Source organism: Bos taurus, chromosome 2 (assembly GCF_002263795.3).
Source record: "Bos taurus isolate L1 Dominette 01449 registration number 42190680 breed Hereford chromosome 2, ARS-UCD2.0, whole genome shotgun sequence".
Classification (NCBI taxonomy): Eukaryota; Metazoa; Chordata; class Mammalia; order Artiodactyla; family Bovidae; genus Bos; species Bos taurus.
The window spans coordinates 103,918,485-104,040,380 of NC_037329.1; the positions used below are offsets into that span (position 1 = coordinate 103,918,485).

A 121,896-nucleotide genomic window follows, 5' to 3' on the forward strand; every position below is an offset into this window, starting at 1 on the left:
TAGCCTGCTGCTGCTGCTGCTGCTGCTGCTAAGTTGCTTCAGTCGTGTCCGACTCTGTGTGACCTCATAGACGGCAGCCCACCAGGCTCCCCCGTCCCTGGGATTCTCCAGGCAAGAACACTGGAGTGGGTTGCCATTTCCTTCTCCAGTGCATGAAAGTGAAAAGTGAAAGTGAAGTCACTCAGTCGTGTCCAACTCTGTGCAACCCCATGGACTGTAGCCCACCAGGCTCCTCCATCCGTGGGATTTTCCAGGCAAGAGTACTGGAGTGAGGAGCCATTGCCTTCTCCGAGCTTAGCCTAGCCTAGCTTAAGCATGCTCAGAAGAGTTACACTTGCCTACGGTTGGACAGAATCATTGAACAAAAAGCCAACTTTATAATAAAGTGCTGAATATCTCATGTAATTTATTGAATACTGTACTTAAAGTGAAAACCAAAATGCCTGAATGGATGCAGGATGGTTGTAAGTGTATTGGTTGTTTACCCTGATGATCACAGGGCTGATTGGGAGCTGACTGGTAGCTGCAGCAGCTACCCTGCTCAGCATCACAAGGTGGTACCACACTGGTGGTACCACATAGCCAAGGTGGCTAACCCTGGAAAATGTCAAAACTCAAAATTTGAAATCTGGTCTCTACCGAATGAGAAGTTCTTTTACACCACTATAAAATAGAAAACGTGCAACTATCATAAGTCGAGGACCATCTGTATTCCCCATAATGGGATTTAAGGAGGGAATGTCCAGGGATGGGGGAGGGGAGAGATGGTCCCCAGTCACATCAGTGAGTTAGTATTCTCAGACCCCAGAACTCAGAGCCATGCTGTTCCAGTCTCACTCCATGGCCGTGCATGGCACTCAGCATCCCCACCATTCTATCCAGCCAGGCACGGCTCTGTCATTGTTGACCTCTGGTCATTTCTTCTTTCAGAAAGAGCCCACTCTCATCATCTACTCTGGAGCCTTCCCATTTCTGCCCCGCCCCCCAACTGTTTCCTGATGAAGAATTTACTTTTGGCTTCCTAAAATTATTAAGAGTGACATAAATACATTTGGCTTGGTGCAGGGAAGGGAAGCACTGAGAACGTAAGTCCTTATTCAAGGACTATGGCCAAATTTTCTTACTCCCTAAGAAGGAATGATGCTAAAGCTGAAACTCCTGTACTTTGGCCACCTCATGTGAAGAGTTGACTCATTGGAAAAGACTCTGATGCTGGGAGGGATTGGGGGCAGAAGGAGAAGGGGACGACAGAGGATGAGGTGGCTGGATAGCATCACCAACTTGATGGATGTGAGTTTGAGTGAACTCCGGGAGTTGGTGATGGACAGGGAGGCCTGGTGTGCTGCAATTCATGGTGTCGCAAAGAGTTGGACACGACTGAGCGACTGAACTGAACTGAACTGAACTGAAGAATTTCTCTAATTACCATATCTTTTTTAAGACTTGACTCAAATCTTATCTTCTCATGGGGTCTACCCAGAGCAATCTTACTGAAAACCACACCTGTTCCTCACCCCTTGCCCACACTCCCAATTTTTCTTTCCTTTCTGCCATAACATTTACCAGTATTCAAAACACAGCAAAATCTACTTGCACATTTTGTATATTGTTCACATCTTTCTTTTCCCAATGGTTGTGAGCTTTATGTAGTTTAGTCACTAAGTTGTGTTCAATTCTTGTAGACCCAATGGAAAGTAGCCTACCAGGCCCATGGGGTTTCCTGGGAAAGAATATTGGGATGGGTTGCCATTTCCTTCTTCAGGGGATCTTCCCAACCAAGGGATCGAACCCAGGTCTCCTACATTGCAGTCAGTCTCCTGTATTTTCAGGTGGACTCTTTACTGACTGAGCCACCAGGGAAGCCCATAAGCTTTATGAAGGCAGGAATATTTCTTTTGTCCATCAGTGTATGCCAAGTGTGCCTGACACACAGGAGGTATGTTTGCAGTTAATACTAATAATCTAATAATATGCATGTGTGCTCAGTTGTGTCCAACTCTTTGCAAATCCACAGACTATAGCCAACCAGGCTCTCTGCTGATAGGATTTTTCAGGCAAGAATGCTGGAGCAGGTTGCCATTTCCTCTTCCAGGGAATCTTCCAAACTCAGGGATCGAACCCCTATCTCCTGCGTCTCTTGCATCATCAGGACAATTCTTTATCACTGAATTACAGTTGACCGGTGAAAAGCACAGGTTTGAACTGTGTGGGTTTACATATACACAGATTTTACTTAATAGTAAATACTATAGTACCACACCATCTGTGGTGTATGGATGTGAGGGTTGGACTGTGAAGAAGGCTGAGCGCAGAAGAACTGATGCTTTTGAACTGTGGTGTTGGAGAAAACTCTTGAGAGTCCCTTGGACTGCAAGGAGATCCAACCAGTCCATTCTAAAGGAGATCAGCCCTGGTTGTTCTTTGGAAGGACTAATGTTGAAGCTGAAACTCCAATACTTTGGCCACCTGATACGAAGAGCTGACTCATTTGAAAAGACCCCGATGCTGGGAAAGATTGAGGGCAGGAGGAGAGGGGGGCGACAGAGGATGAGATGGCTGGATGGTATCACCAAATCAATGGACATGGGTTTGGGTAGACTTCGGGAGTCGGTGATGCACAGGGAGGCCTGGCATGCTGCAGTTCATGGGGTCGCAAAGAGTCAGACACGACTGAGCAACTGAACTGAACTGAACACCATCTATGGTTGGATGAATCTATAGATATGGAACCTTGGACATGAAGGGGTGACTACAAATTATACATGGATCTTTGACTGTGTGTAGTGTTGGTGACCCAACCTTGGTGTTGTTTAAGTGTCAACTGTAATGATATAATTTAGGTTGCTAATAATAATAATAGTTGTGTGTTATTGATGGGGCTTCCCTGGTGGGTCAGATTGTAAAGAATCTGCCTGCAATGCAGGAGTCCCAGGTTCGATCCTTGAGTTGGGAAGATCCTCTGAAGAATGGATTGGCTCCCCACTACACTATTCTTGCCTGGAGAATTTCATGGAGAGAGAAGCCTAGCACAGTCCAGGGGGTCCCAATGGATAATAAGTAATCTTAAAAGCACAGCTGTAAACTGGAGAGCCGAAGGAGCAGGGATGACCACCCTGTGCTGGGCACTGCACACATTTTCTTGCTACTGCTCAGTCACTAAGTTGTGTCTGACTCTTTGTGGCTTCCTTTTCTTTCACGGTCTTCCGGGGTTTGCTCAAACTCATGTCCACTCAGTCAGTGATGCCATCCAAGCTTCTCATCCTCAGTCACCCCTTTCACCTCCTGCCGTCAATCTTTCCCAGCATCAGGGTCTTTTCCAGTGAGTTGGTTCTTGCATCAGGTGGCCAAAGTATTGGAGCTTTAGCTTCAGCATCAGTGTTTTCAATAAATATTGAGGGTTGATTTCTTTTAGGACTGCATGGGTGCCCATGTTTACTAATACAGAGCTCCCCATCCCCACAGAACTTCTAGAACAAAGACCTTTAACTGACAAGACATTACCTAACAGTTAGTCTTAAAGTTTGGTCTGAGTGGTAGCAAACTAACACACCTCCTCCCTAAGACCCCTGGAAATCTCTACAGGAATAAAGACATACTTCCCCAGTGGACTTACACCCCATATGCTCTCCTCCACCACTGCACTCAGTTCATTAAGAAAACCTTCAAGGTGTTCAGAAACTCAAGCAGCTCTTGGTCAGGAAGCCCTGGGGAGCTGCTGTCTGCTCACCGAGGGCCCTGCAGCAGTCCTGGACACCACTAGCAAGTCCATCACCACCTGCCATAAAGTAAATAAATCCACTGTGGTCTGGACAATTAAAACTGCATTAAAAACAATATATATGGGCAAATGGAGCCCATGAGACAAGAGCAGGGCTGCTGGAAAAGTCATTGGCTCAGAACAAGGGACTGGGTTTGGCCAGTGCATCTTACCAGGCCTTCGTCAGCCCCAATCATTCAGATCCTACTTGTCTCCTAAAATCTAAAACGGTAGCCTGAGCACTTAGGATCCTCCCTTCTTCTGAGATAGAAGGCAGCCTGTCCTGGAAAAAACTCTGGAAGAGCATACACTCAATCATTAACAACAGTTGTCCCTGAGACAAGAGCTCCCAGGAGAAGCTTAGGGGCTGACTTTTTTATTTTTAACTTTTTATTTTGTACTGGGGAAGGGAAAGGCTACCCACTCCAGCATTCTGACCTGGAGAATTCCATGAACTGTATAATCCATGGGGACACAAAGAGCTGGACACGGCTGAGCAACTTTCCCTTTCACTTTCTTTTCATAGCTGATTAACAAACAATGTTGTGACAGTTTCAAGTGATGCATGGATCCATTCTCCCCCAAAACCCATTCCCATCCAGGCTGCCACATAACACTGAACAGAGTTCCCTGTGCTGTAGAGTAGGTCCATGTGGGTTATCCATTTTAAATACAGCAGTGTGTACCTGTCCATCCCAAACCCCCTAACTATCCCTCCCCCCTCCCCCAACCATAAGCTTGTTCTCAAGTCTGTAAGTCTATTTCTGTTTTTTAAGTTCATTTGTATCATTTCTTTTTAGGTTCCACATATAAGGGATGTCATATAATATTCCACAGAAGGACTGCTTTTAAACTCACGTATTTCTGAATTTTACAAAGGTGTCAAAATAAGTAAATATTAGGGTGGAGGTAGTGAGTATGAGGATTAATGGAACAAGTCTGTATTACTTCTGTAATTTAAAAAAATCCATCACAAGTCTCTTTTTTTAGGGGTTCTATATGGGAGGATAAAAGTAGACAGAAGTGCCATGACCGTATGGAAATTCTCAGTGAGAGGCGGCTCCAGCCTGCTCTGGTGGGTAGCATGGAAAATACAAATCTCATCCACTGGGGGACCCCGGAGCCACATCATCCCAGGAACCAGCGTCTCACCTCTCAGATGGAGCTGCACACCTGGGATTCTTCTGTGTGTCTTAAGCCTCAACGAACCCTGTCCCTATCCACTCCTCAAACAATTCTACCCCAGAAGGCAGCCCACTGTGTCCTCTGCCAGTCGGCCTGCCCAGGAGCGGGGCTACTCCCAGTCTATCTTAAATGATCCCTTGTTTGCAGGACACCCAGATCTGCTGAACAAACTGGTTTAAGCCCTCAAGTCTTGTTCCAACGGGATATAGCAAAGCAATTTATGAGAAGTCGTGTCTGGAGGCAACAGGAAAATGTGGGTCATAGAAGCAGCCTCCTCCAGGGGCTGGCTGTGGCGTGGAACTAGACGTCTGCCCCGGGGCCAGGCGGGGGACGGGGCTGGGCTACCTGGGCTCCACAGAACCACAGCGGGCCCCATTCACAAAGCCACACCCCGCGGCCCAGAGCCTCCGTGCTGAGGGCACCTTTTCCAAAGTGTGGCAACTCAGACATGCAACCAGAAGGAGTCTGCATTTCCCTGTGGTCAGTGTCTGTGACTGAGAAGGAGGCAAGGCTGGCATTGCACAATGACTTCCAGAACTGGAGGCGACTATGAGGTGGAGTCAAAGGGGGATTTCAAACTGGGCTCCACAGAGGCCCAGGGGTCAGAGCAGGTATCTCAGGGGACAAGGATGAAGCCGAGGGGTGCTCTGGGCTGCCTGTTTTGGCTTCATCGAAGGCCGATCACTATTTTACCTGTTTTCTATCTGACTTCTCCCCTGTAAATGCCAGCCTGCCTTGTGGTCCAGCCTCAGCATGGAGTCGTGTTCAAAGAAACTACTGTCCATCAAAAAAGTATATATAATCCAAAGAATCCAAAATCTTTACTCAGCCTCTAAAGAAAAAGCCAAGGGGCAAAGTGCATTCTTAACGAACACCAAGATGCCTTTAAAATCCATTATTCCTTATCTCTGCCATGTTCAATATCCTCAACATTCTCAACACAGATAGCAGCTGCTTTCTGAAATCTTACTGGCCTTCCTAGTCCTAAAGCCAGGCCAAAAACTTTCCACGACACGCAGCCTGCATGGTTCACCCACCTCTCCCCTCGCTCATGCGGCTCAGTTCAGCACTCTGTATCTCAGCTTAGTCTCCAGCTCCACTGGCTGGCACTTGGGGTTTTTCCCCCCTTGCACTATACAGGAAAGCCCAGACACTAGTGCAATAAGTATGAATCCTTCTTCCTTAAAAGGCAGGGGAAATGGAGACAGACTATGAATTACAATACAGTGTGTTTTTTTGTTTTTGTTTTCTTTTTTGTTTCAAGGCCCCACAGAAATATTCATTTTTAAAAGGATGCCACTGATCTTGTCCATTCTAAATGGAGCCTCTGGGACAAAACTTTAACAGGTAAGCACTCTCCTCTATACATTCAGTGACAAGGAGTTTATTACTTCACAAAGTAATATGCATAATTTGGGGCCAGTTTTTATTTATGGAAGGCCTTCCTCAGCCAGATTTTTGGCAGGGTTTGAGGTCTGGCCAAAGCTCTTTCTGCTTCAAAATATTTCTCCCCATCAACCAGCAGAAATGCCACCAGTCTAATGTTCCCGCACTGACTTCCCAAAGACTGGGTAAATATAAATATATTCCCTAAAACAGGTAAAACCTTCAGTCGCTGACACCAACCTCATTCTCTGAACTCAGTTCTTAATTTAGCTAACCAGGCAAGCAGCCATGCCCTGAGGCATTATGTGAAGCGTGAAGAAGGAAAAGATTCCAAAGTGTGAGGTGACCAGGAGGCAAAGCCCAGAGAGAACGCACAGCAAAGTGGAGGAGGGCCTGGAGCAGTGGGAAAGGAGTGATCCAGAGATGGGCCACGTGAGAGACCCCAGCCCGAGCCCCAGCCCCCAGAGCAAAGGCCTGACCCACCAGACACGACCACCCAAGAAGCCTTGAGCTCTCATTATTAGGCAACACTACAGATCCAGGTGTAGTTTTTTTTGTCTTTAACTTTTTATACAATTTTGAGAGGTTATTTTCTAGCTATAGCTATTATATTGGGTGTATTCCTCATGTTGTACAATATATCTTTGAGCCTATTTTACATGCAATAGTTTTTACCTCCCCCAACCCTTTATTGCCGCCCACCCCCCCCCACTGGTAACTACCAGTTGGTTCTCCATATCTGAGTCTACTTCATTTCTGTTATATTCACTAGTTTGTTGTATTTTCTTAGACTCCGTATGTAAATGGTATCTTATTTGCCTTTCTCTGTCTGACTTATTTCACTAAGGTTAATACCCTCCATTTTGCTGCAAGAGGTAATGTTTCATTCCTCTTAGGGCTGAGTATTCCATTGTGTAATATGTACCACATCTTCCTTATTCATTCATCTGTTGACTGATACTTAGGGTGCTCCCATATCTTGGTAATTATAAATCATACTGCTATGAACACTTGGGTGTGTAGATCTTTTGGAATTAATGTTTTGGGGGTTTTTTTGGCGGGGGGTATATACCCAGGAGTGGAATTACTGGGTCATATGGTAGCTCTGGACTTCCCAGGTGGCACTAGTGGTAAAGAACACACTTGCTAATGAAGGAGATGTAAGAGATGCAGGTTCGATCCCTGAGTCGGGAAGATCCCCGGGAGGAGGGCATGGCAATCCTCTCCAGTATACTAACCTGGATAATCCCGTGGACAGAGGAGCCTGGCAGGCTAGAGTGCATGGGTCACGAAGAGTCGGACACGACTGAAGCGACTTAGCACACACATGTGCATGGTAGTTTTAGCTTTACTTTTCTGAGAAACCTCCATCATGGTCTCCACAATGGCTGCACCAGGTATACTTTCGAGTGAAGAACTTCCTGTGGGCACGTCCTCAGCAAATGCTTCAGCGAACACACCAACTCTTCTCTCTTCTCCTCTAACAACCCCGCCTGCCCCCTCCTCACCTGCTTCCAAACACCGCCCCACCCTGTTATCCCTGGTCTGTCTCCCGCTCCCACCTGCTGCACCCCCTGGTGGGCTCCAGGGCCTTGTCCCGACCCAGGCAGACTGCGTCCATGCCCAGTGCTCTGGCTGTCCTCAGACTTTCCCCTCGACCAGCCTCCATCCTCTCCCACTGGTCTCTAACTGTCCCTCATCACTAGACCTCTTGTCCTCAGCCTCCGACAAACTTTAGCTACTGAGTAGTTTGCCCAGAGATACCTTCTCTGCCGAACATCACCAAACCCCACTGCTGCATCCTTGCATCCCCAGGGTTCTCTAAATGTGTTCACTGAGTGAGTGAGTAAATGAATTATGAATAAATGAGAAAAAATATGAGAATAAATGAGTGCATGAATAAATGAATGAATCATTGAATGCTTTACAAAATCGGGCAGGGGATGTTGTAAAAACTACCAAATAGAGGTTCCCTTGAGTGACACAAGTGTTCAACAGTAGCAACAACAACAGCAGAAAATATCTAATGAGATTAATGCCCATTATGTAGCCATCCTTGGAGCCCTATCTGACTCAAGAACTATGGACATTCATTATTTTTGTCCAGTTGGCATCCATTCTCTTTCTTTTGATTTTCCTCAGGGATGGGCAATCAAGGCAAGGGCTTCTCTGTGGCACCATGACCAAGAGATGAGCTGATGGTCCAGTTTGGCTGTCCAGGTTCTCCCCACTTGCACTGACCCAAGACTGGAAATAATTGGAGCAAATTCCTCCAGAAGTCTGTACCCTGTAGAGACTGGCCAGTTGTTTAAGAGACCAAGTGGCATCACGTGCCCTGGATCAAACAAGGATCTACCGCTTATTATCCATGTGTCTTTGGTTTAGAGTTATTTAACTCCTCACCGCCTCAGTTTCCTCTTCTATATAAAAGCAATATGCAATGCCCATAGTGAAAATATAGATTCAAACTCACAAGACAGCCATAGGCTCTATAGTTTGCATCGGTTTACTCAGAACCATATCAGATGTTTTTCTTCAGCCCAGAAGCCCTGACAATAATCCACACAGAGAGTTCCAAGTACAAGGAGCCAACAACTACTCCAGGCAGGAATTTCTCTGGCTTGAAAATATCATGACCTCCCCTTTGGAAGCTAGTAGTTTCTGTAACAATTCCTTAGGCATAGCTTACAAGTCTCCACAGAGAGACATGCCAGTTGTGAGAATTCAGAGAAACCCAAAACGAGAGCTTCCTAACAGGTACACACAGTTCTCCCAGTCTGGGGGCCATTTACCAATCAGGGGTCATTTTTACCTGAAGTGATGCTGCCTGGCATTAGGCTTGACACAAATCACTGTATCTGGTCTTCAGAGTGGCAGTTAAGCAAAGGTCAGATTGTCACATTGTGAGGGAAGTTGGTTTTCTGAAAACTTTCACCCAAACAATAATAACAGTACCCACCTTACAGCATTGTAGGGAGGGTCAGATGAATTAGTACATGCCTGGGGCTTAATAAGGGCTGGAACACAATACGCTCTCAAAAAAAAAAAAAAAAATGCTTCTATTACTGTATATTTGGGTATCTGTTTGAGTTTCTCTCTTTTCCAAAACATGATTATTCCATTTTTTTCTTCTTTTAGACAGCAGTAGTCCTTCCAGTAAGCTAACATTTTGCCTCAGTTGATCAGCGTAACTTTCTACTGTGATCAACTCTGGTTACCCCAGAGGAACCAGACAAAAATGAGCCTGTCTGAACCAGGTGGTCTAGTGTGACCTGACTCTCAGGCCCTCTCTTAAGTGCCAGATTTCTAAAATGACCTCATGAGGGACTTCCCTGGTCATCCCGTGGCTACGACTCCACGCTCCCAATGCAGGGGGCCCAGTTTCTATTTCTGATCAGGGAAGTAGATCCCACATCCTGCAACTAAGAGTTTACACGGCGCAGCTAAAGATCCTGCATGTGACAACAAAGATCGAAGATCCTGCATGTCACAACCAAGAGCCGGTGCAGCCGTGTGTGTGTGTGTGTGTGTGTGTGTGTGTGTGTGTATGTATATATACATGCAGTTTGAAAAAATAAAAAAGACCGCATGAGAGCCTGAAACATCCAATGTCCTGCTGGTCCAAAGAGACAGAACCAGAGCATAAGGCGCCTTTGTCATCGAGGATGAGAAAGGTAGAAGCGCCTTACTGGGCTTCCCTCCCTCTGAGGTTTCAGGCCATTGTGTTTCTTAGTGACTTGGAGGCAGGTTGTTATCAGAGAGCACAAGTCTCAGGAGAGTCACTCTGGGTGGGTGAGTTGTTGGAGCAGCTCACTAAGGAGCAGGAAGTGAAAACTCAGGCAAAGGAGCCCAAGATGCTCCCCCTGGTGTCCTTCGGGCAGAGCAAAAACCTCAGTCCAGGGAGAGGTCCATTACGGTAAACCTGTCCCTAGAGGAGACACAACACACACGCCAGGTCCATTTCTTTCTCCTGCCACTCAGAGGACAGGAATGAACGAATCAACAGACCTGTGACCCCTCCATTTCAATGAAGTAACCGAAGCAGCATGACTCACTTGAAAGCATTTCTCCTCTGTCTCCTTTTCACAGTCATGGTGTCTGGGTTTGGAACTGATAATTCCTCCCCTGGCCCCAGCATCCCCATGTCCCTTACCTGACACCCGGCGTCAGGTCTGGCTTCCATCTTCCTGCCTCTGCCCCTCTGACTCAAACAAACAGGGCGAGAAACCACTGCAGCTTTCCTCTCCTGTCAGGTTGGGTGACAGAAGGGTATTTCTTATTAAAGCAAGTTTTCATGCCTGCTCTCTGAGTCTAAGGAACATTGCCTGATGACCTATTTAGAAAAGGTGAGAGGACAAAACGATGTAGAAAACTAGCATGTGTCTTAATACAGGCTGAGTCTCCATCACCACCTTTCCCTTCAGAAAGTCAACCAGAGGCAGCCCACCTGTGCAGCCCACCTATTGGGCTCAGACTTCTTCATTGTCACACTGTCCTTCCTGGTAGACACTGGTGCTTCACAAGTGCCACACGTTTTCTTCACACAGATCTCTTTCAGTATCCACAGGGGATTGGTTTCTGGACCCCCGGGCACATACCAAAATCCGTGGATGCTCAAGTTTCTTATATAAAATGACATAGTATTCGCATATAATCTCCACTCTACTTTAAATCAGCTCTAGATTACTTATAATACCTAACACAATATAAATGTTATTTAAATAGTTCTAGTAAATACAATGTAAATGCTATGTAAACAGTTGTAAGTACACAGTAAATTCAAGTTTTGCTTTGGGCAACTTTCTGGAATTTTTTCCCAGATATTTATATATATGGATCACTTTGGCCCAGATGGTAAAGAATTTGCCTGCAACACTGGAGACCCAGGCTCCATCCCTGGGTCAAGAAAATCCCCTGGAAAAGGGAATGGCAACCAACTTCAGTATTCTTGTCTGAAGAATCCAATGGACAGAGGAGCCTGATGGGCTACAGTCAGTCCACGGGGTCGAAAAGAGTCGGACATGACTGAGTGACTAGCACTTTCACTTTCACATTTAATAAACACAATGTATTTATTGTATTTGTATTTATTTCACATGTAATAATAAATGCAAATGCTAAGTAAACAGTTGCAAGTACACAACAAATTTGAGTTTTACTTTGGGGAACTTTCTGGAATGTTTTCCCAGAGAGAGAGAGAGATAACAGCTGATACTCAACTTATTAAAAAGGTTGATTTAGGCATCAGCAATGGTGACTTCCACCTCCTCCTGGCTCAGTATTGATGAAAGTGATCTGCTTGACAATCTCAGAAGGACTGTGCAGGCCCATGAGTCACTTGTGGATCCTCATCTGGAATCGATACCAAGTCTTAGAACCTTCACCACACGGAGTTTTCCTTGTAGTTATTCTCAGTCTTGGTAGGCATCGGAACAGGTCCTTTCACTTGGAGATCCCTTTCCTTTGCGCCTCTGATCAGGTTAGCACATACCTTCTCCAGAGATTTCACGTCGCAGCTGGTGATGGTGATCTAATCTGGTGAATGGCCACCTCTGGCTCCACGGGAGTCTTGCTCTTGTCTTTAATGGCCATGGATGCTCTGGTTTCCTGACCAACTCGTTCTTCTGCAAGAGCGAACAGCGGTGAGTCAGGAGCAGGAGTGGGTGGCCCAGTGTTCCACCACAGCAGAAACCGTGTTTTCCTCAAAGAGCTCCCAGATACTTTGATCTGAGGTTGGTTGAATCTGTGGATACAGAACCCTCAGATACAGATTGCTATCTGTTCTATTAGTTACCTATTAATATCGTATTCCAAAATTATCATCTATCCTTTTAAAACATATATTCTTCCTTACCTTCTCCAAATTCAAAAGATTCATGCAGTCATGAGTTTAATGTACTATTTTTATTATTTCCCTAACTAACACTTGAAGATTTCTCACTGTATATCAAGTCCCTCTCTAAATACTTTATCAATATTAGCTTATTGAATCTTCACGACAACCCTCTGAGGTAGAAGCTACTATTACTCCCATTTTACAGATGAGGAAATTGAGGCTTAGACTGACGAGCAGGAAATCACAGTAGTTAGTAGGACTGGGACTGGAGTCCAGGGAGAAGGGCTCTAGAACTTGAGTTTCACCTGAGTTTAAGTTAACTCCTATGCTATTCTGCTATACCTTTTTTAATACAAAAATTTTAAGCTATTAAAAAGTTTTCATTTTAATTCATATACTGTCTCAAATCATCTCATAGACCACTCAATTTTACATCAACACTTGGAGAAATACCAGCTGAGTGTAAAAGAATTCTGGATTCAGAGAAGACTTGATTTCAATTCCCTTTTCACTCCTTACTTGCTTTGCAGCCCTGAGCAAACTTCCTGACCAGTGTAAGCCTCAGCATCCCCCCATGGGGACCTTAGATAGAAATTCCTACTTCTCTCACTGGTGGTTGTAGAGACTGAAGAAATCATGCCACTGCAAATGCTTTGGGAAACATTATGGCCGCAAGTCAACATCATCCCCTCTAATGATGAAGAAATGTTTAAAATTAAGGAAATGGTGCCCCTACTTTTTCAGTACAAGCAGCCCCTGCTGGTTGAAAAATCTTTCGAATAAAAAAGTAGATCCTTACGTTTCCTTTGTGCTGTAGAGGCTGTTGCTGCTGCTGCGGATCCAAAATAAATTACTTCATGAAGTAAGGTCTGTTTATATTATCCCACTACCTGATGACTTCCTGTGTATAACATCCAAATACGAGCATCTCAGCCAAAGGTACATAAAGCCACTTCCCCCACACTTTACATTTCACCATGCTCAACATCTGCTTTTCTTGGCCACCTGAGTTGATGAGTTTCACTTTGCACCATGGTGAGGTCCAGGTGTCAGGCGAGGACCCAGACATTTTCTTCCCTCATTGCCTCAAGCAGGGTCCAGTTTATAGTCCCATTTCCCCCACAAGAGCTGGTGATGAGGGAGACACTGCAGCTGGGCGTCATTACCCTCAATCAACGGCCGTGACATTTTTTTGAAGGTAGCAGGCAGGGCTGAAGAAGGTTGCATTCTCACATTTTCAGCCAGGTTGGAGCTGTGGCCATCTGGAAAGATGGATATGAGTATAAACTTCAGTGAGGGAACTTCAGTTTTTCCTTCTTTGGGAGCTCCTACAACTTAAAAATTCCTGGTGTCCTCATCCTGGGCGGAATGTGTTTCCTAGATGCAACCTGCAAGAGTAGACTGGGTCTCATCTCTGTTCCTTCTGCTCTTCCTCATGATCCATACGAAGTGAGATAAGGAAGGTGATGCTAATTGGGTGTTTTGATATCTTGGCAGGAACAGTTATATTCGATGAATCAATGAAACTTGACATTACGGATGCCTTTGGAGGGGTCCAGGGGGGTCTCCTACCTGATTGCAACAACCCTTCAGTATCAAAGGATTTGAGTCCTGTGTCCATTCTCACTATGGGGAGCACGTCTCTGTATAACAGAGAGCTTCACCTGATAACTGATCACCGTGAATGAGAGGCAAGATACACACAGGAAACATCTCCTAAATTCCACCTGGCTTGTCCCTGTGAGTCCATCTGTCAAACCGGAGCCTCCCAACATGCAAAGACAGCAATTCTCTTACTGAAACAATCTGGATCGTACCAGAGCTTATTTAAAAAATGATTCAAAATGTGCTGCAGCTATACCAACACACTGATATCCCAGGCACAGCCCTTCACAGCATTTTATTTAATAACACAGGGACCTTCATGGTTTGATAACGTCTCAAAGGACGGTGGTACAAATGGAAAATGGACCAAGAGTGCAAGCTTACATTCTCTCCTGAAAGAGATCCGTGTACAGGGTACTGCCTGTCTGATGCAGCTCTGTCCTGCATTCAGTCAGGTCCTGCAAAGAACTGTCCTCAACCTCCTCCACTGCCATGAGAACAGATCATTTTTTTAATGGTCCTGGTTGACCATTAATAACTCTGTTCATTTAACTGCATGGGATTTCTTCTTCAATTGTCCCTTTATTGCTGAGATAAATTAAAACTGGATTTTTAAAATTGGCTTCAAAAATGTGACCTGTCCAGGAAGTTCTCCAGTGGTGTCCAGTGGCTAAAACCCCATGATCCCAGTATAGGGGTCCCAGATTCAATCCCTGGTCAGCAAACTAGATCCCACATGCTACAACTAAGACCTGGCACAGCCAAATAATTTTTTTAAAAAACGGGTCTGTCTTTATATAGATACAGCGGAATACTACTCAGCCATTAAAAAGAATGAGATACTGCAGGAACATGGATGCAGCTAGAGATTGTCATACTAAGTGAAGCAAATCAGAAAGAGAAAGACGAATACCTTATGATACAGCACTTACATGGGGAATCTAAAACATGGCACAGATGAACCTAGTATCTATGAAACAGAAATAGACCCACAGACATAGAGAATAGACTGTGGTTACTAAGTGGGAGGGAAGAGGGGAAGTGGGACAGGGATGGACGCGGAGTTTGGGGCTAGGAGATGCAAACTGTAATTTACATACAGAATGGATAAACAACAAGGTCCTTCCGTATAGCACACGGAACTATAGCCAATCTCCTGGGATAAATCATAATGGAAAAGAATATTTTACAGAAGAATGTGTATACTGAGTCACTTTGCTGTACAGCAGAACTTAACATTGCAAATCAACTATACTTCAATTAAAAAATCTTTTTAAAATGTGAACTCTCCTTCATATCACCCAATATCACTCATTTTTTCACACCCCCTTTTTGCTACTGTGGTTTATATTCCCAGGCTATGGCCCTAGAGAGCATCCCGTCCCCAAAACCTTCAGGCTTTAGATTCAATCCACCTTTATTTACAAGGGATTCTGCTTCCGGTGCTGTGTTAGATGTCTCCGCATGCACTCCCTCATTTGATCCCCAAAGTTTTAAGATAAGCAGAATGTCCCCATTGCACAAGCAGGAAAACCCAGGCAGGTGGGGGAAACAGACCTTGCAGTGGCTGAGCCAGGACATACTTCCAGGTCTTCTCCAAGTCCCACACACTCTGTGTTAAATAGAGAACTTCAGCTCCTCTTCCCTCTGCTCTGAGCTACCTCAACCAACATCGCGAGGTACTTACTCTCCTCTCTGTAGGAAGGGTTCTCTCTCTTTTCCATCCATGCTTAGAAGTCCAACCTCGCCGGGCTCCTGCAGGACCTGTCTTCCCTGTAGCTCATGTTTCCTCCTTTCCACTGACTCCTCCATTTCCTTTTCTATTGCAGTCAGATTCCTAAAAAAAACCACATTGTTCGATTCCTACCTGCTACTCTCTCCCTTAAAATTGCCCACCAGAAAGACAGTTTCAATTCACTGCTGGTCTTTTCCTTTATTTTTACCATGTTCTGATTCCATCTAGATTTCAGCCAGACAAGCATATGCTGATCTGTGTGCCAAGAGGCGATATATCCAGATATACACTCTTATCCTCAAATTATTTAAAGCAGCTTACTAAATATTTTTCCAGGTCTTTTGTTTCCCTTTTAATTGTTAAACTAGTCAAGCTACCTCGAAGTAAGAATTATGTCCTCTTGCTTCCAGTAGTGAGCACAGGACATGCAGGCAATCAAATCAGAATTAAACAAGAACTAGAATTCAAACCACTTTTACAAAACAAAATCAAATGCACTTGCTCTCCAAATACCAAAGCTCCCATAACATCAGAGAACAGAAGAAGAGTGATGTTATTTAGGAAACAAAAAAATTTTTTGCAAGTTGGCTAAGGTTACATGTGAAATTGAAAGTGTTAGTTGCTCAGCCACATCCGACTCTGCAACCCTATGGACTGTAGCCCACCAGGCTCCTCTGTCCATGGAATTCTCCAGGCAAGAATACTGGAGTGGGTAGTCATTTCCTCCTCCTCCAGGGGATCTTTCCAACCCAGGGATTGAACCTGGGTCTCCTGTATTGCAGGCAGATTGTTTACTGCCTGAGCCATAGAAGCCCCACTTTCCACAGATGGAGGAGCGATGAAAAGAAGAAATTTCAAATTTTAAATTCTGTTAAAAACTTGAGGTAACTGTGTTAGCAGGAATATAGAGGGCAAAACACTCCGGTGCATTGCTGGCGTGAGTGTAAATTACTAACACATTTTCAGGGGGAAAAAAATGTATTAATCTATATGTTAAAATAAAAAATGCATATATTCTTTGACCTAGCAGTTCTACTCGTTTAAAACTAATTCCACAGGTTTACTCATATCTTTTCACACAGAAAGGTATGCTGTAATATTGCAGCATTTAAAAAATGAGGCAGCTTAATATCATATGAAATGATCTCCAAGATAAGATGTGCAAAAAAGGAATATGCAGAACACGTGTATAAGGTGCTAATGATTGTGAAGGTAAGACACACACACAGAGCTGCATTTGAAAAAACTGTAAACCCACATACACATTTGGACTTGAAAAGACTGTCTCTGGCAGCTTATACCAGAATATTCTGTTAGTGCTTGTCCTTGGAGAGAGGAATCAGGAACTGGAGACCTGGAGTGGGAGGAAACTTTCTTTCCTTCTACATTTTTATGTGGTGACTTAAAATATTTCTTTGTGCCAGCATTAAAGTTTTTTTTTTTTTAAGCGAAAAGAATTGTTTTAAAAAGTTTTTTAAAGCTTGAGTTAACATGACTTTTTTTAATCTCCAATTTGGTGTTAAGAATGGCTGTAATTTAAACATTTGCAGTTACGTGTGAAGAGTTGCTGTAAAATTTGAAAGGCATGCTTGGGCCAGCTCTGAGTTGAGGTGCGCCAGCCACGAATCTAAGATGAAAGAGAATTTCCTGTTGCCTCCCATTGGTTTTGAGCTTCACTGTTTATAGAACTTTTCGATGAAGTGTTACTATAAGAAGGCAAAAATTACTTAATCCAGAGGCAAAAGCCAATCTCACTAGTTCACATTCATGTCACTTTGGTCATAACAATGATCATCGGCTATACTTGAGAGATGTTTCTAGAGACAATCTCACTGTTCCATGAAACACATTTCTGTCTTACAGGTTCTGGTTCTCAGGATGTAAGCAATAACATCTACCAGCCACAGGCCAACCTGTCTTTATAGCAGGTAGAAGGAGGCATCTTAAGGTCAATAAGGCTCAAGTCAGTATCACTCCATCATTTCAGCTATGTCTTCAAGCTCTCTCTATTCCCGACACTCAATCGCAAGTTTATGGCACCAGGACAAGTCCAGACCTTCCGTTTCTGGCTCAGAATAACTTTGCTATCCTCCCTCAGGGTCCCCCTAATACAACATCTTCTCAGCAATCAACCTCACACCCCAGGAAAGAAGGGGGAATTCCGGAGACCAGGACCCCCTGAACCACCCAGGAGGCACCAGAAGACGGCCATCAGCAGACATCCTGGGACCTCAGGTAGTTCCGGTCCTCGTCACGGGAGTGATCGGAGAGGCAAGTTTACAGCAGCCACTGTTGTCAAGTGGAAATAAATTTTTAATAATAAGAATAGCAGCAGTGGATTGACACTTCGGCTCTTCCAGAACAGCTGTCCAGGGATATTCCAGCCTTAAAGTGTTATCCGTTAAAGCCAGAATTGATATTTCCACCCCACCGGGGAACAGTTCAGCCCTTAATCTCTTGCAAGGAGCAGTCGACTTGAGAACCAACAGCAGCTGAGGGCCTGGCCAAGGCCAGGTAACCTGTGAGTGAGTGAACACTGAGGAATTGAGAGGTTTCTCAGTGTCTCTGTCTTTCTCACTAGTCTTTCTTTCCAACTTCCCTGTAGGTATGGTAAATCCAAATGCATAGGTCTCAGAAACGGTAACACATTTTCTCTGGGCACCAAGCAATCTTAGCATGCTAAGATGCTTTTAACCACCCACTGTTGCTTCTTCACCAGAGCTTCTGGCATCAATCAAGAAAAGAGACCACCTCATATGCCCTCCTCAATCTTGTTATGTGCCGTCCAAACACACCTATGGGAGGAGAAATACTCGCAGGCACATGATGTGAATTATGTCTTTACACGCCTGATCTACTGACTATTCCTGAGCCCTCGTGCAATATGAAAGAGAACACAATGCAAGTCAAACCTGAATTGATTTTAGCCAGATTTTTCCATGAACAGGGGCTTATAAATCACTATATGTGTCAAACTCTGCCCTTTTCCCCTGATTTGGTAATCACTCTCTTAGTAACTTGGGAGATCTAAACTAGATATGTATAGCTACCATGGGCTTGACTGGGTTATTTATTTAATTCAGCTGAGAATCAGTGATGTTAGGTTCTATTAATTCACTGACAAACTATATTGAAGTGAATGCTTCAGAGCCAACTTCTTTTTGAGATGTGCAGTAAAAAGTAGTTCTCCATTTCTGGTTTCACTTTTTTGTTGTCCTAACTATCCACATAAGAAAACAAAACCGCTCAAATGCTCTCAAGTTTCACAGACATATTTTTCTTTGTATGTTTACTCAGAAAAGAGTCCAAGCCTACAGTTTCATTTTCATATTTTACATTAACAGCCAGAGGAAGATTCCAAGCCAATCCAAAAATCCTAGTTATTCTGAATTGAAGCTACAATTATGAAAACTTGTTATAACCATAAACTATGTCTGGCTTTTAAACTCTCTCCATTGCACAGATATAATTTAACCACACTTTGTGTTAAAAGAGTTTTAATGATTTTTAAAAGAGGGTTTGTCTCTTCTTCCCTTTTATTCCAACTGACTTGTTCAAGTTCTGTGGTGCTGAGACCTGGAGTTAAGTGAAATATTGATACTATATTATTCATAATGGACTTTGAAAAATTCAAGTGCAAGAAGAGAATAAAAGCTCTCCAGTGTTTGCCTATTGAAGGAAGAGGAGAAACGAATAAGCAGTCAAAGCTTTATGATTCAAAACAATGGCATGTAGTAAATTCCTCATAAACAGGTAAATTCTCAAGGATCACCTTTTAACCCCACAACTAGAGGTTCGTGATCCCATGACTCAGAAATACCAGCCTGCTTCAGTCACATCGCTTTCCCGCATCCATATCTACGTCTCCATCTTTTAAAAAGCATACATTTCTTTCTTATTTTTACCACTCAACTTCAAATGCCCTCTTTTGGTCTGAGCTACAAGATCAACAAAAACTGGTCAGAACAGACTTTTCAGATGTTTTAATTTTTTTTCTCCTTATCTTTGTGAGGATGCTCTGATAAAAAGGAAAAACACATGGCCTCTGAAAATCATTCGAGAATTTTATGGTCCTCCTCCCAGAATGCTCCTTTTACCTTAGATGGGGCTCCCTCTGCATGTCCAAGTCCTTCCCACCCTCCAAATTACATTAAGGATGGTTCTAATGACATTCCTTCCCCTTATGTGTGTGCTCAGCCACAGTCATGTCTGACTCTTTGTGACCCCATGGACTGTAGCCTGCCAGGCTCGTCTGTCCATGGAATTTTCCAGGCAAGAATACTGGAGTGGGTTGCGATTTCCTACTCCAGGGGATATTCCCCAATCAGGGATCAAACCTGCATCTCTTGCATCTCCTGCATTGGCAAGCAGATTCTTTACCACTGTGCCCCCTGGGAAGCCCCCTTTGTCCCCTAAGACCTAGCAAAGAAGCAACCCCACATGAGCACAAATAGGACTGTGAGGGGCGATGCTATGCTTTCCTGCTCTGGAGGGAGCTCTAAATCACAGTCTCTCATGGCTTTCATGTCCCCACAGGATGAGCTCAAGGTGAGGCAGAGGCTAGATAAGATGACATCCAGAGTAATAACACTTAGTCTAAAGCCTAGCTGTAACTCTTTTCTCTGAGGCAGTATGCCACGCACACCTGTGGTTCAACAATGGCCTCTCTTCATTCTTTCCCACTCATCCTTAAGGCTCTACGTGGACGTTTCATCCTGACTTGTTGGAGTTGTCCAAAGAGGAAGCTACTCAGCAGCTTCTTTTCCTGAAAGTATAGTCTATTTCCCAAAACAAAATATCACTTTAGATAATCAAATATATACAGGTGTAGGAAAAAATTGTAAAAGACATTGTAACGGTGCCAAACAACCCTTTGGACTGTAGCCCACCAGGCTCCACCGGCCACGGGATTTTTCAGGTAAGAATACTGGAGTAAGTAGGTTGCCATTTCTTCCTCCAGGGGATCTTCCCAACCCAGGGGTTGAGCCTGAGTTTCCTGTATCTCCTGCATTGCAGGCGGATTCTTTACTTTCTGAGCCATGAGGCTGTCTTTAATTTTGAGCTATTTTGTAATTTTGTAAGTTGTGGATAATAGATGGTAATGCAAAGGATTCTTGTCCATAGACATTCAAATGAATTTTGTTCCCTGAAAATACAATTGGTTGTTCTTTCCTTCTGAGGAATGAGCTCCTTTTGCATCTACTTGTAAATTTATTGCTGCATTATTTCCTGGTCTTTGAATCTTCCTTTGAATCAGTTGTAATATCTTACTCATGCACTCATTCATTAATGATTTAAATAACATCACTAACTCATGTTCATTTTGTATCTGAGGTTCATGATGATATTCTATTTTGAAAATTATTCTTTAACAGGAGGAATCCAGAGGACAGTACAAAACTTTCCTTTCCTTTTCTCATTGAGTGATAATCTACGGAGCTCACCTCAGGGAGGCAGCAATGGCCACCCCCCGACTCTGGTCTCTATGCTTGTTCTCTGCCACCCTCATCCCTAAAGACTTCTCCTTATTTGTAGTCATTTACCCCCACAATGGGCTCCCAGCCAGTCAGTTCCATTGAAGGCAGGAGAGAAGAATATTCTGATGCTTCAGTTTCCTCAGCATATGACAGCTACAGAAAAAACGAACTTTCCTATTGCTAGTGTTAATGAGACCTAAACTCCAGTGGATTATACTAATTCCAATTTTTAGAAATTCCCTCCAAGAAAGAGGGTGGGAAGGAAGGGCCTAAAACTCCACTGTATTACTCTGTATTACCTTTCTTTTCCTGTTAAAAAGGTATGTTGCTCTAATAACTCATAAGGGAAAAGAATCTGAAACAAACATATCAGTTCAGTTCAGTTGCTCAGTTGTGTCCAAATCTTTGCAGCCCCATGGACTGCAGCATGCCAGGCTTCCCTGGCACGCTGTGCTTCCACCAACTCCTGGAGCTTACTCAAACTCATGTCCATTGAGTCAGTGATGCCAACCAACCATCTCATTCTCTGTCATGCCCTTCTCCTCCCGCCTTCGATCTTTCCCAGCATCAGGATCTTTTCTAACAAGTCAGTTCTTCGCAACAGGTGGCCAAAGTATTGGAGCTTCAGCGTCAGTCCTTCCAATGAATACTCAGGATTGATCTCCTTTAGCATTGACTGGTTTGATCTCCTTGCAGTCCAAGGGACTCTCGAGTCTTCTCCAGCACCACAGTTCAAAAGCATCAATTCTTCGGTGTTCAGCCTTCTTTATGGTCCAACTCTCACATCCATACATGACTACTAGAGATACCATAGCTTTGACTATATGGACCTTTGTCAGCACAGTAATGTCTCTGCTTTTTAATATGCTGTGTAGGTTGGTTATAGCTCTTCTTTCAAGGAGCAATCATCTCTTAATTTCATGGCTGCAGTCACCATCTGCACCATATGCATATACTGAATCATTTTCCTCAACACCTGAAGCTAACACAACACTGCAAATCAACTAGACCACAATTTAAAAAGTGGGGAAGAAAGATCTGTTGCTAATTAGTCTTCCCATTAATGAAGAAGGTTTCTGTGGCTCCACTCTACTCTTTCATTCTGTTTCTTTCATGGATGTTAACCAGTTCTGTGAAACACTGAGTGTTTGCTGGATGGCAGGATTGTCCTATCTACTAGAAGTTCACAGATCTCAAAGGGGTCCCAATTTTGAGAGAATCACCTCCACGTGAACAGAGTCTTAACACAATAGAGACATGCAGCCACTAAGAAACCTGCACACTTTTAGGGTCTCTATCTTAAAGACAATGTCCAGCCTGTGGCAAAATCACACAACCAAAGGCTCAGCAGAGTAGTCAAGCCTAAGGTTCTTGACTTCTTCGACAAAGATTTGAATAAACCCAACAATTTCAGGCTTCCCTTCTGGCTCAGACTGGTAAAGAATCTGCCCACAATGCAGGAGACGTGGTTTCAATCCCTAAGTCAGGAAGATCCCCTAGAGAAGGGAACAGCAACCCACTCCAGTATTCTTGCCTAGAAAGGCTGCTGAATAACAGCTCATAGAGTTGCAAAGAGTCAAACACGACTGAGTGACTAACATGAGACGACAGACAATCTCAGACCAGAACCAATCTGAACACAGGACAGTAGAGATCAGGTACTTCTGATGGCTAATTATCAAGTTACTACTAACAATCCTTTTATTGTGCCCATCTTTTTATGAAATGTTCCCTTAGTATCTCTAATTTCCTTGCAGAGATCTCTAGTCTTTCCCATTCTATTGCTTTCCTCTATTTCTTTGCATTGATCACTGAGGAAGTCTTTCTTATCTCTCCTTGCTATTCTTTGGAACTCTGCATTCAAATGGGTATAGCTTTACTTTTCTCCTTTGCCTTTTGCTTCTCTTCTCAGCTATTTGTAAGGACTCCTCAGACCATTTTGCCTATTTGCATTTGTTTTTCCTGGGGATGGTCTTGGTCACTGCCTCCTGTACAATGTCATGAACTTCCATCCATAGTTTTTCAGGCACTCTGTCTATCAGATCTAATCCCTTGAATCTATTTGTCACTTCCACTGTAAAATTGTAAGGGATTTGATTTAGGTCATACCTGAATGTTCTAGTGGTTTTCCCCACTTTTTTCAATTTAAGTCCATTGGCAATAAGGAGTTCATGATCTAAGCCACAGTCAGCTCCTGGTCTTGTTTTTGCTGACAAAGAGCTTCTCCACCTTTGGCTGCAAAGAATATAATCAATCTGAATTCGGTATTGACTATCTGGTGATGTCCACGTGTAGAGTCTTCTCTTGTGTTGTTGGAAGACGGTGTTTGCTATGACCAGTGCATTTTCTTGTCAAAACTCTGTTAGCCTTTGACATTTGAAGCATCACTACGAACAAAGCTAGAGGAGGTGATGGAATTCCAGTTGAGCTATTTCAAATCCTAAAAGATGATGTTTTTAAAGTATTGCACTCAAAATGCCAGCAAATTGGGAAAACTCAGCAGTGGCCACAGGACTGGAAAAGGTCAGTTTTCATTACAATCTCAAAGAAAGGCAATGCCAAAGAATGCTCAAACTACCACACAATTGCACTCTTCTCACAATGCTCAAAATCCTCCAAGCCAGGCTTCAACAGTATGTGAACTGTGAACTTCCAGATGTTCAAGCTGGATTTAGAAAAAGCATAGGAACCAGAAATCAAATTGCCAACATCCTTTGGATCATCGAAAAAGCAAGAGAGTTCCAGAAAAATATCTACTTCTACTTTATCGACTACGCTTTATTGACTACTTCTGCTTTATTGACTACTTCTGCTTTATTGACTACTATTGACTGCGTGGATCACAACAAACTGTGGAAAATTCTTAAAGAGATGGGAATGCCAGACCACCTGACTTGCCTCCTGTGAAATCTATATGCAGGTCAAGAAGCAACAGTTAGAACTGAACATGGAACATCAGTCTGGTTCCAAATTGGGAAAGGAGTACATCAAGGCTGTATATTGTCACCCTACTTATTTAACTTATATGCAGAGTACATCACGTGAAATGCCACATTGGATGAAGCATAAGCTGGAATCAAGATTGCTGAGAGAAATATCAATAACCTCAGATATGCAGATGACCCCACACGTATGGCAGAGATCAAAGAACTAAACAGCCTCTTGATGAAAGTGAAAAAGGAGAGTGAAAAAATTGGCTTAAAACTCAACATTCAGAAAACTAAGATCATGGCATCTGGTCCCATCACTTCATGGCAAATAGATGGGGAAACAGTGGAAACAGTGACAGACTATTTTTGGGGGCTCCAAAATCACTGCAGATGGTGACTGCAGCTATGAAATTTGAAGACGCTTGCTCCTTGGAAGAAAAACTATGACCAATCTAGACAGCACATTAAAAAGTAAAGACATTACTTTGCCAACAAAGGTCCATCTAGTCAAAGCTATGGTTTTACCAGCAGTCATGTATGGATGTGAAAGTTGGACTGTAAAGAAAGCTGAGCTCCAAAGAATTGATGCTTTTCAACTGTGGTATTGGAGAAGACTCTTTGGAGTTCCTTGGACTGCAAGGAGATCCAACCAGTCCATCCTAAAGAACATCAGTCCTGAATATTCATTGGAAGGACTGATGCTGAAGCTGAAACTCCAATACTTTGGCCACCCAATGTGAAGAACTGACTCATTGGAAAGGACTGTGATGCTGGGAAAGATTGAAGGCAGAAGGAGAAGGGGATGACAGAGGATGAGACAGTTGAATGACATCACCAACTCGATGGCCATGAGTTTGAGCAAGCTCCAGGAGTTGGTGATGGACAGGGAAGCCTGGCGTGCTGCAGTCCATGGGGTCGCAAAGAGTCGGACACAACTGAGTAACTGAACTGACTAACAATCCAAACAATGTCACTGCTTAGCTTGCCTTTCAGGATGACAGTTTGTGAAATACAGGGTTAAGAAAGCTATCTCACAGGGCCTGTGAGTGACAGGGACACTCTGCATTGAGACTCCACATTTGGGGGCGGCGGGAGCGGCTGGCAGTTCTGGTTGGGGATCCCCTCCTAAAGTAAGTGGGCAATATATTCTGCGGACCTCCAAGAGGCTTCCAGAGTTTGTCATGTTTTATGAGTCCGTTTTAGAGTACATTCTAAACCTCCCTCCCTTTCCAAGGTCTCAGGCTTCACAGGGCTTTTAAACTTTTTATTTTGTTACAGTACAAACACCACTACTAGCCGGCCTCCTGCTTCTCCCCTCAGGCTATGCGGAATTATTCATACTCAAGGTCTAAAGTGGAAAGAGAGCATGAAGGGAAAACAGACCAGGGAGTGAAAACAAATTAGCAATCCAAACAGCCCTCTCCCTGCCTGTCACAGAGAAGGCCTTTGGTGTCTCCTCCCAGAGTCAAGGGGCTTTCTGAGTCGAAGATTAAAGGATACATTTTCAGGATTCAGAGAACAGATTCTGAAATGTATATCCACCCAAGGCGACCAGGACAAATCGCACATCTACAGAACCAGGGTGTGCCTTCAGCTCTGCAGGAGTCTCTACGCTGGATTAGCCTGGCGTGAAAGTTTAGTATTCTGCACCCACCAGCAACAAGCCAAAAAGCACAGTTCATAGTTTCCTTCATGCTTAGATAGGAAGAAAGGAAATGAAAGGAAAGACCAGAAAAAAGAAGAAAGACAAGCCATTAAGCTCTCTTTGGGTGAGTTGTAAAACCTTATCTTAAAGCAGTGATTCTCAATGGGGGTGATCTTGCCTCCCCAAAAGAAACCCTTGGCAATGTCTCAAGATATTTTGGATTGTCAAAACAGGGGGACAGGAGGTGCTTTGGCATCTAGAGGGTAGACAACAAAGAGGATGCAGCTAAGCACCCTTTAACGTCCAGGGTGGCCCCCACAGTCAAGAATGATCCAGTCCATGTGTCAATAGTGATGAGGTTTAGAATTTTGCCTTAAAAAGACTAAGCAGTGAAAATAGAATTTTTAAAAAGCTTCTCTCCCACTTCCTCTCTCTCTCTCTCTCTCTCTCTCTCACACACACACACACACACACACACACACACTTCACCCATGTGAAGATGCACAGACCCCCACACTCAGAAGAGCCACTATACTTGTTAGAATCCAATGCTGCTGCCAGGGCTTCTCAGGTGACACTAGAAGTAAAGAACCCGCCTGCCAATGCAGGAGACATAAGTGATGTGGGTTCGATCCCTGGGTCAGGAAGATCCCCTGGAGGAGGAAATGGCAACCCACTCCAAAATTCTTGCCTGGAGAATCCCATGGACAAATGAGCCTGATGGGCTGCAGTCCATGGGGTCGCAAAGAATCAGACACAACTAAAGAAGGCAATGGCACCCACTCCAGTGCTCTTGCCTGGAGAACCCCAGGGACGGGGGAGCCTGGTGGGCTGCCATCTCTGGGGTCGCACAGAGTTGGACACGACTGAAGCGACTTAGCAGCAGCAGCAAAGCTCAACTGAACACACACGCACCCTGCTGCCCATCTTGAAATTCTTAATAATTTTGAGTAAGTCCCACATTTTCATTTTACCCTGAGCAATGCTTTACTGCAGCAGAACCATGTGTTCTCCACGGCACCCCTTTGCACCCCCAACATTCTTCTTCAACATTGCAGTGTGTCAATTTGTATGGAAATACAAAAAACCTCGAATAGCCAAAGCTATCTTGAGAAAGAAGAATGGAACTGGAGGAATCAACCTATCTGACTTCAGGCTCTATTACAAAGCCACAGTTATCAAGACAGTATGGTACTGGCACAAAGACAGAAATATAGATCAATGGAACAAAATAGAAAGCCCAGAGATAAATCCATGCACATATGGACACCTTATCTTTGACAAAGGAGGCAAGAATATACAATGGATTAAAGACAATCTTTAACAAGTGGTGCTGGGAAATCTGGTCAACCACTTGTAAAAGAATGAAACTAGAACACTTTCTAACACCATACACAAAAATAAACTCAAAATGGATTAAAGATCTAAACCTAAGACCAGAAACTATAAAACTCCTAGAGGAGAACATAGGCAAAACACTCTCTGACATACATCACAGCAGGATCCTCTATGACCCACCTCCCAGAATATTGGAAATAAAAGCAAAAATAAACAAATGGGACCTAATTAAACTTAAAAGCTTCTGCACATCAAAGGAAACTATTAGCAAGGTGAAAAGATAGCCTTCAGAATGGGAGAAAATAATAGCAAATGAAGCAACTGACAAACAACTAATCTCAAAAATATACAAGCAACTCCTACAGCTCAACTCCAGAAAAATAAATGACCCAATCAAAAAATGGGCCAAAGAACTAAATAGACATTTCTCCAAAGAAGACATACAGATGGCTAACAAACACATGAAAAGATGCTCAACATCACTCATTATCAGAGAAATGCAAATCAAAACCACTATGAGGTACCATTTCATGCCAGTCAGAATGGCTGTGATCCAAAAGTCTATAAGCAATAAATGCTGGAGAGGGTGTGGAGAAAAGGGAACCCTCTTACACTGTTGGTGGGAATGCAAACTAGTACAGCCACTATGGAGAACAGTGTGGAGATTCCTTAAAAAACTGGAAATAGAACTGCCTTATGATCCAGCAATCCCACTGCTGGGCATACACACTGAGGAAACCAGACTTGAAAGAGACACGTGTACCCTAATGTTCATCGCAGCACTGTTTATAATAGCCAGGACATGGAAGCAACCTAGATGTCCATCAGCAGATGAATGGATAAGAAAGCTGTGGTACATATACACAACGGAGTATTACTCAGCCATTAAAAAGAATACATTTGAATCAGTTCTAATGAGGTGGGTGAAACTGGAGCCTATTATACAGAGTGAAGTAAGCCAGAAAGAAAAACACCAATACAGTATACTAACGCATATATATGGAATTTACAAAGATGGTAACAATTACCCTGTGTACGAGACAGCAAAAGAGACACTGATGTATAGAACAGTCTTATGGACTCTGTGGGAGAGGGAGAGGGTGGGAAGATTTGGGAGAATGGCATTGAAACATGTATAATATCATGTATGAAACGAATTGCCAGTCCAGGTTCGATGCATGATACTGAATGCTTGGGGCTGGTGCACTGGGACGACCCAGAGGGATGGTATGGGGAGGCAGGAGGGAGGAGGGTTCAGGATGGGGAACACATGTATACCTGTGGCGGACCCATTTTGATATTTGGCAAATATTGTACAATATTGTAAAGTTTAAATACAATATTGTAAAGTTTAATACAATATTGTAAAGTTTAAAAATAAAATTAAAAAAAAAACAAACATTGCAGTGTGTGTTATTCTGTTTTTAAGACCTCTTTTTGGCTTATGGTGGAGCTGAAGCTGGAAAATATCCCTGTGCCATGGATTTCAAAATGCCTGCAGATTGCCCTCTCTCACATCAAACTGTCTAGGAAATGCACACAAGGCATCCAGGCCAGGCAGCGAATTGTGTGACATAAACAGACATTTTCTCAAGGAAGAGAAGCTGTAGGAACTAGCGAGGCTGTTCTTTCCTGCAAGAGCCAGAGGGCTCTGCTCCAATAACCCTTGTAGAGATGACAAAAACCATCCAACCTGGGCAAGCATCTCAATACCTGTAATCAAAATCAGCTTTCACATCTATCCTCCTCCTGTGGGTCATGTATGTATGTATATATGTGTGTGTTAGTCGCTTCAGTCATGTCCGACTCTTTGCAACCCCACAGGCTGTAGCCCACCAGGCTTCTCTGTCCATGGAATTCTCCAGGCAAGAATACTGGAGTGGGTTGCCATTCCCTTCTTCAAGGGATTTGCCCAACCCAGGGATCAAACCCAGATCCCCTGGGAGATTCATTACCATCTGAGCTATCTGGGAAACCCTGTGAGTCACAGAACATATAATGGTCTCCATTGTTAACAAACCTTTGAATGTGCTTAAAACACACTATGAAAAACCCCAGTGAGATAAGAAACATCTCTTTGTTTCTCGTTAATCGCGTTTATCCTACTCCCATAGGTCCACCAGCAACAATTTACAGAGCAGCTGTGAAGGGGCGGAAGATCCTGTCCACAAGTAATCTTGTTCACTTTTCCAAATGGATCCTTTACAAGGTCCTGTTTGTGGGATTATCTGTGATGCTTACATGGAAAAAAACAAGAACAACAAGAGCAGCAAGAAATTCAGTTTTGTTACCGGGCCAGGCTGAGAAGGCCTGCCTAAGAGGTCCGGGTCCCTTCGCAGGGACCTGCATGGTGTGTCTCTGCTGCCATCGTCTGGTGACACATCCAACGTCCATTAGGAACTGCCACTCGGGGAATCCACCTGAGCACTTAAGAGCTGCAGTTACAGAGCAAATGGGCTTTGAAAAAATATTAAAGCACAAATCACAGTCGCTGCCACATTAGGAAACAGTTGAGAACATCAATAACAATTTCAAGATTCGCAGGCAATCTGACTTAAAACCGCACAAACAGAGCAGAGCTCAACCCTGTGGTCTGTGAGCAGGCAACCTGGACTCCAGAGGACCCACACCAGGACAGAAGGGAAAGCCCAGGGAGAGTCCACAGGCTCTGATCATAGCAGCTCGAGGTCTTCAGAGGTTTTTGTTTGTCTGCTGCTATGAAGCAGAAAAGATGAAAAGCCATGAGCCCACTTTTCCAGGTAAAGTAGAAATATGGTCCATCGCCTAAGACATACCTCACTCTCCTTTCCCTTTGTACACAGCAACCCAGACCAGATTTGCAGTAGTAGTAATAGTGACGATGATGTAGATTCCACACGGATATGGACTTGATTCCACCCACTGCTGTATTTCCAGGACTAGGACACGGTTCATAGAAGGTGCTTAAAACATGTACCCACATGTATATCAAAAAAAAAAAATGGCCATAGCTGTCATTTATTGAATGCCATATTTTATGCCCAGTCCTTTACCATTCTTATTTCATCTTTATAATAACTTATGAGATATGTATTACTATCCTTTCATTATTGATGCAGAAAGCGATATTAAGCAGATTTGGTAATAGCCAGACAGAACAGAGGGAAAATTCATATTATATTACCAGTAGCCCACAAAGAGGTGACTGCATAAGAATAATAAAATTGTAGCATTATCTTCAATAGCCAGGACATGGAAGCAACCTATATGCTCATCAATAGATGAATGGGTTAAGAAGATGTTGTACATATAGACAAAGGAATATTACTTGGCCATTAAAAAGGAACAAAACTGGGTCATTCGTAGAGATGCAAATGGACCTGTAGTCTGTCAGAGAGAGTGAAGTAAAGTCATAAAGAAAAACAAATGTCATATATTAATGCATATATATGGAAACTAGAGAGATGGTACAGATGAATGTACCTGCAGGACAGGAATAGAGACACAGATGTAGAAAATGGATGTGTGGACACACGATGAGGGCAGAGGAGGGTGGGATGAATTAGGAGATTGAGATCAATATATACATGCTTCCATGTGTAAAATCATCATGGGAACCTGCTGTATAGCACAGAAAGCTCACCTCGGTGCTCTGTGGTGACCTAGATGGGTGGGATGGAGGGTTGGGTGGGATGGGGATGGGGTGGGAGAGAGGTCCAAGAGGCAGGAGATACATGTATGCTGTTGCTGCTGTTTAGTCGCTAAGTCATGTCTGACTCTTCAAGACCCCATGAACTGTAGCCTGCCAGTCTCCTCTGTCCATGGGATTTTTCAGGCAAGCACACTGCAGTGGGATGCCATTTTCCTCTCCAGGGGAGCTTCCCAACTCAGGGATCAAACTCTAATCTCCTGAATTGGCAGGCACATTCTTTACCACTGAGCCACCTGGGAAGCCCTGGATATATGCATACATATAGCTGATACACTTGCTGTACAGCAGAAACTAACACCACATTGTAAAGCATGCCAGGATGGTGCTCAGCATTAATCTTATTTACTCCTAAGAACCACTCAGTGAGCTAAATATATCTGGATGGTGCCATTTAGAGAAGAGGATCAGAAAGTTGAGCACTTTGTTGGGATTCGACCCAGGACTGCCTCGCCGACATATCCTGACTCTCAGGATACACACTGGGCTGCACACCTTCCTCCAGGATGTCACCCGTAAAAGTAACAAAAACATGAGCCATCTCCTACATGGAATTCTCACCAGCTGACTCACTGTAAGATACTACTTCCCCCCAACTTTAGAAGCCAGGATAAAGAATAGAAAGAGTCCTGAGAGGTGGCAGTTCTGAGGACTCAGGTTGGTTGGTTTACTGGGGAATGGAGTCTCCTTAGTACAATGATGAAGGTCAAAAGGCTAGAGGAAGAAAGCACAGACCATGGCAGCAACTGGACTTCTGCAGTCTGGGAACACTGCAGATTTCATAAATTTAAACAAAACTCATGGATACCCACACTAAAACTTGTATGCAAATATTTATAGCAGAATTATTCATAGTCATCAAAAAGTAGAAATGATCCAAGTGCCCAACAGTTGATGAATGGTTAAATACTATATAGTATATTGATACAGTAGAATCTTCAGTTCAGTTCAATCAGTTCAATCACTCAGTCGTGTCCGACTCTTTGCGACCCCATGAATCGCAGCATGCCAGGCCTCCCTGTCCATCACCAACTCCCAGAGTTCACTCAGACTCACGTCCATTGAGTCAGTGATGCCATCCAGTCATCTCATCCTCTGTCGTCCCCTTCTCCTCCTGCCCCCAGTCCCTCCCAGCATCAGAGTCTTTTCCAATGAGTCAACTCTTCCCATGAGGTGGCCCAAAGTACTGGAGTTTCAGCTTTAGCATCATTCCTAAAGAAATCCCAGGGCTGATGTCCTTCAGAATGGACTGGTTGGATCTCCTTGCAGCCCAAGGGACTCTCAAGAGTCTTCTCCAACACCACAGTTCAAAAGCATCAATTCTTCAGCACTCGGCTTTCTTCACAGTCCAACTCTCACATCCATACATGACCACAGGAAAAACCATAGCCTTGACTAGACGAACCTTTGTTGGCAAAGTGATGTCTCCGCTTTTGAATATGCTATCTAGGTTGGTCATAACTTTCCTTCCAAGGAGTAAGCGTCTTTTAATTTCATGGCTGCAGTCACCATCTGCAGTGATTTTGAAGCCCCAAAAAATAAAGTCAGCAACTGTTTCCACTGTTTCCCCTTCTATTTCCCATGAAGTTATGGGACTGGATGCCATAATCTTCGTTTTCTGAATGTTGAGCTTTAAGCCAACTTTTTCACTCTCCTCTTTCACTTTCATCAAGAGGCTTTTTAGTTCCTCTTCCCTTTCTGCCATAAGGGTGGTGTCATCTGCATATCTGAGGTTATTGAGATTTCTCCCGGTAATCTGGATTCCAGCTTGTGCTTCTTCCAGTCCAGCGTTTCTCATGATGTACTCTGCATAGAAGTTAAATAAGCAGGGTGACAATATACAGCCTTGACGTACTCCTTTTCCTATTTGGAACCAGTCTGTTGTTCCATGTCCAGTTCTAACTGTTGCTTCCTGACCTGCATACAGATTTCTCAAGAGGCAGGTCAGGTGGTCTGATATTCCCATCTCTTTCAGAATTTTCCACAGTTTATTGTGATCCACACAGTCAAAGGCTTTGCCATAGTCAATAAAGCAGAAATAGATGTTTTTCTGGAACTCTCTTAGAATCTTAGTCAACAATAAAAAGGAGTGAAATACTGGTACACTTTACAACATGAATGAACCTTGAAAACATTATCCTAAGTGAAAAAAGTCAGATACAAAGGCTACATATTAAATTACTCTACTTACACCAAATGTCCCAGATGCATAAATCTATAGAGACAGAAACTACATTAGTGGTTGCCAAATTGGTAAAGAATCAGTGGTAAAGATTCTGTCTGCCATTGCAGGAGACACAGGAGATGTGGGTTTGATCCCCGTGTTGGGAAGATCGCCTAAAGGAGGAAATGGCAACCCACTCCAGTATCCTTACCTGGAGAATCCTATGCACAGAGGAGCCTGCCAGGCTAGAGTTGGACATGATTAAGCACACATGCACAGTGTTTGGGGTGGGAGAGGAGGTTCTGATGTGAAGAACTAGGAGGGAGTGACTGCTAAAGGGAACAGGTTTTCCTACGGAGGAAAGAGAATATCCTAAAATGATTATAGTGATAGTTGCACAAGTCTGTGGATATACTATTAAGAAAAACCATTGAATTATACACTTTCAACGGGTGGATTGCATGGTATGTGAATTACGTCTCAATAAAGCTATTACCAAAAAACAATATTCTATATGCACTTCAAAACAAAATGATCTATTTAATTATTGAGAGAAAAAAACTTCTGGTGCTCCATGAGAACTGAGCTAGCGCCTTCCTCCAGTCTTCCTTATCTCAGAAATGGCAGCACACTCGTGCATAGCCAGAAAGCTATGAGTAATCCTGGACATCTCCTTTTCCTGTACCATTTCCAAAATCCAAGTCCATCATGAATTATTGTTCGTTATATTATCTCTAAATTATATTTTAAATTTGGCCCATTTATCCCCATCCTTACAACCTCCACTCTAATCCAAATCATCAGTCTCCTTGCTTTCAAATGATCTTGCTTCCATTCTTGCCATCCTCCAATCCATTCCCTACAAATTGCCAGAGTGATTGTCTTAGAGTGGAAATCAGATTGTGGCTGTCCCTCCTGCAGACTCCTTCAGCGACTTCCCTATTACTGGGACACAACATCCACCTACACCGTGGTCTCAGCACTCCATCCCTTAGGATGCTCTGGACACACTTCCTCATAAGCAGTGAGATGCTGAGGTCACAATGCGGGTGGCTCTTGTGTCCGCCTTAACAACAACATTGTGTCCTTAACACAACATTGTGAGTCAACTGTATTTCAATTTTAAAAATTAAGTCAAGGCCAAATTTCAAGAATCCTTCTATGCAGGATTGCACAACTAACAGAGAAAAGAGAATCTTCCTCTTTAATTGGGTGATACTTGTTGGATATATTTCTGTGTCCTTGAGAAAAGATTGTGGCCAGTATGTATTCTACAATGGCTTGTACCAATGGGATATATCACTTTTTTGGTAACGATTCAAGTATTGGTTAGTCAGCAATGCTCTCTCAGAAACATGACATTTTAATATTTAAAACTTTCATTACTGAAAAGGTGAGCATATAAAACTGCGTAAATTATCTCCTTTGATTTTACATAAAATCTATGGAGGAGCCTGGTAGGCTGTAGTCCATGGGGTTGCTAAGAGTCGGACATGACTGAGCGCCTTCACTTTCACTTTTCACTTTCATGCATTGGAGAAGGAAATGGCAACCCACTCCAGTGTTCTTGCCTGGAGAATCCCAGGGACGGGGGAGCCTGGTGGGCTGCCGTCTATGGGGTCGCACAGAGTCGGACACGACTGAAGTGACTTAGCAGCAGCAGCATAGATAGATTCTTGTCCAAATAAGTTTTTAAGTTCAGTATTCAGAAAAAAATGCAATCATAACAAAAAGTGCATTATTTTTCTAGCTTGTCTTCCCCTATGTCCTTCAATTATACCAAACCCTTTATTAACTTCAGGACTCTACGCTTGCTATTTCCTCTGACGGGACCAGTTGTCCTTCAAATCTTTGCATGGCTGGCCGCCACTCATCCTTCAGGTCTCAAATGTCCTTGCTCAGAGATGTTGCTGATTAACTTACAGAGAACAGTCTCGCCTGCTTCCATGTTTCCTTACCCATGTTCAGTTTCACAGTCTTATTGTCGTTTGTAGTTACTTTGTTTGTCTTCTCTTCCCTCTTAGAGACTAAGTTTAATGTTTTCTTTATAGTATATTTATAATTAATTGAACATTTGTTCGTAATGAAGGAGTGACTGAAAGCCCATAGAAATCCCTACATTTTGAGGTTTATTGGAAAGGGATCCAGCAAAGGACACTGAGAAAGAGTGCTCCTGAAAGTTCCTGAAAACATCACCAGCAAAATAAAAATTTAATGGGAAAATCAGGATTATTGGATGCCTGTGAAACTAAAAAATCTTACAATGATTTTTTTAAATATTTACTGAACTAAAACAATAACAAAAGCATACAAAACAAAAGGATTATCAGTAACATTTTGCAGAACTGAAATTCATAATGTTGGGTATAATATTGGCACAATTAATTTCCCCACTTACTATCCTGGTTTGGATTCAACATTTTGGGATTTCCCTCACATAATTCTAAAGAGAATCTTATACATTTCTTCTGTTTGGTGTTAATATAATATGGATTAAAGAAGCACTTTTCTTCTGGGTGTGGTTCTCCATGCAGAGGTTGGATGCTTTTCTAATATTGAATATCTCAGAGTCAATGAGTCTCTGTTCCCAAGTTATGACTCAAAGATGCTAGCAACTCATGCATATTCTTCCAAAGTTCTTACTTTTGCAGAAAAAGGATAGAGTTTTGAAGCAGCATCAATTGTTTAAGGATGAGAAAGGGTGTCCATACTTCAATTAAATGAGAGGCAAAGAACCAACGATGGAGGACCAGAAGTAGTTAGGTAGATGTCCTGGAAGATTCAGATCCACGACTGCCCATGTCCCTGTTTTTTATCCCTCCACCATGCCAAACTATGCGGAACCATACTGTTTCACACTGTCTCAAGATTCTGACTCGAGAGGTATGCAGGGAGCTTTAGAGAGCTCTATATAACTCTGAAGACATTCTGACACGGAGTCAGGGTTGGAAAACACCATTGTGAGCCAGGCACTGTTAAAAATTTGGGTCACAGAAGCACAAAAATGACCAGATGCTATCCTAGAGGAATTCTCTTCTGGGAGCAAGTTATGCAAACAAATATTCCAATGCAATATGATAAATGTTCTGAGCACATTGTTCTGAAAGTACAGAGCTGGAGCTGTCTCGGAGTCATATTTGTGCTGAAGAATGAGGGAATTCTGAGCATTAATATGAAGCAAGCGCTCTCCAATATTATGTGCAATGTTCTATGTTTCCAAACAACTTTTAGTGATCTGCCTTTGAGAGAGACACCTCTTTACCATCCATCAACAGATCATAGAGAATTCAAAGCTGGTCTTAAGAGGCCCATGTACCTTTAGTGCTCACTTTGCTAAATTACTTCCCCGGTGGCTCAGATGGTAAAGCATCTGCCTACAGTGCGGGAGACCTGGGTTCAATCCAGGTTTGAACCCAGGGTTCAATCCCTGGGTCAGGAAGATCTCCTGGAGAAGGAAGTGGCAACCCACTCCAGTACTCTTGCCTGGAAAATCCTATGAACAGAGGAGCCTATAAGACCATGGCATGAAAAGAGTGAGATGCAACTGAGCATACATGCATGTGTCTCAACATGATTTAAAAGACGTGTATAAAAAGCCTATAGCAAACATCATATTCAACTGTGAACATCTGAAAACTTTTCTCCTAAGATCAGGAACAGAGCAAAGATGCCTACTCTCACCATTACTATTCAACATATTATTCCCATATCCCATATATTATGGGATTCCTAGTCAGATCAATCACACAGGAAAAAATTATACAGGCATTCAAATTGGAAATAAAGAAGTAAAATTAACTCTTAAAAGAAAGAAACTGATACAAAAATGATCTTATTTACAAACCCCAAGTGTGAGCTAATTGACATTCATGCATCTACGTCTCTCCATTTTCTGCCAATTGTCAAATGTTCTGTAGAAAAAGACCACCTCTGGAATTTATTAAGAGAAAAAAAACCTTTAAATCAGTCATTAAAAGAGAAGAAAATTAACAGAACTTTGCATATTTACTCAGGCTTATTTCTTTTTCTTTAACTGCATCTCCTGGCAGAGACCAGAGTAAAACCCGACGTTAACAGACAACAGAGTGAGTCAACAGCGGCATCTAGTGTTCAACCAGATTCTTCCAGCAAAGCCTTTGAATAGCGACTGGAGGATCTGCATTTGACTGTAAGATGCAAATTTGTTACTTTTAACCAACCAACCGAGACCATCCAGAGGCACTCACCTGAGTACTTACCGTGCTGTTTCTACAGACGTTCACAGGGAAAGCAGGCAGGTTGTCCTAATTCCAGAGACACCCAGCACCTGGAAGCCTTGGCGCAAACCTGGAGCTGAGGCGTTGGTTCATCTCTTCTGCCTCAGCCTTCTCTGTTTGTATTCAAAGACAGGATGATGAGAGAGTCCCAGGGCTAAGAGCCCAGGGCCATTGCTTAACAGACTTGTCTTGGAGTAAATGGAATAGATCTCATTTAACTTTGGGAAATAATCTTGGTTTTCCATTAACTTTTTCTTGACATCTTGAACTTCTCAATAAATAGCAAATTCTGAGGGGACTCATTTAACCTATTGCATTCTATAATAAGGGGTTATTTTTTATCTATGCATGCAGTGGTTTTCCTCTTTTTCCGCGTTTTTTGAAATATAATTGACATCCAGCACTGCATAAGTTTAAGGTGTACAACATAATGATTGACTTACATACCTTATGAAATGATTACCACCATAGGTTTAGTGCACATCTCATATAGATACAACATTAAAGAAATAGAAAAAAAATTTTTTCTTGTGACAAGGCCAGTGATTTTCAATATTTTTTTAACTAACTGTGGAACCATTTCCGAGAAAAATAAAATATTTGGAAAGGCAATTTGCAAAGAATAGATAAATTAGGTAAAATAACCCTTAACCCTTAAAATAATCTTAACCCTTAAGATGTGGTTGTCCCTTTGACCACCTAGGGTATCACCAATCTTTGTGGTGAAATTACAGCTCCCTCCCACCCCTTCTGCCTCTGCAAAGCCACAGCCAACACGCTAAGACTATGACCATTGCTGTAGAAGGCACTGACCTTGCACACAGAGCTCATGCTTATGAGCCATCGATGCCACTGGTACCAACACTGCAGACATCTCCCAGTGTCCCATGGGGGACACAGAAAATAGCTTGTGTAGCTTTTTCTCTATTTTTTGCATCTTCTCGCTTTAACCTTCAGAGATGAGGCCAGAGTGAGGAAGGAGAAGGCAAATGTCAGTGGCAAACCTAGCGAGGCTCAGAGTGCCTCTCCTCCATCATTAACCCTTTGTTCTTGAAGCAAACTCTGCCTCCCGACTCTCATCCCTCAGAATGCAAGCTTCCCTCCTTCATTCTCTCCACTGACATTAACTTAATATCTTCCATATGCCAGCCATCCTACTAGGCACAAGAAATATATCAATGAGTAAAGACAGATGTGGTGCCCACCAGCGTTGTGGGGCTAGCATTTTATGGAGTAGGCAACAATTGATTTAATAATCACATAGCCAAATCCAAGATGATGACTGGGCTAAGAACCATGAAGAAAAAGTGCATGTTATCCTAAGAGGACATTTACAGTGGGGTCTAAGTTAATCTCTAAGGTCAGGGAAGGTTGTGTTGATGAACTTGGATTGAACTGAAACATGAAGATCTAAAGATCTAAAGAATGAATGGAAGTTAGGAGCAGTAACAAGCTGAGAGGGAGATGCCTGCAGGGAGCTGGAGAGTATTTAAAGAACACTTTAAAATTCATCTCTGAATTTTAAAGTGTTCTTTCCAAAGAAAGAACACTAGATGCTCAGGCTAAGAGGGAAGAGAGAGCAAAGGAGTCTCTGCCATTAGAAGGAGGCCACTGTAGCCAGCTTGCAGAGTGGAGCTGAAAAGCAAGCAAGGTCCAAAACCGCAGAACCTCAAGGACATGTTTAGGAGTTTGAACTTTTTCCAAAGGATGTTGCTTTAAGCAGGAGAGGACATGAACCTCTTTGCATTTTTCAGAAAATCACTTTGCTATGGAAGAATGGAAAGAAAGGGTATGAACAATTTGCAGAATATAAATACATTGTTGGTGGCAGCTCTGGGAAGCAGGTACTGCTGACTGCCCACCTACCAGCCACACTCCCCTTCTTGCTCACTCACAGAATTATAGTTTTTTTCAAGGTGCCCAGTTAAAATTACTCACCTTCTCAGATTCCCCTGTATTCATGGCTGGCCCGATGACCCAGTTCTGGACAATCCCATTTTATAAGCAGAACTCTTTTAGAGTAACAGGTACAGATAACACGCCCTTTGTTCCTTTGCTCTTGTGCCTTCTGCTTCCCTGGATGTAGACACTAACTCTTGAGGTAGCAGCCCTCTTGGAGCCATGAGGATTAAAGTCATGTTAAGGATGAAGAGCTGGAAGTAAGCTATAGACGACTCAGTTGATCCATGGACCGCCCCACCCCAGACTTTTTTGTTGCATAATACAAATAAGACTTTCTGTGTAGGGGTCTCTGTAACTCACAGTTGGGGAATTAGGTTAAAAAAAGGGGGGAAATATGAATAAAGTATGGACTTTAGTAGATAATAATGTATCAGTATTAGTTCACTGGATGTGATAAATGTACCATGTGTCAGATGTTAATAAAATAGCAAAAATGGGAGTTGGGTATATGAAAACTTTCTGTACTATCTTTACAATTTTCCAATAAATCTAAAATTATTCTAGGGCTTCCCTGGTGGCTCAGTGGTAAAGAATCTGCCTGCCAATGTAGGAGACACAGGTTCGATCCCCGATCCAGGAAGATCCCACAAGCTACGAAGCACCTAAGCCCGTCCACCACATCTACTGAGCCTGCTAGAGCCTGTGTGCCACAACTGCTGAAACCCACGTGGCCTAGAGCCGAAGCCACTGCAATGAGAAACCCGCATACTGCAACTGGAGAGTGGCCCCCACTCGGTGCAACTAGAGAAAAGCCCTTATGGCAGTGAACACCCAACACAGTCAAAAATAAATATTAAAAATAAATAAATAAAACTATTCTAAAGTTAAAAGGATATTAAATAATATTCCCAGTCTCCATGCTAATCCTACAGAATCACACTATCATGAGTGGAATTCAACCACCTTTGTACTTAACAAGACCCCCAAGTTTGGAAAGTACTAGTTTAGGCCTAATCTGAGATCCCTGCTACATTTGAGAGGCAAGACCCTATAGGCCACCTCCTTGGCTGCCACAAAGAAAGTTGCAGACTCTTCCACACACACAGGGATATTCTCAATACCCAAAGTAAACGTTCAGCTTCTAGAACAATGCTGGCGATTCCTTTTTTGTGTGTATTTTATTAGCATCAAATGCCTTTGGATAGAAATTACGAGTTCAGTGTTTTGCCCCCAGATTGAATTTGAACCTCTGCCATAATGATGCTAATAGAGTTACCCCTAATAAAATATCTAGGCGGCAGTTTAGTGCTTCTGTGATTAGTAAAGCAAGCATTTGGAGATTTAATTTTTCTTACTTCTTGGCTCCTACTCTTACCTGCATAATCTCTTGGAATAAAAGAGTAATAAAACCAATATTTATAAAGGTTTTCCATGACTCTGTGAAAATTTTTCAACAGGCTTGAAAGAGCGAAATAATTACTTTCTGTAATGGATTGCTGACGTGAGCATACAGAAATGCAGTCATTCATTAGTTGAATTCAGATATATCAAGATCAAATTATATTGCAAACTGTAGCAACACCAACAACAATAGAAGAGGAAGGCGGCATGGTGAAATGGAAAGGAAATTAAACCAGGGGTCAGAGGCCTAAGTAGTAGACGGTGGTGCTGTTCTGGCCAGTTGTGTGGTTTTGGAGAAGCGATCTGGACTCAATTTCACATCAACAAAATGAGCAGTTTGGAATGGACAACTTTTAAGACCCTTCTGAACTCTGAAATTTTGAGTATGGACTCTCAAAACCAAGAGTTAGTCTAATGCCTAATAACATAGTATTAAAACCTGCATTTATAAACTCAAAACTATTCATAACTGATAATTCAGAAACCAATCACAAAATATAGGTGTCAAACTTCAGCCATCTTAATCCTTGAGATTTATATCCCACACAAGAAAGAGACACAGCCAATATCAAAGCCGATTTAAAGATGCCTTTCAATTCATTTTGCCACTGTTACGGATGCTGCCATGTGAGACAGTGAAAACGCCCAGAATGAAAGCTGACAACAAGGAGAGAAAAGAAAAGCCCCATAAAACAGATGTTTTAAACATGAGCCAGGTGTTGATGTTTATTTATACCTTGCTTTATAGCTTGACATTGTTACAATTTCAAAATAGGAGTTCACCCTGTAGACAAAGGGCAACAGAAGCAAATAGACCAATCACAAAAGAAATAAAAGTGGTAAAGAAGCATATGGAATAATGCTCACTCTAACAAACAGACATGCAAATTAAATCAACAAGGAGGTACCGTTATTTTTCTTTGCCATTTTTTTCTTGGTACATTCCTGAATGATGATGATATGCTGAAACTATATTTTCATACATCATTGCTGGAAAAAGCATAAATTGGTACAAACTTTTTGGAAAATATTTAATGATGTATATAAAATAGAATTTAGGGATTCCTGTTCTAATTCTGTAATTCCACTAAGAACACAGGAGAAAGCAATGCATATGAAGACATTTATTGTAGAGAAAAATTGCAAAAAACCACTACATATCCAAAAATAGATGAAAGATTGTAAAATTGCTTTAGTCAGTGTCTGACTCTGCAACCCCATGAACCACAGCATGCCAGGCCTCTCTATCCATCACCAACTCCCGGAGTTCACCCAAACTCATGTTCATTGAGTCAGTGATGCCATCCAACCATTTCATCCTCTGTCATCCCCTTCTCCTCCCGCCCTCAATCTTTCCCAGCATCAGGGTCTTTTCCAACGAGTCAGCTCTTCACAAGAGGTAGCCAAAGAATTGAAGTTTCAGCTTCAACATCACTCCTTCCAATGAACACCCAGGATTGATCTCATTTAGAATGAACTGGTTGGATCTCCTTGCAGTCCAAGGGACTCTCAAGAGTCTTCTCCAACACCACAGTTCAAAAGCATCAATTCTTCGGCGCTCAGCTTTCTTCACAGTCCAACTCTCACATCCACACACAACCACTGGAAAAACCACAGCCTTGACTAGACGGACCTTTGTTGACAAAGCAATGTCTGTGTTTTTTAATATGCTGTCTAGGTTGGTCATAACTTTCCTTCCAATGAGCAAGTCTTTTAATTTCATGGCTGCAGTCACCATCTGCAGTGATTTGGGAGCCCAAAAAAATAAAGTCAGCAACTGTTTCCACTGTTTCCCCATCTATTTGTCGTGAAAAGATGGGACCAGATGCCATGGTCTTCGTTTTCTGAATGTTGAGCTTTAAGCCAACTTTTTCACTCTCCTCTTTCACTTTCATCAAGAGGCTGTTTAGTTCTTCACTTTCTGCCATAAGGGTGGTGTCATATGCATATCTGAGGTTATTGATATTTCTCCCGGCAATCTTGATTCCAGCTTGTGCTTCTTCCAGCCCAGCGTTTCTCATGATGTACTCTGCATAGAAGTTAAATAAACAGGGTGACAATATACAGCCTTGATGGACTCCTTTTCCTATTTGGAACCAGTCTGTTGTTCCATGTCCAGTTCTAACTGTTGCTTCCTGACCTGCATACAGGTTTCTCAAGAAGCAGGTCAGGTGGTCTGGTATTCCCATCTCTTTCAGCATTGTCCACAGTTTATTGTGATCCACACAGTCAAAAGCTTTGGCATAGTCAATAAAGCAGAAAAGGTGTTTTTCTGGAACTCTCTTGCTTTTATGTTGGCAACTTGATCTCTGGTTCCTCTGCCTTTTCTAAAACCAGCTTGAACATCTGGAAGTTCATGGTTCATGTATTCCTGAAGCCTGGCTTGGAGAATCAGGAGGAGCAGCTGTGCTTTGCTGGAGCAGCCATGAAGAGATACCCCACGTCCAAGGTAAGAGAAACCCAAGTAAGATGGTAGGCGCTGAGAGCGGGCATCAGAAGGCAGACAGACTGAAACCACAATCACAGACAACTAGCCAATCTGATCACATGGACCACAGCCTTGTCTAACTCAATGAAACTAAGCCATGCCATGTGGGGCCACCCAAGATGGACAGGTCATGGTGGAGAGGTCTGACAGAATGTGGTCCACTGAAGAAGGGAATGGTAAACCACTTCAGTATTCTTGCCTTGAGAACCCCATGAACAGTAAAATTGCTTACATCTACTCAATATGCAGCTTTATAAAAATGATGCTTTCAGAAGGTACTTAGTAATGGAAAATATTTATGATCTGTGAAATGTGGTAAGCTGTCCATTCATATATATATGTGTGTGTGTGTGTGTGTGTGTATACACACACACACACATATATATCTTTGGCTTACATGATGTTTTTAAATTTTAAACTTAGTAACCATATTTTAAGATGGATAAAATTTACATTAAAATCATGCTTATTTGGATCTTGCCAAAAAATCAGAATTACAAACAGAACTGAGCCCTTATTCAATGACAACAATCATTTGAAGCTAAGTAGTAGCTGTTCCTTTTTATTTTTAGGTAAGAAGTGAATTTTTTTAGAGAGAAACACTCTACAGAGTGTATGTGGGCTGTCTTAGGAGACTAGAGACTGTAAGTATTTTCTTTAGAGTAAAGTGAAAAGTGAAAATCACTTAGTTGTGTGTGACTCTTTGTGACCCCATGGACTGTAGCCCACCAGGCTCCTCTGTTCATGCAATTCTTCAGGCAAGAATACTGGAGTGGATTGCCACTCCCTGACCCAGGGATTGAACCCAGGTCTCCTGCATTGCAGGCAGATTCTTCAGTGTCTGAGCCACCAGGGAAGCGCTGCTTTAGGGTTAGGAACACATAACTCTCCTTGACCCACAGTTCCTACGCAGTTACCCTTGGAAGCATTTGCGCTCATTACCCTTGACCTAAATTTAATAATCAGGACAGAAAATAAGTATATACAAATTTCAAATATGCCCATAAAAAAGGAACCAGGGCTTCCCTGGTGGTCCAATGGTTGGGGATCTGCCTTGCAATGCAAGGGACACTGGTTTGATCCCTAGTCCAGGAAAATCCCACACGTCTCAGAGCAACTAAGCCCTAGCCCCACAACTACTGAGCCCATGTACATTGAAACCCAAGAACCTGAGACTGCTCCGAGCAAGAGAAGCCACCACGATGAGACGCCTGCACACCACAGTGAAGAGTAACCCCAGCTTGCAGCAGAGACCCACCACAGTCAAAAAATAAAATAAATAAATCTTTTTTTTTTTTTACGTGAACCCTCCCAAAATGGTTTGAATAGTCATATTAGAATTTTGAGTATCATGGTTTTGTTTTTTTACTATTTACCTTTATATTTTTTATATAAAAAGTATTGTACTATTACTTTTATATTTTTAAAAGACAGTAGAAGTTGAGTTAAATCACTGTAACCTTTCAGCAGATGTCCAGTCTTTGAGTAAATATCAATAATCTCCAGCAATTACAAGAAAATTAAGGCTGTAGGTCAACTGAGTGAAAGCAGATCTTAGCCCAAACTCTTCTAAAGATACAACACTCATTAACCAGGAATTATGATCAGCTTCCTGTAATCCCAAAGAAGTCTCCCTTTTTTCTTAACACCCGCAATACTGAAATAAACATTTGAAAGACACTTGAGTGAAAGTTTCGTTCTTAGGCAGACACAACAATATTCCAGTAACAAAGTGGAACAACTTGGTGTGAAGATTTTGAAGTAGACAGACAAAGGACAAAAAGGTGCTCTACTCCTCAGCACTGTTGGTTATAATGGATTCTTTTTTCACTATTATTAATTAATTTTAATTGCAGTATAGTTGCTTTACAATGTCATGATAGCTGCTACCACACAACAAAATGAATCAGCCATGTGTACACATACGTCCCCCCCCTTTTGGACTTCCCTCCCATTTAACAGGACACCACATTAGGTAGAGTTCCCTGTGCTGCACAGTCTGCTCTCATCAGCTGTCTACTTTATACACACTGTCAGCAGTGTGTATGTGTATCTATGTCTTCATCCTGCTAAGAGGATAGAGGTCAGTCAGTCTTTCTAGCTAACCACTTGAGTGGTTTCATAATTCATAAGTGGAAAATCAGTTTTTAAATGGAAAATCATACCTAACACTCTTTATGCAACTTGATGAACTTTCTGGTGTAAATTTTGATAAAGATGATTGAAATGAGTAAACAACCCTATTGGAAAGTAGTTTCCTGATTAGGATACTTCAAATGCTTAATACATATCTCTAGGATATACGATAAAAAGTTTACTTACACATTTCACACTATTAACGTGGAAGAATTTTTTAAAGTAAATTGCTACCTAAAAACTACTGCTGTTGGTTTTTGAAAGAGTACTGATCTATATGTACATATAGTACTATATGTCTGTGCTTTATTTAGCTCTTATAAATCTCACAATTTTATTTTTGTTTTTTGTAATATATAACATAGAAATATATTATTATGTACAAATACATATGTACAAAAGACTGCTCTTTCTAATTTAACATCACTAAATACTTAGAATAGAGATAAGTAGCAAAATTAGATAAACCTTATTTACTTACTAAATGATTAAACGATGAAAATCAGGTTAAAACTACAAGAAAACCATACAGGGTTCTAAACACATCTGATAAGGAAATTGAAAATTGAAATCCCATATGTCCAGTTGTTTCCTGTCAAAAGAAAAATATACAATAATACTCTGCAAGCTAATAATAACAGTCTTTGAAACATTGTAAAAGAAAGTTCAAAGTGGCTGGCCATTTTCACTCTATACACAGTAATGATTTAGAAATTATGAGTATGCTCCTTTCAATGCAATTTAAACAGATTTTCTGTGTAAGAAATCACATAAACTAGTTTCTGAGGCTGTCAATGCAGTCCTTTTCCAGAAGTTACTGACTTTAATGTCTTAGGTAAAGAAAAGTTAACTTTTATGATGATCTTTAAAAATGATTCAACTGGGCTTCCCTGGTGGTCCAGTGGTTAAGAATCCATCCACCTTGCAATGCAGGACACACTGGTTACATCCCTAGTCTGGGAAGATCCCACATGCAGCTAAGCCCATGCAACACTACTGAGCCCCTGCTCTAAGCCTGAGAGCGGCAACTACTGAGTCCATGGGCCTAGAGCCGGTGCTCCACAAGAGAACCACTGCAATGAGAAGCCCCCACAGTGCAACTAGAGAAAATCCCAGGCGCAGCAACGAAGACTCAGCACAGCCCAAATAAATAAATAATTTAACCATTTATGTTAAGTGAATTTACTAATAACTACCTAATTAACCTTTTAAAAAACAATGCCTTAATGCCAAGGATAGATACCTGTTTAATACATTTTAATGACTCATAATGAAGTAGTATGTGTTTCAATAGATAAATGCTCCAGTATAATTCCACTAAAATTAACATAGACTTTTAATGACTCATAATGAAGTAGTATGTGTTTCAATAGATAAATGCTCCAGTATAATTCCACTAAAATTAACATAGAATCACTATGAATGTGTTAGCTACAATTGCAGACTTGCATATTGTATTGTTGACTCAGATACTGTCAGGATGTGGTTTCCTGAGAAAAAGATTCTGAAATGGAGATTGGCCTGCAAGAAGTTTGCAAGCAAACACGTACAGCAGGGTTGGCAAAACTGCTACTGAGATGTTGTCGCAACAAAAGTCTCCGTCAATCTATTGGGGAGCTCCAGAGCTAGGATAACCCTTCCCACCCCTGCACCAGCTAACTCATCCGTAGAGGCAGGATGGCCCGAATGGGGGGACAACCTTGGACAAGGCAGCTCTCACTGGTTGATGGCAATTCCTACAGAGAAACCTGGCTGAGATCTCAGACACCAGATCTCAGACACTGCCAGCAGCAGAGGGGATGGATATTTCTGTCCCAAAGCGGGCAGATTACAGCATCTCCGTGCTGCCTGAAGTGCTTGCTTTTCATGGCACGTCCTGGGAGAGGCTCCTCCTGGAATCTGGTGTATTTATTTTCCTGAAGAAAGGCTAATTGGATCACTTACAGCCCCACTGCCACAGTAGGTCTCAAAACCACACCAATACTTATCATCTTTCCTCTCCTAGATTCCTGAACTGCTGCTACTGCTGGTAAGTCACTTCAGTCGTGTCCGACTCTGTGCGACCCCATAGACGGCAGCCCAACAGGCTCCCCCGTCCCTGGGATTCTCCAGCAAGAACACTGGAGTGGGTTGCCATTTCCTTCTCCAACGCATGAACAGCACTTCTCAAAACCATCAAGATCACCAAAAGCAAGGAAGGTCTGAGAAACTATCCCAGGCTTCCCTGGTGGCTCAGACGGTGAAGAATCTGCCTGCTGTGCAGCAGACCAAGGTTCGATCCCTGGTTTGGGAAGATTCCCTGGAGAAGGAAATGGCTATCCACTCCAATATTCTTGCCTAGGAAATCCCATGGACAGAGGAAACTGGCTTGCTAAGTCCATGGGATCTCAAAGAGTTGCACACGACTGAGCGACTAACACTTTCACTTCCTTTCAAATGCAATACCACGTCCTGGATGGGATCCTGAAAGAGAAAGAGACATTAGGTAAAAACTAAGGTATCTGAGTACACTTGGACTTTAGTTAATGATGCGCTGATAATGGTTCATTAGATATAACAAATGTACCATTCTTAGGTACTATTGTTATTGTTAGTTGGTTATTCATGCCTGACTCTTTGAGACCCCATGGACTGTAGCTTGCCAGGCTCCTCTGTCCATTGGATTCTCCAGACAAGAATATTGGAGTGGGCTGCCATTCCCTACTTCAGATCTTCCTGACCCAGGGATCAAACCTGCGTCTTCTGTGTTTTCTGCATTGCAGGTGGATTCTTTACTGTCTGTCACCACAGAAGCCCCAGGTACTATACTATGTTAATAATAAAAACTTGACATGAAGCATATGGGGATGCTCTGTACTACCTTTGCAACTTTTCTGTAAATCTAAAACTATTCTAAAATTGAATAGCTTATATTGAAAAACAGAAAAAATAGATTGCTGTTAGATTTGACCTTACACTTTCATGGGTCTGACAAAAACCCAATTCATGATGAGCAGTTTTTCAAGTAATGTGTAATCATCCCTTGAAAATGGCATGGCCTTACTCCAGGACTCTTGGAGTCTGTATTGTCATTTTCCTATTGAACTGTCCATAAATTCCACATGGCATCGTTTTTTATCACCAACTTTCAATACCAACGGGTCTGTAGGGTCCTAAGCTACAAGTGTCAGGCCACTTGGCCACAGCCTTGGACCTGCTTGGGAGCCCTTTCCTGCCCTGGACCTCATTCAGAGCTGGCAGCTTTTCACATCATCCAGTTAAATGGGATGAGTGGTAGTTCCAGGTGGCAACATAGAGATGGCCATCTAGCATTCTGGTGGCACCTTAGAGGTGTACAATGAAGTAACTCAACCTTCCTTTTGAGGGGATGTTTCAGCACACCGCAGACCACTGGACCCCTAAGAACTGCAATGAATTGACAGGCTCCTGAGACTTTGTAGAATTTCTCTCTCATCCTCTGAACTGTCTTTCTTCAAGGCCTCTGGTGCATTTTCCTCTTTGCATTTATCACATCTAATGCTGCCAATTTATCTAATTTTACCATTTATCTAATGTTACCATATATTAATTGAAGTGATACTCTGCAGAATCCAGAGGGTCCAGATCCTTTTTATAATAACAAAGGGTAGGAGAGTATTAGCTCTGGAGCAATACCAAAACGTGTACTGTTGTCCGTCTCAAGTGAATGCAGTTTCTGACCTTCCTTTCTGATGGGTATGGAGAGAATGCATTTGTCAGATCAATACCCACATTGTAGCTGAGACTTGTTAATTTACTCTCACCAAGATCCCACATCTAGCTCAGCAGCTGCAATTAAGGCTTCTAATTAGTTGAATTTTCAATAATTCACTTTCATTCTCCAATATCCATCTAGTTTCAGGGTCAGAGTGGTGAATTGAACAGAATTATAATTAGGACCAACACTCCTGCATCCTTTAGGTCTTTAAGGGTGCTAATCTCTGTTGTCTTTCTGGAATCCAATGTTAATTTGGGTTTACTATCTTGGCCAAGGAGTGAAGCAGTTTCAGAGTCTTCTACTTAGCTTTCTCAGTAGGTTGGTTTTTAACCCATCAGCCAAAAAACAAATCTTGGTTCTGCCAAGTCCAGAGTATGTTCCATCCCAGAATTTAATGTGGAACTGGGGAGATGACCACTGGGTAGACCCATGAACTCACCTAACTGACTGTGAGTTAGATGTGGGGTAGGACTCCATTTATTATCTGCATTCCATGTGCCCCACTCTAAACAGCACACCGTAATGATACTCTTGTCCCTGGGTATCTATGTCCACTTGGACCTAGTGTCCTCTGTCTGGAGTGTGTCTGTGTAGACTCCTTTCTCTAGTGTAGTTATCCCAGTAAATAACCTCCTTTTGAGGGAGGAATAGAGGAAGCATCGCCATGACCCCTTGCAGTGGTGTTTCAAAGTTTTCCTTCTTAGGGATCCAGTCTTTCCTTCAGTCTGTAGTTTCTGGGTCTGGAAAATATCAAAGTCTGGAAAGCTAGCAAGAGATCATAAGTTTTTATTAAACTGGCTGTGTCTGTGCCCTACTTATCTCTTGATCATCCATCCTTGAGATTTTTTTAAAAATCTTTTTCTTAATATTCATACATTTTTGGCTGTGCTGGGTCTTCGTTGCTATGCAAGGGCTTTATCTAGTCGCGGTGAGCGGAGGCTACTCCCTAGCTGGTAGCATGAGGATTCTCACTGCAGTGGCTTCTCTTGTTGTGGAGCTCGGGCTCCAGGGTGCATGACCTTCAGTAGTTATGGCTCTCAGGCTCAACTGTCCCATGGCATGTGGGGATCTTCCGGGACTGGGGATCAAACTGGTGTCCTTTGCACTGCAAGCTGGATTCTTAACCACTTGATCACCAGGGAAGCCTTGTCCTTGAGATCTTTTGATGGTAAAGTGTGAGGAGTATTCTTATTGGCTGCCCATCTATTTTGCCCCTAGAGAGGCCATGTTTCATCAACCATCTCCAAATCTCTCTACAGGTACTCTTCAGATCTGGTCACTCATTATAATTGTGCCACTTGGCTTCTGACGGTGAAGCCTTGCCACTGAGCACCTCTTCTTCCATCCCCATTGCTACCAGTGAGTGCATTCCTGGAACAGCCCCTGCCCTACAGGGATACACCAAACTTTCAGTGATGTTAGTGACTCCTCACCAAAGCATTCTTTATCACTTTGGTCAGTGTGTCCACTCTGCCTTCCTGGGGGCCCCTTTAAGGAAACACAAATACTTTTTATTGTTGGTTGTAATTATATTCATGGAATAGGAAATCTCATGATCTATCTGCTAAATTACAGCCTCCTCCCCCCTTGCTGCTGCTGCTGCTTAGTCACTTCAGGCATGCCCAACTCTGCAACCGTATGGGGTGCAGCCTGTCAGGCTCTTCCGTCCATGGGATTCTCCAGGCAAGAGTACTAGAGTGGGTTGCCATGCCCTCCTCCAGGGGATCTTCCCGACCCAGGGATCGAACACAGGTCTCCTGCATTGAAGGCAGATTCTTTATCACTGAGCCCCCAGGAAGTCCCCACCCCCTTGCTTCCTTGGTACATGTTAAAATAAATAACTATTAATATAAAATTTTCCATCCGTCACCTGAAACTGCCCTGCATATACACACGAACCCCTGGATCCTGTTCCTGCTGAGCACCCTGTGACTTCTGAAGTGGTCACTCCCGTCACCCTCAAGCCCCTCTCACATACTTCTCAATGGACTTGAGCTCAGACTGGCCCCTTGACTGGCTTTAGAACAACCAGAGGTCCTTAAGCCCATCTCTCTCAGCCTCTTTACCTTTAATTTAAAGGGATTAAGGAAAGAATATCTGTTTCCTCTTTATTCTCGGAAATATAACACACATTCAACTGAAAAGTAAATATAGAAACTTTTTAATTCTTTGCAATGAAAGTTTCCTGGATAATTCCATGAGTTTTTATAATCATAGAGACAGTTTTAACCTTACTTATTCATTACCAAAAATAAAGACTATCGTTACAACTTATTCTCTATAGATGCAAACAATCTCCTCTATTTTGACATCAAAAAAGGCAAAGACAAAACACAAATTCCATGGACAAGGATGAAAACAGTATGATCTTCAAATGTATTTTGTTAATTTACTGTTTCTTTTTGGTTTTGTTTGTCTGTCTCACTGTATGTTTATCTTGCAAGAGCCTACAGAAGTGAGAGAAAATATCTGTAGGCTAATTTTAAACAACATGAGAGAGGTATTAAGAACTAAACAAAACAAAATAAAAATGTATTATTTATTTTAAAAAATAAAACTTTTTGTTTACTTATTCAACTACAAAAAATTTTCCTGAAACATGTCAGTTAATTGGTCTGCAATGTACTCATAAATGGATAACATGGATCTCCTCTGACAAATATTTTAAACAAAGTATTCACTACCAAAAGAGTTAGTTGGGGTAGGGAAATCTTCAAGTCACAATCCCCTGCACAGACTACATACAAGTTACTTTTAAACCTGAAGTCAGAAAAGCAAAATCTGTAAAAGTAAGAATACTGCAATTATTTTCAGCAGTCTACTGATAAACCTGAAAAGCTCTTTTCAATACAATGAACCCTGATTTCATGACAAGCTCCTTGCTTAAGGGGCTATAACTTTTGAAGCTGAGCTTCTCAACCTGTGGCAAACTGTATTGACAGAAATGCTCCATTCTGAAAATCATCTTCAGGATGGAAGAAAGTCCAGCAATGACTTTCTTCAATGCAGCACGGCCTACAGAGTTGCAAATATGCACGAGAGGACTCTGGGCAGGTGTAACTTTCAGTCAATAAGCTGGAAACAGGCTAAAGAGTAGAGAAGACAGTGAAGGTAAAATATGCCTGATAAAATATCAGGCAGGGGCTTGTGGCCCAGAGCTGGACACTATGCAAAAATGACATAACCAGATCTCAATAACGTTAAGAATTTGAGATGCCTGTACCACAACTGAAGACAGAGCTTTTTACATGGAGTTCTGCTTGGGATCATTCTACTTAGGACTCCCTCCTGAGCAGCACTCCTACATATTTCTATTATTTGGTACACCTAAACTTCTGGATATTCTCCAATTGATGCTCTAAACACCTCCAAGGTTCTGTAGGTGCTCCAAAATCAAGGAAGGTCACATCATGCCTGGTAGTGTTTTGGTGTTAGCCTATATTATATAACAGTTATTTAAAAATTGGTAATCCATATTTAGGCTCAATGATGGCTCCAGGAATCTTATTAACTGGAATATCCCATTCTCCCAATAGGATCAGTGGTCAGAGCTCATTATACAACCAAAACCAAAATGGGGGCAACAGAATCTAATCACCCATGATAAAACAGCCCACTGACCAACTCTCTGATGCAAGATCACCACGATGTTTCAATGCAACTTCAACATTTCATAGAGTTTCATGATGACCAGCTATCCAAACTCTTAGGTTTTAGTAGGATTCAAAATCCTTTTTCTCTTAGCTAGCTCTCTCCTTGCTCATTCTCGTTTGCATGCATTTGCCCAACTTTGGTTGGCTGTTGAGGTCCAGTGGAAGAATTCCCATTCTGCCTCGTAGCTTCTCCTTTAGGGACTTGGCAAAGGAAAGTAGTGCAGTTCTTTCTGGCCATCTGCCAGGCATGGGACCCCAGCCTTCTTGGGGTAAGTTCGACTGGCAATTTTAAAGAACTCTTCCGCAGCATCAAGTGCAATGAGACGGTCCTGCCAAAAAATTAAAAACAAAAGTGTTGTCAAAATGGAAACAAAGCCTTGTCTGTGGCAAAAATTCATCTAAAAATCACATCCATCTAGAAATAACGATGAATGAGTAGAACATTTATTAAATTTTTCTCAACAAATTTAGAGACATTCCTTAATGACTTACATTCTCCAGAAAACATTCCCCTGCTCTCTGAGTCCTTTCAAATCATTTTTCAATCTTAGGCTGTATACCCAATTTCTCACATCTCTTTGACCTAAAAATGGCTCAAAAAACTGACTACCCAACAAAATTGGCTGAAAAATACAGATTCTTGAACTACAACCCAAGTCTCAACTGGTCTAAGTGTATTCCAAAAACCTGAATTTTTAAAGCCCTCCAAGTGATGATGATGTGCTGGCTACTGAACACCAAGGCATAAGATGCCAGCACCATCTCCCACACCTCATACCATGGTGAAGTTCATGGGGTCAGAATGATGAATAAGTACATGGACTAACAGAGAAGCAAAAATTTAAAGCAAAATCGGGAACCCAAATGTCCATCAGTAGAGGAATGGATAAAGAAGATGCAGTACATCTATACAACGGAATATTACTCAGCCATAAAAAAGAGCAAAATTGGATCATTTGCAGAGATGTGGATGGACCTAGAAACTGTCACTCAGAGGGACGTAAGTCAGAAAGAGAGAAACAAATATTACATATGAATGCATATATGTGGAATCTAGAAAAATGGTACAGATGATCTTATTTGCATAACAGAAATAGAGACAAAGATATAGAAAGCAAGTGTATGGGCACCAGTGAGAGGGAGAGGGGAGTGAGCGGAATGAACTGGCAGGCTGAGATCGACATACACACACTAGTGACACTATCATAAAATAGACTAACTAATAGGAACCTACTGTATAGCGCCGGAAACTCTACTCAGTGTTCTACCAACACAACATTTTAAAGCAGCTATGTGAGATAAGTTGCTTCAGTCGTGTCTGACTCTGTGCAACCCTATGGACTATAGCCTGACAAGCTCCTCTGCCCATGGGATTCTCCAGGCAAGAATACTGGAGTGGGTTGCCATTCCCTTCTCCAGGGGATCTTCCCAACCCAAGGATAGAATCTGGTCTCTGAAATCTTCTGGATTGCAGGCGGATTCTTTACCATCTGAGACACCCTCCAAAAGGACAAAAGCATCTATACTCTAATAAAAATTAATTTTAAAAAATTACTAAAAAATAAGCAGATGGACACTTACCATAACAAAGAGATATCTCTCCGAGAGCTCCCAACTGGTAGGGAAAATACTGGTCTCTTCAGCCAGTCTCAACAGTATTTCCCGAGCTTTCCTTGTGTTTTTAGAATCACTGATGGTGCTCAGTTTTGTCACTGACAACAAAGAGTCTGCTTCTCTTTGAAAACCTGTGTAAAGAAATTAAACCCTCACGTGAAGCAGTCACAAGGAGACAACAGCCTGCAAGGGATGAGGGGACCGGCGACGGCTGTGAAGCAAATACGAGAAAGCTGAAGCCCAAAGCACCGCTCCCTTTGCTGCCCTGCAGCTCAGTGAGGTTGGTCGGGTCTTTAATTAAAATGCTTTTGCGGTTTCTTCGTATCAAATTTTCTTTGTCAACTTTTCCCTCCAAGTTAAGCCTCTGCTACTCACCCACTGACTGCCTGCCACCCACTTTATCAGTTTGGAAACCCTCCTCCCATTTCCTACTCTTCACCCCCTCCCCTGTCCCCAGAATTCCTACTTGTCCCCTCAACCTGCAAAATGGTCATCTTCAGGTCCAGACTCCTCCAAGCCCAGGTTCCCTCCCCCAGGGCAATATCGTTGGCTGGCTAAATTACTTATACAAAGGTCTAAAAGACTCATAGATTTAATACAAGCATAATATAAGCAACAGGGGATAGCAACTTGGTACCCACATTTGCAAAGTTATAATGCCAAGGTGTAATGTTCTGTTTCAAAGGAGAAGGACTGAGGACTTCAAAATTGATAAATCCATTTTTTCTGAACATGAAAACAAGCTTCTTTATAATGTGAGGGCCATATTTACTGAATTACAAGCCTGGCAGAATTAAGAAAAATCAATACCAAATAGCTACTCTAATACCACAGGTATTTGCGGTCTCTCTTACAAATAACATTTCTCCTAATCTGCTCTATCTTATAAAGCTATGAGTAATTGGCCAATCACTCCATTTAAATCAATCAATGTACAATGCCCCCAAATTCAATGATCTTGATTGAACGAATATCCCGTTATGATTTCACTGCCCTGTCCTACTTGATACTGAAGACAGATGGGGTAACACATGGCAAAATATGTCCTCAAGACAACGGCTGATGATAAGAGAAACATCAGATGTTTATGCTGGAGGATACAGAGAGGATGGTATTGGGAAAACAATTAGTACACAGTAGCCTTAATCATCAGTTACTGACATTCCTTTTATAAAAACCAGGCTGGAGAAGGTAGAGAGGAATAACCACAACTGGTTATTTTTGCCATTTTATAATCACTTTTAGACTCACCTAAATCTTCTAAAATATGTTTCCATCTACTTCTCACTTCCCTTCGAATCTGTCGCAGGGTGTAGATATCATAATTGAGTTTTTGCCACTCCTGTAGGAAAAATTAAACTTCAGTTTTATTTTTACACTTTGGTCTAAATCTCTATCTAATTCCCAAAGTTAAGTTGTTAATGCATGCAGTTCTCCTCTTCACTAATCTTCAAGGCATATCCTAAAAGAAGAGAAGGAGCTGGGTGAGATGAAGTCAGCAGGAATACATCACCTCCATGTCTGGGATATCAGCTATGTACCAGGTGATGTAACATATCTCAGAAACTATCCTAATTAACCTCTTCACATTATCTAATTTCCCAACTACAGTGATAGCACCTATAAAGTGGGGATAACAACAGTGAATATTCCATTTAAGGATGTTATAAAGATTAAAGGTATAAAAAAACTTTTATATATAAAATACCTGCACACAGTATTACTAAAGACTTTTTATAGATAAATAAACTGACGCCCAGAAAGTTTACCTAGCTAATACAGTATCATCCAACTAATAGGTACTGGACTTGGTATTTGAATCCAGGTCTGACTCAGAAGTTTCTGAGAAAAAATGAGACCCAAAGAATTTGTATCTTCCTTTGTTATCAGAATACAGTGGAGTTGGGAATCCCAAGTTTCTTGATTTCCAGCCAATGTTTCCTTTACCGTATTTCAGCATTGCTCTCTTTCATTTGTATTCCCAAGACAGGATAAATTTTCAGGCACTCAGCAGAACTATTAAAAGGTTATCTTTTTGAATACTTCAACCTTATGGGTAGTAGGTCATCTTTGTTGTTGTTCAGTCACTCAGTCATGTCTGACTCTTTGCAACCCCATGGATGCCAGGCATCCCTGTCCTTCACCATCTCCCGAGCTTGCTCAAACTCATGTCCATTGAGTCCGTGGTGCCAACCAACCATCTCAACCTCTGTCATCCCCTTCTGCTGCCATCAATCTTTCCCAGCATCAGGGTCTTTTCTAATGAACCAGCTCTGCACATCAGGTGGCCAAAGTATTGAGCTTCAGCTCCTCAAACAGAACTTAAATCTTCCAGGAACGTAAGAATCTTTACTGCAGAGAAGGAAATGGCAACCCACTCCAGTGTTCTTGCCTTGAGAATCCCAGGGATGGGAGAGCCTGGTGGGCTACCGTCTATGGGGTTGCACAGAGTCGGACACAACTGAAGTGACTTAGCAGCAGCAGCAGCAGAATCTTTACTGAGCTACGGATTTCTTTTAAACACCATGGAAATATGTTTTCAAGGAGCCTTATCTACATGAAAAATTCGTTTTATAGAGTATACCTTTTCTGTGCTAAAGTACAGCTTAAAAGAGCATCATTCTAAACGCTCAATTTGAGACTCAGATTATATGGTATTTTGACTCCTCTAACTGAAAATGTTTCAGTGATGCCAGGCTTGCCTTGCTCATCCCTAATCAACTTTCATGACTGGTTAAGAGAAATCAATTTAGCTGCCATTCCCAAACATTTATAGATACCACTCTAAGAAGGAAAAACTAGTAAAATAGAGCATATTTGGTTATGATTGCATTTTAAATCTTGTATCTGAAGGTACAAAGCTATCAGAAGGTCACGGGTTTCACAAAACTATAATTCAAAAAGATACACGCACCCCTATATACACAGCAGCACTATTCTCAATAGCCAAAACATGGAAACAAACTAAATGGCCACGGACAGAGGAAGGGATAAAGATGATGTGGTACATATACACAACAGAATACTGCTGCTGCTGCTGCTAAGTCACTGCAGTCGTGTCCGACTCCGTGCGACCCCAGAGACGGCAGCCCACCAGGCTCCCCCGTCCCTGGGATTCTCCAGGCAAGAACACTGGAGTGGGCTGCCATTTCCTTCTCAACAGAATACTACTCAGCCATAAAAGAGAATGAAATAATGCCATCTGCAGCAACATGGATGGACCTAAGTATTATCACATGAAGTGAAGTAAGTCAGAAAGACAGACAAACAGTCTTTCGTATCACTTACATGCGGAACCTGAAGTATGGCACAGATGAACCTATCTATGAAACAGAAACCGAACTGTGGACATAGAGAGGAGACTGGTGGTTGCCAAGGGGAGGGGGTGGGAAGGGGTGGATTAGGACTTTGGGGTTAGCAGATGCAAACTGGTATATATAGAATGGATGAACAAGGTCTCACTCTATAGCACAGGGAACTATATTCAATATTTTGTGATAAACCATAATAGAAACGAATGTGAAAAAGAATGTGTATGTGTGTGTGTATATATATATATATATAAAATGAATGAACTGCTTTGCTGTACACCAGAAATTAACACAACATTGTACATCAACTGTACTCCAATAAAATAGAACTGTTTTAAAAGTTCATGAATTTCAGCTGTTGTTTATCAGTCAGGAAGTGGTGAATCTGAGTACTCTTGCCTGGTCCTCTGTTTCTGACCAAAGGTGTGTATGCACATGCATATGCATGAGTGTGCAGTGACTGGAGTCAGGGTGAAGCCTGTGACACTGGAGGGCAACGTAAACTGGGTCATCTCAGAAATGCACAGTCCTCACCATGTCCTTAGCACCATGTTAAAGCACTCCTATCCAATGCCCTACAGACTGTCTAAGTATTCAGTAGAGTATTGCCATTTTCACTGGATGTGCCATTCAGTATACATAGCATCTTGGAAAAGGGCACAAAGGGGTTGAATTCCAGTTCCATTACTCATTAAGAGCTTAACTTTGGGCAGGTTCATAAAGTGACAGCATGTCACTGGCCTACTCTGCAGTATGGGATAATAATATTGGCTTCCTCTCGGGCTTATTATGAGGATCAAATGCTTTCAGGCAAGCCCTGAAAATACAGCTTGGTGCACATTCTCCTCCAAAGCAGTGCAGCCACAGCTACGAAACAATATTCCAAGACTCAAGATTGATTTCTATTACAAGGACTGAGGACATTATACATGGCATGAGGCAGTATCTCATCGGTGAGGACCTTCAGAAGAAACATTTCTCTGTTCTTCACATCAGGTAGGATTTTGCCTTTCCCCAAAATTATTTCACTGTTCTGAACACTGAATTTTTATAACTGATCGGTTTCCATGCTTTCCTGAAAACGTAGAGTCCTATCATGGAAAATGTACAGAATCTCGAAAACGTTTTAATTAACAGAAGTTTTTACTACTTTTTACATATTTTTTTTTCCTCTTCTAGTTTGTGCTCTCTCACAGTAGTTTCATATAAGTTAACTTAACTCCTTTCTGATTTTAAAAAAGATTATAAATATATAAAAGATTACACAGAGCACCGCTGTGCTTCTTCTCAATGAAACTGACCCTCCTTGCCGGACTAAATGATAAATGATCAAAGTCCTATTCATGCTTGACAGAGACCCGCTCAATCAATTCACAAGACACTTTATACATTCACATAACCTTAAATTATCTAACAAACCACTAGGTGGCTTCACTACCTTGCGATGAAAAGTCTGCTAATTTTCCTTTAGCTCCTTGGGCTGATGGTCAGAACTTCTGTCCTGAACTAAGTGTAGCCAAATCTCTCTTTTTCAGACACCCATTCATCATTGGGTAATCTAGGCTTCAGGTTTTTTAAGTCTTTTCTTGCTGTCCATATGTTGGTTATTTTGCTATTCCTAAACACTAACAATGCTACACAATCTCATTGCATTTTACTGTCCGTTCCTCTGATAAACTGTCAAAGGAGAAGCAACGATGCAACGTTTTAAAATCTGCCGAGTATGGATGCATGTGATAAGTGCCTATTAAGATTAACAGAATGAAACTCAGCATTTCATAAATCCACATTTCTTCTTTTGACACAATAGTCATGGATAACCATATATGAAAGCATTCTGAAAGCTTTGTGCAAAATGTAAAGCTCTAAAACCAGAAGTAGCTTGGGCAGAGTTTTAACAAAGAATTGGCTTTTGAAAAAATAAATGATGATAAGAGAGGATTTGAATTTTTTCTTAGCATATGATCCCAAAGAACAGAATCTAAATGTAGCAAATAAGAAACAATGATGAACAAAATCTTACCCACAACTAAAGAAACTAACTCATTTATTCCTTAGTATTAGAGAAAAACAAGATTTATGATGTCCTTCTACATTTTAAAAACTGCAGCAATTTTCTTCAGACAAATAACTTGAAAATAACAAGTCAAATATTCTTCACAAATGACTTGACACTCAAATCTACTAGACATCAAAAGTTAACACTCTTACCTTCTAAAACAATCTTTGTTTACTCATAATTTCTGAAGTAATGCAAGGTGGTCATTGTGTCACTGTGGCCTCCAAGTTGAACAATGAGTACATTAGCAGAGGTGTAATCAAAGAAATCATGCAAATTTAATTTCATAAGGTATCTGGGAACCAAGTCAAACCGAAAAACATCTGATTGAAAAAGAGCAACTGAAGATACTTAGCTGAATCCTTGAGGATTTTCTCCTCTCTAGTTTTTGGCCAGATCAGATTAGAGCTGCTAGATAAGAAGGCTGAGGTCAAACATGAACAGCAGAACAAAGAACAATCGGCTTCCACAGTCAGGAGCCAGCTTTCCTGCGGCTTCTCCATCCCATGAGCTGGTCTTGACCTTGAGCTCTGATTTAAGCTCCAGGAGTCATCTTCTCAGACATAAAATTAAAACATTTTATTCACACCTATTCTGTGTTACTGTGAGGTTGTAGATACATGGCACAGTTAAAATATACTTCTTACTTCTTCCTAAAATGGAGATTTGTACATTTGAAGAAATGTACTCTAACAATAGATGACATATACTTTAAAATCATCTTATGAGCAACTTCAAAAGAGATTAATTTACTTTTAACTATACAAATATAACTAATATATAATTAATATAATCACAAAGAAATAAAAATTCAAAGAGAACAGAGGGCATAAAATGAAAACTTGCTGCATCTGCTTGGCTTGAGTTGGGTTACGTGCCCATCCTTGAGCCAGGGGGATATGCTGATTGGCTTATGTTATTGGATTTCAAGCCAAGCACCCCTTCAAAGGATTCTGATTTTGTTGCTCTGAGAGATAGGTCCCACACAGATATTTTAAAATAGTCCCTTATTGGTTCTAATATCCAGCCAGGGTTGAGTTTATTAGCTTAAGCCAATCAGTGTCCTGTTTGAGCTGTGGTGCTGGAGATTCTTGAGAGTCCCTTGGACAGCAAGGAGATCAACCCCGTCAAAATCAGTACTGAATATTCATTGGAAGGACTGATGCTGAAGCTGAAACTGCAATAGTTTGGCCTCCTGATGCAAAGAACTGACCCACTGGAAAGGACCCTGATGCTGGGAAAGATTGAAGGTGGGAGGAGAAGGGAATGACAGAGGATGAGATGGTTGGATGGCATCACCGACTCAGTGGACATGAGTTTGAGCAAGCTCTGGGAACTGGTGAAGAACAGGGAAGCCTGGTGTGCTGCAGTCCATGGGGTCACAAAGAGTCAGACACGACTGAATGACTGAACTGAACTGAATCAGTGTCCACTCTTAGAACTGAGAATGTAACTGTTCTCTCCAAAGGAAATTTGGGACAAACCTGATAGATTGATGAGAGAAGAGGAAAACAGGTCTTGGAGAAGCGAACATCAAGCATCTGCTTGTGGCAGACAGATCAGTTACCCCAGGGTCTGTATTATGTCTTTCTTTTTTGCTACTGGAACCCAGATTTCACTGGGGGCTGCAATGTGCCAGCCCCAGGGAACAGATCGTGATCTGTGCAAATGCTAGTGAGACTCTGTATCCCCACTTGTCCTCCTCCCTTGCAATGAGAGACAGAGAAAGATGGAAGAGCTATATTGCCCCAAGTACCAACATGTATCATACACTGTGTATATCCCTATGGGAATTCCCACTTCAACTCAACATCCACATTAAAAGAAGACTCCATACGACTGTAGTTATAACAACATTATATTGCTAATATTAAACATCTAACTCAAGGAACTACAAGGTGCAGAGTAGTCAAATACTTTTACTTGAAAGTGATAGCTTTTTGATAAAATGAATTCTTTGAATATTGTAACTGCTATCTCTTTCCTTTCAATTTTCACCAATTCGTATCATCTTATGCTACTTTCTATTCAAAATGGAGTTTCCAAAAGATATTTAAAAAATATATATATTGACTGCTTCTCCCATTTCATTTTCTTTCATTCTGCAGGTAGATAAGTAAGAAAGACATGTGATATATGGGGGTGGAGGAATATCTGCATTTTAACAAGCCTCTAACGGATTCTCTCATGCTTGCTTTTCACAGAGAAATGTGAAGTGGATAACACAGACTAAGGTAGTCTTCAAGCTACTGAAGAGCATTCAAAGCTGTTGACGTCAGCTTGGAGGAAGGTTTTTAGTGACACAGGAAAGGGCTTGGTTTCTGAGCTTAGCCATCATTTTCATCAGGTACTGTATGGGGTCAAAGTTCACAAAAGTAGCAGAGATGACTAACACAGGGAATGTAAGAATCAAGGCTTGAAACCTGTAACAAATAAGGCCTATGATATAAAATCTACAAGTTGAAATTTATTAGCAGCAGTTCATGCAAAAGACACGTCCCTGCATCTGGTCCTTTGGCTATGTTGACTTTTTTCAACCTAAGAGTTGGGTGCATTTTTATTTGCTCCTAATAACAAGAACTAATAACTTTATTTATTCCTTGTTCCAGTAAGACTTGTTCGTGTTAGTGGAAGCCACAGAAAGATCGATATTAGATGGGACTTTCCACCCAGGATGAAGGTTTTCTAAGAGAATGGGCTCTCCATCACTGGAGCTCCATGTGATAGCTGCTGTACTTTAGGGGCTTCCCTGGTGGCTCAGACAGTAAAGAATCCACCTACAATGCAAGAGACCTGGGTTCAATCCCTGGGTTTGGGAGATCCCTAGAGGCAAGCACCGCAACCCACTCCAGTATTCTTGCCTCGAGGATCCCCATGGACAGAGGAGCCTGGTGGGCTACAATCCATGGGGTCGCCAAGAGTCAGACACGACTGAACGACTAAGCACACAGCACGGTGAAAATACACTATATAATTTATCATTTCTAGAAATATAACTTCTGTAGGCTCTTTCAACATAATATATTCCTTCTGTGTCACCTGGAAAAATTAGAAAAGGATTTGAAGGCATTTACAAAAAAAGAGAGTCAGACAGACAGTAGACAGATATAGATAGATAATATTGACAGAGTACCTATAACTTCCCAGGTACTACTCTAAGCTCTTTATATGTATTTATTTAGTTAATTCTCATAATATGACATGTATGAGATGGATTTTCTAAAATATTTTTATTAATTTATTTGGATCTTATTTGCAGCAGGATCTTTAGCTGTGGCACGCAAACTCTTAGTTGCAGTGTCTGGGATTTAGTTCCTGGACCAGGGATCGAAACCCTGGCCCCCTGCATTGGGAACGCAAGGCTTTAGCTACTGGGCTACCAGGGAAGTCTCAATGAGATGGATATTATTATAACATTTGAAAAATGAGGAAACTGAGGCTCAGGGAGATGAAGTACTTGCCCAGGTGTACACACTAGTAGATAAGGAGCTGAGATTTCTGACCCAGGCAGTCTGGTTGTAGGGCCAACATGCATAGCCACTGTCTACCCTGTCTCTTCAAACAGGAAAGTGCTGGGAGGTGGGGGGTGTGGGGAGGAGTTGGTGCATGAGCAAGGTAAGAAGGCAGTTAAAGACAAAAGAGCAGATGATTAGAACAGAGGTCAACCTGAAGGAGGAACAGAGAAAACACAATTAAAATCATGGAAGAAAAAAGAACTTTTCTAAAAGCAAAGTATCACCAGGCTTTAGGCAAGAATGCAGCCACGCAAGAACATCCTTCTCAAGGGTTGACTCCCTGGGAGTCCTTCCTTTGGGGACTTCCGTTCCGTCTCCCCTCCTCAGAGCAGGTGGAGGGACCTCAACCCCCTCAACTACCCCTCTCCCACACCCTCCTGTCCACCTGGCTACTGTCACCTCTGAGGAGTGAGACAAAGGCAAAACCACTCCCTTCAAGATGCAGATGGGGTGGGCAGTGAGGGTGGCAGAAGCCAAGGTCTGAGATTCCGAGGACAGAGGAGAAAAGGTCAATGTCTGGGATCGGGCTGTGCTTGTCTGCAAGGCAGAGACAGCTGAGAAACTGCCCACACTTTTCTGAAACTAGGCTTCGAAACTGAGAAAGGCCCCAAGGTTCTTAGACTCATCTACCTACTGGATACTTCCTTTGCTCTTCCCTTGAAGCCCCATCACTCATTTCAGAAGGAGACAGGTCACACTGTCTCCCTTCCCTTGGAAAAGTCCCTGGAAAGCCGGCAGCCCTCTCCTCCCAGGCTTTCAAGATGACTGGGTCACAGGACATCTAATTCAGAAACCCGGCCGGGGCCCCAACGGGCTCACAAGACCAACCACAGTTTCCCTGGCTCACGTGACAGACTTCTTCCTTCCAGAGTGCATCGGCTGGCATCTCTGAACAAACACCCGAACGCTTCAACCCCAGATGCCAAATCCAAGAAATGGATTTCTGCCAGGAACTAGCTCCCTCTTCCTGAGAGGTCAGAGGGTTTCAGTGACGCACTACCAAGACGCCCTTCTCTTTACCCTGCTTCCTCTAATGCCACGTGGTTGTCCACCCTCCCTTCTTGGCTACGTGGTTTCAAAGGGAGCTTCCAGAGCCTTCTCTCTTCCTCCTCATCCCCTTACTCATCAGCGCCTGGCTATCAGCTTTTCAGACCTGCTACCCACGGCAAGTGCCAAGGTCCGTCCCCCACCTCCTCAGCTCAGGAGTAACCCAACAGGAGTGTCCTTTCCTAAAGCATAGGATGCTGATGTGCCCCCCACCCTACTTCTTCCCATGCCTCCCCAGGTCTCTACGGGAAAGAAGCAATAAGCATCTACTAAGTGCCCTTCAGGACACCTGGTGGGGTAGGGTGGACATTAGTCCCCCCATACGGCAGTAGAAAGGTCTGGTTCTTGCCTGGAGTCAGCCAGCAGGAGGTCAGAGGTTCAGACTCCCTGCCTCTAAAGTGCCTCCTCCAGCTCCACTTCCTCACTCTCCTCCCTCCCTCTGCCGGTCTTCTTCCTCCTCTGCCTCTTCTTGTGTGGTCCTCTCCCAAGGCTCTGTGTCGGGTCTTTCCCCTTCCACCTACCTGGATGATTTCCTCTAACGCCCCACCTCTGCTGTCACTACTTCTCGGCCGGTGACGCCCAGGCCTCCTTCTGGGGCCCTGAACCCAAGCCCCAGGTCCAGGTTTCTATTGTCCCCTTTCTGTCAGATGCCTCCACATGGACGGGTGGCTGACCCGGCCACTGGACAGAGCCCAGTCTGACTCCCCACCGGCCTCCATCAAGCCAGCACAGGCCCTCTGACACTCCCAACGTGGCCATCTACCGCTCACTTCCCTTCCAGCCCACCTTCTCAACGCATCCAAATCAGTCACCCAGTCCTGGTCCTTCTGCCTCTGTCACAAGATTCCTCTCATATCTATCGCCACTGTCTCAGCCTTCATTGGCCTAAACAGCTCCAGTAAAGGTCCCTCTGCTTCCAGAAGCTAACTACTCCAGTCTCCTCCCAACCAGCTATCTTCCTAAAGGTCAGACTGGGTCATTTCTCTCACAGAGAACTCCAGTGGGTACCACTTACTGAAAAAGCAGTGTCAGTCCCAGACAGGCTCTCCATCTTGACCCTGTCTGCCTCTGACCACATTCTACTGTCATCTAAATCCTACCCTGTCTTCCAGGATGATGCTGTGAAAGTGCTGCACTCAATATGCCAGCAAATTTGGAAAAACTCAGCAGTGGTCAAAGGAATGGAAAAGGTCAGTTTTCATTCCAATCCCAAAGAAAGGCAATGCCAAAGAATGCTCAAACTACCTCACAATTGCACTCATCTCACACGCTAGTAAAGTGACGCTCAAAATTCTCCAAGCCAGGCTTCGGCAATACGTAAACCGTGAACTTCCAGATGTTCAAGCTGGTTTTAGAAAAGGCAGAGGAACCAGAGATCAAATTGCCAACATCCACTGGATCATCGAAAAAGCAAAAGAGTTCCAGAAAAACATCTATTTCTGCTTTATTGACTATGCCAAAGCCTTTGACTGTGTGGATCACAATAAACTGTGGAAAATTCTGAAAGAGATGGGAATACCAGACCACCTGACCTGCCTCTTGAGAAACCTGTATACAGGTCAGGAAGTAACAGTTAGAACTGGAGATGGAACAACAGACTGGTTCCAAATAGGAAAAGAGTATATCAAGGCTGTATATTGTCACCCTGCTTATTTAACTTATATGCAGAGTACATCACAAGAAATGCTGGGCTGCAGGAAGCACAAGCTGGAATCAAGACTGCCGGGAGAAATATCAATAACCTCAGATATGCATATGACACCACCCTTATGGCAGAAAGTGAAGAGGAACTCAAAAGCCTCTTGATGAAAGTGAAAGAGGAGAGTGAAAAAGTTGGCTTAAAGCTCAACATTCAGAAAATTGTAGATCATGGCATCCGGTCCCATCACTTCATGGCAAATAGATGGGGAAACAGTGTAAACAGTGGCTGACGTTATTTTTCTGGGCTCCAAAATCACTGCAGATGGTGACTGCGGCCATGAAATTAAAAGACGCTTACTCCTTGGAAGGAAAGTTATGACCAACATAGACAGCATATTAAAAAGCAGAGACATTACTTTGTCAACAAAGGTCCGTTTAGTCAAGGCTATGGTTTTTCCATTGGTCATGTGTGGATGTGAGAGTTGGAGTATTAAGAAAGCTGAGCACCAAAGAATTGATGCTTTTGAACTGTGGTGTTGGAGAAGACTCTTGAGAGTCCCTTGGACTGCAAGGAGATCTAACCAGTTCATCCTAAAGGAGATCAGTCCTGGATGTTCATTGGAAGGAGTGATGTTGAAGCTGAAACTCCAATACTTTGGCCACCTGATGCGAAGAGCTGACTCACTGGAAAAGTCCCTGATGCTGGGAAAGATTGAGGGCAGGAGGAAAAGGGGACGACAGAGGATGAGATGGTTGGATGGCATCACCAACTCAATGGATATGGGTTTGGGTGGACTCCGGGAGATGGTGATGGATAGGGAGGCCTGGCGTGCTGAGGTTCATGGGGTCGCAAAGAGTCGGACACAACTGAGCAACTGAACTGAACTGAACTTCCAGGCACAGCCAAATGCCGCCACCTTGAGAAGGCTTTGCTTTTCTTACAGCTCAAAGGAACTGCTGCTTCTTTTGAAATTCCTCGGCCCCTTTATGGGAACTGCTGTAGAGTTATTTACTGTCAAGATATTGTCATATAGGGGTTTCCCAGGTGGGTCAGCAGTAAAGAATCTGCCTGTCAATGCAGGAGACACAAGAGACATGAGTTCGATCCCTGAATCAGGAAGATCTCCTAGACAAGGAAATGGTAATCCACTCTAGTATCCTTGCCCAGAGAATTCCATGGACAGAGGAGTCTGGTGGGCTACAGTCCATGGGGTCACCAAGAGTTTGATGCAACTGAGCACACATGTTGTCATCCAGGCACTTGTAACATCTCTTTCACTTCTAGACTGTGGGCTTTGAGGTTACAAGAGTCTGGATTCATCCATGCCGTACACAGTCCTCTGCACACAGCAGGCGCCCAGTGGGCTGGCTGAACCCAAATGAAAATGACAATTCACAGAAAGGCCACCTTCTGCTGATGACTGAGTGCCTGCTTTGAATCTGGAAAGCAGCACTAAATTTTATCAGAAAAAGCCACATGAGTTCTACTCCATGTGGATTCTCAACAAGGGAGTTTTATATAATCAAGGTATTTTGATCCCCATATTTTGGGGAAGCAGAATAAATTCAAGAAAGATGAAATAAAACAAAATAACCCATTCACCTCTCCTGCTGTGTGCTGATCAAGCAGCTGACATTTGAAACGTACTTTTCACATAAGTCTCTTTAAATAACAATAGATATTGAGGCTAGACAGTGAGGCAGGCCCTGTCCTGAGCACTCCACATGTGTCCTTGTTTTCATTAGAAAATCTGATGAGCTGGGTTTGTGGATCCTTTTCTAGAAGTGTGTTAAGTGAGACCCTGGGAGGTTAAACAACTCAGCTGCGACCTCACAGCTGTTAAGTAGGGAACCTAAAATTTCAACCCAAGTCTCTTTGACTCCTTAACCCAGGCTTCTCCCAGTATCCTAAGCTGCACCAATTAGGCCCAAATTTAGCTCACTCCATGGCCCTTCCCTGTCACCAATGTGGAAACTGGGACACAGAGAAAGAAAGGGAACATAATGCAGGGACTTTCACTCCTGAAGCGGCTCTGGCAGGGCCACTAGGATCCAGAGGACAGACAGGCCCTGCCCTGCTCTCCACACCCTGGACCACACCCCCCTCACTGCCCAGCAACCGGGTCCCAGCGCAAGGGGCCAGTGGGGAGAGGAGGAAAGAGGAGATTATGCAGAGGAAGCTCAGAGCTTGGTCTGGACAGAGTCAAGGCCACCCACCCAAGAGAGGCACCCTCTGTGGGGACTATAAAAGCCCATTCTCTCCACCCTCCACCCCACGGTGTGTGAGCAGCAAAGACAGGACTGTATTTCACTGTTCCTAGATTGCTGCTCCACTCATCAGCTTCTGCTTCCACCTCAGCCCAAGATCAGATGAGAAAGTCGGTGTGATAGAGGAGAAACCGCAGACCAGATGAACACTGCAGGAGGTGGCAGTAGGGAGCAGAGGCCAAGGAGGAGCCAGTGCCTGGGGCCCTGGTGCTCAGTCCTTGGAGGCTCCAGAATTTGGAGGGCCCTCCAACAGCTCCCAACAAGGCTTGGCCTGATCGAGGCAGGAGAGAAGGGGACAGGACACAAACTTTAAATGAATGACGTAGTGGGGCTTCCCTGGTGGCTCAGTGATAAAGAATCCTCCTGCCAATGCAGGAGACACAGGTTTGATTCCTGTTCTGGGAAGATCCCACATTCCTCAAAACAACTAAGCTGTGTGCCACATCTATTGAGCCTGCGCTCTAGAGCCCGGGAACTGCAGCTATGGAGTCCATGTGTCGCAACTATTGAAGCTGGCATGCCCTAGAGCCCATGCCCCACCACAAGAGAAGCCACTGCAATAAGAAGCCCGCCCACCTCAATGAAGAATGGCTAGCTCTCCCCTCACCACAACTAGAGAAAAGCCCTTGCGGTGACGAAGACCCACAACAGCCAAAATAAATAAATAAAATTATTTTTTAAAAAAAGAATGACATAGTTGTTCAGGATGCAACATGAACTGGTTAGAACCTAACAGGCCCAAGATGGCAAAAGATTTAACTTCCAGTAGACCTTGAGCCTCATTATATGCTTATTATAATACATTAGCATATGCTAAATGACACACCCACCAGCACCATGACAGTTCCAAAGCCAACCATCAAAGTGGGCACTGGCCTGATTCCTGGAAATCTCTGCCCCTGCCCTAAAATAATTGGGATAATCCCCCCACTCATTAGCCTATGAAATTACCCAGCCCATAAAGAATAACCAACCTCACACCTTGTGGCCTCTTAACTTCTGAAACAGCCCACACTCTGTCTGTGGAGCATATCCCTCCTTGAATGAACCTGCTTTCCCACTTAGCTCTCAGGGCAGAGCCCTCCTGCCTGCCCATTTGTGTCTTTCACAAGCATTCTATATCATTAATAATAAATCTACTTCTTGCCTATCACTTGGCCTCTTGCTGAATTCCTTCTGTGCTAAGACGTGGGGTTTCCTTTCTTTCTTTTCTTAATATTTATTTGGCTGCATCGGGTCTTAGTTTCCAGCCTGCAGGATCTTTAGCCAACTCTTAGTTGCCGAATCTAGTTCCCTGACCAGGGATCAAACCCAGATCCCCTGCATTGGGAGCATGGAGTCTTAACCCTGGACCACCAGGGAAGTCCCAGACTGTTTCAACTGGGAGACTGTGGGTTCGAGTCCCCTTCTAAGCCAGAGATTGTGGGTTCAAGTCCATCTCACGTGCGGCTGAATTCCAGCCCCTTCCAAAGGAGAGAAGTTAGAAGACTTGGGCTCAAGTCCCAGGTGAGGTGAGCCTGGGATCGGGTCCCAGTCTGAAGTGTGTAGTTTCATTACTGCTTCAGCCCAGACATCTCACTACTCTGGAACATCCGCTCCACACAAGACCTATGGGTCGGTAACTAAGGCCTATGGAAACGAGCCTTTTCAGTTGGGAAGGTCAAACTCTGATGAGGTTCTCTCTCCCCTAATCTCCTCAGACCCACCAATCCAGGGAGATAAGAACAAGCCTCTGGGGACTTCCCTGTCATTTCAATAGTTAAGACCTCACTTTCCAAGGCAAGGTGTGCAGGTTCCATCCCTGGTCAGGGAGCTAAGACTCCCATGCCTTGTGGCCAAAACAAACAAACAAACAAAAGTTGAACAGAAGCAATACTGTAACAAATTCAATAAAATTTAAACTTTTAAAATGGTCCGCATCAAAATAATCTTTAAAAAAAATAAAGCTCACATTAAAAAAAAAAAAAAGGGAACAAGCTTCTGACTTACAGGTTTCCATCTCTGAGCAAACTCTGGGAGATAGTGAAGGAGGACAGGGGAGCTTAGCGTGCTGCAGTCCATGGGGTCGCAAAGAGTCAGACATGACTGAGCGACTGAACAACTCCTTCCTCCTGACCTTCCAGAGCCATCTACTTGCCTTCTCTCTGAATCCCAGAGAAAGCTGGGCCTTAGTTGGGTAAGCTTGCTGCACAAACTGCTAGGCTCTGAGACCCCCACCCCAGATGCTCTAGTTAACAGGAGTCCCCAGGCTCCAGGCTGCAAAGTAGTACCTCCTGTCAGATCAGAGGTGGCATTAGATTAGAAATAAGTGCACAATAAATGTAATGCACTTGAATCGTCCCCAAACCATCCCCCGATCCCTGGTCTTTGGAAAAACTGTCTCCCACGAAATCGGTCCCTGGTGCCAAAAAGGTTGGGGACCTCTGCTCTAATACTTAAAAGACAATAAAGTGAAACTTGCCCAAGGTCTGGCAGATTGGGCAGTTTGACCCGACCTACCAGGCAGAGCCTCAAACCCCAAACAGCATTCTGCAGTTCCTGCCTGAGGCACCATGGAAAAGTACATCCTGAGATGGTTGGGTGGCATCACCGACTCAATGGACATGAGTCTGAGCAAACTCCAGGAGACGGTGAAAGACAGGAGAGCCTGGTGTACCGCAGTCTGTGTGGTCGCCAAGAGTCAGACACGACTGAGCTACTGAACCACCACTACCCCTGGTTGCTAATGTAGATCCACTGCCCTCTTCGAGCTCTTGTGTTAAGACCTAGAACCAGGGCTAGAAGTCGGACCCAGAACAAGTCAAATGCAAGTACCAAGTAATGCTTTGCCAACTCTCCCTGCTGATTTATATTCCGCAGTTCGGCTGGAGTTCTGGAAACAGACTGCCTTGCAGCCAGTGGCCACTGACCTAATTCTTTTTCTGGTTTTAACCAGATTAAGCCGAGGGATAACTTGCAGCTTCGGCTGTGGATGGATGCCAGCAAAGCCACGGATGGGGCCGTTAAGCAAAGAGATTTCAAGTCAGTCCTGTCGAATTTGCGTGGTTCCAGCCTACACACAATTTTAGCAATGGTAGAAGGGCCCCACTCAGGAGGCAATGTGGCCAACACAGCCAGTGCAAAGAACTGGGCCTCGGTGTTTTCCTGTGACACTATAACTCACTGGAACCCATTCTCGGATCTGCTGCTCAGGCCACAGCAAGAAAGAGACAATTAGTTGTTGTCACTAAAGGCATAGGATAATAAGTCAGTTCCTGTGCATGGAGTGGAAAGAGGGGCTTGAATTTCTGGCAAGACAGAAACAGCCAATTACTTTAACTGTGTACCTTCAAGGAAGGCAGCATCTTCAAATTACCTAGCAAGTCTGGATGTAACCATGGATTGTCTGCGTGCAGAGTCTAGAGGGCATCGCAAAGGTCAGCCACCCAACCTCAGCCTCTAGCCCTGGGCTGTGCAATATGGCAGCTGCTGACCATGCCTGGCGAGTCAGCACCTCCAGTGAGGCTCACCCAAACGGAAAGATGCCATAAATGTAAATACATGCTGAAGAGTGGCAGTTTGCAAAAGGACACCTCTTTATCCAGACCTTACCAGAAAACATTTCTATGTGGGTCCGTAAGAACTGCAGGTTCTTTCCAGGTGACAGTCGGGGGAGAAGTCACTGCCCCTATCATTGGTAGCGTGTCTTTCACTGTCTACAAATGCTTTTGTACCATAATCTCATTGAACTGATTCCTATACCTGGGCAAATGTCATACTACTTTGAAAGACCTCCAAGGCAAAAGAAAAATATATAATTTGACTAAATAAAAACCTGAAACTTAGTCACGGAGAAAAAATAATATTAAAAAGACAAGTAACATAGTGGAAAAAGCATTTGATACAAGTATGGTTGTTTAGTCACTCGGTTGTGTCTGACTCTTTGTGACCCCATGGACAGAAGCCATGGATAGATAATTCATGAAAGGATCAATTAGGAAATAATTATCTACCCTTCAAGAATTCTCAATGAAACAATAAATTTTGTCTTGTTGTTGTCTAGCCAAATTGTATAAGGGCTTCCCTAGTGGCTCAGATGGTAAAGAATCTGCCTGCAATGCAAGAGACCCAGGTTCAAGCTCTGGGGTGGGAAGATTCCCTGGAGAAGGGAATGGCAACCCATTCCAGTATTCTTGCCTGGAGAATCCCATGGACAGAGGAGCCTGGTGGGCTAAAGTCCATGGGATTGCAAAGAGTCGGACACAACTGATCAACTAAGCAACCCTTATGAACCCTTACAATTAGCCAAATTATCTATTAAAAATAAAAGAAAATGAGAACATCCAGTGCTGGGAAGGATGTGGTGAAAGGCGCTCTTTTGTATTGAGAGTTATGAAACTGGTGTTACTTTATTTTTTTCACAGATAGTGAAAACTATTTGGCAGTATATATCAGAGTATATAAAAATGGATAAAATCTTTAATCTATGAATTACAGTTTGAAGAATCTAGCCTAAGGAAATAATCTCAAATGCAAAAAAGGTCAATGCAAATAATGTGCTTTAAAGCACTAATTAAAAGATGATGGATGAAAAAAGACTTAAATGATACATTAGTGATCAGTGTTAGTTAAAGCAGACTATATATATTTATCATAACATATTTTTGAAACAAGTGTATATATTCACATTAGTATATATACATTATATACATATATACACACACATAATATACAAGTGTATATGCATAATATATATAATACATACATATATATATGTATGTATAGTCTATATACATAATATATACACTATATATAATATTATGTATATATGTAATATTATGTATAGTGTATATACATAATACATATATATATTCTCCCTTCTGGAGAAAGGAATGGAAAATATTCTTGCCTGGAGAATTCCATGGACAGAGGAGAATAACTACATACATGTCTGTGCATATCTATATATATGTATATTTTGTCTCAAAAAAAGCAAAAGAAAAATGCAATAAAGTAGTATAATAGTGTTTAATCTAAGGATAAGATTATGTGTAGATGATTTTTTTCCCTGTATGTTCCAAATTTTCCATAATGATCATGTACTTCTTTTATATTCAGAATAGAAACTTTAAAACTTTAATATCCCCAAGAATTATTTTTATTGATTTTTGTTATTTTTAATGATTTCCTTTATTAACCTAACCAAGTATCTAACTGCTTCAAAAATAGAAAAATCTAGCTATGGGTATTACTGTAAGTCGAATTTATTTTTAGAAGTATTTACCGTGTTCTGGATTGCAATGCACAGACCTTAGGTCACCTGATGCCGAAGTGAAAAGCCTGTCAGTAAGTCTGCGAGTTCCTGTGCATGTTACAATATTTAGCTGAAAACACTGTTGCTTCTGTGGGCATTTACTCTGAATTCAGGATCTCTGCCAGCTTCAAAGAGAAGGAAGAAAAAGGGGAAGGAGCAAGGACAATATGATAACCCGGAAGGGGGTGGCCGGTACATGCAAAACTCAGCAGAGCCAGGCAGACAGATAGCAGAGAGGAGGAAGGAGAGAAAGGAGGAAGCTGTCATTTGCTTTGAAAAACTAACAACCCCCCAAATCTGACCATTTTCTACTTTTTTTTAATGAAAATAATTGTTTATAGTGATAACCCTTTCTGTAATTACTCTTTTTCCATACTTTATTACCAGGAACCCAAATTATAATTGTCCTTCCTTTATTTGAAAGCTGCCAAATTGCTTTTATTTCTGCCTAACCCTGAATAATTCCACTTTTTTATACCTTCAGGAGTTAAATAGCTGGCCTGTGGTCCATTTACTGGCTATGTGTGTATGTGTGTGTGTTGAGGGTAGGCGTGGGTAAGCCTCCCCAAAAAAGGAAAGAAGGCAGGTGTGTGCATTCATGCTATGTTGCTTCAGTCATTTCCGACTCTACGTAACCCTATGGGCTTCCCCAGGTGCTCAGGAGTAAAGATTCTGCCTGCAGTTCACAAGCCACAGGAGACACGGGTTCGAACCCAGGGTCAGGAAGATCCCCTGGAGAAGGGAATGGCTACCCACTCCAACATTCTTGCCTGGAGAATCCCATGGACAGAGGAGCCTGACGGGCTACAGTCCATGGGGTCACAAAGAGTCGGACACTACTGAATTGATATCATGGACTGTAGCATGCCAGGCTCCTCTGTCCATGGGGATTCTCCAGGCAAGAAGACTGGAGTGGGTTGCCATGCCCTCCTCCAGGGGATCTTCCCAACCCAGGGACTGAACTCGCTGCATTGGAAGGTGGATTCTTTACCATGAACACCACCTGGGAAGCCCAAGAAGCCAGGTAAATCTATCTGATTTTCTTATCAAGTGAACCTCCAGGTAACTAGACTAACAGTATTTGCTAGGAAGAAGGTTTGACTATAGAATACCCTTAGCAGGATGTCTCTGGCCATAGGATGACTTGGACTCAAGACATCAAATATCTTTGGGGTATAGTCCCTGGAGAATGTCACATATTCTACAGAATAATGAGGGGGCATACACCAGAGCTCTTTCATAATTTAAATGCTTTGCACTGTGTGAGGTAACCCCATGGACCTCATCTAGTATTCTGAGTCAGGGGTACATGTCCTGTGGGGTGCAGGGGGCCCTGGGAGACATTCTCAGTGTGCCAGACTTCTCTCTGCTTCTCCTGAGCCTCTCAATTGTCTGTGTCACTGAAAGTGCTAGTAAAGCCTGGAAGAGGTGGTGGTTTAGTCGCTCAGTCGTGTCCGACTCTTTGCGACCCCATGAACTGTAGCCTGCTAGGCTCCTCTGTCTATAGGATTTCCCAGGCAAGAATACTAGAGCGGGTAGCCATTCTCCAGGGGATCTTCCTGACCCAGAGATTGAACCTAGGTCTCATGCATCACAGGCAGATTCTTTACCAACTGAGTTCTCAGGGGAAGTTTGACGCTGGGTAAAATCTATGATCCGTGTGAATCTGATTTAACAATCTGCGTTCACCCCACCTCTCCCTCACTTGACTCCTACTTTCTAATTTTTCTGTATTTTCATTGTCTACTCCAGACCTGCTCTAAGTGATCTATGTATGTCTTTTTGAAGACACGGACCTGTAAACTGAACCATTGCCCAATCACTCGAAGAACATCTCCAGCATGGGCACACCGCGGAGTCACAGAGACCCTTTCAAAAGAGGCACAAAATGCTTGCTCTGTCAGCTGTCAATGACGACAGGGTTCCTATAACAATCGGAAGTTATTATTTAGAGTCAAGCCTTGTAAAATATTTTTCCTTACAACTCCAGTATCTCGCCTGCTGTCCATGTTTTACTCCTCTACCATCTTCAGCAGAACCCAAAGACGACGCTCCCCTATTCAAGTGTTTGGAGGTGACTCTGACAAAGCCCCTAGCGTGATGTAATGCCTCCGCCTCAAGGCAAAATAATGGTTTAAGTGGAAGCAGTCCTGTAATTGCCCAGAAACACACTGGTTAACACATGGTTTATAATTACTTCAGTCTTCACTGGCTGTCATAAACACATGGATGACCCTTTGTCAAGCCAATTAGGAAGCTGCCTTCATGAATCCTAAATTCGGCAACCATTTCCAGTTTTCCAGACCTCTGCCTTGTCAGTCACCTGCCTGTTTCCTTATTAACATGGCAGGCTTTAATTAATTCAAACAAAGCCCCTAAAACAATCCCTCTGCATTTAAAATTCTCAGATTGTTAAAACAGTGGCACCCATCCATGGTAAAATTAACATGTTTAGAAATGCTAGGTTGTTTTTTAAAATGTTGACTAATCTAACATGATACATAATTTCTAGGCATTTTTCAAAAGAAAAAAGCATCAGGAATTGACAGCTGTTTTGCACCCATAAATGAAAAGGCTCAAAGGGTCTCTCAGGTTCCAGAGAGGATGTCTTCTTCCAAAGTATCATCAAGCAGTGGATGTGGGGAGCCCTCCTCAAGGGGGGTTGATTATGTGTCCTTGTTGTTTGAAAAATTATATCTGCCACACAAGCATTTGAGCCAAGTATGTTGCTGTTGTTTGGTTGCTAAGTCGTTTCCTACTCTGGGACTCCATGACTGCAGCATGCCAGGCTTCCCTCTCCTTCACTATTTCCCAGAGTTTGCTCAAATTCATGTTCATTGAGTCAGTGATGCTATCTAACCATCTCATCCTCTTCTTCCCTCTTCTCCTTTGGCCTTCAATCTTTCCCAGCATCAGGGTCTTTTCCAATGAGTTGGCTCTTTGGATCAGGTGGCCAAAGTATCGGAGCTTCTGCTGAGCACCAAACCACAAGCAAAGCTTGGATGGCATCAAGCCAGATACTAAATATTTTAGGGTTTACAAGACACATTTAATGGCTTTTCATATTTCACAACACATATTTGACAAAACATATTTCATATGTTTACAAGACGTATTTAATGGTTTTTCGAGTAGTCATGTATGGATGTCAGAGTTGGACCACAGAGACAGCCAAGTGCCAAAGAACTGATGCTTCTGAACTGGGGTGTTGGAAAAGGCTTTTGAGAGTCCCTTGGACTGCAAGGAGATCAAAGCAGTCAGTCCTAAAGGAAATCAGTCCTGAATATTCATTGGAAGGACTGATGCTGAAGCTGAAACGCCAATACTCTGGCCACCAGATGCGAAGAGCTGACTCATTGGAAAAGTCGGACACAACTGAGCGACTGAACTGAACTGAACTGACAGAACACAAGGTCTCCATCACAATTACTCATCTTTGTCACTGAAGCACCAAAGCATCCAGAAAACACATATAAACAAGTGGGAGTGTCTGTGTTCCAATAAAACTGGAATTTGGCCCGTGGACCACAGCTTGCCTAGACTGTGGAGAGAGACACGTGGCATGGAGGAATCCAGTCCACCTGACTTACTCTCAGAAACACTCCCACCCCCATTTCCACAGTGCACACATCTCACTCAAAGGAGGCCTGAATCCTTAAAATGCAGGTACCCAGGATGACAGCACTTAACATTTCTTACGTTAAAAGCCGCGTCAGTGCTCCATGGTTCACAGGCCATTAAGCAGAGAAACTTCTGAGACCATGTCCTCACCTCACCCTCTAAGTTCTTGCCTTTCCTCAGACCAGGGCAGTTTCAATTAGATCTGTTTTCTGGTAGGTTTCATGGAAGAGGGAAGTGTGAAGAGTTCCAAAAATAACAGAAAAAAAGTTTAAAAACCACACACATACACCAAAGCATTGACCCATGGTCAAACTTTCAGTCATGATGCCAACATGAGAACTATTTTAAGGGTGTTGAGAATTGTCAAGCATCTGAGATTTGACTCACAAGCTTAGAAACTAATATGGTCTTCTGTCACAGCTTCACGAGCGCTGGAAAAAGACACAAGACTCCAGGGTCAGAAACAAAAACTCCAGCAGGAGCAGATCAGCATTCTTCAGGCCAAATCCCACCCAGTAGTGAGAAGAGAGCTAAATGATGCCTACACGTGCAGTAGGCTACATTACAGGAAAGGAACCCTAAACTCAAGCAACCTGACCTTTTATAATGGGAAAGACCCACCCGCCCTTTGCTCCAGAAGGAGACCTGGCTCTACCTCCCAAGGCTGTTCACTGTAAAACACCCTGACAAGACAGTCCAGACAAAGGGCAGACAGTCTTTGCTCAGGGTGTGTGCAGAGATCAGGATTCCCGTTTTGCTCAGGGTGTGTGCAGAGATCAGGATTCCGGTGGAGATGTATCTCGCAATGCGGAGGAGAGGCACAGTGCAAGGCCAGGCCTGCTCGGGACTCCCAGGGAGTGCAAGTTGCCCAGAGTAGAAGTAACTGGGGCCAGAGAAGAACAGATCTTGCAAAGGAACAAAGTAGCATTTCCTATTTGATTAATTCAAAAGCACTCCCTACCCCTCTTAGAATTCTAAACCCTCACAGTGCCTATCAGGCCTGAGGGGTCTGGTCCTTGCCAGTCTGCTCAGGGTCGTGCAGCACAGACCCTCCCCTGGCTCCCTCTGCTGCAGCCACGCTGGCCTCCTTGCTGTCCCGGCACACCGTGCTCATTGCTGCCCTGAGCCTCTGCACGTGCTGTCCCTCTGCCTGGAATGCCCTTTACAAGGCTCAGTTCCCAGCCCAATCAGGTCTCTGCACTGAGCCCAAAGTCACTTTCTGTTCCCTCATATTATCTTATTTTTCTTCCAAATGCTTATCACAACTGAAAGGGGAGAAGGTTTTGTTACCCTAAAACATATCTCTTTGGCATAAGGATTACTGGGTTGGCCAACAAGTTCATTCAGGTTTTTCCATAAGATGTTCCAGGAAAATTTGAATGAACTTTTTGGCCAACCCAATATTTGAGGGTAAAGGCAATCAAAACCCATCAGATTTAAGAAAAGTCAACCACCTAAATTTATACTGGAAAGGTGGCCTGTACCCATAATTATTTTTTATCTAGGAAACGTATCTGCATAACAGGGAAACTTGTTTTTCAAACATCTCCTCTGCCTTCCCATGAATGGCTTTCCTCCAACTTTGAACTCCCAGACTTCTACACCCCTTTTCTTCATTCAGGATGTTACATAAACTTCAATTATGTGGTTGCCCTTTGAGTCTTCATATCTTTATGGGAATCTCATATATACATAATTAAGTTTATTTTTCTCCTGTTAATCTGTCTTATATCAATTTAATTATCAGTCCAGCCAAAGAAGGGAAGAAAGGAAAATTTTTCCACCGCTACATAACCTTGTGTTGTTGCTCAGTCACTAAGTTCTGTCCAACTCTTTGTGACCCCATGGACTGCAGCACGCCAGCTTCCCTGTCCTTCACTATCTCCTGGAGTTTGCTCAAACTCATGTCTAATAAGTCAGTGATGCCATCCAACCGTCTTCATTCTCTGTTGCTCCCTTCTCCTCCTGCCTTCAATCTTTCCCTGCATCAGGGTCTTTTCCAATAAGTCAGCTCTTTGCATCAGGTGGCCAAAATATTGGAGTTTCAGCTTTAGCATCAGTCCTTCCAATGAATATTCAGGGTTAATTTTAATCTTTAGGATTGACTGGTTTGATCTCCTTGCTTTCCAAGAGCCTCTCAAGAATCTTCTCCAACACCACAATTCAAAAGCATCGACTATTTGTTGTTTAGCTTTCTTTATGGTCCAACTCTCACATCCATACATGACTAATGGAAAGACCATAGCTTTGACTATACGGGCCTCTGCAGCCAAAGTGATGTCTCTGCTTTTTAATACACTATCTAGGTCTGTCATAGCTTTCCTTCTAAGGAGCAAGCAAAACCTGCATTATTTGTTGTCAGTGTCCTTTTAATAGAATGTAAGCTCCCTGAGGGCAGGCTCTTTAAACACTGCTATAACCACAGGGTCTACATCTGATGACCAAACAAAGTAACTATTTCTGGTCCCCACAAAATTTGTATGCCAAGTCCTAACCCCCAGTGCCTCAGAGTGTGACTTTATTGGGAAACAGTGTCTCTACAAAAGTGATCAAGTTAAAATGAAGTCATTAAAGTGAGCCCTAATGCAACATGACTGATGAGCTTGCAAGGAAGGTGACATGTGCCAGAAGCACACTGTACACGGCCACGATAGGTTGAAAAGGTGACAGACAGCGCCAGACGTCCCTGGTGATCCAGTGGCTAAGACTCCACACGCCCAGTTCCAGAGGCCTGAGTTCAATCCCTGGTCAGGGGACTAGTCCCACATATCACAGCTGAGAGCTCACACCCCACAGTTAAAGATGTCATGTGCATCAACAGAGATCAAAGGTCATGCATGAGGCAACAAAGACCAGGTGCAGTCAAATAAATAAACACTTTTAAAAAAGAAAGGAAGAAAGGAAGAAAATAAGTCACTGCAGTGAGAAAAGAGAAGCAGCAATAGTAACTACTCTCCACCCAACAGAGAATGGTCCCTCTGAAACACTTCTAGTGTTTATGTTCAAAGTGTTAGTCATTCAGTCGTGTCTGACTCACAGCGACCCCGTGGACTGTAGTCTGCCAGGCTTCTCTGTCCGTGGAATTCTCCAGGCAAGAATACTGGAGCGGGTTGCCATTCCCTTCTTCAGGGAATCTTCCCCACCCAGGGATCCAACCTGGGTCTCTTGCATTACAGGCAGATTCTTTCCTGTCTGAGCCACCAGGGAAGCCCAAATATGTTTGAAGATGCTTTCTATCCCCTAAATGTCACTTTAAAGCAGGTAAAAGATAAACAGCATGTCATGGATCAAAATACGAAGGTGAGAACTGAAGCATCAATGAAAATGCTGAGAGTTCAAAAACACTCATCAATGAAAAACCTAGATACATGTGGGCTTGAGCCAGTTCCTCTCAGTGACTAAATCTAAGCCCGCATCGGCCGAGACGTTCACTTTAAATGCAAGCCCAGACAAGGGTGAAAATATGAGCAAGCAAAATGCAGAGAAGGATGGACAAAAAAAATCAGGTTCTGCTTGTTTCCCTGCTGGGACACATTACAAAGCCCTGCCCTCTGCTTTCCATGGCTGGAAGAAGAGCCAGGAGCAGGAGAAACCAGAGAGGAGGGAAAGACCTTTCCAAACTAGGGCAGAAGAACAGGCAGAGTGAGTGGTGTGAACAGCAGCCAGTGTTTCCACATCAGCAGAAGATCTGCCAGCTCGAAGGGAGATGGTGTTCAAATGTCCCTGCCTTACCTGACCTCAGTCAGATGGCTAGCATACCCAGGCACCCCCAGCTCACTGTCCACATTCTTATGCAGCTCAAGGCTGGTGCTTGCTGTGCTTGATGCTGACTGCCAGTCTATGCCAAAGTCCACTCCTTTCAACAATTCAGCCCTTAGGCCCCACAAAATCCTTTGGGATAAGAGGCAGACTGGCTCATCCAGTGCCCTGACCTCCATCCTCAGGGACCTCAGACAAGATTCTGTCCCTACCCCAGGAATCTCACATGGCATGCGTCTGGCAGTGTTTCCAAGGTGATGAGGTTGCTCCAACCCCATCAGGACCAAAAACCACAGTGACAACAGGCATGAATACATCTGGACGCCCAGCAAGAAACCACCACACTGAGGGACCTCTCTGCTCAGAAAACCTCCACTCTTTCTCACATTTCACCAGTGATGATGAGTTCAGGGTCACACATTTCCTCCTTCAAGTCATTCATACTCTTCACTGAATTCCTCTAGCTTTGACCTAATACTTGTTTCTTTTTAAATTTCCAGTTGAGCTGAGCCAACAGAGAGTAAAAGGATGTTGAACTGGGTGGAAAGATGGGAGGAAAAAAATGTTAGTGATGGGATAACTGGGGGTAGGGGGCCCAGGCTTGGTGAGGAGCCAACAAAAGGGGCATGGCCAGAGGGTACCATGAGAAGAATCCTGGCGGGGGCAGGGGGCGGGGGGTCGAGAAGTCAATGGGGTCCCAGAAAGGCAAGGAGAATAGTTCTGCACTCGAAGGTTGCCCATCTTGGGAGTGACAAATACATCCCTGGGTAGCTCAGTCTTACTTCAAGCAGTCTCCTGTTTGCACATCACCTTTTTCCTCACACCCCATCACCCTTCCCTCCAGGCTTCTGCCTAGAGGCAAATGGATGATGGCTGAAGAGCATGGCCTACAGTCATTTCCCAGAAGGAAAAAATACAGAAACCGCACTGACTTTAGACAGATGATAGTCTATGCAGTTTAAGATGACAAGAGGGCATTTTAAAACTTATTTTCGCACATTGCCAAGGCTGGGCTGGAAGAGCAGACACCCTGACCAGTCCCTGGTCTGAGGGTCTCTCTCTTCTTACAAGCTGTGGACACTCCCATCCATAGCTCTCCTCGGAGTCCACCAAGCTTTAAGTGACTGCTGGCAAAGAGTCAACAGATAAAAGCTCGTGTCCCTGAAGCATGTCCTGTGTTTAACAACAAACTCAACCACAGGGACATTTTATTTCGACCACTTGTACATGGTTTCAAAACTTCCTGGTAAACTCGCCAAGGCTGGCAAAAACAAGTAAGAGTAAAAACTAAACTCCGAGAGACTGAGGTGCATTCAACTGCACAATGAAACAAAAAGTATCCTGGTGGGTCTGTGAGCCCTTCCTCCTGCCTGGCCCCTCCCTGATGACTGCCCAGCATCAGGGCCTGGGGAAGCGGCAGGAGCACAGGATCTTCTGGTTCTTGGATCCACAGCCAGGACAGATGACGTGGGGCCCAAACACACACTGCTCATTGCGTGTGGCCTCCTACCGCAAACCACATCCATCGGAGAAGGAACCAGGTAAACTTGACTCAGGTCCACTGAAACTAGTTACAAGTTATTTACTTTTTTAAGGTTTTGTCTATGTTTACTTATAATAATAATAACTCGGAGCAAGTTTCAGTGGATTTTTCTTTTTAAATCTTTGTTTATACTTACCTACCTACTCCAGTTATGCCTTAAATCAAATCCCTAATGATTATACAGTGGAAGTGAGAAACAGCATATTAAAAATCAGGGACATTACTTTGCCAACAAAGGTCCATCTAGTCAAGGCTATGGTTTTTCCAGTAGTCATGCATGGATGTGAGAGGTGGACTCTAAAGAAAGCTGAGCACTGAAGAATTGATGCTTTTGAACTACAGTGTTGGAGAAGACTCTTGAGAGTGCCTTGGACTGCAAGGAGATCCAACCACTCCATCCTAAAGATCAGTCCTGGGTGTTCTTTGGAAGGACTGATCTGAAGCTGAAACTCCAGTACTTTGGCCACCTCATGCAAAGAGCTGACTCATTGGAAAAGACCCTGATGCTGGGAGGGATTGGGAGCAGGAGGAGAAGGGGACAACAGAGGATGAGATGGCTGGATGGCATCACGGACTCAATGGACATGAGTTTGATTAAATTCTGGGAGTTGGTGATGGACATGGAGGCCTGTCATGCTGCAGTCCATCGGGTCACAAAGAGTTGGACACGACTGAGCAACTGAACTGACTGATCCACTCCAGTACTCTTGCCTGGAGAATCCCATGGACAGAAGAGCCTTGTGGGCCACAGTCCATGGGGTCACACAGAGTCAGACACGACTGAGCAACTAACACACACACACATTTAATTTTCAAAAAATATTTTAATGTTGTTGGAGTATAACTGATTTACAATGTTTTGTTAGTTTCAGGTGTACTGTAAAGTGATTCAGTTACACTTATGCAAATAGTCATCACTTTTTAGATTCTTTTCTCACATAGGTTATCAGATAATACTGGGGAGAGTTCCCTGTGCTATTCAGTAGGGCCCTTCGGTCATCTACCTTATATATAGCAGTACTGGTGTGTGCATCCCAAACTCCTGATTTATCCACACATCCCTCAACATTTCCTCTTTGGTACCCGTTAAGTTTTTTTTCAACATTTATAAATCTGCTTCTGTTTTGTAAATGAGTTCATTTGTATCTTTTTTAAAAATTAGATTCCACATATGAGTAGTATCATATGGTATTTGTCTTTCTCTGTATGTCTTCCTTCACTTAGTATGATAATCTCTAGGTCTAGGCTCCAAGTTATTTAATAATGACAACAGCAATGTGGTAAACAAGCTTGGGAGTGACTTTACCTCACCTCATTTCTAATTAAACAGAAGGATTATTTCAAGAGGGCAGACCCAGTTTGTATTCATTCATAAGCCACCTGACCTGCCTCTTGTATTGCAAACCCATCAAAGGGCACAGCTCCCTCCAGGGTTTCGGGGACAGCATGGTCACATGGTCTAATTATGATGTAAAAACAGCTACCCAGGGACTGAATACCTAAATGGAAGGTTGGTTTCATTTCAAGAAAAATATTATCTCCTTTCAGAACACTCTGGGGATTTTAGGGCGGAGAAACGACAGATCTGGGCCCCCAACAGAACCGGGCGGGTGCTGCCATCCATCCCGCCTCCCTGCCAGCTCCCACTCCCTGCATCCACTCAAAACCAGAAAGCTGTTCTTACAGAGGACTCCCCGTAAGCCTTCCGAGATTCCCCAGCTGAGCACATTCACACCCTGCAGTCCCAGCGCACCAGTATCCAGGGCTCTGGCAGGCTCTGTGCAATTAAGAGCCGTTTTCTGTTACTCTAAGACAACCAAGACCAATCAAAAGAAGTGGTGGGGGAGGGGTAGTGGAGAAGGTGGGGGTGGGGAGGCAGCAGACAACCACAGCTCTGTTAATTACCATGTGAATTCACAGGCGGTTGGAGGGGAGGTAAGCTCCAGAGAAAGAGCCTGCTTTATCAGATGAATCTTAGAATGTTAAAAAGATAAATACCAACTGACTGCTTCATGCACATTCTGCCCTTCAGTCCATTTTGGCAGGATTCCTCAAAGCGTGCTCCAGTTCCTCCTAAGGTCTCTCTCATTTTCTCTTCTAATCTCTTGTCTCTCCCTTCCTGTCTCTCTCCTTCTTCCCACTTCTTCCCCTTTCTTCAAACATACCCACACCAAAACAAGACAGATTAGAAAGACCCAGGGAAATAGCCTCCACAAAATGTGCTGTGAAATAATTATTTTATACCAAGTAGACGTATACAGATGGAGAAGGAAATGGCAACCCACTCCAGTGTTCTTGCCTGGAGAATCCCAGGGATGGGGGAGCCGGTGGGCTGCCGTCTATGGGGTCGCACAGAGTCGGACACGACTGAAGAGACTTAGCAGCAGCAGCAGCAGTATACAGAAGCAACACAAACGTATGCACTGCTGTCAGACAGTACAGAAGATCGTGGAATTCAAAGAGAATGTATCCTTTTTTCCACCCACTTCTACTCTCCAGAGGTCACCAAGGCTTAAAAAAAGTTCATAGGTGACCTTCCTACAAAGAAATTGTTAGTTATATATTAGCATACATATACTTTTATACAAATGGGACATTTTTCTACACATTATACATACCCACTTAGCAATAGATCATAACTATCTTTCCAAGCCAGGATCTGTAAATCCTACCTCATTATTTTTCTCAAGATAAATATTTTAATGCAATATTTTTTAAAAATAGCATAAAAAATACACAGTGAACAAATAATAACATTTTTCAATACAAACAGTATAACTGACCTTTCTTTTTGCCTCAGGCTTCAGACTGGCTCATCACAAGCACTGCTTTCTTTTTTTTTTGTAAACCTCATTATTTTTTAACCATCAAAGATTTTTATTTCAGATGTTTACTTTTCAAAATACTACTGCAAAGAACACGTATCTTTGTTTAACGGTAAAAGAATATGTATAGGATGGACTGCCAACAGCAGAACTGCCCCGTGAGTTGATGTAACTTGGATTTGATACTTAGGCTACTCCACCTTAAAAGAATTTCAAGCCAATGAATGGGGCCAAAAGGACTGATGAGGAAGCAAGGAGCTATTTTGATCACAAGGGATACCACTCAGAGGCCACCACTTCCCCTGGGCTCTCTCCTTTCTGCCAAGAGGAAAACATACTTTGCTGAAGGCTGCCACAGTCTATTTAGGCAGAGATTCCTCAAAGCTCAACAGCCTCCTCAATTTCTATGCTCTCAGTCCAGCTTTATATATTAAATAACAAATTAAGAAAATGAATGTGTCTTCAATTTTAGAAGTGTAGCTGTCCATAGGCAACACGCATGACATCACTATTGGACTGAGAAAAGAGTCAAGGGGTTCCATGGGAGAAAATGGGATAGGGAGGACTTGCCGAGCCTTGGCAATGCATTAAATCATATCTGCAATAAATCTACATAGATTATTTCCCTGGAACTGAAATGTCTAGAGATCTTACCTTCCATTACTAATCTGCTGGCTCTGTTGGGTATCTGCCTAGCCTCTTCAGTTTAAAATATCTGAAATATCTCCCTTGCTCTCTGGAGAAGGAAATGGCAATCCACTCCAGTATTCCTGCCTGGAGAATCCCATGGACAGAGAAGCCTAGAGGGCTACAATCTGTCGGGTCGCAAAGACTCGGACACGACTTAGTGACTAAACAAACAGCCCCTGCTCTCAGTCTGCTGCTGCTGCTAAGTCACTTCAGTCATGTCCAACTCTGTGTGACCCCATAGATGGCAGCCTAGATTCATCTAATATTACATTATTCTGGATCTCCCTTGATTCCATATCCTATTGCCTGCCCTCCCAAATCCCTGCTTATGTCCAGTTCCTGAAGCTACAAGTCACCTGGAGGTGATGTTCAGAAACCTCTATCCACCACCATCAAGGGGCCAGGTGTCCTAACCAAATCAGAGGAATAACTTTATACCGGGGGTGAAAGTTCTAGGTTATCACATCTGGAGGACAACAGCTGTCAACACGGTATATGGATGGCTTCCCTGGAGACTCAGTTGTAAAGAGACACAGGAGGTTCAATCCCAGGTCCAGGAAGTACCCCTGAAGAAGGAAATGGCAACCCACTCCAGTACTCTTGCCTGGAAAATTCCATGGACGGAGGAGCCTGGTAGGCTACAGTCCATGGGATCGCAAAGAGTTGGGCACGACTGAGCAACTTGACTTGGCTTGGCCTGGAGAAGAAAATGGCAACGCACTCCAGTATTCTTGCCTGGGAAATCCTATGGACGGAGGAGCCTGTCAGGCTGCAGTCCACGGAGTTGAAGAGTCAGACATGACTTAGTGACCGAGCTCAAGCACAATGTCATGTACTGAGAGCAGCACTGGGTGCACAGCAAGCACTCCACTGATGTCAGTGCCGCTGATCTCTGATCCCTCTTCCCCAGGCACCTTCCAGTATGGTCACTAGTTTCCTTTACATATTTCATTATATGGGAGAGGCTGGACAGATTAGTCAACTTTATGGCCCATCAAATGGTTACATACATTCGGGTTTACATGGCAGTCTCTTGCAAATTTGGTTAGTGTTAGTAAAATCCTCTATGATGGTTCATCTATGTGTCAAGTTGGCTGAGTCACAGTGCCCAGATATTTGGTCAAATATTCTGGATGTTTCTCTGAAGGTATTTTGTGTAAGAGATTAATATTTAAATTATCACACTGGGAGTAAAGCAGATTACTCTCTATAATGTGGGTGAAGTCAAAGTCACTCAGTCATGTCTGACTCTTTGCAACCACATGGACTATACAGTTCATGGAATTCTCCAGGCCAGAATCTACTGGAGTGGGTAGCCTTTCCCTTCTCCAGGGGATCTTCCCAACCCAGGGATCGAACCCAGGCCTCCCACATTGCAGCCGCATTCTTTATCAGCTAAGGAAGGAAGCTCAATGTGGGTGGGCCCTACCTAATCACTTGAAGGTAGTGATTAAAACAAAGATTACCCTCCTCTCTGCAGGAAGGAATTCTGCCTTTGAACTTGAATTTCAACCACCCCTAAATCTCCAGCCTCCCCCATCAGATGCTGACTCACCAAGTCTCCACAATTGTGTGAACCATTTCCTTTAAACAAAAAAATGTAAATAGATAGGTAAATATGATAGAATGATAGAGACAGATAAGATAGAGAAGTAGAGAGAGATAGATATAGGGGTAAATATACAGATATAGAGATATAGATACACACACACACATCCTCCTGCTTCTGTTTCTCTGAATAATATGCCCCCTAAGTTGAAACAGCTCTGTGTGCCCTGAGAAAATCAAGTGCAAGACCTGCAAAGCTGATTACTAGATCTGGGGCGGAAGTGACACACCCAGGGTATCATAAGCCTGTGAGATTTGCATGAGCAAACAACCAGGTCCCCTGGCATACATGCCCAACATGTTGACCTAAGAACAGTTGTGAAATTGAAAGTGGGTCCTTACTTTGATGAAAGCAGAAATTCTAACTGCATGGCAAATAGAAATCAGTTTGTCCTTATACTGAGTTGAGAGGAAGGAGATGCAGGAAGCGCATAAAGGAGTTTTCTGCATTGTTAACACTAAATAAACATCAAGACTAGAAAATACTTGATTCTCGGGGATATGAAGAACTGAAAGTACTCATTTGAAATCAAGCTTGCCTAACTGAACATTAGACACATTGTTTTTAATAAAATTAACTAATAAATAGGTTAGACACATTAGGCAGAATTTTGTTGAAACAAACCCTAAATAGAAGATACCTTGAAAAATTAGACACACTGGTATTTTTTGAAGAGGGAAATAAGCTGGAAAGTGTTTTACAATCTTCTGTATAAAGTTCTAGGGCCATAGACTTATTTTACCACATGATTATTTTTGCTCCCATTTAAAATATAGAACAGAGACAATCATATAGCTATCTGCCCTAAATCCTCAGATCCTGTAGCTCTGCTTCTCCTCCCCAGAGGGAAGGGCGTCGAACCCTGAGTCACAAGCCCATTTCTGGATGCTATCAGGAAGAGAAAACCTCTTAGGGTCTCTCTCTCACATTCTTTTTTTTTGGCTGAACAGGGTCTTAGTTGTGGCATGCAGGATCTTTAGTTGTAACATGTGGGATCTAGTTCCCTGACCAGGGACTGAACCCGGGGCCCCATGCACTGGGAGCTCAGAGTCTTAACCACTGAACCACCAGGGAAGCCTCTCTCACTTTTTTTAAATAACTCATTTATACCAAAAAACTGCTGTGAAAATCCAGGTATTCTGTGGAGGAGTCTCCCTGACTCTACACAGGCAGGTATTTCTGATGATCTCACTTGTTCAAGGAAAAACCAAAGTCATCACAGAAGTAGTTCACTGAAGGCTTAATTTGCTGATAATCCCTCATGTTTCAAATTTATAACTAGTTAACTATAACTTAAAAAAATACAACTTGAGGCACTTGGATCACAACAAACTGTGGAAAATTCTTCAAGAGACAGGAATACCAGACTACCTCACCTGCCTCCTGAAAAATCTGTATGCAGGTCAAGAAGCAACAGCTAGAACTGGACATGGAACAACAGACTGGTTCCAAATCGGGAAAGGAGTACGTCAAGGCTGTATATTGTCACCCTGCTCATTTAACTTATATGCAGAGTACATCATGCGAAATGCCAGGCTGGGTGAAGCACAAGCTGGAATCAAGATTGCCGGGAGAAATATCAATAACCTCAGATATGCAGATGACACCACCCTTATGGCAGAAAGTGAAGAAGAACTACAGAGCCTCTTGATGAAAGTGAAAGAGGAGAGTGAAAACGTTGGCTTAAAGCTCAACATTCGGAAAACTAAGATCTTGGCATCTGGTCCCATCACTTCATGCAAATAGATGGGGAAACAATGGAAACAGTGAGAGACTATTTTCTTGGACTCCAAAATCACTGCAGATGGTGACTGCAGCTATGAAATTAAAAGATGCTTCCCCCTTGGAAGAAAAGCTATGATCAACCTAGACAGCATATTAAAAAGCAGAGACATTATTTTGCCAACAAAGGTATGTCTAGTCAAAGCTATGGTTTTTCTAGGAGTCACGTATGGATGTGAGAGTTGGACCATAAAGAAAGCTGAGTGCCAAAGAACTGATGCTTTTAAACTGTGGTGTTGGAGAAGACTCTTGAGAGTCCCTTGGACTGCAAGGAGATCCAACCAGTCAATCCTAAAGGAAATCAGTCCTGAATATTCATTGGAAGGACTGATGCTGAAGCTGAAACTCCAATACTTTGGCCACCTGATGCGAAGAACTGACTCACTGGAAAAGACCCTGATGCTGGAAAAGATTGAAGAAGGGAGGAGAAGGGGACGACAGAGGATGAGATGGTTGGATGGCATCACTGACTCGATGAACATAAGTTTGAGTAAGCTCTGGGAAATGGTGATGGAAAGGGAAGCCTGGAGTGCGGCAGTCCATGCGGTCACAAAGAGTTGGACACAACTGAGCGACTGAACTGAACTGAAGCGAACTGAGGCAGCTTTATGGTTTCTGTTTCTTCTCAGGCCTAATTGCTTTATGCAAGTTGTAGAAAAACTAATGGAGAGATACAGCTCTTATCATCAAATGATCCTGCACATGAGCACCAATAAACATGTGGTCTGCCTTCTGGAAATTCACCAGCACAAGCACGGTAACTTAGGAAACCCAAAAATGCAGCCACTTGTTACTGCGACAGTGAAGTTCTAGTAATGGAAAGAGATGGACAGCTCCCTGCCCTTCTCCTCCAGGCACTGCATCTTCCTGGAGGTCCCCAAGGCATTGTCCGTCTTCTCTGTCACTGACCTGTCAGTACTCCCAAGGTGTATTATCTACTACCTTTCTGGAGCTCCAAGGAAAGGAGGCCAGTAAGGACAATCTAAGGAACAGGAATAGAAAGAGGGCCTGGCCATTACACGTTAGCATGTGGATGCTTAGGAAAAAACCAGAACTAAATTCACATACAACGAGCTCTCCCAGTCTTCTCATCCTCTATTTCTCTTCCGTGGACAAGTGGCTCAGAAGGAGGCTCTGCTAAGACATCAGTTTCTTCTGGGTTTATAACCCTAATGCTAATATTCAGTGGTGGCGAATGGTCCACAGCTGCAACTGTCTCTATCTGGATGTGAAAACTGATCAATCTGAAGTCATCAGCTGTTTCACTGACCAGTATGGAGGTTAAGAAAGGTGGTCTTACTAACAAGTGTTGGTGAGGCTGTGGATAAATTAGAACTCTCATGCTTTGCTATTGAGAAAATAAAATGGTACAGACGCTGTGAAAGAGTATGGTGATTCCTCAAAAATTAAACACAGAATTATGGTATGATCCAATTACTCCACTTCTGGGTTTGCACCCAAAAGAATTTAAATCAGGGACTCAAACAAATATTTGTATACCCACATTCATAGCAGCATTACTCACATTGGCCAAGAGTTGGAAGCAACCCAAATGCCTGCTGACAGAAGAATGCATAAACAAAATGTGGTTTATACATACAATAGGACTTCCGCGGTGGCTCAGATGGTAAAGCGTCTGCCTACAATGCAGGAGACCTGGGTTCGATCCCTGGGTCAGGAAGATCCTCTGGAGAAGGAAATGGCAACCCACTCCAGTACTCTTGCCTGGAAAATCCCATGGATGGAGGGGTGTGGTAGGCTACAGTCCATGTGTATTCTATACACACAATAGAATGTTATTCAGTTTTAAAAAGGAAGGAAATTCTAACACATGCTACAACATGGATGAACTTTGAGGATCTTAGGCGAAGTGAAGTCAGCCAGTCACAAAAGACAAATATTGTATGATTCCCTTAATACGAGGTACCTAGTATAGTCTCATTCATAGAGACAGAAAGTAAAAAGGTGGGTTTCAGGGGCTGTGAAAGGGTAGGAGGGAGTTATCGTGTAAGGGTTATACAGTTCTACTTTGGGAAGATGAAAAGTCCTGGGGGTGGATGGTGATGATGGCTGCCCAAAAATGTGAACGTACTTAGTTGCCACTGAACTGACATTTAAATATGGTTAAAATGGCAAATTTTATGTTATTTATATTTTACCACAATTTTTCTAAAAAGTGATCATACATCCCAGTTTATCTAGAGCAGTTTCAATTTCTATCTTTGGCCTGGCATACTTGGCTCAGTGGTAAAGAATCCACCTGCTAATGTAGGAGACTCAAGAGACACGGGTTCGATCCCTGGGTTGGGAAGATCCCCTGGAGTAGGAAATGGCAACCCACTTCAGTATTCTTGCCTGGAAAATTGTATCACAATAAACTGTGGAAAATTCTGAAAGAAATGGGAATACCAGACCACCTGACCTGCCTCTTGAGAAATCTGTATGCAGGTCAGGAAGCAACAGTTAGAACTGGACATGGAACAACAGACTGGCTCCAAATAGGAAAAGGAGTACGTTAAGGCTGTATATTGTCACCCTGTTTATTTAACTTATATGCAGAGTACATCATGAGAAACGCTGGACTGGAAGAAACACAAGCTGGAATCAAGATTGCCGGGAGAAATATCAATAACCTCAGATATGCAGATGACACCACCCTTATGGCAGAAAGTGAAGAGGAACTCAAAAGCCTCTTGATGAAAGTGAAAGTGGAGAGTGAAAAAGTTGGCTTAAAGCTCAACATTCAGAAAACGAAGATCATGGCATCCGGTCCCATCACTTCATGGGAAACAGATGGGGAAACCGTGGAAACAGTGTCAGACTTTATCTTTGGGGCTCCAAAATCACTGCAGATGGTGACTGCAGCCATGAAATTAAAAGACGCTTACTCCTTGGAAGGAAAGTTATGACCAACCTAGATAGCATATTCAAAAGCAGAGACATTACTTTGCCAACAAAGGTTCGTCTAGTAAAGGCTATGGTTTTTCCAGTGGTCATGTATGGATGTGAGAGTTGGACTGTGAGGAAAGCTGAGCGCCAAAGAATTGATGCTTTTGAACTGTGGTGTTGGAGAAGACTCTTGAGAGAGTCCCTTGGACTGCAAGGAGATCCAACCAGTCCATTCTGAAGGAGATCAGCCCTGGGATTTCTTTGGAAGGAATGATGCTAAAGCTGAAACTCCAGTACTTTGGCCACCTCATGCAAAGAGCTGACTCATTGGAAAAGACTCTGATGCTGGGAGGGATTGGGGGCAAGAGGAGAAGGCGATGACAGAGGATGAGATGGCTGGATGGCATCACTGACTCGATGGACGTGAGTCTGGGTGAACTCCGGGAGTTGGTAATAGACAGGGAGGCCTGGCGTGCTGCGATTCATGGGGTTGCAAAGAGTTGGACACGACTGAGCGACTGGACTGAACTGAACTGAACTGAGGAGCCTGGTGGGCTATATTCTGTGGGGTCACAAAGAGTCAGACATGACTGAGCACACATGCCTATACATATTCAATATTAGGAAACTTCTTTCTTCTTCTTCTTTTTAAAAATTTTTTGGCCACAGCATGCAGCATGCTGGATCTTAAGTTTCCCGACCTGGGATCGACCCTCCGTTCCTACACTGGAAGCAGAGTCTTAACCACTGGACCACCAGAGAAATCCTCCCCCTGTCCTCTTAGTTTAAGACCTTGCGATCGTGTCCCAAATTGGACAATAAACAGTAAGAACTCCCTGAGGTCAAATAACTGACTATTCAGTGTCATCTCAGGACATGGCAGAGGTATGCCTCTCATCCCCAACTGTCTAATTCCAAAACGCATGCTTTTCACCACCTCACATCCTACTGAATATCTAATGATTTTTCCTTTGCCTGCTTAATTTTCTGTCTCAACTTTGTTGGCTTACATAGAGTTTTGATGTGCTACCTACTTGCTAAGAAACACGTAAGACCTTAATGCTAATATCCAAAATGCTTAGATTTTTTAAGTCAGGGGTGGGCAAAGAATAGAAAAGAACATTACAGACAGACAGACAATGTCTTTGGTGGAGCCCAACAGATCTTTTGTACCCAGAATGGTGCCCGAGGTGTTAAAAGTTCCCAGGCGGCAGCACCTGGAGGCTGTTGCGTGCACTGCACAACAGAGGTTTGCTGTTTTGTTAGTCTCTCAGTCGTGGCCAACTCTTTGTGACCCCACAGACTGTAGTCCACGAGGCTCCTCTGTCCATGGGATTCTCCAGGCAAGAATACTGGAGTGGGTTGCCATTCCCTTCTCCAGGAGATCTTCCTGACCTAGGGATCAAACCCAGGTCTGATACACCACAGGGAAATTGTTTACTGCCTGAGCCACCAGAGAGGCTGATACTAAACAAATACCAACATCATCCACTCTGTGATTCAGCTGGTGCAGGGTGAAAAACAGCTGACAAATACACAGCCCAGGGCAGCTACTTTGGCAGGAAGTCAACACCCATTTGGCTTCCCTACTGGCTCAGATGGTAAAGCATCTGTCTGCAACGCAGGAGACCTGGGTTTGATCCCTGGGTTGGGAAGATGCCCTGGAGAAGGAAATGGCAGCCCACTCCAGTACTCTTGCCTGGAAAATCCCATGGACGGAGGAGCCTGGTAGGCTACAGTCCATGGGGTCGCAAAGAGTCGGACACAACTGAGCGACTTCACTTCCCTTCACTTCAACACCCATTTGATTAACACCCATTCACTTTGTCTTTGACCAAAAAGATTCCACTGAAGCTCTTTCTAAGCTCAAGAGAGAGATGGCAGCAAGTGTTTCTGTTCATAGAGATTTCCAGGTCATACACACAGACTGAACTACCATCCCAATTGTCCCACTCTCAATGCCTTGGACAGATGGTCAAAGTCTCTGATCTTATGTGTCAAAACCCCTTCTTCATAGGGTTACTGTGAGGCTTGAGTTTTTGTCTGGAGCACACACATTAAGAAGGGCGCTTCTGCTCAGCACCCAGCATGAACCCCCATAAATATTATTACCTAGAACACAGAGGGTAAGATGGCTTGATTCTCAGATCCTAATGAGTGTTTTTATTCTCTCCCCCTCTAACCCAAACAGTCACTAGCAAAGTCAAATAAAGAATGCTTGCATGCCTGGATGGGAGGGGCGTTTGGGGGAGAATGGATATGCATAGTGTGGCTGAGTCCCTTCAGTGTTCACCTGAAACTACCAGCATTGTTCATTAATCGGCTGTACCCTAATACAAAATAAAAAGTTAAAAAAAAAAAGAATGGTTACATTAAACCATCTGGATCATCTGCATCCTAAACAAAGAAGCCGTTTGAGAAGCCCAGAATTATCTAGAGAATCGCTTCCATTTTCCACTGTTATTTTGCTCCTTGACTGCTTGACTTAAAACTTACAGTCCTATCGCCAACTGTAGCCAGTGTTCACCCACGTGCAGAGAAGTCAGAGGGCCCGACCAGAGCAAGCCCCACCCAGCACGTGAAGACCTGGAGGGAGTCATGCAGAGCCCAACCAGAACATCCCCGCTCCAAGCGCTTCCAAGTGATGTGGCTGGTACCCAATCAACTCAACCCTCTCTCCACCTCCTCACATCCTCTGACCAGATATTCCACTTAACTCTCTTTTGTCCTTTCTTTCAGTACCAGGGATATGACAGGCTGAGCATATAATCCAGACGTTGCACACAAACCCCTGGGAACATCTGTCGCTCTTTTAAACATTTTATAGGAACTGTTTACAATGCCTGGCAACACTCTGCCAGCAGGGAGTCCTGACACACAGGAAGAACAAACAAATTGTAAACAGGAACATTTTATGTTTTTGCCTGTAAAGTTCTGAAAAACAGTAACATACAGCCCATTCCCTGGGGCTCAGCAGAGGGAGATTTTCAAGTTTTCACGGGATTCCTTGAGCCACATAGCATCTGGTGTTCATGTGGCTCCTGCCAGCGCATAAACACTACTTCACTCAGTGATAGAAGCTCATCATCAGAACGAGGTGTGTTTCCGAGCGTGTAATTATTTGATAGATTTAAAAACAAGCCTAGCACTTCTATCACCGATTGTGCCAAATAAACATTACCTATTTTGAACCAAAATAGTCCTTAATCGTTGTTTATGACAACGGTTTGATTTTCAGCACTCACATTCTTAATAAAAAATGTAAGTATTTTTGACCAGAGTAAAAATCTTAAAGCCATGCACAGACTCCTAAAAGATCTATTACTGAACCATCGAAAGAGGCACCAAATAACAAGAGAACACTAAACAAGATGAAGAATCTTGGAACTAATAAAACCGAAACACTTGGTTGGAGTCTTAACCAGCTGTACTTAACCAGTCTTAACCAGCGTATAGATCCATAATGTGGGAAAGGTGGATTTTGACAGGGACCACTTTATGAACTTCGGTCACAATCCCCAAACCACACACAGTTCTCATCCCACTGATGTGAGACTGCTTTTCACATCACTGGTTTCAAAAAGTCACAGAAATAGACTCTGGATAGATTCCGCCCGCGCATTCTGAAATCTTCCTGGAATCACAGACAATATCTAGTCCTCTCTTACAACTTCAATCATGGTGCTCATTACATTTTGCATCTCTAGATTCACAAAGTCCAGATTCAGATCCTGGCTCCACATTTCAACGGTGTGGCCTTGAACAAGGTGATTCAAAAAGAAGTAACAATGGCATCCACCTCACAGCTGTTGTGTAGAGGACTTAATGTATGTCAAGCAGCTCAACAGTGCTTGGCACGGTTTTCATTATTATCTTAGAGGGCAGGGTGGGTCAGTATGATTAGAATTATTTATAGAAAACAAATAAATAAGGTGCAATGATATTTCATTAACCATTATTAGGCCCCCTAGAATACAGAGTGTTATATGAAGTATACAGCTAGGTTAATGAGAATGAACATAAGGACAATGATTTATTGACATGATTTTGTGGTTGTTTACTATTTAAAAAAATTTTTTGGTGGTTTGGAATGTGGGGTGTTAGTTAGTTCCCCAACCAGGGATTGAACACATGCCCCTTCCATTCAAAGCACACTGGACCGCCAGGGAAGTCCCTACTGTTTCTTAGTTAAGCATAAAATATTTTCCAAAATTAAAGACAAGAGCAAAATTTTTCCACTACTTGGCGGTCTATAAATGTGTCAGTTCTTCTGCTGTATTCAAGCTTTTGAAGGTTTGCGTAAATGAAAGTGGATTGTGTTAGAATTAACTAATGTTACTATTTTATTTTCTGACACTGCAAGTAACTTTAAATTCAGGCCATGTTTCATTATTTGCCCTCCTATATATCATCTTCTCTGATTTTTTTTCCACTTTGGGACAACACTGCAAATTTAGCCTTAACTATACTCATAAGACCTTCTCCCACCAGCTCCAGATTCAGTAAGGGAATGTCGGTGATACATACACTGTTTTGAAATTACTCTTCAATTTTCAGAGAATTCCAAGTACAGACGTTCCTAGGTTTTTCACGCTATTGCTGCTCAAGGAAAAACATAATGTTCAATTTTCCTTAATGCCTTGCTTGAGTTTCTAAATCGTCCTCATGCAAAAATGTCTAGGGTTCCTTATTCCTTAGTAGGTGGAATTTGTTTTTCTCTCAAAAAACTAAAATGCTCTATTTTATTAAAATTTGTGCCAATTATATCCTGCATGAAAAAGAAAATAAGCAACAGGTACACCTACCACCAGCTTTCTACTTCTGCCTTCTAAATTCACAGTTAGTTCATTTTTCAATCCTATTGAACAAAGTAACAATGATATTGAATAGTAGTAGTCTATATTCTTGTCTGGAGAATCCCGTGGACAGAGGAGCCTGGTGGGCTGCTGTCCATGGGGTCACACAGAGTCGGACACGACTGAAGCGACTTAGCATGCATGCATGCATGCATTGGAGAAGGAAATGGCAACCCAATCCAGTGTTCTTGCCTGGACAATCCCAGGGATAGAGGAGCCTGGTGGGCCGTCTATGGGGTTGCACAGAGTCATATGACTGAAGCGACTCGGCAGCAGCAGTCTGTATCGTAAACATTAAGTATATAGCCCATAAACATATTTTGTTTAGCTGACACATGTTTAATCTGAGCTATCATTTAATAATCTGTACATTTTATATGTAAATTTAGGGTTTTAGTTTCTCTTAAAAATCCAGAGTTCTGGCACTTCCAGATCCACAGTCTCAGCAAGGCAAACAGCTATCTAGAGATCAGCAGCTGCTCCTCTTAAACACTGTGTGAATTTCCAGTGCTAGTCAGTTCTGCACCCTAAAGTGTTTTTCCTAGGTTCTTCCACAAAGGAAGCACTAAGACAATTCCTACAATTTAAATACACGTGTACTCTCTGATCCAGTAATTCTATACCTGAAAAAGCAACTAAAGATCATACAAGTATATATGGATACCCACTGAGGCATTGCTTCTGTTCCTAACAACAAAAAACCTGAATCAACCTAAACAACAACAGGGACTGTCTGAATAAATGATGGGAAATCAATGCAAGAGAACAGAGAGCCCCTCAAAACAATAAGGGAAATCTACACATGATGAAATGGAAATATGTCCAAAATATATTATTAAATGGAAAAAAAAACAAAGTACAGAATGATATGTAATATATGATCCTATCTGTGTGGAGAATGATGCTGGGAAAGATTGAGGGTAAGAAGAGAAGGGGGCAACAGAGAATGAGATGGTTGGATGGCATCACTGACTCAGTGGACATGAGTTTGAGCAAATTCAGGGAGATAGTGAAGGACAGGAAAGCCTGGCGTGCTGCAGTTCACAGGGTTGCAAAGAGTCAGACACGACTTAGCAACTGAACAACAATCCTTTTATATGCATATCATACTTTTGGTAGAAAATAAACTTTCTTTAACCACGTGTATATATATTCTTGCCTGGAGAATTTCAGGGACAGAAGAACCTGGCGGGCTACAGTCCACGGGTCGCAAAGAGTTGGACACGACAGGACAACTACCACTTCCACTTTCTTTTTCATATATTATGTATGTATGTACAGATGCTGCTGCCGCTTAGTCACTTCAGTTGTGTCCGACTCCATGCGACCCTATGGACTGCAGCCTTCCAGGCTCCTCTGTCCATGGGATTCTCTAGATGACAGTACTAGAGTGGGTTGCCATGCCCTCCTCCCGGGGATCTTCCCGACCCAGGGATCGAACCCAGGTCTCCTGCATTGCAGGCAGATTCTTTACCACTGAGCCACCAGGGAAGCCCATATACCTTAAAATACATACTTTATAAACACCTTTATATGTGTAGGGCTTCCCTGGTGACTCAGCTGATAAAGAATCCACCTGCAATGCAGGAGACCTGGGTTTGATCCCTGGATTGGGAAGATCCCCTGGAGAAGGGAAAGGCTACCCACTCCAGTATTCTGGCTTGGAGAATTCCATGGACTCTATAGTCCATGGGGTCACAAAGAGTCGGCCACGACTGAGCGACTTTCACTTTATGTGTATATATGTGTATATATTTATGTATACACATAGATATAATGTGTTAGTCACTTCAGTCATGTTTGACTCTTTGTAATCCCATGAGCTATAGCCTGCCAGGTTCCTCTGTCCATGGAATTCTCCAGGCAAGAATACTGGAGTGTACAGCCATTCCCTTCTCCAGGGGATTTTCCTGATGAAGGGATTGAACCCATGTCTCCTGCACTCCCGGCAGACTCTTTACCATCTGAGCCACCAGGGAATATATTTGTATATATATTTTACACCTAAAAAGAAGGAAGCACTATGAATAGACATTTCACACCATTTCATCATCATCATCACATCTTCATGTTGTTGACCTGATGGCCTGTCCTGGTTGCAGGGTTTCTTTCTCTAGAGTTAAACTTGACTTTACTTCTTAGGCAAGCCTTCTGGAAGGCCCTTCACACAGGCCCAAGAGCAGCACAGAATGACACAACAGCCTCTTTGGAAGCTGTGCTTATTCAGAGCGATTTGCAGCTCACATTGCCTCCTCCACTGATTCTTCAATAGCAAAGGTAAACAGGGCAGAGAAGCTGGAGCTCCTCTGAGAGCTGCCAGGCCCAGTGCAAACACCCTTCACGCCCCTCTCCTAGTTGGCATGAGACCCTGTCGGGGAGAGAGAGAGGAGTACTATATGTTTCATTTCCCTATTACAGTCACAGTTTTGAAGAGTGTGGAAAGAAAAGGAAAAAAAGAACTGGTTCCATTCTCACCAGCAGAAACCCTAGCTGGTCAGCCCAATACAGTAGGGTAAGGACTATCTCTTCCCATTAAAGGAAAAACTAGGTCATGCATGCATTCCCGTCCATATGCTCAGGAGGGGCAGCCAGGATGGCTGTTCCTGGCCTAAGCAGCCTGTACGATGTCTTTCGAACGTTACCAGTGGAGGAGGGGATTGCAGTGGGGATAAGGGAAGCCGGGGTAGCAGGTGCACGGCCACTAGTAGGATGCTGCTGGTGGTGGTTTAGTTGCTAAGACATGTCCGACTCTTTTGTGACTCCATGGTCTGTAGCCCGCCAGTTCCTCTGTCTATGGGATTTTCCAGGCAAGAATACCAGAGTGGGTTGCCATTTCCTTCCCCTAGTCTTTGACTTAAGCCCTGTGACCAATATTTTGTAGAAGTGGTCCTCAGCAAGACCCCACAGCCAATAAAGGATGCTCATCAAAGCCACTGGGGGACTCTCCAGCTACCCCTTCCCCAAGGTCTTAAGAACCAGAGGCAATTGTGATTCCTCACTTCTATGTCTACCTCCATCCCCGTAAGGTACTCCAGGTCACACCAGAATAAAAGGACTGGGACACGCGGCTCTTCTAAAAGTTACTGGGACTTCCCTGGCAGTCCAGTGGTTACAACTCCTCACTTCCACTGCAGGGGGTAGGAGACTGATCTCTGGGCTGGGGAGCTGAGATCCTACAAGCCATGTGGCCAAAAAAAAAAAAGTTATCATATCCTGCTACAGCATGTTTTGGAGAAAAAACAATAATCAAAAATATAAAGAAACCTACATAAGAAACAGACCTCCCTTGCCATAACTGCCCCATACACACACGCTCTGGTACTTTACTTCAAAACAAGAGCCTGACGTTTTAAATCTCCCTATTCTTCTCAATTACTATAAAATACAAAGGAACACACAAAGTCATATCTAATATAGGTATCTACTCAGAACTAACAGTTGAACACAGAGGTTAGAAAACTCAGGCTGTATTATATGAAAAAAAACACCTATAATATAACATTATACTGTATTGTTATAGTACATAATACTACTTTTGAAAAAAAAAGAGAAAATAAAATATGATCCCTTTTGCTGTTTTCTCTTAATTTATGAAGTCATCTCCTTTTCAATAGTCTAGTGTTCCTGTATCAATAGTGTTCCTGTATCAATAACTTTGATTAAAAGTCCATTAAGAGTGATTTCAAGCCTTATTACACAAATCATCTCAAATACACCAGATATACTATTTGATCAATAAGCACAATTCAAGAAGATAAAACAGAAAAAAAAAAAAAATTCAGGCTCCATTAATTCAAAACTGGGGATAATGCAAAGTACCCTCCAACCTTCAATTTGAATGTTGAACTGCGGCTGGCCAAAGATTAGACATGGACTGGTTAAGCTATTTAAGGCCATAAAGTATCTTCATGATCTGAACAGCACTGCCTTGCTTTTTCCATACAGTTGTAATTTATATCATTAAAGCAACAATTAGAAATCAGTCTTATCTGTGTATTAAGCACGTATACCAAGACCAGCTATAATTCGTGACTAGATGCTAAAAGACCTGTCCTTCGTTTCACACATATCATGCTTCATTCTTTTCTCTACTTCAAGCTGTTCTTCTCTGTCATTGCTCTCTTTTGCTGTGCATTACCATCTGCACATAGCAAGATCTCAAAAGCTGCTTACCTCTGAATCTTTGGCCTGCTGATTACGAACGACAATCAGGTTGTACAGGATCCTGTCGTCGTCTGCCTCTGTGTGGGACACATCGTGAGGCATGCTCCACAAATTCTTTTCATCATCCCTGGCCAGCGTGGCTCCAAACGAAGAATATGGATTGCTACCACTACGGGATAAGAAAAGGGGGAATAAGGGCTTTGTAATACATATTACATGTAATACATACATCAGGCTTCCCTGGTGGCTCAGTGGTAAAGAATCCACCTGTCAATGCAGGAGACATGAGTTCAATCTCTGGTCTGGGAGGATACACATGTCACAAAGCAACTAAGCCCAAGAGCCACAACTCTGGAGCCTGTGCTCTGCAACAAGAGGAGCCGCACACCGCAACTGGAGAGCAGCCCCTGACTTCCACAACTAGAGAAAAGCTGTGCAGCAACAAAGACCCAAAATAATCAACTAAATATATATATATACGCCACATGTAAGTAACACATAAATTAAAATACATTACGTATTACATAATGTAATGATAGTTTACGGTGAACAGTGCCACTGGATTCGTGGTCTCCAAAGGAGAAGATTTAACCCTGGGACCAAAGACAGGTCTCAGTCACTCAGAGCTTTGTATGCACAATTTTATTTAAAGTGACAGGACAAAGAAAGCTTCTGACATAGACATCAGAAGTGGGTAGAAAGAGTACCCACCTCACTAGTTTAGCAGGGCATTATATACTTTTCTGCCAGCTGCTGAGAACAGAAAAAAAATACCTCAAGGCTGTGAGAATTTTGTCCAGACTGTTTCCCATAACATACGTCCTAGGATGACATCAGCATGAGATTAGCCAGAAGAAACAGGTTAACTCAGAGCTCAAGGCTGTGAAAGTTTTTACCCAGATTTTCTCCCATAACATACATCCAAAGCTCAAAAAAAGGCAGGTCCTTGAACAAGAGATACTGCTGCCTATGAGGCCTACTTGTCTAAGGCAAAAGAATGTGAAAAAGAAAAAACGTTTATCTCTTCCTTAAAGGGGCCTTAGGCTTGGACTTCTTATCAACCTGCCTGTTAACTCTCCTTAATGCTTGCTCCTTGGAAGAAAAGCTATAACCAACCTAGACAGCATATTAAAAAGCAGAGACACTACTTTGGCAACAAAGGTCTGTCTAATCAAAGCTATGGTTTTTCCAGTAGTCATGTATGGATGTGAGAGTTGGACCATTAAGAAAGCTGAACGCTGAAGAATTGATGCTTTTGAACTGTGGTGTTGGAGAAGACTCTTGAGAGTCCCTTAGACTCTCAAACCAGTCAATCCTAAAGGAAATCAGTCCTGAATATTCAATGGAAGGATTGATGCTGAAGCTGAAGCTCCAATACTTTGGCTGCCTGATGTGGAGAACTGACTCATTGGAAAGGACCCTGATGCAGGGAAAAATTGAAGGCTGGAGGAGAAAGGGACGAGAGAGGATGAGGTGGTTGGATGGCATCACCGACTCAATGGACATGAGTCTGAGCAAGCTCCGGGAGTTGGTGATGGACAGGGAAGCCTGGTGTGCTGCAGTCCATGGGATGGCAAAGAGTCGGACGCGACTGAGTGACTGAACTGAACTGAACTGAACTCTCTCAGTAACATGTAATAGTTGTGGTGGCAGGGTTCACCTGCTGTGGAGCACAGGCTCTAGAGCACAATGGCGCTAATGATAAAGAACTTGCCAGCCAATGCAGGAGGCTAAGAGATAGGGGTTTGATCCCTGGATCAGGAAGATCCCCTGGAGGAGGGCACGGCAACCCACTCCAGTATTCTTGCCTGGAAAATCCCATGGACAGAGGAGCCTGGTGGGCTGCAGTCCACAGGGTCGCAAAGAGTCAGACACGACTAAAGCAAGTTAGCATGCACACACAACATATAAACATATATTCCAAGCAAAAGAATCTGCACTGATTTTAATAATGAAGCATAACACAACAGAACAATTAAAAGTCACTTTTAAAACAACAGAGGACAACTAAAATAGGATACCTGGCAGAGGTAATTTTACCATGTTAAACATGAAATTTATCATGAATACCCTGGCAGATAAGACAAAAAAAAAAAAAAAAGGAATTCCAATGAGGAATACAATTCTCATGTGATTAAAAGGAGCAAACAATTCATACAAAGAGATGAAATTTTTACTGGTTCTGAATTCAAGGAAATAAGAGTGAATTCAAAGTACAATGGTATGTATTAATATTATCTATCAAATTCCTTACAACAAGAAAATTAAGGAATAAACATGCACATCTGAATACTTTCAATAAGCAGTACTGGATGTTGAGTAAGGATTTTAGGAGCCACATGCTGACACCTGTGTCATGATTTACCCTTGATGAGGCCGTATCTATGTTTACGAGGAGCTGAGTGGCAGAGTGTCATACCTAGGACATGCTTGTACAAAGACCTGGTTAACTTCTGTGGGACTGGTCAGGTCAGGTCATGCTGGGGTCATCCCCTTAATCTGATGCTAATAATATGTACAAGTCCCTGACTCCACGTTACTCACAGGGCTTATAAAATTGTGAACAACACAGACGTGGTCCCTATCCTTGGACCTTGGAGTCTAGGGAGGGACAGAGAGTAATGAATGATCACATGACAGTATAATTAAAAACAGTGGTAACTGCTATAAAGGGGGAATTCAGGGAGCTGTTAGAGGCAGTGGGGGTAGGCATTAGGTAGGCGTTGTGAAAAAGGGATTTAAATGGGTTTTAAGCTGAAAGACAAGAAACGGAGTTCCAAACAAAGGAAATGGCATGTTCAAAGGCCCTGGGGTAGACTGAAGCAGGGCCAAGGTAGTAAAAGAAGGGGGCTGTTGGCTCGTGAGTGAAAGAGAAGCTGAGGAGACACCTGGGGCCAGATACTCTTGGCTCTGTAGGCCGTGTTTTCTAACATTCTTTAGAAATGTGGTCTTTATTCCTAGGAGCTAGGTAAGATGCAGAAGGGCTTTAAAGCAGGACTGCAATGTGACATGAACAACATTACACCTTTAAAGATTTTTCTAACTTACACACAAAAAAACTAAGAACATGGCATCTGATCCCATCACTCCATGGCAAATACAGGGGAAAAAGTGGAAACAGTGACAGATTTTCTTTTCTTGGGCTCCATCACTGCGGACGGTAACTGCAGCCATGAAATTAAAAGACGCTTGCTCCTTGGAAGAAAAGCTATGACAAACCTAGACAATATATTAAAAAGCAGAGATATTACTTTGCCAACAAAGGTCAGTATAGTTAAAGCTATGGTCTTTCCAGTAGTCAGGTACAGATGTGAGAGTTGGACCATAAAACGAGCTGAGCACCAAAGAATTGATGCTTTTGAACTGTGGTGTTGGAGAAGACTCTTCAGAGTCCCTTGGACTGCAAGGAGATCAAACCAGTCAATCCTAAAGGAAACCAATCCTGAATATTCACTGGAAGGACTGATGCTGAAGCTAAAGCTCCAGTACTTTAACCACCTTATGTGGAGAGCTGACTCATTGGAAAAGACCCTGATGCTGGCAAAGACTAAAGGCAAAAGGAAAAGTAGGTGGCAGACGATGAGATGGTTAGATAGCATCACCAACTCAAAGGACATGAATCTGAGCAAACTCTGGGAGACAGTGGAGGTCAGAGAAGCCTGGCATGCTGCAGTCGACGGGGTTGAAAACAGTCGGACACAACTCAGCGACTGAACAATGACAACAACAAAGAATACTCAAATTCATCGAGTCAGAAAGTACACTGGGGACTTTCCTGGTGGTCCACTGGCTAAGAATCCCAACTCTCAATTCAGGGGATTCAGGTTCTATCCCTGGTCAGGGAACTAGATCTCAGATGCTGCAACTTAGACCCAGCCCAGCCAAATAATAATTTTTTTTTTTAATAAAAGAAAGTCATTGGTAGATGAGAAGGGCCAGGAGTGGGAGGAGGTGGGGATCGGGAAGGGAGTCTTAGTGTTTAATAGGGATAGAGTTTCAGTTTAGGAAGGTGAAAAATCCGAGAGGTGGATGATGGTGAAAGTTGTACAACAATGTGAATGTGCTTAGAGCCACTGAACTGTACAGTTAGATATAGTTAACACGGCTTCCCTGGTGGCTCAGATGGTAAAGCGTCTGCCTGCAATGTGGGAGACCCGGGTTTGATTCCTGGGTCGGGAAGATCCCGTGAAGAAGGAAATGGCAATCCACTCCAGCACTCTTGCCTGGAAAATCCCATGGACAGAGGAGCCTGATAGGCTACAGTCCATGGGGTCGCAAAGAGTTGGACACGACTGAGCGACTTCACTTTAACATGAAAGCGAAAGTCACTTGGTCGTGTCCAACTCATTGCAACCCCATGGACTGTACAGCCCATGGAATTCTCCAGGCAAGAATACTGGAGTGGGTAGCCTGTCTCTTCTCCAGGGGATCTTTCCAACCCAGGGATCAAACCCAGGTCTCCCACATTGCAGGCAGATTCTTTACCAGCTGAGCCACAAGGGAAGCCCAAGAATACTGGAGTGGGTAGCCTATCCCTTCTCCAGCAGATCTTTCTGACCCAGGAATCGAACCGGGGTCTCATGCATTGCAGGCAGATTCTTTAACTGAGCTATCAGGGAAGACCATGGTTAACATAGTATGCTTTATATTATGTGACTTTTACCACAATTAAAAAAAAAAAAAAAGATCTTTCTGGCTACAGTGTGGAGAATGCTTCAGAGGGGTGAAGAGTGGACCTGTGGGATTCATTAAGATGGAACTGAAGCAACTCAGGTGAGACAGGATAGGTATTACCCACATAATCCAGGAGCAGGAGAGGGTAAAAGCTCTCTGGCTTTTCACCTGCACGGTGAGTGATGCCCTCGTCTGAGGCAGAGCTACAGTGCCCCACAGCCACAGGGTGGCCAGCACATCTGCAGGTGTGATGGGAGGGAATGGCAAAGGAGGACAGACAGTGGGCGCCTGATAAGCAGACAGCATCTGGGAAGGAAGGATAAGAGTAACCGACAACTGGGCTGAAGGTAATGTTAAGGCTTAAACCAACATGAAATATTCAGAAGTTGGCACTAAGGAGATGTTGCAACAGGAAGCAAAGTTTGGGTCTCCAAACTGGTGTTCAGCACAGGAACTCTCCCAGCTAGGGACGGACTCCAGCACTTGAGTGATGAGGTCTGGGTCAGGCTTGGGAGAGCCAACCACGGCCCACTCATGAAAACTGGGACAGAGAGGGGATGGGAGCTTGGAGCCAAGGTCTACAGGAGGCCAGCTACCTGAACGGATATTGAAAAGTGTTCTTGAAGTCTCTCCAGTTCAGAAGTGCAGGGGCTGAGACTGGATAGAGTGATCAGAACTACGGAGAAGGAGCAACTTTCAGGGAGTCAGACACAGATCAGCCACAAGATTGTCAGAAATGCCCTGTTTTCCCTTAGCTGCCTGACACTGCAAAAGCTGAACAGAGAGACCCACTACTCACTCCTTTTAAGAATGATGACTTGTAGAATAGAGTACAATCTAAATTAAAAAAAAAAAAAAGAATGATGAGCCAACAAATAGGGAGGCAAATGATGCCTTGGTGCCCATGTGAGCTTTACCAAGCATGTCTATCTCATTCATTCATTCATTTATTCAACAACCATATAGTGCTACTGGGCTGGATGCTCTAGAAACTCACAAATAAACAGGGCATTGCCCCTGTTGCTGGTGTGACTATAATGCAAGGAGGCAAGTGAATTTTAAGTGCAAACAGAAAGTTGTAGGAACAAAGAAAGAGAGACACATTATGTGTGATGAGAAGGAAGTTGAAGACAGGTTACATGGAGTAAATACTAACCCAGACCTGAGGAGTACAGCCTTTCTCCAGGAAGAGAAGCAAAGGGAATGGTGTTCCTGACAGAGGGAACACCACCTACAGCGTATGGAAACTCAAAGTGTCCGCAGGGTGGGGGAACTCCCAAGTGTTCACGCAGGGCTGACCACACAGGCTCCCAAGGAGGGAAATGGACAGACAGAAAGAAAAGGACATTTGGGGTCTGCTGGAGTTCAACTTTTGTTCTGGGAACGGTGACAAGTTATCGAAGCGATTTTGAGCCTTGTCAGGTCTGAGTTTTACAGCAACAACTCTCGATAAAGAAGGAACAGGGCTTAGGAGGCTGTCACAATCAACGGTCACAAGAGGGTAGGTGTGGCTTTCCTGCCGTGATCTTCGAGTTCCTAGTGTCGGGGGCCTCGGGGCCACTGTGGGGGAGCGGTGGGGCAGGAGATGAGCAGGGCTGCTCGGCAGAGAGAGGAAGATGCTCATAAACCAAGCACGACCACAACAGCTGGTTCAATCTGTAATTCGTGAGAGTTACAGAGAAAATTCCTTTGGGGCATAGGAAAGGTGGTATTCTATTGCTAAATCAGTCCACGTTTAATTCGAAACATTTTGAGATACTGGTTGGGGCACGAGTGAAGGAGGGCGCGGGCTTGAGGAACAAGAGGAGGGAACAGCAAGCATGGGTTCCTGCAGCATCAGAGACTCAGTCATGGCTGCCCTATTGACCCCAGATGGGTGACACGGAGGTGGGAGGAGGGGAGTCAGTGCTGACCACGTGAGGGTGATGCCTTTACGGAGGATGGGAGGAGCCACAGCTGACCTGCATACCTGCAGGACACGCAGAGAGCACTCAGGATCTGGGCTTAGGACCAAGGACAGGGCAGGAAACCTAGATGTGGGAGAAACACTCATGCATCTCCATCACCGCAGAAGCCAGGGGAGCAGAGGAAGCATCTGGGAACAAGGAGGAAGGAAAGGGAGGGAATGAAGAAGGACCTCAGAGGAATGGAAAAGGAGACTACAGAGAGCAGGAGAGCCCAGGGAGCGAGAACGCTGGACAAAGAGGAATTCTCCAGAGCAGGCGGCACCGGACAGTGTCAGAGCGTGAAGAGCATGAACTCCAACGTCTTTATGCCCAAACAATTTTGCGGCCAGTAAAACCACACAGCACTTTACCCCAGGCCCTCCACACTCTATCCCTCCCTCTGTTCAACCATCTGAGGTCTCAGGGGGGCAGGGGACAGTGACGCTATCCCACTTGGCAGATGCGGACGAGACTCCACAGTTGTTTGACTTCTCCCGGGACAGGATGGTCCCCACCCTCCAGCACAAGGTCCTTGATGGGACATCTCTAAGCACCCACAGTCATAGAGTTCATAGAGTGCGTCCAAGTGCTGTGATGGGATGGGTCCTCAAACATAGGGGCTCAGATACTGACTCCAGGTGTGAAGTGGTTCCCGACTTCCCTGGGAAGCAAATTCCCCGGGGACTTCTCCTCAAGGCATCCAAACCCCGGGGGCACAGTTTTCACCAGGGCAGTACACATCCCTCTCAGATCCTGAAACCTGAGTTACATTCCAGAAACTCAGTCTTTCATTTTTCCCCAAATCTGTTTCATTTGTTTGTCTCAACAAGTTGATAGGTTCCACTCCTCTAAGGTAGGGATGAAAAGTGAAAGTGTTTGTTGCTGGGTCGTGTCCAACTCTTTGCGAACTATGGACTGTAGCCCGCCAGGCTATCTGTCCATGGGATTTCCCAGGCAAGAATACTGGAGCAGGTTGCCATTTCCTTCTCCAGGGGATCTTCCCAACCCAGAGATCAAACCTGGGTCTCCTACATTGCAGGCAGATTCTTCACCATCTGAGTCACCGGGATGTACTCAGTATTTCTTCACAACCCACATCACCTGGTGAGGGCGGGCACAGAGAAGCTGCTTTACAAGTACTTTTAAAAGTTACAGAGCTGTGACCTCAGTGTACTAAAGGAAATCCCAGACATAACTCATTACAAGTTCCCTAATGCAGGAGGTTTAGACATTAGCCAGAATCCACTTGAATGAGTGTGTGCTTAATTGCTCAATTGTATCAGACTCTCTGCGACCCCATGGACTCTAGCCCACAGGGCTCCTTTGTCAAATGGAAATTTCCAGATAAGAATACTGGAGTGGGTTGCCATCCCTTCTCCAGGGGATGTTCCTGATCCAGGGATCGAACTTGAGTCTCTTGTGTCTGCTCTGGCAGGCAGATTCTTTACCACTGTGCCACCTGGGAAGGTGATAAACAGCATTTGACCTTGAATAATCTGGCCACTTTTGGCTTCGTAAGCCACAATTTCCTGGCTTGTTTTGAGAAGATTATGACAAGTGCCTTCTTGGCCAGTCTCTCATTGTTGTTTAGTAGCTAAGTCATGCTCTTCTCTTTGCAACCCCATGGACTATAGCCTGCCAGGCTCCTCTGTCCATGGGATTTCCCAGACAAGAATACTGGAGCAGGCTGCCATTTTATTCTCCAGGGAATCTTCCCAACTCAGGGATCAAATCCGCGTCTCCTGTATTGGCAGGTGGATTCTTTACCACCGAGCCACCAGGGAAGCCCCTTGGCCAGTCAGTCCTACCCTCTCACCATCAGTTAATCAATATTTCTCTGTCTTCTCTCTCTTCTCCCCACCCCACAAGCACATACACATACACACAGACACACACATACGACTCCAGCCAACATCTAACAGTACCACCCATCCTTAACCTAAAATCCCAAAGGCAGCTGTGTAGGAAGGTCAACACTGGCCTGCTTGGATGTCTCCAGACAGGCAGTGCCTCTCCAGCATCCCCTAATTAGGAGCAGTGCTCCCCTGACAACCCCAGAGTCTCAGACTCTGCCTGCCTAGTCACTGATCCTCTCCCCAGGGGACAATATAAAACAAGGGAGAGAACCAAGGGCTTCTGCCCCAGGGTGAGCAATGACTCTCATCCGAGTGATGCTCTCAAGCTCGGGATCTGGGCGGTTGTTCTCCTCTGCAGAGCAGCCCCCTACTCCACTTGGCTGCCTCCTCATTTGGACCTCACTCCCACCACCTTCTTCTTATCTATTCAAGTTACAAACCTGGTTTCTTTGAAGGCCTAGAGAGGTGGGGGCACACCACTAAATAAATCATTAAGTTAATAATTTCATGAAAACACCAATCAAGGTAAAAGTGAACGAGGGCTTGAACTCATAGAGAAGGACCTGTCAGACCAGCCTGGTTCCCAAGATCCCTGCTCCCCATTCCTTTCATCCTGCTCCATCACCCAGGCAAGGCAGTATCTGCTTTGTTTTAAAACTTTGAACCCTTAGTGTGGAGAGTCCAGAGTGAAGAAAAACCTAAAGCGAACTAAAGCAGCAGCTCGGGAAACCTCTGTGCACGCAAGCCTGCAAAGCACTGTGGGATCTTTGTGTAAAGAGAACTCCGTGCGAAGGCCCTGGGGTCTGGGACAGAGCCCAGGACCACAGACGGCAGGGAGAAGAGGGCACTGGATCGGAGCTTCATTCTCCCTCCCTCCCTCCCCTGTGAAATGATTTCTAAAGGTTCTGAGGAAAGTGAGAGAGCCCGTTTTGCCCCTGGCCGCCATCTGCTAATGATAAATATTTTATGAACTTAGGGCATCTGAGAGGTGACTCTGAAGTTACACACGAAGCGAAGCAAAGGCTGTTTTTTCTCCCAGAAGGTAAGATGAGCAAAGTTTCAGCTTCCATCCCCAACCCCACCGAGGGTGTGAGGCCAATCCTCTCGGGATTCTTTTCTTCCAGTACCAATAGGGCTAAGGGAGACTCCAGGCTTAGAAACATCAGTATTAATCCAATGTTTGAACATGATTGAACCCCAAGTCTAAACATCGTCCAAAGGATTCTGGCGCTTTTCTCAGTGTTTAAACACTTGGTCTCATGACATCCTTCAACAGCAGAGGTATCTACCTTCTCAATATGTAAGAAGAAAACTCCGGGTGCTTTTCTGGGCCCCTCTTGCTCCCTGACATGCTCTCACCCTTCATGCCTTCCCATCCCAAGGCTGAAACAGAGTCTCACATCATCACGGGTTTCATTCACTGCTTTAAAAGCCTGAAGATGGTTCTGACAAGAAGTCTGTGAAGAAGGCAGGGGAAGCCTGATTTTTCTGCCAGATGAGGAAACACTGGGGCTCGGGAAGATTAGACTCAGCCCTTGGTCTCTGCCTTGTTTACACTAACTAACTCCTCGTCTCACGGCTTTAAATGCCATCTTCTTGAGGAAGATTCTCAAACCTGTAACTGAATCCCCAGCTCAGACCACGTTCTCAAGTCCCAGACTCCTGCACGGCCTGCCTTCTTCCCTTCTCCATGAGGATGCCTGGTTCACAGCTCAAGTTCAACATGGTGCACCAAGCCGCTGACCTTCCCTCCAAACCTCCCCACCAACAGTCTCCCGACCTAGAAGATGGGAAACCTATCCTTCCTCAGGCCAAACCCTTCAAGTCATCCTTGGCTCTCTCACTCCCAACATCTAATCCAACAGAAAATCCTACTGACCGTACATTAAACAAATGCCCATCTCTAGCAGTACCGCTCCTCAGGTCAAAGAAGAATTCCTGCAATTTTTTTTTTCCACTGATCTACCTTTTTCCAGGTTTGGAAGATCCCATGGAGAAGGGAATGGCTACCCACTCCAGTATTCTTGCCTGGGAAATCCCATGGACAAGAGAAGTCTGGAGGGCTACAGTCCGTGGGCTTGCGAAGAGTTGGTCGGACACGACTGATCGTCTAACGCTTTCTTTCACTTTCACCTTTTTCAACCACTGTCTCTACCAATTCTCTTCTTAACACAATTAAAGTGATCTTTTCAATATGTCAATCGATTCCTGTCACCCCTCCCTCACAACCCTCCAGGGGCTTCCATCTGACATAGAATACAAGCCCAGGTCACACCGTGGTCTATAATCCCCACATGACATGCCAGCCACTCTGGTCTCTTTGCTGTTCCCTGAACCCACCAGTCACGGGCCATTTCCAGGCCCTTGCACTGGCTGATCCTTCCACCTATGATAGTGCTCCCTCCCCACCCCCACCCCTATATCCACATGCCTCGCTCCCTCCCCTCCTTCATATCACTGTTTAAATATCCCTTCTTCAATGAGGCTTACTCTGACCAATCTACTTAAAACTGCATGCATGCTCTCCTGCCCCGACTCGATTTACGGGGTCTACATCCCTGGGTTGGGGGAGGTGCAGAGCAGATGGTGGTTTTTGGAATCAACTCCCTGCAGATACTTAGGGATGACTGTATTTGTTTACCTTCTGATTTATTTATCAATACTATGTTTACTGTTTGTTGTGCTCCCCTAAAACCATAATAAAAGCCCCTTGAGGATACAATCTGTATCTCTTTTGCTCAATGATGTATGTGGAGTGCTTAGAACAGGACCTGACACTTAATGGATGCTCAATTTGCTGAATGAATGAATGTTGACTTCCCAACATCACAGGACTCTGAATGGCAGAAACGAGGCTGGAATCCCACTCTCCAGACTCACAGACAAGCTCTTAACATCTTTGAGCTGTTTAAATTCATGAAGGTGGGGCTCAGAGTCTTCCAGACGAAGGAGACAGTAAGCATATATATTCATGTCTGGTGGTGATCAGCCTCTGAAGGAATAAGGGCCAGAGTGAGGGTGAAAAGTACTGTTTGAAACAGTGTGGTCAGGGAAGATCTTTCTGATAAAAGAACTTTAAATAGAGACCTGAATTGAGGAAGGGAGTTTCCCAGGTAAGTGAAGAAAGAACACGCTAGGCAGGGAGGGCGCTAAGAGTGTATCTGAGGACCCAGGAGGAGGCCAATGTGACTGAAGAATGAACAATTTGCCCCCTTGTGCTGACTTTAAAATCTATACCATGTGTAATAGCCCCAAACTGGAAACCACCCAAAAGTCCACCAACAGAAGAATGGGTGAACCAAAGGGAATACACTATAAAATCCACTAACAGAAGAATGGGCCAATCAGTGGGAATACACCATCAAGCAGTGAGAACCACTGCATGCCCCAGCTGGGGCCGAGCTCACAAAGTCAAGCACACACACAGTTTGACTCTACGTATGTAAAGTTTAAAAGCAGGCAAACTAAAGTCCATTTTTAAGGTGCATACATAGGCGGAAAAGCTATCAAGAAAAGCAAGGAAATGACTATCACAAAAGTCTAGATATAATCAGGGGTGGGGGGTGGGGTTGCCCACAGCTATCTCTTGCCTTGGGTGGTGATTATAGGAGTATCCATCTTGTAGTTGTTTGTTTTTTTTTTAAAGTTTTTGTGTGTGTGTGTGTGTGTGTGTTTTAATGTGGACCATTTTTTAAAGTCGTTATTGAATTTGTTTCAATATTGCTTCTTTTTTATGTGTTTGGTTTTTGGCCACCAGGCATGTGGGATCTTGCCTCCCCAATTAGGGATTGAACCTGTACCCCGAGCATTGGAAGGCAGTCTTAACCACTGGACCACCATGGAAATCCCTGTAGTTGTGTTTTACACTGTATATGTGCTTGTATATTTTCAGTCTTTGATATACAAACACAAGATTTTAAAAGTTAAGAAAAAAATAATGAGAGGCAATACAGCAAACTCTTAACTCCTTTCCAGGCAGTACAGGGGTTCTTTAGATATATACAGTCTCACCAAAATTATTTTCCAAAAAAAAAGACACCAAAGAACAAAGTGCAGGGCCTATTACTGGTTGCAAAACAAATATGTACTGTTGTTGTTCAGTCGCTCAGTTGTGTCCGACTCTTCACAACCCCACGGACTGCAGCATGCCAGACTTCTCTGTCCTTCACTATCTCCCGGAGCTTGCTCAAACTCATGGTCATCCAGTCAGTGATGCCATCCAACCATCTCATCCTCTGTCAACCCGTTCTCCTCCTGCCTTCAATCTTTCCCAGCATGAGGGTCTTTTCCAATGAGTCAGTTCTTCGCATCAGGTGGCCAAAGTACTGGAGTTTCAGCTTCAGCATCAGTCCTTCCAATGACTATTCAGGATTGATTTCCTTTAGGATTGACTGGTTTGATCTCCTTGCAGTCCAAGGAACTCTCAATAGTCTTCTCTAACACCACAGTTAAAAAGCATTGATTCTTCGGTGCTCGGCTTTCTTTATAGTCCAACTCTCACGTCCACACATGACTATTGGAAAAACCATAGCTTTGACTAGACAGATCTTTGTCGGCAAAGTAATGTCTCTGCTTTTTAATATGCTGTCTAGGTTGGTCATAGCTTCCAAGGAGCAAACGTCTTTTAACTTCATGGCTGCAGTCACCATCTGCCATCAGCTATAAGTATACATAAAACCCCTCCCTCTTGGACCGCTCTCCCACACTCTCCCTATCCCACTCCCTAGGTCATCATAGAGCAACAAGCTGAGCTCCCTGTGCTATACAACAGTTCCCACTAGCTGTCTACTTTACACATGGCAGTGTATATATGTCATCCCCAATCTCCCAAACGATGCCACCCTCCCCTTTTCCCACTGTGTCCACACATCTCCTTACCACGTATACGTCTCTATTCCTACTCTGCAAATAGATTCATCTGTTCCATTTTTCTAGATTCTACATATATGCCTTAATATACAGCTATCAAGTTTGTGGCAACTTGTCACAGCAGTCCTGGAACCTAATAACAGGTACCCCACTGTTTCTTTTAATTAGCAACATGAAATCTTGGGTCAAAACGTCATTCGCTATTTTACAGACAAATAAATAATGATCCAGCCATTCCAAAATGATCCATTTGCATCATCGTCCTGTCCTCAGCACATATGGATATTTTGTTGTCACTGTGCTCATTACTTACTCTACTTGAGAAAAACAGTGCGGAGAAGAATGGCTTTCAGAACTTCAAAATTTACATAGATGATGGACAAGATGAACATTCCATGATTCATTCCTAAACCTGGGATGAAGGTGAGGAAATAGTGAGACTGAATAAAACCTTTGGCTTTTTTATCACAGAAGCCTGGTGTCAAGCCCACATCCGGCCATGGATCATCTCTCCAAGCCTAGACTTGTTCTAAGCTTCCTGTGTTAGAAATGCCTACTCACATATTTGCTGGTGAAGCCGACCTTGGCAGCTGGATCACAGTCATGATTCACACATTGTAGGCCTTCAGGCTCCTTCCCAGGACTACACACAACCTTGATGCCCCTGTATTCCATGTCAAACAGAATTTCAGCTGACATAAGGCCACAGAAAGAAGACAGTCTGCATCAAGCCTGGAACAGCGCTTCAAGGCTGCACCTTAAAGTCAGATGCCTTCCCTGGACAGAAGAAGAAACTAAGATTCAAGGAAGTTACAAGACTTCCCCAAAGTCCCACAGACAACTAATAGTTGGGACAAGGACTCAGGTTTCTTAACTCCCCCTGGGCTTGGCTCTCAAGGTGAGGTTGCCCCTGCATCCAGGCAGAAGAATTAAACTAAGGAAGGACAAAGAAGAAAGGAAAAGGAGCAAAGAGTCACCATGGGCAGGAGCTAAAGCTAGTGACATCTACCAGTGTCTAGGATATAAACACCATCAGTTCAATTTGGAAACTGTTTGGTAGCTTTCTAAATTTTCTGCAATGCAAGGAATAAACTCTGAAGTCAAACAGACATGGATTCAAATTCTGACTCTCCAACTTACCAGTTGTGACTGTGAACTAATTATTTAAACACTCTAAGCCCTGAGTTCCTTCCCTATAAAATGAGGAATAAATAACACCTATTTTATCTGGTCACTATTGCTGTTCAGTGGCTAAGTCGTGTCTGACTCTTTGGGACCTCATTTAACTAATTAACTGCAGCACGCCAGGCTTCCCTGTCCACTATCTCCCAGAGGTTGCTCAAACTCATGTCCGTTGAGTCGATGATGCCATCCAACCATCCCACCCTCTGTCGCCCCCTTCTCCTCCTGCCCTCAATCTTTCAGCATCAGGGTCTTTTCCAATGAGTCAGCTCTCCACATCAGGTGGCCAAAGTATTGGAGCTTCCGCTTCAGCATCAGGACTTCCAATGAATATTCAGGGTTGATTTCAATTTTTAGATCCTGGTTTGATCTCCTTTGCTATTCAATGGACTCTCAAGAGTCTTCTCTAGCACCATAGTTCAAAAGCATCAATTCTTCAGTGTTCAGCTTTCTTTGTGGTCCAACTCTCACATCCACAGATGACTACTGAAAAAAACTGGAGTTTGCTCAAATTAACGTCCACTGAGTCAGTGATGCTATCTAACCATCTCATCTTCTGCCACCCCCTTCTCCTTCTGCCTTCAATCTTTCCCACAGTGACAGAGGATAGAATGCATGGCTTGTAATCTTTCCCATAGCAACAAATGACAGAATGCATGTAAAAAACCTTATACAATAGCACAGTATAGTATGCGCCATTTATATAAGCTTAAGAATGCTAAATACAGATTTGGTGTAGAGGTTACTTATGCAGGACAAGGACAATGCAGTCATGGATGGATACACAGGGGGGTTCCACTCTACTGTTAATTTTTTTTTAAGGTGGGTGCTGGTATGTGGGTATCTGTTCTGTTATCCTTTATAACATTTTGTTCCAAATATATTTTTTAAAATTACACATAGGAAGAAATTCATAAATTAACAGCTATTATAATTTTTATTAATCAAAAAGTATTTATTCAGTTCTGACTCCACGTGGAGGACTGTGCTGGACACAACAGGGGATGCTAAAGTAGTAAGATTCATCCCCCCCAATCTAGATTAAAATCTACAGTCTGACAGGGGTCACAGCCCCCACCTTACAAGTGAAATAATACCAGGGAGAGTGCAGTAAGGGACTTGAGGGGTAAACAGAAAAAAAAGAGACACCATAACTGTCTGGGGAGACTTTCTAAGACTTCATCATATAGGCGGCAACTGAAATGGACCTTAAAAACCAAGCAGAATGTTCCACAGTAGAGCAAACAAAAAGATGTCTAGCTAACAATTATGCCATTGACAGCAACACCAGAAGGGAAACCAGCAGGATTAGATGGATCACAGGCACAGAGACGAGAGAATGAGAAATCAGAGGCCAGAGAAGGAGGAAATAGGAAATCAGGCCTGGATGGTCAGCACAGGGGCACTCCATGTACACCGAGAAAAGAACAGCAGATTTCTTTCTCTTGTAACTTTCAAGAGAAGAGTTCTCATGTAGTCATGCAGGGGAAGGAACCAGATCTCATGATGAGTGGGAGGTGAAGGAGGAGGTGGGGGTACAATTGACTGCACTTTAAAGACATCTGCGCCCAACACAAGGGAAAGCAGAGGATGCCAGCTAAAGAAAACAGCAACATGGGGATGAATTTATAGTCAGGGGAGGCCCCAGCATACTTCAAGAGAAAGGGCAAAGAAAGAACTCATGGGACAGAGAAAAATATAGATGCAAGCCAGACAACTGACAGCCATTCCCTTTAGGTCCAAAATTCCAGAAAACGCAAACAAAGCAAGATCAAAAACACAGGGACTTTCCTGGTGGTCCAGTGGTTAAAAATTTGCCTTGTAATGTGGGGGACACCAGTTGGGTTCCTGGTCAGGGAACTGGAATCCCACATGCTGCGGGGCAGCAAAACCCATGCATTGCCACAACTTCCAAGTCTGTGTGCCCCAACTAAGACTCAACGCAGCCAAATAAATCAATAAATATTTCTTAAAAACCACAAGCGGCAATGTCAGATTGGCATAGGAGCTGAGATTAAAAACTAGTTTTGCTGAACTAATGAGGTTCCCTGGTCCGTTTTGGGAAAGGACTGCAGGTGACCACGCACACAAGTGACGAATGTCTTCCTTTCGACCATACCTCTTCCAGCACTATTGCCTTGGGGTATGACATAAAGCCTGATAACCACTGTTTTATGATGGAATAAAGGATTCAGCTGAGGGCAGGCAATGTCTGTACAAAATCTTTTTTTTATAAATGAAAAAAAAATGACATGAAGAATGAAGTTCTTAATAAAATAAAAATTAAGACCATCTGGCCATATGACTTCACCACGTCAAGATTTCAAACCAGTCACTTTGGAAAACAGCCTGGCAGCAACTCAGAAAGTTAAAATGTAAAATTTACTATGTGACCTAGCAATTCCACTTCTAGGTGTATACCCAAGAGAATCAAAAACATACGTCCACACAAAAATGTGTACACTAATGTTCACAGAAGCATTATTTTAAAAGCCAAAAAGTGGGAATCACCCAAATATCTATCAATTGATAAATAAAATGTAAAACATCTATGCACTGGAATATTATCCAACAATAAAAAGAGTTAAGTGCTGATAAACCTACAACACAGATGAAACTTGAAAACATTATGCTAAGTGAAAGAAGTCAGATGCAAAAGGCCACACATTGAAGGATTCCGTTTATACAAAATGTCCAGAAGAAGTAAATCTCTAAAGACAAAAAGTAGATTCGTGGTTGACTGTGGGCCTGGGGGATGGCAGGGAGTGGGCAGGGAGGGGAGGGCAGCAAGTGACTGCCAATGAGTATAGTGCTTCTTTTTGGAGTGATGAAAAATGTCCGGAGTTAAGAGTGTTGATGACTGCACAGCTTTGTGAATGTATTAAAAAGCACTGAATTTCACATTTAAAAAAGATTTCAATCTAGACCTTCTAATGATTTGGGCAGGAAAGAACATGCAGGTATCTATACACTGCATCCTTCTGAGGTACATACTATTATCATTCCCGTTTTACATATGAGGAAATTAAAGCACAAAAAGTTTCATAACTTGTGCCAGGTCACCCAGGCTGGAATTTAACCCCAGGCAATCTGGCTCATGAGAACCATGCTATTCTGCCTCAACTGACTCTAAAGCCTTAAAATCACTTGAAAATTCTCTGACTTACAATGTAAACCAAGGCAGGAGAGGGTTGAGATTTTTTAAGACAACCAAAACTATTATCTTAAATAGCAATTCCCAACAGAATATTGGAAAGACCCAAGGCTCTGAGAATGAGACCAAGCTGAAGGCTGTTATTTCAAGTTATTATGAATATTGACAAATTGAGGGTATAATCCAAGCCTGAAATTCCAGACTGCGAGTCTGAGTGAACTCCGGGAGTTGGTGATGGACAGGGAGGCCTGGCGTGCTGCGATTCATGGGGTCGCAAAGAGTCGGACACGACTGAGCGACGGAACTGAACTGATCCACTATTTTAAGACTAGGGGTAGATTACTGGGTTTCTCCCTACCCACAACAATCTAATAATCGAAGTGGGAACACCATTGCAGGAGCAAACAAAAACATTGTGTATGGTGTGTATATTATACACAGAAAGCAAACAGGACATACATGTTTATGTATATATGTGCTCACTAAACCATGAGGAGCAGATAGCAAGTTCTAAACCCTAAGTCATAGGCGAGAAAGATGAATAAGGACGAAAAAATCAAAGACCGACTGACTGAGGGGGACTTGAAAACTACCATTTAAGAACAGGCAGGAAAAATAAAGGTCACCACTTTGAACAAGCTTGGAGGGAATAAGAAGCTTAGATTGTTCCTAGAGCAGTAAGGATGCCTGTCTGATTAAATCAAAGAGTGCACAGCGTGTAATATACCGGAAAACAGGAGTGGACAGGAGGGAAGGGGTTATGTAAGATCTCAAAAGTCATGGGGAGTGTTTGGACTTGACAGAGTAAGAAAAGGTAAATCGTGTTTTTAAAAAGTTGTGAAAGCTTTATCATATTAGTTGCATATTTCATAAGAAACACTGGCTTCCATGTTTTTGCCTACGAAACCCTGGAATTTTGCCTCACCTACTATTTCCTAATTTCATTTCAAATATTTTGTTTCTAACCTACCTACCCCCAAGTCATGCCGAAATGAAACCTTGATTTCAGCAGTCAAGATATAAAATAATTGCTTACAATCACAGCCCTGAACAAAGCCGTGTTGTATGGTCCCTTCACAAAGGCCCTTAGCGCATTGCTAACTTGCATTAATTTCCTCACACTTAATAGCTTAATCTGTCATGAATCAACGTTCCAGTGTCCCCTGAGAAAAATATGTACTTTTTTTAATGTAAAAAATATTTCCTTGCTCTCCGTCACTGTAAATGTCTTCTCTTCCTAATAAAATTGAGTAACTTTTTTCCTGGGTGAAAGAAATTCACAGTCGCCCATTTCACTGAAACATGCCTATGAAACAGACAATCACAGTTGTATTTAATAGGACCCCTGTGCAAACTTCTCTCCGGTAGTTCTCTGCCCGGGGAACTGCACCCGAGCTCTTGCCGTTTCCCACACACATCTTCTTGGGTCCCAGGCGCCTCCAAGAATTTGTGCATTCTGGCAAAAACTTTACCCAAGGAACAACCCCCAAGGACCAGGATCTTCTTTAAGGAACCAAGGGGCTTAGTCTGTGCCTCCGTGTGAGCTTAAAACAAGCGCACCTCCCCAGCTCAGAGGAGCACACGGGAACCCCGAGTCCGTGATGCCCGGCGGCGGCCAGGGAGCCCCAGATTACGGCCGGGACGTGCGCGGCACCCACCTGACCAGAGGCTCCTTCTCCGGCACGGCGGGCTCCTCCAGGCACTTGCAAGGGCAGCAGCAGCACGCGGTCCTCAGCCAGTCCCTCAGCCCCATGGAGAGCGAGGTGCCCCGCCGGCGCCGGGCCACTCTGGGGGAGCCGCGGCGGCGAGCGAGCGCGACTGGGGCGCGGCCACCCGACCGGCGTCCAGGTGCGGGCACAGTGGCGGCCGGGGCGTCGCGGGTCGGTCCGTGCGCATCCCGCCGCGGCCGGGGACGCGAGCGAGGCGGGAGGCGCCTCCGCTGCCCCGGAGCTGCGGAGCCGCGCGCTTTCCTCCACTTGGGTTTTGTTTGGGGCGCGGGTTTCGTTGGGGCTTTTCTTCTCGCTCTTTAATTCCCCGGGCGCAAATTGGGGCGCATGCGTCCCCGAGACGCTCCGCTGCTGCCCTCTAAGGAGGAAGCCGGGACTCCAGCCGCCAGATGGCAGAATCCGAGGGCGCAGCTGGGGATGGGGCTGGGGGAGGGAGGAGCCCGCCCCCGAGTCACAGAGCACGAGGTTGGGCTGGATCTATTCACACGTTTTATTGGCTTCACTGCCCGAGGAAATAAAAGGTCCTCCTTCCCACCCCCACCCCTTGCCTTCAAAGCAGAGGTTAGGGCATATTTTTAGCCTGTCAGCGCCACACGGGGTAAAAGTTAGCAAAAATGGATTCATGCATTATAGAAGTGAGCTTTTTAAGTACAACGTTCACAACGAATTTTAAAAAATTGTTTACAAGTCACCCAGCCCTTGAATAATTTTCTGAAAAAAAGGCAACCTCTGTCATTAGCTTTTTGACTTCCCCAGTGGCTCAGTGGTAAAGAATCCGCCTGCCAGTGCAGGAGAGGCTGGAGAGCCAGGTTGGATTCCTGAGTCAGGAAGATCCCCTGGAGGAAAAAATGACAACCCACTCCAGGATTCTTGCCGGGAAATCCCACGGACAGGGGCCCTGTCCATGGGACTGGGGGGCTACAGTCCATGGGGTCCCAAAGAGTTGACTGCGACTGAATTTTTTGACTATTTTCCAGATTTTAAACACACACACACATACACTTAATGCTTATGCAAACATGTAAGTATAGGCACCCATAGCCTTTTCCCTTTATACTCAGTGCCATACTCCACACATTTCTGTCCCTGGCTTTTTTCACTCAGTTTACAACACAGACTGTCCCACCAGCACATGAAGAACTTCTTCTCTATGATCTTTAACAGTTGCATTTATGTAGTTGATGCCCTTATGTTTTTTTAACCAGATGCCAATGGATGAATAACAAGTTCATTACAGCCATTTATTATTAAAATAATGCTGCAGTAAATATCCTTGAACTATGTGTTTGGACATGTATATCTCTTGAATAAATATTTGGCAGTTGAATTTCTAGGTCACAGGTAAGATGCCTTTTTAATTTTTGATGGATCTTGCCAAAAAGTGAAGTGAAGTGAGGTCGCTCAGTTGTGTCTGACTCTTCGCAACCCCATGGACTGTAGCCTACCAGGCTCCTCCGTCCATGGGATTTTCTAGACAAGAGTACTGGAGTGGGCTGCCATTTCCTTCTCCAGGGCATCTTCCCACCCCAGGGATCAAACCCGGGTCTCCTGCATTGCAGACAGATGCTTTACCATCTGAGCCACCAGGGAAGCCTGGATCTTGCCAAATTGCCCTCCAAAGAGGTAATTCCAATTCACACTCTGACTGGCCACATCTGAAAGTATATTTCCCTAGACAACCACC

The 121,896-nt window shown here is 43.5% G+C and overlaps 1 protein-coding gene and 1 pseudogene across 1 annotated transcript; both read right to left on the reverse strand.

Annotated features, from left to right (window-relative positions):
- Positions 1-11,565: 11,565 nt before the first annotated feature.
- LOC100848551 (small ribosomal subunit protein uS10-like) lies at positions 11,566-15,754 on the reverse strand (annotated as a pseudogene).
- A 36,154-nt stretch (positions 15,755-51,908) lies between these two features.
- Positions 51,909-120,238, reverse strand: MREG (melanoregulin). Its single transcript, NM_001192953.1, has 5 exons — positions 120,144-120,238; positions 100,814-100,973; positions 55,184-55,274; positions 53,900-54,063; positions 51,909-52,647 (listed from the first exon to the last, which is right to left on the reverse strand). The coding sequence occupies exons 1-5, from the start codon at positions 120,236-120,238 to the stop codon at positions 52,513-52,515; spliced, it is 645 nt and encodes a 214-aa protein (NP_001179882.1). The 3' UTR covers positions 51,909-52,512.
- Between the last annotated feature and the right edge of the window lie 1,658 nt (positions 120,239-121,896).

What these genes read in the sequence shown, in the direction of transcription:
- MREG (NM_001192953.1), bottom strand. Translation starts at nt 120,238, where the DNA reads ATGGGGCTGAGGGACTGGCTGAGGACCGCGTGCTGCTGCTGCCCTTGC. An exon ending in AGCAGGCCAAAGATTCAGAG is followed by an intron (nt 55,275 to 100,813) that starts GTAAGCAGCTTT and finishes TTTTTCCTACAG; the next exon opens with GAGTGGCAAAAACTCAATTA. An exon ending in AGAGATATCTCTTTGTTATG is followed by an intron (nt 52,648 to 53,899) that starts GTAAGTGTCCAT and finishes ATTTTTTGGCAG; the next exon opens with GACCGTCTCATTGCACTTGA.